At 44.7% G+C, this 144,179-nt stretch overlaps 3 protein-coding genes across 3 annotated transcripts; all 3 read right to left on the minus strand.

The window, feature by feature from the left end:
- Positions 1-6,135: 6,135 nt before the first annotated feature.
- On the minus strand, positions 6,136-115,933 carry LOC131284238 (pseudouridylate synthase RPUSD2-like). The gene is made up of 12 exons (XM_058313095.1): positions 115,313-115,933; positions 34,718-34,807; positions 30,353-30,440; positions 30,036-30,258; positions 28,331-28,418; positions 16,254-16,474; positions 14,506-14,696; positions 14,146-14,352; positions 13,749-14,005; positions 8,920-9,117; positions 7,912-8,067; positions 6,136-6,258 (listed from the first exon to the last, which is right to left on the minus strand). The coding sequence occupies exons 1-12, from the start codon at positions 115,931-115,933 to the stop codon at positions 6,184-6,186; spliced, it is 2,415 nt and encodes an 804-aa protein (XP_058169078.1). The 3' UTR covers positions 6,136-6,183.
- On the minus strand, positions 66,854-67,638 carry LOC131284249 (uncharacterized). Its single transcript, XM_058313106.1, has 2 exons — positions 67,594-67,638; positions 66,854-67,513 (listed from the first exon to the last, which is right to left on the minus strand). The coding sequence occupies exons 1-2, from the start codon at positions 67,636-67,638 to the stop codon at positions 66,854-66,856; spliced, it is 705 nt and encodes a 234-aa protein (XP_058169089.1).
- LOC131284261 (uncharacterized) lies at positions 69,197-69,980 on the minus strand. Its single transcript, XM_058313118.1, has 2 exons — positions 69,936-69,980; positions 69,197-69,856 (listed from the first exon to the last, which is right to left on the minus strand). The coding sequence occupies exons 1-2, from the start codon at positions 69,978-69,980 to the stop codon at positions 69,197-69,199; spliced, it is 705 nt and encodes a 234-aa protein (XP_058169101.1).
- Positions 115,934-144,179: the final 28,246 nt, after the last annotated feature.

Below are 144,179 nucleotides of genomic sequence, written 5' to 3' on the forward strand. Positions count from 1 at the left end.
AGTGAATTGGTGGCCTTTCATATGGACGACGAAATGGAGTCAATTTGTCAGCACATAGGTTAAATATATCGTGTTTGTTAATAAAAATATGGCAGATTGATCGAAACATTCACATGATGATTTCATGTTGAACTTAAAGACACCAGCTGCCTAAGAAAATATGGAACCGGAAGTGGACCGAAAATCAAATCGCCAAACGCTGACGATGACGACGCCGACGCAACGGAAAAGGCTAAACTGGATTATCCTGTAAGCAGGATGCCCAAACGGGGGAAAAAAAGGAACGCAAAATTGTGGTAGACACGCTTCGATGGACAGGAAGGAAATGGAAGAGCGAAAAAAAAAAGTCTGTCCAAACGATAAAACCAAAATCGCAAACACACACAAAAAGGAAGCGTCTGATAATTGAATAATTGAGGAAGGAATTTTCGGATATTTCTTAGGAAAAAAAAAGGGCGGGAAGAAAAATAATGGAGAAATGCGAAAAGCCATAGGATTTTGGGTATTGGCTTCTGGTGGGAGGGGGCGACGCGGGAAAGAATACACCATTTGGCGCTGGGGTGAGATCGTGGAAAACCGAAAAGAAAACATACACCAAGCCCGATGATCCCGAACGTCGGGCGATCGATTGATTGTTGCGTTTGGTGTCAGCTAGGCGGAAAGGCAGAAAGTGGAAGGGAAAACAAAGAAAACTCCAGCGGAATAGGGAAAAGGGAAATCTAAAAGTGTGTACCAGAGCAGGGGGGAAAAAAAACGAAACCGATCCAATCACCGCCGATCGGCCAACGTTAGCATCAATCCGGAATTTTCGGGAACCTGGACGGGGACTCGAGCCAGGATAAACATTTCGGTGTAAAACTCCACCCACCCACTCCTCCCCCCCCCCCCCACCCCACGCCCGGAGAGGGCCGATGGAATTGTTAATTGAAAATTCCAACATCCATTTTTTCCTCACTTTTCCTTTGTTAAATATTGCTTGCCTTTCGGTTTTTCCCAATCAAAACCAATGCGTTCGAGTGATGTGAATGGCAGGCAGTTTTTTTTCTCTCCTATCTTCACGTACCTTTGCCCCAAACGAAGGAAACGGAAAATAAAAGAAAACCCCCGCGATGGTTAGGATTAATTGCCACCGGAAGGATCGAGGGCAACGAAAACCTGGGGCTGGCTGAGCTGGCTTTTCCCATCCAGTTTTGCGGTAGTTTCTCAAGTCATCATTCTTCCGGGTTCAATCGAATCGTGATGGGACGTTTGGAATGTTTTTTTTTTCGTATGTTTTATTCGCTTTATTATTTTTTTCTTCTTTTTTGATGAACAACGAAATTACAAAGAGTTGAAACATGATAAAGCTAGCTTAATTATCGCACAAAATTATAACTAACTGTGGCACAGAAAGGAAGGCAAGAGAGGGGACACTCGTTTTTTTTCTTGGGACAAAGTCGCCCAGTAATCTGAATGGGGGTTATTTGAAGGTAAACATGGGCGATGAGTAGGTAATTTTGAAACCACTGTTTTTGTTTAATCGAAACTAATGCACAGCAAACACTGAATGAGCTTAAAATTAAAACCGTTTCATGTAGGTATGTAAAAACATAAGTATAACTTAAAACAATAAACATTTGTTGTTGAATAAATGGTGGTGGGAAAAAAACCGATAAAAACTAAAACTGGCTAGCGGACTGTCCTAAAGTCACTGGTAGAAGAAGGATCAAACGTTATAAATATATGTGAATTGAACAAGTGGCCATCGTTTCCACTTGCATTGAATGTGTAACTAAACCTGGATCTGGACGTCTTTCTTGGAGTTGGAGCCACCCGCATCCGCTCGCTGGCAGCACAATCACAAAGAAGTGCACGATGTAACGAAGGTGTAATATGAACGTAGGAGAAAACAAATCTACGACACTTGGGAACGTAAAACAAACTAACATTAACGAACATAAACGAGCAACACACGAACTTCGCTGATATGTTGAACATACATACATACACTGCCGGCACACGAAACGAATACGATGAACAAGGCGACATATTGAACACTAACTTAAATTACTAATTGCCGCAAGCAGCAAACGAGGGAACTAAACTAAATATGTAAAACTGTCAACTGCTTACGCGCTAGTCAGCTTGAGAAGCTCATCTTTTTCCTTTTTTTTCGTATCGGTTTAAATTCATATTTCATTCCGTTTGTGTTTTTTTCTTTAAAAGAAAACAATTGAAATAGAAAAACAACTCTAACGATAGAGAAAGAAAAATGCCTATAAAAAAGATTAGAAAATGTGTCTTTTGTCGTTTATATCATCCCTTTTCCTTGTCGAAACATTCGTACTACTATCTGAAGCAGGGGGGCAGCGATCACTGAGGACGATCCCTTTTTTCTCAATTCATTCCCCGTTTGATAATTTCTATATTTAAGTATGACATTCAAGCCACGCAGCATGGTATTGACATGTCACGTAATTTTGATTAAGCGAGTAAAAATCTCCTCCATCAGTTTGCTTTCGTACGCTGTGATTGTGGTTCAAATATTTAACAACCAACATGCCGTTATTATTTGCAACAAAAAAAAATCTGGTAAACCATCATTTCCTTCCCAGTTTCTACTCTTCAGCTGCCGCCGGGATGTTCGGGTTTATCCCACGTGTGATCCACAAATTGAGCAACTCGAGCGATTCATTGAACGCTTGCTTTCGACATATCCCGCCAGCAGCGAGCAATGACGAACATCTTCCGCTTCCGCGAGTTGAACACCATTTCTTTATCGACTTTACAATTCAACTCCCCTCAAAGTTCTACCGTTCAGATTTACGAAATAATCTCACACAGAACACGTCGTTGGTTCTTTTCTTTTCTGCCTTTGCCACTTCTCTACAATTTCTTAAAGAAAGTTATGTCTTTTTTTGAGTCTCACGCTTCGCGGTAGCAGGAATCCTACTTCCCACCACCTACCCCCCCCCCCCCCCCCCCCCCCCCTTTCCCACCCCCTACTGAATGTCACGCACACACTTTCCAGCGCTGACTGTTTTTGACTTTCCGGTTGCCATTTTTGTGCTTTGACTTCCCGTTCGCTCGTTATACGAGTTTTTCCGCCACGTCATCACGTTGCCACAATTACACACACACACACACACACACACACACACACACACACACACACACACACACGCACTGTTACGTTGGATGCGGAGATGGGAGGATGGTTTTCCTCAAAGCTCACCAACCACCCCCCCCCCGGCCATGTGTGGTTGTTTTATATCCTCTTTGTTTTCTTTTTCCCAAATGATGGGGGAAGGGAAAAAGTTTATTTTCATCCTGTTCAACCGTGTGTTCCAACGCGCCCCTCCCCTCCATCTCACCTTGCTCCACCCCTCCTGCGGAGAGCTCAAGGTTCGTCACCATCAAAAACGAGCAGTTGAGCGAGTCGGCGAAAGTTAATTCCACCTGAAGCGACGTTTATTCAACCATTCGCTTTCTCGCCGCATTTTTTTTTTTGTGTGTGTTTAAAATGTAGTGCGGTATTGGGAAAACTTTTTCCCTCCACGGTGACTTGGGGAGGATGGTGGGAGGAGGACTTCACTTTCGCAGGAGTACGTATTCATTGGCCAACAATTTTCCCGAACTTCACCCGCGCGTACATTCCATTCCTTGCCCGGAATGCCAGAACTGTCATTTGTTATGAAAATCGTACACCGCCGTCGGGTGTATGTGTGTGTGGTGTTTTATTTACGTTTGGAATTTCCTCCCAGCGGAATTCAGGTGGTCCTGCACCGGTGGTGGCACACAGACCGCCAATTACTTACTGGGATCGGGCAAAACTCCCGACCCACGTGGCTCGACCAAGCATGGGTGAGGCACGGTGGCAGCGGGTGGAGCAGCGAAATCAGGAGTACGAAAAGTTTTTGGATCGTTGATTGAATGATTTTGGTTCCGTTTTCGTCCCCCACCACACACAGGCGCACCTCTTTCGATGGTTCCTCCCCGCCCGGGCCACTAACAATGTAAACCGCCTCGGTCCCCGCCGGTCATATGAAAGCAATCAAATTACGGAAACATGCAGCATAAAATGCGAAGGAACAAAAACCAAAAAAAAAAAAGACGAACCAAACACTACCACGGATCGCCTCAGTTTGACTGGCAAAACGTTGCTTACAACGATTTCGGGCTGGGTTCGGTCGTGTAAAAAGCGGAAGGTTACTTTAAAACTGATAAAATATACTCCTTCCCTCCCCCCCCGTCGGTATTTAACCTACGTTTGTGTTGCGCGGTGCAACATAAAATTTACTCTACTTGAGAACCTACATTCCTATGGTCTCGAGTTCGGCAGCAGCAGAATTCGCTACCGGTTGTTTTCTTTTTTTTCAATAATATCTCATTTACTCTAACTTTCATTTGCATGGTTCACCGCTCTTAAACCTAACCGCCTTTCGCTCACTGCGCACGCCACCCGGAGAAACGGATTATGTCAGCGATTTGCTTATATATTTCGTTGCCACACAACAGTTTAAAGTATTGCTGCAGCGGCTTCCTAAACGTAACAAATATGAAACGATGTGTTTATCTCTGTTTGGTATTGGATTTCTTTTTATGCAGTTTCAGTTTCGACCGCCTCCCTGTGCTTGCATACACACACAAACACACACATTTAGTAAGAAAACTGTGTACGCATTACTGTATTGTCTATTTTCAACCGCAGAATCAATTAAAGTTAGATAAATTTTTCTTTATTATTTAATTTAAATGTTCGATCTCGGTCGCGCGACTCTAAGCATCTGACTGTGATGTCATTCGACCAATTAAAGGGAAGAGAAATGAATGCTACGTAAACATATAAATGCATGAACATTTAATTTGCACAAGAGGCGTCTCTCTGGTATAGAACGAAGAAACACAACGAACAATGTAGGAAGAAATGTTCAAGAGAGTGTTACAGTAACTCAAACATAATAATGTCTTGATGTCAAATCGACTACACCGAGTATGTTGAAAAGTAGTCAATAAAAGTAAGGCATGTAACGTTACATTTTCTACCGATTTACCGCTAGGAACTGCAAGCATCTGTACAGTATTTGTTATGCTTACGCATGAATGTAATCTCCTTTAATAGAAACGTATCTTTAAACTATCGATTATTACTCTGAAATGAGTTTAATATAATGTATTACTTCTTTTGCTGTCTTTTACGAACTTTGCGCATTCAGTTGAATTCATTACAGTTTTTACATTAACGAATACAGGAGCATCGAACAGTTAAGCGCGGCTGTTTTACTTGGTGCAATTATTCCCCGCTTGTAAAAACTATTGATATTACGGATGTCAGTTGAATTACGGCTTTTAGCTCAGAAGACCCCTTTGCCTCGTACCTCGCCTCAACACAAAGCTACAAGTATCTGCGAGACCAAAACCGAAAAAAAATGATGTGCACAAGTGGAAGCGCCCTTGCGTCGGCTTCTCTACACGGCATTCCTTATTTGTTTCTAGCTTATGTTTCCTCCCAAGGTGAAAGCTTAAATCCTATCGACTACGGTTTAAGAAAATAGAATTCGTCATAGAAAAAGGATTAAATTTCATACCATCACCATTTGGTACAGTTTTTTTTTCTCTTTCGAACAACTTCCCCACTGATCGGGCTGCGCGGGCAGCTTGCTTACACTATTTGAATAGCTTCCGTACTATTTGAAAGCTGATAGAGTTTGCTTATATATAAATTCCATCCTTCCTTAGACGATTCGGATCGTCTCAGCTTCCTTCTCTGCAGGCGAGAAGATCTTTTCCGTGTACATATGCACTTTTACTGCTTTTGGGTCCATGCTTTGTCTGTACTGTTACTAGCTTCTCTGCTTTGGTCATCCACCAAACCTTTCAAACACGTTTGCGCGCTTCATTTTTATCTGTTAGTTTGTTGTTCCAGTACGGAAGAATAAAGGACGATCATTGATCCTTTCCGGTGTATGTCTTTTTCGGGTGCATTTGGTGGATCCATGTTTCCGCCATCACGTACGCACACAACGTTAAATCACACGTGTTTTGGTCACTGTTACCGAAGTTTGGGTTTGGTTTGCTGGATTTACTTCCCTTTGCGGAGGTGGTTATGCGGTATAAGAAAACGTGTACGATCATGTTCTTTTGTTGTTTGTTGTTTGTTGTTATTTGCTACAGTGATTTGATAATGTTTGAGTTAAGAGAATCTTACTCAAAGTCGTTATCGTGCCAGTCGACACGAGCCCACTCGGGCAGCTCAGTTTCGTACTCCCATCCGGGGCCCTGTGGAAAGAAAAAGAAAACGTTAGTAAGTAATTTATTTTAAACAATTTTTTTAGTTCTAGTAATTTATAGTTATAGTAATTAACATTACATTGGATTTTTTTATGTTCTAAAAATGAATCAGATCGTATGGCTATTAAAACCTCCAACAAAATACATCTCCCGCGTACGTATTCCCACTTGTGAGCCATAATTATCCATAAAACAATTTCCCCGAATGGTTGTCAGGGATAAAAAAGAGCATCCCGTCGCCCATTCCCATTTACTCCCCAGCGCCCCAATTCCACCCTTCCGCTCACTGACAATTAATTTCATAACACTCTCCGAATACCGTCCTAAGTCCTCAGCGGCGACCGGTGATGAGTCGTATAACTTTGCATTGTAATCATTACGCCCGTTGTTGTGTGTACCCGTGATCACGAATAAAACGGTCCGCGGTGATGAAGGGATTTATAGAAACTCTCGCTTAATTTTATTTTTTGTTTGCCTCGCTACTTCATCATCAACATTTCCGCTAAATGTCCGCCAGAATGATGCGCAAGGTGGACGGTGTGGAAATTAAAATCGGGTCGCTTTCCGTGTCGCGGCGAGCTCGATTCAAAATGGGGGGGATGGAAAATGTGAATTAATGTCCAGCGTGTTCTTTTTCTTCGGCAGGAAGGATTTTCCACCATATGTGCTCGCGTAAACAAGACACACACGCACACATACACGGTTTGGAAAGGATAATTTCCGGTGCCGTAGCGCGGCGAGGCTTATGAATCCTGTCGCGAAAATCGCTTACCGGCATTACACCGTGAAACACCACACGGCCACACCAACCGGATCAACCTGCCATGGGGACATTTATGCTGATGTCGACATCACACACTCACACACACACACCCTGACATTTTCACGGAACTGGACACGCGGAACAGACCGTGTCACATGGGACGTGTGTGCATGGTGACCACGGTGGTGATGATAAGCGGACAGCTCAGGCGGCGTTATCCTTATTCACATTCGCGACAGGCTCGTCCGTGCATGTCAGACGTGCAGCACGCAAATGTGTCGTCTAGTGCCGGGCCGTACGGTGGCTCATTTACCGAGCGAAAAGCTTAACGCGCGGCGCTTCCCCCCCCCCCCCCCCCCGCCCTTTTCGCTGCCCACTTGCGGGCGAGTGTGAATGAAGAATTAAAATAATTATTATTAAATTTCACAGAAAGGCTGATTTTATCATTTTATTTCGCCGGCCAGTTAAGATCTCATTTGCAATGGGGGTTGCGTGGCGCGCGTGGAAAAATACTTCAGAATGGGCCAAATGTGTGCTGTATGTGAGGCTAATGCTGATTGGTTGGGCATTTTTTTAAGTCCTCTGCTAATTGCCAACGACATTAACTACGTTTGTTTTTTTATTTCTTTTATAAAACGACTTGTATGACCATCGTACGAGCATTTAAATAGACTTTCTGGAAACGTTTTATTTGTCCTTAACTTTTTGTTGGGCTTCTTAAAAATATGTTAAACATATTTAGTGCTTTAAAAAGACCTAATCGAATCGAAAAAATATTCTATCATGTTACACTTTTCTAGTAACTCCAGTAGAGAGTTTAAAACTGATCACGTCAAGAATATTTTGGATACGCGAATTCATTGCAATACTACACCTACCTTGTACTTCCAGGCGTGCAGATACATCACCAAATCCTGCGGCTTCGGGTCCCGGTAGCGTACCTTGCACTCGTAGCAGTGCTTGTCGGTTGTCATCTTATCCGGATTAAATGCCAAGTCGGGCGACTCGTGTCCAGTCTGCGTGGCGACGGTAACCTGTCGGTGGAAATGGGAATGGAAAAGTGAGTCCAAAAGCTCGAAAACGATCTTCCAAGAGATAGCTGTAACGGTTAGGGTCCACTCGTTTGGTTGTGATGCTAAATTACATAGAGCGTAAACTCTTAAAACCACACACACACAAATATTAAAAGCCAACTTGTTTGATTTGAAGCTGGAGAAGTAAACGTGTGAAACGGAACGACACACTTGTTAATGCGCGATGCTAATGCAGACCGTAATCTACGGTGAGGATTATGGGATGCTTTGCTTCGAACGGTACGAGCTTTTCCGAGCAGTCCATCGGAGTCACGGAGCGTGTTAGTAGTGGACACCATTGCAAATCCTCCGCTAGTGGGGGGAGTAGTGTTAAGGGATGCACGGATGAAGTATAAAACACACACACACAAAATCACACATGTTCACACACTACAGTCTAGGAAAGGATGCACCACAACGAGCGTTGAACGGAGGCCAACTCCGTAGTCGGGTGATTAAAATGATTCAACAGCTATCACACGGTGGATTAATGGGTGGAAAACAAACTGCACCAAGCGTTCGGGGGTGGTTAATGCGTTGTGGGTGGGAAAAGAAAAAACAGATTTTATCGCTACATCGATCCGCACACGATCGGCACTCGGTGAGGGCATGGCGGAAATGGCTTTGGGAAAAACGGGCATTGCTACAAAACAAACAAACCGGTAACAATGTACCATTACTTTCTTCGTCGCGTGCGCTCGCAGTCGGACGCGGTAGAAGCAAGTCTATGAATTAAAGACAACCCAAAAAACACTCCGGGTGCATAGCGGGAGCTTTTCTTCTCCCCCTTCCCGGCCGGGAGAGTAAACTCACATTTGCCCCGGTAGGATCGACAACGACAACACTGGCGCCTGCAGAACCGGAGGCACTTGAAGGTTGTGCTGATGCAAATTTGTTGCACTCTTGAAATGCGGCGCCTGCCTCGTCGCCCGGCGCGGCCGACACGGTCGAGGTGGTGGGGGACGCGGTGGCGGCCCGTTTCGTGCATTCCCAGGCTGATTTCGGTTTGCGCTGTGGAACACACAAATTTCATTATGAAAATCTACCGCTCGGTGCTGTTCGGGGTGCTGTTCTTCTGCCGCGGACCCACGGCAAAGGGAAGACGTTGGTGGTGGTGGTGTGGTTGAGGAATTCGAATAAATACTCCACGTGTTTGTAATGCGCGCCGTTGTGCAGAGGCGAACCGCCCCAAATGTGAAAGTATGTAAATGGAATGGTACGAAAAGACAATGTTGGCCCCGAATCACATCCTTTCACACGTCCCTTTACGGTTAACGAGGTTTTCTGGGTAATGCTGACGGTGGCGGGTGAAAAGCTCCACCGAAACGCATTTGGAATATCATTTCACGTGCAAACGAGGAAACAAACGGTGGTCAAACGATAGACCAAAAATTAGTATAAACAACCACAGTGCCGGTGGTTTTTTGGTACTTAAACAGAAACCTTTCCCCAAAACACACACACTACATTCTAAATTGGTAGCGAATGGTTCTCTCTCTCACTCTCGGTCGAAATGCAACCTGACCGCACGATTTTGTCTGGGGTCACGGTTTTCTGGCAATCGGATTGTGGTTGTTGGATGCATTTGCAGGCGACGCCCAATTGAATATTGCAAGGCCTATTCGGCTTTCCTTCGGCCGGTCGGTTTTCCCCGTAATGGGCCCGTAATAAATCCTTCAACTAGCAAAAGAGAGGGCAGGGGGGTGGGTTAGGAACGGGAATAAAGGCATGGCCGGACGGTCTCAAATGGTTGAAAATAACAGCATATGCAAAAGGATCATGAAACGCAGCGGACTCCCGGTATCTATTTATAATGAGATACTAATCAGGTTACGTTTGATAGTGAAATAATATCGCGGGGCAAATTGCCGAAAATGCAATAAAATCTCTTTAATATTAGATTTCGGCTGTAAATGGGTGGATTTCCGGAGCAGCTGCTTGCCAACGTAGGCCGGAAACGTGAGCAGGAAAGAGGCTGTAGAGTATTATCCCAGTGCAAATGGGTGCATTTCAACTCCAATATGTACTCCACTTGCTGGACGGTGTACGAAACAGGAAAGAAATCATTTTATTCCACAACAAAACGCCCTCCCTGGCACACACGCACACACACCGGCTTCTGGCTCGGGTTCGTGTGAAAGTGGCCGAATACCATTTGCCGACGGGACCAGCGCTAATGAATGGGCAATCGAATTAGTTATGCCAACGGGAATACCATTAAGCAAACAAATTATCTTCCTCGTTATGGCTCGTGGAGCTCCTGGGCAAGGGTTTTGGGAAAGGGATCAACCCGGCCAGATGCTCTGCAGCGTATGTGTACGGGGCCGTACTTATTCAAATTTCCTTTTAGCGCACACCTTAGCGTAGAGATTAATGGAAATAGGGATTAATTATGTGTTGCCCGATTTTATGGTGCCCGATAAATTACTGCAAGTTGCATTATGCAGCTTGGTGCCGCTAATGTTTCGATATCCGGATGCGAAGAGCTTGTCGTTGTCGTTGCCGAAATGTTGGACGATGAGTGGATTGAATTGAGGGCCTGGGCATTCGGCTTTCATGGCACGCGCACGGTTAATTAGTGTAAGTATGTTTGGTGAGTGGATTCTGGGATCTCAAACGATATAATGAGTTAAATGTCTGATCACAAAATCTTGTGAATCAATGATAAAGGACATATGCACTCTCAGGAAAGTTTCGAAAGTCTGAATGTTTTGGTGTCACTAAAAAGAGGTTATCATTTAACCACTTTTCCCCCAAACCGACCCAAACCAACTACGTGCTGCAAACAAATTTCTTGAAAAAGAAATTAAGAAAACATTGTGCCGTTTAGATAATTAAATGCAACACCCCAACAATAAATGTATGACAAAGCAGATCATGGAGTGTGTAATCCGCGAGATTTGCCGAAATTCATGACTCCGCAAAGCAATTGAAATAACGCCCGGTGGCAAAGACGTTTGCTTACGGCATAAATTTATGGACGTCGCTGCGCAAAGAGATAGAAAACGATGATACCAACCTACCTAACGGCAAAACCACAGGCTCATCCAGATACGAGGGAAGTCTAAATCACGACTAATTAACATCAATGATTTCACTTTTCCGCTACATTTCCATTTAGTCAAGCTGAGCAAACATCATTACGATTCGCCGACGTTAGAATGCCGGGCCAAAGATAAGGAATATACAACCATCAAAATATGGCGGCCAGTTGTTTCCCGTAACCGTCGGCGTATCTTGGTACCGGCGCTGTTGGGATGTAGTCTTCAACTGGCGCGAAGAACATGTAGCCCGGTTCGACTAAAGGGAACCGAATATTCTCAAACGTTTGTGCTTTAAGCCCATTCGTGCAAACGGGTGTGACTACAATCACGCCCGCCACCTTTCATTCCGTTTCTCGTGATTCAACTTCAAGCGACACCGTCACAGGCTGTTTCAACGAACATCTTACGCATCAAGTTATAACAACTGCAAAGGACAGGCCCGGTGGACAGGCAAGTGTCCCATAAATTTATGATAATTTCAAACACTTGGCTACGTTCTCCGGGTTGTTGGTGCCTTTAATCGGGTCCGGATGCAAATATTTGAACAACACTCCAGCAAGAGAGCATCTGTCTTCGGTTCGGACAATCGGGAGACAGCACTCGACTCGACAACAGCTGAATTGAATTGATGCGAATGTGACTTCCTTCCGACGGAGCCCTTCTGGCATGCATTATTTCTTAAGGCAAACAAGAGCACACGTGTCGGCGGTGCAGGCAAGTGCCATGGGCTACGCAAACCTCCCGGTATTTGCATTTGTGCTAATTGCATCCGATGCTTCAGGTGTTTACTCGATAAATTTATTATTAAAACAACCTGTTTGACTTCTCTCTTGGCAGGAGCAAAAGCATTCCTGTGCACTGAATTGAAACAACAAGCACAGGAAAGACACAGTACGTCAAAATAAACCATCAAAATAATGCTTCAAGGACATTAAAGTTTTTAAAACAAATCAAAGTAACAAGACATTTTATGCTATTTATTAAAATAATGTTCTCTGGTTTTCGCAATTTTGTCTGGCGTTTTCTAAGCAAAGATTAAAGATTGCTCTTGTCCGTCGTCCGAATTGCACCAACTATCCTTCCGCTTACAACCTTCTCTCGTTTGGCTTCGTTTGCGATAGAACGATAGCATTTCTCTGCAATCATAAATGGCGTTGGCATTTCTGGATCATTATCACTGAAATAGTTCCCATTTCGCCGTCCGTAACGTTCCCTAGCGACCGGCCTTTTTTTTTTTGCTTCTACCCATTCCGAGAGACTTTTCAACAGGTTGAAGATGGCGTGTCTACCCTCTTCTTATCGACCCACCCCCCGGAGGCATACGCCACTTCGTCGGAAACTATCAGCGCAACACAATGGGGAAGCGAATCGTAACGAAGGTCCACGAGGATGGTCCGCCAGAAGCATGGATGGTTGTGGTGGGTGGGATTGTTGGTATTTAATTTAATTTCCATCGTTCCGTCACATGGTGGAGAGGCAAATGTCACGGGGACGTTGTTCTGAGCAATTTCGGAAAATGGGAAAGCATTTTCCAGCAAATAAATTGGCTGCAACCAAGGTGATCTCAAGGAAACAAATAAAAAAAATGGAAAAAAATAAAACTTCAACACACCCTCCCAATAGGAGGCCGGAGAGGACGGTGGTAGGAAAACAAAATTAAAGAGCATGCGGCACTGTTAAACAAACTATCAAAGAAAATGGCACTCGAGGAAAATGCACTCCATTTCCTTGTCAAACGAGCGCTCAGAATCACGTTGTTCGTTTGTGAAAGTTTGCTTTCCTGCTTCCCCACTTTCGCCTCCACACCACCTCGCTTTCAATGTCGCCCGCATAGGACTATCAAAAGACAAGGAAACATATCTAAAAATGGGAGGTTTTTTTTTGCACTTCCGTTCCGTTCCTTCCACGTTGGATACGAACGAATCATTATCTTCGCATCGCGATAACAAGAAAACCTGCCCGTCGCTCGCACTCTTGCCAGGCAGCTGGCACCAACTGCCGGTGCGCGGTTGAACGCCACCACCACCACGAGGAGCCGGCAGGAAAAAGTTTTTAATGAACCCCGAAAACCGAATTGCTATTATTATTTAAAATTAAATGAGCAAATCTGACAAGCGCAGAGCATTGGAAAAGTTCTCAGACACGGCATGTTTTTCGCGGTTGATGTTTGTGTTTTGTGGGGGGTGGTGGCGCGGTAAGATTATCACCTTCGAACCCGCGGCGTAATGAAGTCCTCTCGCTTGCGTTGACTTTGTTTTGTCGTTCGGCTTTTGCGCCGTCGATAATGAATAAATTTTCCATTCCGGAACGGTTCACTTAACGAACCACTATGGCGAGAGTGATTTGTCGGGCGGGCAAGTAACAGAATATTCTGTTCAAGTTCACGATCGTTCGGTGGAATACGCAACATGTGCCAGCCGGACCGAGTTCAACACTTTGTACTCCGATACTTTTACAGAATGAAACCCTATCCTCCTTCCGCAACCAGGATTGAACAAATATGACGTGAAATGAAACACTCCATTGTTCTGCTGATAATTGAAACAACGAGAGGTGAAAAATGGCTTCGCCACCATATTGCGGCCATGTTTTAATTACCTTCTGCGATTGCATCCGTCCGCCCAGGATGGTGTTCGTACCGACGGCACTAACGACGGTGCCGGCCGTCCCGGTGCCAACGCTCGCGCTAATGGCGCCTCCACTGACCGCATTGAGCGCGTTAGCAGGCAACAGCATCGAGGCGCACATCGTCTCGTGGGGGCTTTCGCTGCCCAGCGAAACGGGCCGTGGGCTCTCCGAGCAGGGCGATGCCTCGCGGGACACACTCTCCGAGTCGTCGTCCGATAGGATTTGTCCTGTTAAAAAAAAAAATAATAAGTCAGGTACTGTACAATCAAGTTGGATGAGGTATCCGGTGTGATCAATCTAGCGTCCTCCGGTCTCGGATCCTACGGGCGAGACCGTCCGCCGACTAGCTCCACTTTCGCCAACTCACCTTTCACATCGTCCAGATCGTTTTTCATCGGTTTAAACATTGACAGATCCGAGTCGCCGTCGATGCCGAGCCAATTTTCTGCATTGTGAATATTGATCAGGTCCTTCACCAGCTGCTCGTCGCTTTTGCCACCGATATCGCCACCGCGGCCCTTCGCCGGGCCGAACACGTCGTGGTTGTACAGCGGATCGTTCACCACCGGATAGCCTAATGATGTTTCATCCCATGGACCGAGGGTTGTGAAAAGAAAAGGGAAAGAAAGCAGGATGAAATTGATTCAAGCCGTGCAAACATACCACCGCCACCATTTCGGGTTCGTGTGGGACACTATCCCGGTCCTTTTTTTTCGTTCCTTCTTACCGAGATACTGCAGATGCACCCGGATCTGATGCATGCGTCCGGTCAGAGGTTTGCACAGCACGACGCTGCTGCTGCCGTTGAAACCGAGCTTCTGGAATGTGGTGGTACATTCCTTTCCCTTGGGTGAAACCTTGCACACGCCAATCTTGTAGCTGACTACCTCGATGGGCTCCTTGCACTCGATGATGCCACTGTGTGGAAGGAGAAAAAAAAAGAGCAAACATGTGAAAAGGAGCGCGTGGAAATGCGATACCGGATGGCAGGAAAGTCAAACTGAAACTAAATCAATTCCATCCATCCATCCATCCGTCCATGGTCGGTCGCATTGGTTCCCCGGAAAGCCTTCACACGAAAGTTACATCGCTCAGGCAAACGCAGCAGGGAGCAGCCTCTGCTTGCAAGCCTTCCTATACCCGTTCCGGTCCGTCGTTTCGGTAGTTCCGATCAGCTGATGTCATAGCCACGCACAGGGAAGGCACACTTTTTCTCTCCCTCTCTCACCCTTTTTTCCTTTGTCGCTCAATTTCGTTTCAATAAATTCCTCCTCCCTCCCATCGCCGGGAGGAAACGCATCACTAGCACACGCCTCACGGGGGAGCCTAACATGACACAATTTCCCATACCCATCCCGACGGCGGACGACGGAGTCATGTGCTAAGAATAGCCTGCCTTTTCCACCATCACCACAAATGGCACCGACGGCGACTCACCAGGCCAGCATCCATTAACGTGTGTCTTTCGATCGGCCTCGGAGACGCGTTGCCTAGTCAATGGCGGTTCTCTCCAAGGACTTCCGGCGACGCGCGAGCATTCGGCGTAACAGCTAACTCCCACCACCGGCTCGGTTCGGTAGACTCACATAATTGGAATCCTTATAAGCTGACAAACTTCCGATGGGATCACGGCGGGCGATTGCGCTTGCGGTGCCGTTCCGGATTTTTTGCGTGGGCCCCGCCGTCGTTCGGGCCGCACGTTAATGTACACCGACGTCGTTCGTAGCCAGTGTTTCGAGGGGGGTGGCATATTGGAATCGGGTGTCTCATTAAGTTGCACTGGATTTTTCGGGCGGAAGTGAACAAGACAGTAACGCAATTTTCTTTCCACCGGTCCATTGCCTCGGTTTTGCCCCGGGAAACACATGTGCTTGCGTGCGTGTGTGAGATGCGTATGGGATTGGGGTTTCAATTAAAGGCAACAGGAATTGGATTTTTATCGGGTTAATTAAATTTCCGAAACGAACCTCTGCACAGCGTGAGGCGGAGTTTTGAAATGTGTTCATTTGTTTCCTAGCAAACAAGCCACCGGTTTCGAATTTTGGGGAAGAGTTGGAATTTAATTAAAAATGTTAAGCGCAACAGATCTTTTAACATCCGTCAAGCCGATTCTTATATAATTTTCCTGTGGAAATTCCCCGACGGAGGAGAGGATTACTTGCGACATTTCTTGCTGATCAGCATTCAATCTGATTTTAAATCACTACGAATACGGATAAAAACCACACAGCCTTCGGGGTGGAAACTAAATCACAACCGGCTAATCCTTTTCCACATGTAATCACTCACAGACGCAGGCACGGTACGAGTCCGCATTTCACTCGCTCTCAGCGCGGGTTGCTTATCCGATTAGCAGCAGCTCCGATTGATTAAACGAGCGACTCGCTGACGGATGGACGGGAACCGGATGAAAATGGCACTGTACGCGAGGCAATCAATTTGCATTCTACCTCCTCCTCCGGAGACGGTACTTACTCGGGAAACTCGCCTTCCACCCGGCAGATGTACTCCTTCTGCACCTGCCGGTTCCGGATCTGGTGCTCCATCTGGCGGGCCTTCTTCGGGCTGCGGCCGAACAGCAGCAGGCCGGACGTAAGCCGATCCAACCGGTGGATGGTACGAAGATTTTTCAGATTATACTCCTTCGCCAGGATGAACACCACCGTGTTGTGGCGGTAACGGCCGCAGGGATGAACCTTTTTTGGGTGTGCACGGGTTTGTGTGTGTGTGTGTGTAGTTGAAGGAAGTAGTAGGTAAGGAACACAGGTTAGTTGAGTGAAAAAATGCATTTGAATGTTGGTTGGTTTTACGAGACACGGGAAGATTTGGGTTTGTCATACACAATTGTTGACAAAAAAAAAAGGATGAATGGAATTGAAAAAAAGAAAATTGAAACAAAGACTTTATTAATACGGATGTAAGGTTATTTAGAGAAAAAAATTACTACACATTAAATTTGGTTCAAAAATACGTACACCTACATGAATGAAGTTTAAAAACGTCAGTAGAAACATTAATAAATTCTAGTAGTTTTAGAAAAAAAGATTAAATTTATGTTACTGTAAGCGGAGGATATAAGTATAAAGTAACAGGGCAAGTGTAATATTATGTTTAAATAAATCCACACAGCAAACTATCATTAGTACTAATTATTAAAAACAAGCAGCGATTGAAAGAAAAGAAAAATTGATATGTTTGATTTGGTTATTCTCTCACAAATGCTATACCATAAAGATACGACTGTGGATCTGATTGTGATACAACGGTCCTGCTTTGTTAGGAACGAGTGCAAATGAGTTTTCTGCTTTCGTACGGTAAAAATCGGTATGCTTCTGCTCGTTTCCCAAACATATACGGTTTTAGAAGCACCCGTTTGGTCTACACTGCACTTTTTGACAATGGCAAGGTGTCTGAAACGTAGCCCGTTTCCCAGTTGGCACGGTACTCGGTAATCAGGTCAATATATCTCGTGACTTTAGCCACGATCGTTTCGGCGCGAGGTCACAAGGATCGTTCGTTGCGTTGCATATGTATAATGGAAAACACCTGACGCCGCCGGGAAAGTGATGGGAATAGCGGTGGGTCGTAATATTTGTACCACACGAAATGGCAATGCAAGGTGTGCGCTCGCGTCGTTTGCCAGTGACCTGTGCGCCACACTCCCCCTCCACCACCCCATAATGCTTCCATCCCTGACGATGCTAATGGTGTGAAAATTCCTTCGAGTAATCATCGACCCCGTCTGGATGGTTCATTTGCAACGCGACTGTGGAAAGCTAACTGCATATGGAGGATATTATTATGGCATTGCCGTTATCCTCCGCCCAAGCTCGGCAAGCTGTCCACATGTGCGGGCAAGGGGTGTTGTTGATGCGGACCTCGATTGCACCATTCGTGTGTGGGCAACGTTCGCACGCTACGCCCTTAGCATTCTCTGTCTGCCGTCGACTGAAGCTTCATTACTGACGAAGGGTCTGTTGTTTGGGCGAAATGGCGTCGATCTGGAGGTTCTTCCAATGCACGAGGATTGAAGGGATTTTTTGTTTTGTTTGCTGAACACAACCAAGTCGGATGGAGTTGAGGCTAAATTATGATGGAGTTGTGACATGCAACCAAATTTACTGGCACCACCAGGCGTCTCCACCAGGCGTCTCCACCAGGCGTCTCCACCTCCAGGCGGCGAGAACAAAGAAGACAGGAAACCCACAAATAAAACCGATCCAGCGGAACTGCAAGCCACACGTGGAAGAGATAGGTGTAGTTGGATCGGTGAGTATCTGCATCGTAATTGAACGGGTGAGTGAAAACTTAATGAGAAATTCGTTAGCTGCAGGAATGTGATTTAGAAAAACCAATCACTTCAAAATGGCAGGCTGACGGAATTTACGTTTTTAACAACCTTACACTACAACATGATGTCATGTTGCGCGTGAAGCCTAAGACATGTGACAGGGTTATTTGTTTACCCTTGAAGTGTTGCTAAATTACTATTTCCTATTTCGAATGCCCTTCATCAACTTCAAAGTGTCTACGATAAGAGATTCAAAAAAGACATTTGAAGAATTCTGATTGGAAAACGTAACTAATCGTCCGATTCATATGGAATTGATCGAGGATGGATTCTACAGATTAAAAAAATCTGTATAAAAATACTTTCTATATGCTACTGAAAGTATAAAAAATACTTTCTATATGTTAAAGAAACCAAGTTTTGAGAAAGCATAAACGAAACACAAATAAACATAAAAAAGTTAGATTAAAAGAGACGAAGAGTATAGCAAATGTGAATGATAACGATGTGTTCTTTATGTATCCAGTACTTAACCAAAATTAACTTACAACGTAGGATTTTCTGCCAAAACCACACAAATGGTTTATTGCTCACAATAATTCAAATAAACTTCTTAAAGCATATTCAGGGTAAAATAAAAAAAAAACAACATTGTCCATCATCGAATTTTAATGCTTTTCATAAAAGTGTGGAAAATTAACTTTGCAGATAGATGACCCTAGAAGGCAACCACGGAGCGCTACATTAGACTGGTGCCTAAGAAAAATACCATCTCCCGTTTGGTCGCACGACATTAAACTTATTAACAATTTTCTTTCGCTAGCTTCGTATGGCTGTTTTTCTTTTGATGTTGTGCTTTCCTTCGCCAGACACTGCTGCTCATTGCTCGGAGGGCAAAGTTTTCATGGCACTGGAGAAGTTTTCATGGGTAGAGAGCTGTTATTTTTCGGGTCTGTGTGATTTTATGAGGACTTGGGCAGTCTGAAGCGTGGCAAAAATAAGAAACAATCCCAAGTCTTCTTCAAGTTGGTAGGGGCACTTTCTTTAAAATACTGTCTTTGAGAATGTGCCAGACGCTACTATCTTAGGGAGAACGTTGTAAATGCAATAGAAAAGCGTGTTACGAAAGAGGACTCTAGCACCGTCGCAATTTCGTTTCGAAATTGGAAACAATTTAACTAATTTATGTGTCTTCAGTGATCAAATTGCATTGAATACTTGTAATGAGAAAAATGTTTGAATCATTTGCAATTGTACTTAAAGATACCAGAAATTGCCAAGACTTATCCATACAATTACAAATGGACTAAACGATCACTTTTAGGAAAAAATATACTGTAGTGTGTTTATTGTATATCTTTTGCAAACAGGCTACCAAATCCATTTGAATAACAAATGATTGTTGGTCATTATCAATTAATCACAACGCCGGATGTGGGTGTGTGTATGTGTATGTCAACTTTAAACCGATCTGGCTCCACGGCGAAGCCTTTTGACGATTAACGAGCGCAGATAAAAGCGTACCTTGAACGCTTAGCCCATGTAATAGTCACTTGGGAATGTAATCCTATTAGCACCCCTTTTTCTCAGGTCTAAAGTCAAACCAACAAATCAGGCTCGAAATTCGGCAGAATTGTTGCGCCCGCCCGGTGGTCTCCATAAATTGACCGAAATTTATTGCCATCCCTACTGTAGTGCCACCGTTACCTAACCACACAACGGTTCTGGCAGTTACAGACGCCAAAAAATCACCACCGCTCCCGACGAGACGGATGCTGCAGTGTTCGTGCGGAAAGCTCATTGGGCTCGATCTGAATTTCGGGGGCCCATCGGGAAATCGTGCCGTCGGAGAAATGGGAGGGTACTATGTATTGTGTCCCAAGGCGGGAGGTACCGAACGGTATGTGTGCCCGCCCACCGTGGGGTTGAATTTATTTTGCTTCAAAAGCATCGTAATGAATCCTAAACTTCTGCTTATCGGCTCCGGGGAGGGACTAAGGGATAATCTTCTTCAAGCGAAACGAACGCAAAAAAACCGAACGGGTTTCAAGTTTATTTTTATGATCCTACTGGGGACTCGGTCAACGGGAGACAGGGACCGGCGTCGATGTTAAAGGCAGCCGCCCGAAATGGGTACTGAGCCTAATGGATAAAGGTTCCGTTATTATTGCTGCGTGCCGATGATAAAGATCTGTAAGTTAATTAGTGGCCGAGAAAAGTTGGCGTCAAAAGGATAGGGCACATGATAAAACATGGAAGGATTACGCTTATCTAGTTGATTAATGGCAAATCGTAGAATTCTGCTGACTACCCCAGACACCAGATTATCCAATAAATGTTAATAATGAAGGGGTCTGGACAAACCCCGTACTTTAAGTTGAGCTAGTATTGGAAGGTATGAGTATATCTTAAAAGGAATGCTTTAAGATTTCTCTAGCAATTGAGGTTATCATGAGGTAACGACGCGATCTGTCAGCTCTCTGAAAGCAGCTCGTCAAACTTCCATTCGAAATTTGTTTGACTATCAAAAAACTGAATGTTGAAAAATATGATAGCTATCAAAGGTATGAATCTTATTTGTGCATTATTTTCATATTCAAAATTAAGAATGAACGATCGTTAAAAAATCATGAAACTTCGGAGTTTACAGGTATTCAGTTTAAATCGTTCCTTAAATAAATTCTTTTTTTTTGTTCTACGGTTTCCCAAGCTAATATTCTTAAATTTACGAACACATTTCGATCATCGCACGGTGACGACCAAGTCCTTGTTGCCGATAAGCCGACGAAATTGTTGGTAACAACTTCCAATTTATTTTCCCTTATATGAACAAAACTAACGACCGAACGACCCTCCTGTGCGGCACCCGGCACAAGTTTGACCATTCCGGCCATGGCACTAGATGATCATTCCGATGAAGACGCTTACGACGGACAGCTGTAATGTGTCCACCGGGCGAAGGGACAATGTGAAGTTTGTTATGTGCTAAGTTCACATAAAAAATGGCTACGAAACTGTTCCACTTCGGACGGGTCTTGGCCTGGGCGCGACCATATAAGTTCCGTGGGCGGAGGAAATATACAGAAAAATAATCATTAAAGAAAATCTTCGAATCGGAAGCAACGTCACACTAGCGTGGGAAACACTTTTTTTGTGTGGCCTGAATTGACGGAAGCAAGGCCCTTTTCGAGACGTTCTGCTTGCGCACAAAACGGAAGATGACAACGATCTTCACGGAAAGACGTACACGGCCTGGAGTGTGACGGCTTCGGTATCAAGTTTTCCGACAGAGAAGGAGGGAGTAGGAAAAAAGTCCTTCAATCTGAAAAAGATACTTCCTTCCTTTGCCCCTTTTCCACCTTGGACACCCGCAGTCAATCGTTGTTGTGGAGCTACTGAAAGGACTAACTTTCAACCATCCGGTGGGCCTACGGGTTCCGCCACCGAATCGGGTCGCCAGCGCCACCGTACGTTGCTACAAATCCCCGCCGTTGCCGGCCGTAAGTGGGAACCCTTCGCCTTCGAAAGGACTGACTTCTAAACTCTCCACCACAACCAACCCAAGCGGGGCAGTGCGGAAGTGGCAGCCGGAAGAGTGAAATCGAAAACGAATAAAGATGAAAATTTATCTAAGAAATGGGCTCCAACAAAGCTTCAAATGTTCACCGAGGGAATACTTGGGGCGAACGGGAGCTTGCCGGAGTGGCGGGAACTACCCGTGCGCCGTGCGCTACACACTGTGAAAACAATTTTCGTTCCGCAACTCGGTAAAAAGAGTTTGCGAGACGGCGGTGGCCGACGACGAGGGGTGGAAAGTCGTAAAGTTGATAACGTCGATAATGTTGCGTTACGTATTTGGAGCACGGTGTGATGCAGTGTGGTTGTGGCGGATGCTTTCCGAGAAATCGTACCGTGCATTGAAAGTGATACGCTCGTTATTTTCGCGTTAATCGTTGTCCAGGGAGCCGGCAAGCTGGTAATGCTGTGATTTTGTTAAGGTTTATGTCACCATAATGTATGCGTCTGCTGTAAAATAATTTTTGCTTTAGAAAAATGCGCAGCCATAATGGCTACTCTCATGTTAATCCTCTGAAAAATAACAGACATTGATTTAATATTTCAACATCTTGGAAAACTAATAGACATTTCAAAACAACGCTATCAATTTGAAAAAATATCATACCAATGACAGTCAACCTTTTTAGTAAAAGAAGTTGTTTCTTAAAGCGTATCTTTGGGGTATTGAAATGTTCGAAACGGTCGAAAAAAAGCATTAAACAATATATTTGTTAGTGCAAATATCAATGTTAGTCGTAACATCCTAGAGAGCACAAAATTAGTCACAAAGTGCCTTGAGCTGTATCTTTCGCTGGTCCGTCTCGGTCCGACCTTTCACGGGAAGGAAGAAAAAAAAACATAACAAATACGGCCAATTCCATTGGATTTTCACGGTTGTGTTTGTTTGTACTTGCTGCAGAAACGCCTTCTAGCATTTGCCCCCTTGTTTGAGGTGTTCGGGGTGAGAATACCAACATCGTACTGTTGTTTGAGAGATTTTTCACAATCCTCACACCAAAAGAGGGAACGGCGGTGGAAAACTAACAGTGAGCACACAATGGGGGGTGGGTGGGTGGTGGACAAATAACAAGACAGCCGGAGGGATGACACAACACACACGGGGGCGGTGGTGCGGGAGTAGAGGTCGCTAGAAACTCCCTGTTCTGCGGGTCAGTGTGGGTGGGCAGGCTACTTTACTCACCGGCAGCGAACACGGTTTGTCCAGCACTACGAGATCATTATCGACATAGATTATTTTTATTGAATGATCTAAAACGGGCGTCTCGTGTCTGTTGCGGCCGGCACGAGCGTGCGAGTGTCCCAAACATGGTCACAAACCCAGAAAAAAAAGAAGAAAAACAACGCAGAGGCGTCAACGTGACGAGTGGTGTGAGTGGCGATTTTTTTTTTCCCGGATTGTTTCCGAACAACCGTGTGGTATTTTTTGTTTTGTTCCATTTCCATTTCGTTTCGTTTGGTTTTGTTTAGCGCGCAGAACCGGCGTTTAGTTTGTTGGGGGTTTGGTTTTTTTTGTTTTGGCGATTCGGGCGATCGCGCAAGGGATGTGACAGCAGGTGTTGCGGCAGCACGGGGTGAGGGCAGCGATTCATTACAACATGAACGATGACAACGATGGGCGCGACGGTGGCATTTTGGGGGAAGGGGGCGGTCATAACCCAGCGAGTCACAGAATCCGATCCGGCGTGTCCAGGGCGTAGCCACCGTCGAGAACACGCACGCACACATACACACCACCACAGGACAGAGCGATATTTCAGTGGTATTAATAATTTTTCATCATTATCGATTGTACCACTTTCGTGGCGTGTTATTATCATTAATATTTTATGCTACACGGGGGGAGGAGGTTGGGGTGAGCTTTGTGGTGTCAAGTTTTACGCGCACACCATGACAATACAGGGGACCGCAACGTGGAATGTTGCGTTTTGCGTTTGCGAATGATTTATGTTACAGTGGGAAATAACTTCCTTCGTTCGTTCGTTCTTAGTTACCCTGGAATACATACATTTTTGACATTCACTAAACGGAATTTTACACACGGCTAAAATACCGAGTTAATAAACGAAAAGTTTTATGCTTGTGTCTGGTATCTTTGTGTGCTTGTGGCAATGGTTTTTGGCTACGTATGTTTACGTCAAACATAGCTCGCGGTCGGCGGCAAAATAGAACTGTTTTTCCTCTCATTTGAAATTGATGTTTTTAATGGCCCGTTGTTATGGGGTAACTGTAAAGTGTTCCTTTTTTCAATTTAACGCCTCGGATCGTAAAACCGATGTCAATGTCCGTGGAAATATTTTCCGAGGGTTTAGCGTTTTGAAACTTTCTTGTATTCGTTTCCATGACCTATCAGTGTCCAATGTGGTAAGAAATAGTTTATTTCTGCCACGGTCTGTTTGTGACGGGAAAGTTTGAAAACATAGTGTGTATGTATATGTGTGTGTGTGTGTTTATGTGTCTCTTGCGTGTTTGATGAGCGCATGTTCTTATGCATGAAGGGCTATAATGTCCAAGATACGCTTTCTTCGATGGATACAACGTTGCTTATGATGAATATTTTATCGTTTCAGTATACAACGATATTTTAACGAGGTACAAACACAAAACAAAGAAAATATATATAAAAAAAAACAACAACATCTTACTGACGCCACATTGCAGATGATACGGTCCAAATGTATCCCCCGGCTTAATGTTTATGGCGATTGGATTCATGTGAGCTACAAGCGACCATGCGTCTCCATTTTGGTGCTTTACCGGTTGTGATCTGCACTGGCCGATGTTGCTGCATTGCGCACAACTTTTATTAGTAGCAATATCAGTGTATTAATATAAAAGAAAAAAAACCTCACACATCACTCAAGACAACTGAGAAAACAATTTACTGCGGTAAAGATGCATCACGTTACCTCTGTATCGATTCGATAAGGTTCATCGATTAGTTTCATATAGTCTGCTCATTGTATTGGCCATTAAAGGTTAGATATTGTTAATTAGTCTTAAGCAAGCGTAATGAATTGTGAGTTTTCTGTTATCTTCTTTAAGCAGCAATTTGATTAGATTTCATTTACCAGAGAAACTGGATAAGGAAGAGAATAAAATAGATCTCATATGCTGTACAACCTAGTCCCAAAAATTTAATCCTGTATCTTCTTCCAAGTTAATAACCTCTGTGATCAACTTCTAAAAATTGACATCTAAAAACGCGACGGAACAAATATGTGTTCTTAAACCATTGTCGTGTCATAGAGTGCTGTTAAAGAACATAAAAGTTTAACCATGGCCCAGCGCAATCTCCGACTGTTCACGACATATTCCCACAAAGAGTTACAACAACTCGACTGTCCAAGGATTCTGTTTCATTTTGAATGGTCTGTGTGTAAATCGCAACCGATCTGATTTTATGGCGGTTTCCCTCAGTTTCTCTACATATTTTGCTTTATTGTCATGTGTATCTTTATTTACATAGCCACAGCCACACACACACACACCCTCAGTCACACATGAATACAATACATGTTGACTTTCCACTGATGTATGATCAGCTAATGCTCCCAACAACCAGCAAAAAAGCCCATCGGATATGATTTGCAATATTTTATTAGATTAAACTCAAATAGATTTATTGACGGAAAAGCGGAACACTCATAAACTGGGAGATTATAATTTTATCTTTCCCAATTCCCGTTCCACTCGCTTTCCCGGCTGGTTGTGCTAGCTTTTCATGCCACGTACGCCACGTACGTGTTGTTGTGAAGCTTTTACATCATAACATCGTGCGGAAGTGGAGTTTGTTTTTTTTCGGTGAGAGATGCGTGCAAGCTCCAGAGCAGATCCAGGACTATCTCGGATTCTGTTTGCCTCCAAAAACTGCTCGTAAATATTACGAGTTTGGGCGAGAGTCTCGTTTGCGAGAACGTCAACAATCAGTATCACAACGTGCTAATCGGAAAACGCTCGTGAAAAGTGAAAAATGAAAAAAATATACTAAATTTTTTATCATCAATCAGTGAACGGGAAACATAAATAAATGTGTTGATAAACCGTGATACTCTCTTTGAATAATTGTTCTTTGATCGATAGCTACTGTTAGTTGTCGAAATATAATATATTGGTAGATTATATGAAATAGAAATACTTTACTAGTTCAAATCCAGGCGTTCAAAAGACACGGAACACAAAGCAGTGGCGAGGACGTGACCTTTCAAGCGATTATCCTCATGCTCATCGCCATATTCCCAATGCACCGCTTCAACGACATCCGACAAAATGACAAGTTTGAACCGCCACCAAATTGAGCGTCTTCCTTGCACCGATTTCCGCTCTGAAACGTCACGTACGATTCCAAGATGACTCCCCAGCGAAATCAATCGAAAGCGGAAAAGACACTCCAGTTTTCGAGCCCGAAGGTTCGATGCACAATAGGAGTCGTTAGCAATGGTAGATAATCCTCCGTCGACATTGTTGCCAAAAATCGGGATTGGCAGACCAGTTGATATTTTTCCTTCCTTTTTCTTTCGATGAGCAAATTGAGCCAAATTTTCATCAACTTCTTCAGCCGGCTATCGTTGCCGGGATTTCGTTACTTTGAAATGTCAGGTCCCCGGGGAGGGTAGGTTGGTACGGGCAGAATGAGAAAATCCGCTCATATAAGTCAATTTAGGTTTTGATTTCACAATCACCGGCCACCAGTCTATTCCCCTTTCGAGACTTTCATGGTCTCGCAAATCTTTCCACTGCTGGGAGTTAATTCAGGCGCATTCTGCAGTTTCCCTGGACCAAACAAAATCCAACAAAACCCCGTTTGTACCTTTACATCGAGCTATCTGATCGAGCGAAGCACGGACGAGCATCATCCGAGCCAGAGCTCGAGATTATCTCGTGAGGTTTTCCACTCCCGTCCAAGAAAGCCATTATTTGTGCCCTTCTTATTTGTAGGCGAACTTTTATATTTCGCTTGAAATCATTGTTTGGCGGAAGAGGTTAACCAACGGATGTTACAAAACTAGAGCTTACTTGAGAAATCCGGGCCATGAGTTCGGGCGGAAAAAATAAAATAGCGAAGGTACAAAGAATTTGTTTGCCGTAACGAATATTTCATTCCGGGTTTCAAAGGATCCCAAAAGTTACGATAAAACCGGAAAAGGGTCCCTAGGAAACTGTGCTTGGTTTTCATCAGTAAACATGTTTTATTTATTTCACCTTCTGCTGGCCCATGATTGACCATTTTGCAGCTCTTTTTTATTTCCGGGATGAACGTGCTTAAAATTTTTACCCGCACCTAATTATTTCCTTATTACTTCGCTTACACTATTGTATATCCATCAGTTTGCCCACACAGAAGAGCATATTCATATTACAATTTGTTTTCATTAAAGAATTCTGGTTGAAACCTTTTGTGAATTTTTGTTTCCTTTTCAAACATTACTCTTATTGAAACCATTGGAATAAGGATAAATAACGATGTATATTAGTAAGCTTAACAATTTGTTTTGCTTTTGCTTCGGTTCTTTTAAAATTCCGTGAACAAAATGAACAATCCATCTTATTCGAATAGTTGCTCACATTTGCATTTTCCCGAAACCAGAATACGTACGGTTTGTGCAAACGATACACAATCAAACAGGAGCCAACACTCAATCTTCCTGGAAATGGAGCCAAATTAAGTGGTCAAGACCCATCTGTAAGCGACTGTCGTCGTCTCTCGTCATCGTCGGTTGCAACGCGTTGCAAGCAGAAGGAAAATGCATCCGGTACGGAATCTGGATGGTTGACAAGGGTGGGGGGGAGGAGAAAAACAAGGAAACAAAACAATGTCGGCTTACCAAGATAAATGGCCAATTTTCATGTGACACTGTGAGGCCCGGGCGGTCGAGTACGCTGTTGGCATACTTTTCGATCTTGCCTTTCCAGTGGATCGCTTTTGGCGTTGTTTTCGTATTTCCAGCGAAGGGATGAAAGCATTCTATATTGTACTTGGTTTCCGTTGTTTCCCTTTGGTTTTGTGTTTTTCTTAAAGTGTATTTCATATTGTATTTTTATTTTGCACACTTCTTTTTCCACCCGTTGATATATGCATGAAACAAACCGTCTGCTCGTTTTTCAGGAAACCTCGTTTTTAGAGCATACCATTTTTCTTGGGCAACGACGGGAAAAATTATTTTATGTGTAATCACCCCAATTTTCCTTGACAATACTGTCCCTTACGTTCGGGGCAAGGTCGTTTGATTCGAGCGATGGCAACAAAGGCTCATTGACGGGCTAGAATAGTCGCTTTTTTGGGTTTTTTAAAGTCATAATGAACACAGATTTCTGCTCATAAATTAAATATAAAATAAACTTTTGTATTTAGCGAAGATAGATTATTGTAATTAATCAAAAATATAAAGTTTTTCATATGTTCTTAGCTATTAATAAAACATAAAAAATACCATGCAGAAAAGCCTTGGTCACAACATTATATAAACACTTTCTCAAAAATCCTAATCAACTAAACGGCAACTATTGAACAAATGTTACGGGTTACAATAAGCAAGGGGTTAGCGGTAATATCAGCTTCATAACCAAATCAAACATACACGCAAGCGCCGTATCGGCGATAAGCGATGTAAAACGATTTAAACTACGAATGAAGTAAGGCTATCGGTATGAATTAAACAAAATGGCGGTCATTTAAGCCACTTACTGGTATAGATGCTGGTTTGTTCACAACCACAATATCGTCGTCCATGTGCACTATTGTGATTGGTTGACTAGTTACTGGAACTTCATGTCTGGAAAATACAACACTCACATGTAGATGATTTTGGTAAGGGTTTTCGGAAGTATAATCAACGATATAAATAAAAACGAAACGCAAGTCTAAAGCCGAGAAGATTAAAACACAGGAAGCAAAAAAAAAAACGAAACAAAATAAACACAAACCGAATGATTTACCCAAAGAGTGACTATCAAATGGTGGGGGGGAATGTATGTGAGTTTCTTCACTTGGTTTAAAAGCAATTGGACAATGGAGTAACAGGGACCATGGAGAAAAATGAAAGAAGAAGAGTGAAACATAAAATGTCTGTGTATCTCATAGGACAACTTTCTCAGGTAACATTATTCAACTTTACACATTCCCGAACTAACGATTACTGTTTATCGTTGCGGTACGGAAACGACTACACTAGCAACGCCAAAACACCACTGAAATGGATCGGCAACAAACTCAAGAGGAGCAACAAACTGCAATTCAGAACGACACCAATTATTAGAATTCGTTTTTACTTGTAGCTGCCTATTTTTCCGGAATATTTTTGTGGCATGTATCCTAGTTTTATCTTCGGCAATTGTGTTTGTTGCCAGTTAAATTTTATCGAATCAGTTTAGTTCAATATGCTTGTGTCATCTCACAAATGTTATGGAGCAACTTTGCATGTATTGTAAACAATTACTTGTGGTATATGAAACATACTATTGAACTTATTACTACAAAATATGGAGATATGTTTGCGAAACCTCAATTGGGTTTTAAAATATTGATACGTATTAATACACAATTCTTCTTTCATTTTTCTATACATAAAAGCAGGAAAGGAAAGGCGAGTAATGTAGGCGTAAAACAGGAACAAAAGCATAAATGCATATGGCTGTATGATAGCTTGTTTGTATGTTGAGGATATTCTACGAGCGTTCAAAAGAACAGGTTTCGGTCCCTTAATCGGCCAATCGCGAATATGTTATGTAGCTGGTTTTGATTGTATGTACATTTTGTTGCAAGTCGGCGTCTTACAAAGTTTTGCAAAACCATTCGTATCTGTACATTTTGTACTTCTGTAAGGCTTTAGCATAAATAATACCGTTTTCCATGTTTCATGTTTTCATCTTCTGTCGTTTGATAAGAGATCTGCATTATAGCATTAGGGTGAAGTTTTGCTATCACATTCTTTTGTTTTAACATACAATGTAGAGACAAGCGCGGTTTTCAAGAACGGACGAACAATTAGGTGCAAAAGTACGCTTCCACGGTCATTCAAGGGGGTTTCCAGTTGGGTTTAATTTTTTAGTATACTTAATTTCACTGTACAGGAATGTTTTTGAACCCTTCAGGCTGTACGCGAGCACGCAACGCAAAATTATTTTTAAAGGGGTGAATGAAAAAAAAGCATTGCTGCATACATTGCAATGTCTCGTTTGTTCAGATGAAGTTCTGTGATTTTTTTTTTAAATTTACAAACGGTCTGACTCAACACGAACATTCTATTCTACGGGAAAAGGAAGTGTAACTTAAGACGACCTTAAGATGGTATTTGAAAAAACAAAAACAATTTTGAAATCTATTTCGAAGAATTTTTTTTAGAAACAAAGTAGTTTGAGAAGTCAGTCATTAGTAAAATATGTTTAATTACCTGTGCACGATGTTTGCTAGGAGATCGTTATGCTTTAACCTATAATCTGTTGGCACTTTTTCATAGTTCACGGTCAGGGTACCTGCCTTGATGCACCGTTCGTACTCTTCGGCCGGATGGGCACGGAACTCACGGGCAAACACGTCCAAAATTTTCTCTCCAACCCAGCGCCCTTTCGTGAACGTCGTGAAGGTGAAGTAGTATGGATACACTTTCCGTAGGCCTGTGAAGCGAAGCAGTATTATTGATAACATAAAGTTTTTCCAGCCAGATATTCTTTTGAAAACTATAGACAGCTTCATTCGTTTGCTACTTACCGTTTTCAATGTAGTACGATGTTTCATGGTACCGTTCATCCGTGAATCCGGGTCGTTTAGCCTTCAATGCTTTGGTTTCCAGCTTAGCCTATCGAGTGAGACAGAGAGAGGGATAGAGAAAGAATCGAAAAATCAATCAATGCATATGGATCTTCAAATGAGGTTTCTTCACAGGAAACATAAACATGCATGCCTGGGAATAATATCTGACCATTAGCAGTCGTAAGGTAAAGGAAAAACGTTTTTCTTCCGAATCCTACAAAAACCCATGAGGTCAAGCAACTGGTCGTTAAGAAAGGTTCCAACCGGATGAACTGGTTTCCATCCGTAGCGAATGTTTGCTATTCTGCTGTTCAATCCGATGTGTCATCCAACACGGGTGGGCGTGATACGGGAAAAAGGTTGACGGAGGATGACTGTAATTAAGTGACAAGTTCCCCAAACCCATACAACCCCCAGGCTTCGGCCTATGGTTTTGACGAGATCTGTGCATGACAGCGTCTGCTGCCATTGGTCAAATGACGATTGACGATTCGGGAGCCACTCTAATGAGTTTGTGAACCTTACCGACATATCCTTCACGGCTGATATCGGCTTCGTCATCGGCTTCAAAAGGTAGGCGATTAGTTGAGATCAAACAGAGTCGACCCACCGTGTGCCATGCAGTGACAAGGATGAGGGTTCACTTCCGGGGGATATTGTATTAATTACGGCCAAGGGTTGCCTTCCGATATTTCCTGGAAACTGGACGTATTTGGCAATATGAAATCGTTCTGAATTTAAGGTAAGGTATCCTGATTTATAACAAAGTGAAAATTTAAAGATAATTTATTGAAGTTAACTGGGATTAAATTAGCAGTAGAATAAAACAAATCGTGGTTTACTATTTTATTATTTTCTCTATTTTATTAAAGGTTTGTGCTTGCAGCAGCAGATAAGGAAATTGTCCATGAGAGATGAAATGTCACAGCTGAAGTCTATAACAAAGGACACCGCAAATGAACAGAGGACATCATATTACAACTTTGTTTATCATAAACCAAGAGCACAGGAAGACAAAAAAAAGCCGCACGGAAAATAATGCACACTGGAAACTCGAATGCGTGTCCGCAACGCAAGCATATGCAGGAGAAGTTTTCCCGGTGCCTTTCTGCGCTGCACATCCTCTTGGAAACTTGCCGCATTTTCTTGTGTGCTGGACTAGAAAGCGGTACTAGTTTTTGCTTAGAGAAGAAAGTGAAATAGTTCGTTAGGCAAAAATTACATTCTCTTCGAGCGCGCTCGAACCGTAAGCCAAAGTTTTTCTTCGTCCCGAGCGAATGTAACACGTAGCGGTGCACTGCAGCAAGAACACATATACAAAGGATGGAGAGGTTTATCTTTAAGCAGTACGCTTGAAGGTGAGTATCCATGTTGCAACAGACCCATGTGGCCCAAAGCGAAACTACCTATCTCTACGGTTATTATGGTCAGAAGTGTGTGTACATGGAAAGAGATGTTTTCCACCATTTCTTATGCAAAACTTTAGAAAGCCGTGAAGGATGCACGATGCAGTTAAATAAAGCAGCAGGTTCTTAGTGTCATGTGGCTTCAATTCATTAACTTCCAGCCCGTTTTTCATTCGTACCAGCGAGGATATGTGAAAAGACGGTCTTTTCAATGCTAACCACGCAACTTCAACTAGCAACATCTTATACACGAGCAACAATAGGAATTGCAAGCGAAAGTAACTAGGCGTTTCAAGTGTATCGTTGTTTGAAGGGATGACAACAAGAGGCCCTTGGGAGACAAGTGGCATGCGGGGTGGGATTTTCTTTCTTCCAACAGTGAGAATTGTCACCCACGTTTCACCACCTATTTACAAAGCTTACGGTTGTCTTGTTGACTAAGTTTCAGGTTTAAAACTACCTTCGAGTGGATCCCGAATGACGCTCAATAGATGTTCGACTTCCTCCGCACGAAGTAAACGGGTGGCGATGAAGGGAAGGTCGAAGAAATTCGATAACATGTTGCAACAACTTGCTGCAACAAACCCAAAACCCCACCCACCGGCGGGCGCGATGAATAGGGAAACGAACAAGTTTTGCCGTACTGAAACCCCGTCAATGTTCTGCAGAGCCCTTAAGAACCCATTCAGCTGCGACTGTAATAACCGTAGCATGTTCATATAGGCAATATCGCTTTGTGTCTTTCTGCGGTAGATGTTGCAGTACTTTCTGCCGAGGGGCCGGTGTGATCGAACCGAATGTGCTTTCACAAAGAGAGTGAAGTGAAACTTTCCGTCAAGATGTGTATTATAGTAATAGACTTGATGGGTTGGAGAGTGTTTTTCTATGTTTTGTTAAATCATTCGCTTTACGTTAACGTAGTGTCGGGAGGTATTGTACATTTCAAAAGCATTAGATAGCATTGAAGAGTGAACGGTTAGCTTTAATGCGTAGTACTAAATGCAAAACAGTTTAAATCTCTTTACCAAATCGTGTGCTCGTGTAGTTTAGTTTATAGCAGGAAGGAATATACTTGGGTTGGATCGATGTAGTCATTTTTAAATTCTAAAAAATTCTTTAAAATACTATTATGGTACTGCTAGCAAATCCCGGGAACCAATAAACCAAAGCAACGCACCCATTCCTGCGGGAACTGAAAAGTAATTGCCAACCTTTTCTCTGCTACTTTTTTTTCCATTTTCCAAACGATGATCCGCGCAGTTTAATAAACCACTCGGTATCTCCCCGTTTCGCTCCGCAATTATCCGGCTCCCGGGATGCGGGATCATATTTTCCCAAGCCAGACACCATTCATTGTCGTCATAAACAATAATCTCCCCTCCGGGTCGGTCCACCTTTGGACCATTAGGTATCGCACATCGACCGAAACCGACTTGCCTCCGATGATAGTGGCGTGGCCTTGATGGAGGCGGTCGTTTTGTTCGACCGTTGCGCCGTACTAAGGTTTGGTTTTTTTTTTTTGTTTTTATTTTTCCTTTTCACCGCCTTCAGTATTTCTGTCGATGACCAAGCCCCTACGCAAAGCGGGGAAAATTTTTGCATTCATTGTATGCCCTGACGCCGAGCGGAATCTCGCCCAACCGAAGTACGCGGCCCCATGAAATATACAACAAGCCGCGCTGTCATACTTTTTCATTAGGCCTGTTTAATAACGCACCCTGTATTGTATAAATTAGCGATTTCAATTTCATCCGGACCAGCCGTTGTGAAGCTGGCTGTATTTACTCAATTCACTGTGGACGTTAGCGAAGCATCCCGCTCAACAGTTTGCATGTTGTGTGCGTGACCTATTTTAAAATTTACCCCACCAAGAGGCTCGACTGGTTCCGACCTTTGAGTTAGTTACTTTTTAAAGGGAAATTAACTACCCTAGGCTACAGTAAATTTAATATGTTAGGGCAAGGGGGCAGCACGCTATTCATACGTAACGAAGCGAATCTGTACTGCTCTTTGATGATATTGATTTTTAAACACATGATTTATGAGCTTTACGTGTTGGATGTACCGGTTCACGAGGAAGTTTTTTACGACTTTTGAAGAAAGAAAATAAAACTTGCATCAGGAAATTAAAATTTGAAAATAATGGATAAGTTATTCAGCTTAATTTTAGTATCAACAAAAGTGGATTAACAAGAAAACTTTGTGCTGAGAAAATTCCAAACTGTACAAACATCGCTTTACTTTATACTGCTGCATGCGAGACGCGCTATTTGATTTCATAGCTCATTGAACGTCCAAACAACAATTACAAAAACGTGTAATACAACAAAAAAATTAAATTAACCAACCATCATCCGAGTACTTTCCACCCCGACGCAATAGAGGGACCATTATCTTGATTGCTCTCGTCGAATACATCACCGTCGCGTGATGATGGTGTTTAATTAAAACGTGATCCAATATCCGATACGTGACAAAACACGTCTGATCGGTAATCGATTTTCAGCACGCATGGTGCGCTCCTCAGCGCAAGGTGAAGGCGGGCCCAGGGTGTTACTTTTCGATCAGGATCTTTAGAGCCAACCCATGCTGCCCGGATTCGGGGCAAGTATTCCTCGGCATGTAGTCGTCGGAGTGAAGCAGGTGCACCGCGCAGAGTGGCAAAAAATATCCCGAAATGGCACGACTGAGTTTGGCTGGCCTTCAAACTTCTATCGTGGCGTGCAATGGTTCAGTTTTCTTCACCAAAACAGGGCGGCGAGCAACAAGAAGGATGCTGCGCCAGATGCCCACGTAACGAGGCACACTCATACACCCACTTACAACGCACCTAAGCTGGCGGTGATAAATACATAGTGACACATTACAACACGCACACAGACAAGCTAAAACCACAGCGTCCTACGATGGTACGTACCTTTTTCAAATCCTTGACCGGTTCGCTTTCGTCCGCTTTTCGCTTCTCGGTTGAGGCCAGTTTCGTTTTTTCCTTCTCCGTCATGATAATCTGCGTAATGGAAATCGATGGCGGGCAGGAAACCGGAAGTGGTCGCAGTGGTTGGTGGTGGTGGTGGTGGTGGTGGAGGTGGTTGTGGGGATGATGGTTTCGGGCGTGTATCAGATGGCCGGGGTGAAGGCGGGGAGGATGGAAAATTGAAGACAAAAAGGAAAAGAAAGAAAATGCAAAATTAATCAAAACGAAACTTGGGACACAATTTTTAGTCGTTTTCTAATCTCTTCGGCTAGGGGTTTCCCTGGTCCCGAAATCTAAGGACGAAAGTGTTCTTCACAGGTATGGAAAGTATTAGATCGATTTTTCCAACGTAAAACAGGTGCTTTTATTTATTTTATGGGTTGTCTTCTTTCGGAACCTATGGAGGATGTTTGTAAGAAATTTTTAATGGAAGCTATATTGTTTAGCAAACAGCAGAAAAGTATTTCGATAAAGTAAATTTTTGTTTAAAATGAGTTTGTTTTGTGACCATAAGCACAAACAATTCATGTTGACAACAATTGCCGATGGTAAAAAAGCATGGTTAGTGATACTAGCCAGAATAATCAATAAAGTTTGGTATTCCAAGAAATAGAAGAAATATTACTCATAATTAGTAACCATATTACCTAGTATACTGTTTTCTTTTTCATGTTATATGTTTAAGAATTATCAACCAAGAAACATATAAAAATATTCGCAATGGCGTAAGGGAAAGGAGAGATTTAACCCGAAAATTCAACAGCATCGCCGATTTGTTCTCTATAGTTACTACCATTATAAATAATTTTGTAAGTATACTATTTAAAAAAATAAGTATTTCATATCAAAACATTAATAATCTTAAGAACCCAAACAACTAACAGGAACGGTACAAAACTTAAAACAATCCTGGAGCGATGATAATGGGATATCAACAACGAGGTGAATACGCCTTGCGGAAACATTTCGTTAAGCACCCAGAAGCCAGTGCCAACGAACTATCGGACACCCAGTTGAAAGTTTTACCTCGAGATTTAGGATTTTCTGCAGCATTTCATAGGATCGCATCATGCTCTTAAAATTAAAAACAAAAAGGAATGGAAACTGTTGAAATTGTTCGGGCAAGCGTTCACCTTTCCTCCCGACGGTAGCATTCAATTATTCTGCCATTTTCCACATCTTTTGCAACTATTTTCCAACCAAAGACCTCTTCAAGTCGCTTTCCAGGTGCAACGATGCCAAAAGGAAGACGAGCGGATAAAGTTGCTACGAAACGAAGAGGAACGTAAATCAAACAGCACCACTTCTGCCGCATTCAGCTTTGACCCTGGAGTGTATGCAATCCGGAATGGTAGGAAAAAGGAGCAAAACTGTATGTTGACCAAAAGTATTAGCTACTGTACGCTTGGGTTTTCGTTTGAGAAGGCCACGTGGGCGCAAATGCGAATCAACGTTGCCAACGTTGCAATGGACTCAGCGGAGGTGAGTCCAAGAAAGACTAACAGACGATAAAAGACAGTAGTCTTATGTTTTCTTACTAAAATGTTTCGTGAAGAAATTGGCAGACAAAACGAGTGTGATTTAAGTAAGAAGCAGCTCCATAGTCAATGTTTGTTGAAAGACCCTGTTGCATCGAGTTTCTGAGACAACTAAACGTCATAAAAACCTAACCAATCCGTCTAGCTTGGTGGTTGGTTCACAAGATGCTTATTTGTGTAGCTTGTATAACGTATGAATGGTGAGCCTACTGCAAAGCAAAGCAAGGACTTGCACTTTAGAAATATATTCGAATATCAACAGGTTGAAAAGGAGATTTTTTTTAAATACCACAAAAAACACCTAATGGATAGAGCGTGGCAATAAAGTTCATACAACTCCAGTGGTTGAACCGATAGGGGCTTAATTACGCTGTTTCGTTGTCTTGCATTCGAGACTTCAGAAGATTTGGAGGTTTGCAATTAGCAACAAACCATCAGTAAGTACATTCATGTCCTTACCTTGTCTGTATACTAGTTTATTGAGCCCTTCATTATTCTGTCCTAAAATAATACAGGTTTGGCCGATGTTGCCATAAAAGCTCGTTTCTCCATCTAAAAACATGATTAAATTCTCTCTGCCTTGATTACGAGACGTGCACTAGTCAACGGAACAATCAGCGTGTTCAGAAAATTCACTGATCAACCACTGATTCCAATCAAACTCATGCTCTCAAAATAGATCTAACGCTCCAGAATTGCACTTTGAATGCAGGCCCACGGTACGCGGTAGTTGATTTTGTGTATTTGATCCGAGATAACATTTTCGACGTACTTTAGACATCAAACTAACAGAATGAGCACATCCACAATGAACAAGATTCTGATTCGATCGGCGAACCAATGACAAACTGGTCTGCTTCATTCATCGATTTGCCACAAATAGTAATTACGTTGTTGAAATAAAATGTATAATAGTAAATACAAAATTCGGCAATGAAATTATTGTAGCAATACTGATATACTTTTTGATTAAACTGTGTGAAATATAGTTAAATATAGTTCACTGTATAAAACTGTGACAGTCTCAATTCATTTCAACTTATTCAATTTAATTTACTTTTACCATAAATCAATATATTGCACCACAAAAGATCATTAATAACCAAATTAACTCAGTATTTCATAAACTAGCCAGGATTTGAACCAACCTGAATCAACCAAAATAAGCTATTTATTTCTGTCCATCTGCACTACGCCATCCAGGTGGCGAATGGATGTAGATTCTCCGTACCAAATCAAAATTTCAGTGCATTTACCATCGAACTCAAAGCAAGAAATACAGAACGGACGGAGAAGGGAAAACCACATGTGCCTCAAGCAACATGGCCTTTCGGGTCGGTGGAGTAAATTATGGACGATCATGTATCGCGTCGAAAACGCACCATCGGAGGAAACTGCAAACAAACACCCGCGCGACGTGAGTTTATTTTCAAAACAGAAGTAAAACGATGCATAAATAAGATAACATTTGATTTAATGAAAAGTTAATTTACTCTCGCACATGCCAGCCGGTTGTCGGGCCATATTTCCCCTAATGATTCGCAAACGAAAAACGAAGCAACTGCATTGGTGCTACGTCTTATATGATAATCATTTGCGGGAATAGTATTAGAACGTCGAAGCATCAAATTGGATAAGTCGTTTGCAACTGGAAATATTTGCATTTCACATTGAGAATGAAACCGCTAATTCTTTCCAATACCAAACAACATCAAATACTGCACAAGGTGGTCCGACCAGCGATCAGTTGAGTCCGCACACGCGAATCACCCGGGTCCGTTCATAAATTTATCGTTTGCCATAAATCCGGTTTTGAAAATTTAATTGCCATTTCCGTGATTTCCATGACGGCACCTCAGCTTCACCTTCACCGAATGAGTTTCCCGCTCTTGAACCGGTGTGCTCGTGAGCGGAGGGAAATAGATGATTATTTCTGACAGCTACGAATCAAGGGGCACGCCATCGTACGCTCGAGATGGTGTTCGGTTTGTCGGGAAACAGGTAATCGGTATGAAACATGATACGCTGGCAGAAGGTAAATAAACAAATCTGACCAACCGATTCAATAAACTATACTCTCACAGTGAGGGTAAAACATGAGAAATACTTTTGGTCAAACACTAAGATAAATTTAAATTTATTACGCCATTCCTCGCGAAAGTGTTTTGTTCTGCAGAGCAAAATCATCAGATGGAAATTATACGCTGTTTTGTGAGTCAATCAAGCGAAAGGTACGCGTGCCAATGGGATGTTTGAGCGCTATGTGTGTGCAAGTATGGCCAGCCCATTGGCGCCCGCCAGTCAGTAGGTATATTTCCGAAAATGCTTGATGAGCAGAAGTTTGCCTGCCGACGTGAAACACATGTTCGAAGTTGTGAGTACTGGAGGCGGCAAACTTGGTGGATTTATTTTCGGAACTAACTTTGGCCCGACTACTTTCGGGTGGACTCATTTCTTCTTTTTTCAGCTCCATTTTCCTATTGCAGAATAACTCCCCATCGGAGTTCACAAATGATGGGTTTCAGCTCGCTGCTCCTTGCTTCAATGCCGAACGAGTAAGTAATTGTTGTTTTCCATTGCCACGCGGCTCAAACGTCGCCAATCCGAACCGCCACTCGGTGCCGTGCCAATGCAGTGGCAATCAAAAATCGGCCGACGTTTTTCGGCGTCCGACCCCGGCGTGGAAGCCTTATTTATGACGAGGCAAATTTTATTGCTTCGTTGTCGCCGCTTCAAACACTGCAGGGCGGCCGTCGAGTGGAGTCGTTGCAAAGAAAGGCACTCCTGGCGTTTCGAAAACGGGCCAGAAGGGAGTTAAATGGCGAAAAAGCGATAAAAATCAATATTTTTATTGTTTTAACAGCTCTGGAGTATTTGATTGACGTCCAAATTAGTACCCAAACTTTTCGAACTCAATATCCCGTGGCCGAAAGGAACCGAAAGGGGGTTTCGGTTAGAGGTTGTGGACGGGTGGCTTCACCAAGCGCCCGGAGTGCATGTTTGTTTGGAATGGTTAAATGCGTTTGGGATCCAAAACAAACAACTTAGCAACAGACCAGGCTTGTTGATGACAGCTTTGACTGTTGTTTGGAGTGGTGTTTGAAGCCATTCCGACAGCGAAAAAACAGTGCATGCAAATGATAACGCTATGAAATAAAAAAAAAGCTTATAAATTAATGATCGCAGGCGATGGATTATGACTGTTCCAATCGAACTGTCAAACATGAAAACTTGATTCGTAAAAGCGAATTCTCTTTTAGTGGCCCTAAAATTCTTCTGCTTGTCTTGCGTAACGGCCGTTTATTGAAAGGCCTTCAAATTTAAACTGTAACTATCGATTCACTTAATCATTTCTACTTTAAGCGTTAAAAAAATATGAGTGTACGCATTATGTAACATTCAAGTATGTGTAGAATAATCCAACTCGAATAGAAAAGGATACCGCAAAAGTATTTCAACACTAAGGGAGCTTGGTTTCCTCGTTCTATTCTTCCTTATTTGATTCCTTAAGGTTGTTATGAAATACGTAAATTTGCCACCAGGGTCTTCTCAGGCGAATTCAAATTTACAAAATGCACTAAAATATACCGTGCCCTACTTCTAGGTGGTAACAATAGGGTTGTTCAGGGAAAATCTTATTATCTACCCATTCCAAAACCCTACCCCTCCACTCGCGCCACTCGCATTCGCATTCGCCAGTGGAAACCAGAAGCAGAATCGAAAAAGCAAATCCCCCTAGTAAATATTCATTACACACATCCACGGCTCGGCAGAGGCTGTGCACCATATAATTTACCTATTTAAATTTTTACCCGCCCGTTGCTCGCCCAGTGGCAGACCGTTTTACAAGTATTAGGCTGTGCCTGTTCAAATCTGGGCCAAGCAACTTTACGTTCAGCAATCCCTAAAGATTCCTCACACATTTTGCCGACTGAGGCGACCGGAGCCAGAAGCTAAAGATATCTTATCCCTGGTTCTCGGGTGGTGATATTTCCTCTCCGCCGCTAGGTCTTCGGTCGCGTCGCCCAGACAAACGTTCCTCGTCGAGCGGAAAGGAATGAAATCTGAGCCACTCGCACCAACCAGAGCCTACCACCAGGCAAGAGCTGGTGGTGCCGCACCGGGTGGTGCAAGATTTATGGAGCTATATTTTATGAAATTATAATTATGTAGACAGAGAATAAACTTCTCACGATTCCTCTGACCGGTGGCGAAAGTCCACCGGAGGAACTCCCGGGAGAAAAATCTTCCGGAGTGTTTGCAGCAAGAATGGCTTGCAGACGACGGTCGGCCGGTGGACACCTTTTCGGCCCGGATGTTGGCATCGGTGTCCTTGGGCGAGAGCACTTTATGCGCGGCACTCGCCGGCGTTTCATGACACTAATTTTGGCGTTGAACTTTTCCCTATGAATTTTAAGTTGTAATTAAATTACACTCCATTCCACTATGTCAAGTTCAATTTACAAATTATGCGACGAGATAAGGATGCTCAACGGGTGACTGGTGCTTCCACTGTCAATCTGGTGCGATTTTGTGCGGTATGCGTTTGGGAGGCAAAACCAAAAATTTTTTGTTCATACAATTTTTTTGTGAGAACTGGAGAAAAAAAATTGAACACTTGAAGACAAGGTGTAAGAATATATATAGCACCTATGCGTACTTCTTTTCCGTTCGAAATTGGTTGAGACCCATCAAAAGAATGGTTCTTAACATGGTCGTCTTAAGGACCAAAAAATGCGAGACATAAATACAATTCAGAAGATACTAAAGTGGGTAGAGAAAATAATATTATTCACTGCCATGCAAACAAGCGACTGAGTAAAAAAAAAACGGTGCATTTAAACCACTCTTTGTCATAGACAGGCAAGAATAAGTGAAAAGTATAAAAAAATAAAACAGTCCTTTTTTCTGCCAACGTCTAGAAATAAAGAAGAAAATTTGCTTTAGGATTGTTTTGGAAAAGTTTGTTTGGCGAAACACCTATACTTAAAAAAAAAAAATCAAAAACCCGGCACTCGTTCACGCTGTGGCGAAAAGGAAGCTACCAACCGAGTACTTTCCATAAACTTTCACATTTCAGTGCAACTTACCGCGGGTATCGCGGACGTACACAACAAAGTGAAGAGGCTGAAAATGTCGGTATTTTCAACTTGTCGGACAGCCCCACCTTTGCTCCCGAATGCATTTCATTGCACAAATATTTCACCAAGAGAAGGAAGGGAATTTGAAAAGCCACACAGAAATAATGGTCGGAAAGCTAGCCTGGTATTCTTGCAATTTTTCTATGTCAAAGAGTTGGCTCCCTTTCCGATGCTAAATGTTGGGGAGTTTCAGTGGTTTTTGAAGCCGACAATCAAACATCAACCGACAAAGGTAGAAATGTTGTTGTTTTACCATTTCTTACCCACATTAATAGTGAACCAGCTTGTTTTCTCAAAGGACAATGCAACGGAGAACTTTATTTACTTTCGTTGTACCGGCTTAAAAGCAACGAAAGCTAACCCATTCCTTCCCCAGATCTGCATGTCTGTAAAGAAGGTTGTTTGTTCGAAAGCTAGGTAAGGAAATCCGAGGTTCAAGCGAATCGCAATGGGATTTTTTTGCTTGCTTGAATGAACTTGCGGAAGGTTAGGTGGCCACTTACTCACTCACTCCCGTTATTATGCAAATAGTGTGAGATAGGGCCTTGTAAATCCCGTTATAGTAGTGCAACAAACGCAAACAAATACAGAAGGCAGCAAAATTCAATTTAAAATAAATTTAATTTCATTTTAAGTCCTTTTTTAGCAATCCTTTAGCACCACGCCTAAGGATGGCATCTATACACTGGCTCTTTCACGTTGACTGAGGAGGGCAGACGTTTGAAGGGCTGAAGGACCAAGCAAACATTTTGCAACACTTCTTTGGCTTCCTTGTCGGTGCTTGTTCAGCCGGAGCCCAGCGCAAACATTCCGTATTGAAAGGGCATACACAGGAGAAATACATGCAGATACAGGTTTTGTTGGACAATCATGCAGATGCTCGTTTTTCTAGTCAATAATCAGGCCAACATGTACGGATGCCTCATCCTGCGGCTACGAGCAAAGTCGCTGGTGAAACGTGTTTCTATGATTGTTGGCATGTATTTCATTTCCTAACATCCTACAACTGTTTCAACTTTGGTTATCCTTTTACATACGGTCAAAACATACGTTCATAACATTTCAAAGATTCAAGGATATACCTTCGTCGTTAATACCTGCCTCATGGTTGTCCGTTGAAGCATGAAACACAATGAACAGGAGCGAACAAAGTATTTTACCAAAAAATATTATACATTATTTAAATAACAAAACTTTTGTAAAAAAAACCACAGTATTTAGTCCTTGCTTTAACTTTTCTTTCCAACCTCCTTATCAAGATATTTACAATGTTATTAATTCAAAGGGAACATCATCGTCATTCATTAGCGATTCATCCACATTTCCACTTTCTTCCGAACCTTCCTGTGAATAGAATTGCTCATAACTATAGACCATTTTTTCCCTCGCATTATTTCAAACATCTACATTTCAAGTTAGCCATGTTCTACACCGAAATTACGATTTCTATTTGGGGTTGGTAAATATTATTTCAGAAATTCCAGAATTTCTCAACATTTCCCTTACGAGTTTTAAATTTTCTTTGTTTTTTTTTCTCTTTATTTTAGAAGGATATAAAGGAATATAATTCTTCGTAAAGAGCCCCAATGGACAATCAGGTCAAGCAAAACATGCTATCTGATTTACCTTGTTTTGGTGTTTGCTCTTTGCTTTGTTTGTAGACCCGCAAAGTTTAGCACCGTGCTAAGTTCTTCTCATTAATAATGATAATTTAATGGAAGGCCTGTCCCTTTGTTTGAGGATTACACTAAATGCGAAGGAATTATGCCGTGAGGAAGTAAGACTCCTTCATTGCGGGGAGCATTAACTTTAACATCCCTCTTTGGTTCATTTTCTATCATAGCAAGCAAAATTGCAAGTAGCTCAGGAAATTTCACTGCTGCTTTTCTAAAAATACCATTGGTGGTTTTTACTTTACATTAGTTTGTAAGCTATTATATTTTCTGGAATCTATATTGTAGACCTCATCGTTCATAGGTGTTAAATAAATATACCACAAAAAAATCAAAGATTAACACAATTACAATTTTTGTAGCATATGCACTAAACACTAACTAGAAAGAATGGAGGCGCATGGTGCTTCATCTTTGACTACAGGAGGAAAATAGAGTCACTCTTTTGGTATGATATGTTTTTACACGATTTAATAAACACAGCATGTCCTCGATTTGTATGGAGCTATTAACGGAACATTTTAACGGACATAACTACTTTTTATAACATTCAGGTCGAGTTGCCCCTTGCAACTCAATGCAATAGAAACGCGTTGGGCTGCGCAGTGACAAATGATATTTCATAGGAAAGGTTAGGATTTACATCAAAACATGTAAAAAACATATATCATGTTCTCTGCTCCTTTCCATTTAATACGGACTCAATTTTCATCGCAGACGGCCTGTCGCTTCCGCGAAGGTATTCAAATGACTTTTCCACGGGCCGACCATGAACGTCCTTCAACGGTTTTGATGCATATCTATTCGAAACATTTACTACGACCGTCTTTGTTCGTTGCGATACTCTTGCAAGCATATATCATAATCTATGAAAGCGGAGCGTGTGTGACTCACAGGCACGACGACGAGGGGTTCCAAGAAATAAGGCGCCTGTCGCTCAACTGCAACCGAAGGCAACCGTGCATGTCGAATGCTTACCCGTTTGCCTTTAGCTACGCTGCATTCGCGTCCAAGTCCCCCGTTTGGCAGCAACTTTCCTTTTACCCATACAGTATTCTCAACGAAGCACTCCACCTTTCAAAGGGAAAAGCAGGAGGTTTACATTCACGCCGGTTCTAGCATTTGCGCATCAACACCCACCAAAATGGTTCCCGTGAGCTTGAAACGTTCGTTGCCGCTCCGAGGGACAGGCCGGGCTAGCATCTGCCGCGCCTTACAGCTCTACCACTTCACTAGCCCGGCAGAAGGGGAGGAAATAAAGTAAAATGAAATATGCAAAGCCGTTTTCATTCGGCCTTAACACGTAAAATATTGGAAACCATCGGATGGTTGAGTGGCGCCTCCATAAGTTGAAGCCTGTGGTGAAGCAAAAATGGAGCTTTTGCTTCCTTCACTAAAGGAAGAGTAGAAACTTTGCAAGCCAAAAGAGTGGCGCTGTGAGCCATCCATCCAAGAAGAAACTACTTTTCACTGACGAACGAGTTCATATTTTACCACCAACAGAAATGAAACATTGCGATACAATTTAAACTGCTTCGGCGAACCATAAATTTGGATGTATTCGGTCCGAAGAGTGATAGGACGGACAAGGTAATAAAATGACAAAATACTTCATGTAGCTGATTGCGTGTGTACAGAAAGGATGACAAATTGTATCACGAGCACAATTTATCAAGCCATAAGCAAGCTTCATACGCGATGGGTTCAATATAGAACAGAAGAGTGCAACGATTTGTGCAACATGTGAATCGCAAGTTAATTATACACGCACATTAGAAAACTCACTTGTGCAAAACCGCGCATTCTTGTGTAGAGCATTTTGAATAAACCATCCACCAATAAATAACTTCCATGCAAAGTTATCGAGGGTTGGGTTGTGTGAGTACATTCTGACCAGGTATTGAATAACTGCGTTCCAGGCCAATATGATATTGGGATGGAACGCAAAAAATACGGTGGTTAATTATCGTTAATTATGTGCAACAGCTATTCGAAAGAGAAATTCTGTAGTTTTCAGCTCAATATGTTGAAAACGAATGTTCAAAGTTACCAATCCATCGTAAGTTGTATTTTACCTTTTAGTTCTTTCCTAACTAGGATTCTAGCGGCGATAAACAGGAATTTGTATGGCGAATAATTTGAATGGGAATACGTACATAATAATTGCTGGTTATTCGTTAAGATTTACAGACTGTTATTAAAAAATAAAAATGATTTAAACTGAAGTTTGACATGTTGTGTGTTGTGTGTTGAGGATACTTTAAAAAATTCGACATAAAACTTTTCCCCTGCTGTTTTCCCTTTATCATCTACAACTACTGGTGTGGTTTTCCTGAATGACATTGGAGCACATGGTTCTTACCTGAAAATAGAAGAACATTAAAAATAATTAATCATTCGGTAGTGTGGCTTTTTTCTTGTAATTATTCATTAATTAACCTATTTATACATGTCTATTTGTTATTTGGTAACATGTGCAGAAGAACACCGACCCACGACCCAGTACATTAGGAACGTGCGATTATTGTCTTTGTTTTCGTTGCTCAAGGTCCACGACGCTTGACGGCATCTCCTACCTATCTGCCCTTGTATATTGTGTTTTCGTAATGGGTCTTTACCGGTCGGGAATTCGGGAACATGGCCCACCACATTTTTGAATTCATGGGAGTAATTAATTTTCGAACTACAGCAAATCTCCCGAGGGTGCGGGGAATCGAAAATAAAACAAACGATCAGAAAGAGCGATCGCCGGAAGACAGAACAGCACGAGTCAGGAAACAGGGATGAAAAATAACTAGCAGTGAACTACTAGCGTTGAATTAAACATTCGGAGAAAGAAAAGAATGCTCAAACAATGCGGGATACGACACACAAAAGCTGACAGAACCATTAGTCGAGCGAGGTGATGGGAAAGGGGCAAAAAAAAAAACACCCCGACCCACATCCAACAGGAAACGGCTCACGCAATCGACCATTTCGGTAATCGCGAGGTCGAGCGTGGTGGCGGTCTGTTTATTTTTAGGATCTCTTCCTCTAACTTCCTCCCTTCCCAAACTAGGCTGGCCGCGGTCACGTCTTTCGCACATGGACGCCGGGATGCGGTAACTCGAAAGCAACATAAAAAAAATAGTTAAAACTGGTGAACGATACCGATGGAAAACGAACCGTTTCCCTCAAACCCCAAAACCATGCGAGTTTTCAATGGAGCAGCATGGTCGCTCACGGCATGACCGGGGCGACTCGTTAAGGTTAGTAAAAAATGCGAACAAAACACACAAAAAAACAGGAAAATTTCCTGAAAACAACACACATTTTCGACCGCCAACAGCAAATCACAAGGCACAACGTGGTTGTCCGCCGTGGATCAAGGGTTCTGTAGATTCAGCTAAGCCGACACGACATTGGAATCATCATCTGCTGACATTACGGCCCCATTTGAGGTGGGCGAAAAATCGGCACAGCAAAACCAACTCCCAAATCATTGACGAAACAACTAGCCGACCTAGAACAATGTAACAACTAAACCATATAATAAAAACCGACATGAACGAGCGTGGGTGAATGAATAAAACCATAACGACGATTACATTAGAATACGCTTTCAACGAAACCACAACAATAACATTTTTCCATTGTGAGCAGTTGAGCCATACGCTAAATGGTTGTTCCTATATTAATTTGACCAACACAGCAGATTTATATCGAAATTGAAAACCAATAATGAATAGCAACTTAAAATCAACACCAACATATGTAAATCCTTAATAATGAAAGTGAAAATGTTATAACCTAAACTGTCTAGTAAAATTATTGACTTGTTCTAAATAGATACTATCACAACAGATCCATAATTCATTCTCCTGTAAAAATGTGCATATGCAAACAACTTTTAGCTTATTTGGTATTGTTCCATAAGGATTACGGGACCAGGACAATAAATTCAACCCCTGTCAGATTGCATAGGGTAAAAAATATATTCCCCATTTTATCGAGGAAGAGTTATAAAAACCAGAAACACACAATATAAACATAAATCAAAAATTTAGCCCCGAATGGCGGAAAAAGAAATATTAATTTACCCTACCCTCTAGTTATCACTCCTGTTACTTTGCTTTAACGTTAGGAAGCGTTGCTCGATCGATGCGATACCGGAAAGTATGCAGATCAGTTTGAGTACGGACAGACAAGCTTAGGTGTGGCGTTGGAGGTGTCGCTTTTTTTTCGGCTACACCCTGGTGTTTGTTGCTCCCGGGCTCAGATGACCCCATAGGAAAGCCGGTGTGAAATGGGACCAGCAAAGCATCACAGTTATCTTGCATGCAGTGGAACCTTTTTTTGTTACATATCAGTTATCGGCCACCGGTTCGGGGCTACTGTGGCAAATCGGAAAAGGCTCACTTTCCGACCGGCTGCCCACTCTGTCGGGCCTGCCGAAAAAAAGGGCTTCGACTAGAACAGATATCAAGATAAATGGTATTAAATATTTCCTTTGATTTATGATTCACGGTCGCCACAGACGGAAGCACAACCGGTGGTGGCGAGCTTGAATCCTTTAGCGTTAGGAGAGGCTCAAACAACCATTTGGGTGTAAAGTTGATATGATAAGGCGGTAGGTACGGCGGTGGTGAACTGTTAAGGGCACATCGAAAATAGGTGAGGACGCAGAAACCGAATATGGGTGCGTTATGGCTTCCTATTTCGAACCGGCCGAAAGTATAAAAGCTCGTCTAACACTTTTTGTGCAGAAGTAAATTTATGTATTGCAGTAAAACGACCCATGTGATAAGAGATTCTTATGAGTGAAAATGTGTAGATAGAAAGAGGGACCCTTTTTTAAATAAGTGAACCGAAACCAACAGGAAAAAGTGACGTGTATGTAATACAGTATTTGAAAATTTAAAATAAACTGTTTGGTTTATGAAACTAATGAAAGTATTAAAAAATATGAATTGTTTTTATTTCAAAACATTCAATCCTTCTTTTATTCGTGTATCATTTATACAACTTGAATCCCGTCGGTTGGTATAAGTGAAATTTCAATTCGCGATTATATCAGATCAATTGAAAATACATTCCCATGCGCCGAACGAAACTAATCGTTCTCGGGACTTCTCGCTAATAACGCTTAAAATAACGGTCATTTGATTGCCAAAGGGGGCGATCACCACTTGACCGAAAAACAACGAGCAATATCTTTTTCGACGCAGCGGAACATGTTGCGCGATTTATTGGAAATAACCATTAAATTTTAAAATCTCGTTTCATCTATCCGTGCGTTCCACGAATGGTTCGCCCAATCCGAATGGTTTCGCTCGCAACTCCCGCCAGCACTCGCCCGCCGTAAGCACCCGAATCCCGACCGACCGCCGTGTAGACGCAGCGCACGAGTCGTAACATTTTATTGAATGGTTCCGGAATGATTTGGAACCGCCCGGGTAGACCCGGGACCCGCCGGATGGAGCGGTTTGGCTTCGGATGCACATTAAGAATGAGATTGAACCACAAAACCAACCGAAGCGGAGCGAACGGAGTGCAGATTTCGGAAAACTGCTCGAAACTCCCCGCGGCGGGAGAGCGCGCAGATGATAGTAATGAGGCAATCGGATAATGATTATGACGGGTTGGGCGGGCCGGAGGGGGATGGGATTAAACGGTTTTTAACAAAGTCACTATCGACGGAAAACCCGTTGGCTACTTTTGGAGAAAACGATGCCAGTCGTCAAACAGCAGGGAGCAAAAACCCTTTCGCCAATGCGATGTTTACAGCACATTCCGGATTAGGGTGCGCAATGGCTTACGAGTTCCGAAATCCATTATTCTGCTTGAATAGTCAGTTTGGCGAGACTGTCTGAAGGTCTTTACTAGAATTTACTTTATTTCCAACGGCTTCCTGTCTGCAGTCGTAAACCGCTGCACGGCTTTTTGTTTCGAAGGAAACTCGAAACAAGCGTTCGGGAGAGCTTCACTTATCCAGTTTAAAATGTCAGCAAGTATTTGTGAGTATTAGGGGGAAAAATCGATGCATGTACCAAAACAGACAACAGACGTCTGCACGAAAGACGATACAGCGAAATAATAATTGAGACGAACGAATATCCTTGGGCTGCAGCAGTCACAACCACCACCATTCGATTGTGCCATAAAAAAGCCTACAAGGAACCAGTTTTAATGGGTTCAAATTTATTATCTTCATAAAACTCATTTTTATGATTTAATTGCAGACAAAATGAAAATGTTCAAACGCCACGCGCTTTCCGGGGCGTTTTCACAGTTTTTTTTTACAATGCAAGGAACAAAATTTGATCGAACGGTTAGGAAGACGAGCCGACTTCTAAGAGCTAGGCAGATGCTGCCGGTTTAACAATCCGTATCATCCTCGAGGCTGGTAAAGAATGAAATTGCGTTTTCTTTTCGAATCATCATCTACATATAGCAAGATGGTTGATGGCGTACATTATTTCCAGGAGAAAATTCGTTTTGTTCGGTTGCAGATCATTGGGGCTCTTTGACAAAGAAAGCATTTGTTGTTATGCTTGGAGTTAAAGCTTTTGTTGCACAGTGAAAGGAGTATGAAATTTGTTCATTTTTGAATGATTCGTTAGGATCAATTGAATTAAGAGTCGATATTTTAGGAAAGCTTTGTAAATTTTTTTGTCAGTTTAACTCATTTTGTTTCATTTGGTTGACTTTATTTTTTATTTAAATGCATGCAATTTAAATGATTTAAACATATTTCTTTTTTTCTCGTCCTATTGTACCGAAGCGAAGCGTCTGCTTGTTGCCGACGTCTCCTGGGTGATCGTATGTCACCGATGATTGCTCGCTACGGTCGTAAAAGAAAGCAGTAATTTTATACTCAATGCTATCGTTTTGAATTTTTATGTACACGTCTGCACGGCGCTCGCTAGAAGCACCGTACCATATACAGACCGTCGTCGTCGTGCCGCATCCCGAAGCAGCGGTGTTATTTCGACGGTCAATTGAAGCAACATCTTGTCCCACACCATACGCGAAATGACGATAATGTGACGATATTAAAACATTTCTCCGTTTAGCGCCACAACAAACCCCCGCCCCCTGTGCTCGATGCAATCGGAATGGAGATGATTAGATGATACTCTTCTTCCCGTACAGATAATCAGACAAGCGTATCTTTTTACTCCACTGGAGCAACGTCTTTAGCGCCACTAGATGCGCCCTTTTATAGGGTGGAAAAAATTTCTCCGCGTCGTAAGACGCTTTGTGCTAACTCACATGATGTTGCGTTTAGACGCTTGAGCAAAAAGTATTAAACATCTCATTCGAACGAGGGAAGGATGTGAGTTTTTCATCCCATTGGGTGTAGTAAAGGGAAAAACGGAATTCAACGGAAATCGGGGAACCGGGTAAACACTTACGCAGATACATTGCCAACCGACGGTCGTAGGAAGTTGTAGAGAAATATTTCCATGTTAACAATTCACCGTGCCGAAATGAAAGTTTCGCAGAAGTGCTCTACCGTTTGGCTGTCGGCGCGTGATATGAAATCTTTTCTCCCATAAGGCGGGTGGAATCTGCTGGTGGGATTGATTTTTGCCCACTTCCACGCCCGCTACTCTTTGCCATCATCACACAACTAACGACATCGATTGATGAAAAGTGATGGGCGCTCGTTGAGCCATTCCATTCCGTGGAACTTAGCGACGCCCAAATCCCCACCGAAGCTATCGCGGAGCAGTTTCGCGGGACCAAATACGTTCTATTTGGCTCGTGCATGGAGTGTAGATATATTTTCTTTTCAACTTTCTCTTTAAAAAGAAATCGTTTCAATATTTCCCATTTGCACAATAAACAACCGCCGGATTTAACAGTCCCACGTGGTGGCAAAATATTTGCGCCAAGCGCAGAACGACGGCGGGAAAGGATTTACAGAATGTACCGGGAACGGAACATTAACGTGTTTCGCCTCGTCATGAGCTCGTATCGCTAACGAGTAGGATATTTACATTTCGGCGGCGTTGTTGTTGCTGTTTTTACGGTCTCTCAGAAACAAGTCTTTCGCTCAACATCAAAATAACGATCGCTGGAGCAGACACAAATGGAACATCATTCAAACGGGTGAGACGGGCAATTTGAAGGGCAAAATTGGTCAGTTTGGTTTGGAAGTCCCGGAACGGGATGGACGGAAGGTGACCGTTCCAAATATGGGCGAAGCTGCGGTGCAAAGGAAATCGGCGCAAAGAGCAAACGACAACAATTAGTTCGCCCTTCGGCAAACGCGGCGAGTTTTCGCTACCAAAAAATCTATGCTTCGAATCGCCAAACGACTGTCCTCCAATTCCTTACGAAATTACGTGCCGGTCAATCGTAAACGTTATCAAACGAACCCATTCCAGCTTGTTATCCTGTGAAATAATACAACAAAAATATACTCAAAGAAAAAGAAACCTTTGGTACAATGTTTGTGAAGAATCGGAGGCGCGTGGAGTTAAAGGATATCTCTTTTGGGTTGCAGCGGGGAGGCACATATAAGGGTCGCATTAAAATAACGCAGCCTTTTCAACACGTGGATGGTACGAAAGGATAAAAAACTAGCAAAAAACGTATCATTGGCTCAAATCAGTCCGTGCCAGGGACCTTTGGAAGAACTCCCATAGGAGAACAGTTAACTGTCTTAAATGCAATAAAATTCCTGCGCTTGCGAATAAGTTCAGTTGGCAAAGTGGGAAGCACGGCACAAAAAAGTATCCTGGAGCAACGCATCTAGATGCGAGAGGGGAAGTCGATCGGGGCAAAATAGGTTCATTCTATCGCAGGTTACGACAGGTTACGAGCGAACACTCCTTGTTGGCCCCCCTCCGTCGGTGCCAGACGGTGATTTCGTTCTATTCTACGCCGGCCACCGAGAGAGAAAGGAATTTAATGATGCTGCTGAAGTACGCCGAGCCCGCCGATAAGACAGCTGAGATTTTGCTTGCCTTTTTCGTGCCTTTCACTTCCTTGCATGGAAAACACGGTGCGATGAGCGCAAAAATTCCCCAAAGAGTTTGCACGGGCCACGGACGGGCAGGTTTACGGGTAAGATGCAATCCTCCGAAGCCGTCCGTTTCTGAACCGGTCCGTGTCATCTGTGTGCCCTTGGTGCGGGAGCAGCGAAAAAAAAAACAAACAAGGTAACCACTCCCGACCCGAGTCACACAGTAAATATAACAAAAAGGGAAACATAAAAAACCAAAACTTCGAACGAGTTCTTACGGGATCGGAGTGAAAGAAAGGGCATTCGAACAAAAAACTCCAGAAGGTAGCTTCTTGTAGGGAAAAAAACTGTTATGGAAGCATCCTCCAACCGGTACTGAGCGGCTTTAGGGGATGGAGGGCGAAAGCGGGGGAGGGGGCAGAGGATCCTCCAGCAGAGACACAACGCTCATTAGAACCGTTCATCTCCGACGCCGGTGGTAGTGGTGGTGGTGGTGGTGCGTCAAATGAACCAGTTAGCTCAACCCGTCAGTGTGTGTTGAAAAACGAAGAAAATCTCCCGAGCGGTGGTACAACAAAAAAGGAAAATGCTACCTGGGGAAATCCGGTGATCGTGAAAGGTACTTGGGGTACTGTGTAGATTGAAGGTAGAATAGAAAGGAAATTATGGCAAATCCCCTAGCGGTAATCCTTTACGCGGGTTTACTGCTAAAGCACTTTCTTCCTCACGGTGGGAGAAAATAACTTTTTATGACAAATTGAGCGTTTTTGTTTGGCGTGAAAAACACTTTTCAAACATTACAGTTGCTTTTAATGCGCATCAAAAAATAAAGATATAAACTGAAGTTTTCAGCAGCGCTGGTTAGCAAAACAATCCTATGAGAAAACGTAATTGCATATGTTGCTAACGTTCTGAACGGAATGGTTTGAAAAGGTAAGTCGGTGAAACAGAACGGTTGTGCCATTGGAGAGCATTCTTTATCGTGCTAGATCGATCGACTTTTCCAGCCGTATGACCAAAAATGGCAACCATCCGCTTCACGACGGATCGTTGTTCTTGTTACGTTTGCTCAAACACTTCGTATCAACCTGTTCGTGATCTAGAAATGCCGAATGCATCTAGACAGAACGCGACCGGTATGGAGTGGATAAAAATATACCGGATTCTGCAAATACTTTGACAGAGTATATTGAACCGACGGGCACCGAACAGCGGCGACAACAGGACAGCTGGCGTCGAATATGTTGTTTGTCGGAAGAGAGTCACATCTTCTTGTTTTGCAATAAAATAGTTGCACCATCGAGAGGCGGGCAAATTAATCCCAGGGCGTACCGAGTAGCAAACGATCGGGTGGTGGAGGCAGCAAACGAGTTTATATCCCATGCCCCGTTCCGATCCTACGGTGGAATCGTTTTGATGCGTTAAGTGCGGCCAAGCGACGGCAGTGACTCGATGCGTGCGGCCATTCGCGGATCGGGCTTCGGCCGGAGGACATAATGATTGCGCGCCCGACTCATGTTTCTACAGGCGATCCATCGCCAGTTTTACGACCTGTCCAAGATGCGCGGATCCGAGGATTGCCGGGATTTGAAGGTTGTCCATCCGCCACAGCTCCGGATCGATCCGAGCGGATGGTTTTGGAAGGTATTCGAGAATTCACCTTTTTACACCGTCCGACCACGCAGCCTTGGACAGAACGTGATCGGAACGGGGACTGGGGCTTGTTTACCTGCCGATCGTCCCTGCTGTATGGTCCGATCGGATCGGTAATCGAAGCGACGGATAGGGAATACAATAATTACCAACTGGCGCGCAATTATCATCAAGATATTCTGATCCCTTTGCCGATCGAACCCGCGTCGGCCTTTGGCAAGTCCGATGTTGACAGTAAAATGGTTGCGACATGCTAAAGGCTGTGAGGCAAATTCGAAAAGCGCCGAACGGAGGCAAGGTTTAAGCACCCCGCCGTAAAGATGGTCACGCCACCGTAGTTAATTCAATTTTACCTTCAGATATAACCTGAGCGCTGCACGCACTGATTGCTAGAGGGGCTTTTAACTCTCTTCCTGATAGACTCTTCTGGTGGTTAAATTTTCAACGTGATTGATAGATAGTAATTTACTTGCAATAATAATAAATTTGTAAATTAATTATCATCAAAACACGTTTCATACGCTTATGTTGTTCGTCAGCTCATCAGAACACGATTAATATGAACACGAAAACTCAGTAGCAACATTTGCATTTCTTTTCAATTAACAAAAACATACTCAATTTGTGGGCAAAGCATAATGGAAACATCATTGCGCGGGGTTATTTGATCTGTATCAGAGTACCATGGAGCTTCACATACCGGCTCCCATTTTTTGCTACTCCTTCAGGGGTATAACTTCATTTAAAACCTCACTTCACTCATTAGTGCCGCACATTTGCTCGGTAAATAGTAATTATCGGTAGGGCTTGGACCTTCATAAAAGTTGAATTGCATTTTGCACAAACAAGCTAAAGAGTTGACGAAACTGTCGGCGTACAAAAACGGTAATAAACTGCACGCAACACTGATTCAATTGCAATCAGAACGAATCCATTAAATGACCACTCAATCAAAGCAATGCCAACAAGGCGTAAAATTGATAAAAAGGAAAACACTTGGTTCATTACTAATTCCATAGAACTTATCTCATCAAGAATAAACACTTACTTTACAACATGGTACTTTATCATAGAACACAACAACTTTATCATAGAACACTAAATTTGCTATTTATACTACTTACAGATAAGTTTGCTTTGCTTCTTAACTATGGCCGAAATATAGTTACCTGCAATAAAAGAAAACAGATAAATTTAGTTAGTATTACACTCAAGTTCGTAAGTATGTAGAATTAAATAAAAAGAGACCAAACTAAAAACACAAAAGCAGGTCTATCTTCAACAGTTACCGGCTTTACAAACTCGGAAGTGGTGTGTCCATAAAAAGATGCACGTAAAACTTTCAAAATTGGACGAATGGAGTAAAAGTTTGAGGTTCTTTTCGTTCGTAGATCCGTGAATATCCCTTTACGACTTTACCGCTCAACTCCATCAAAATCTGCAAACTGGGCAGACATTTCTCACGAACGGTTGCTCAGGTTGTGTTTAAGCATAAAGTTCTTAGTGCCAAAGCGTCACTTAACCAACCGACAGTGCGAGGGAGGGCTACTTCGCTCGAAGAAAACAACGAAAAGCTCGAGATAACTCTGGACTTTCACAGAAGAAAAGAAAAAGTGTAACCGGTAACGAAGTGCTGAACTGTTCCGTACCGTGACAATCGGATTCACTTGTAACCGTGCTACGCCACAATTCGTGAATTCGTCGCAGACTTTTTGTTTTATTTTGTTCGCAAGACTATGAAGCACCCAAGCAAGCACCGGAACGGACTAGCATAAATCATACTTTTATGAGACCTTTCCCTTACCTTCTCGCCAGGAACCGGTTCCGTTGCGTAGGTGCGTGCAACCGGCAGGGCGTGGAAGTATTAGCAGCCATCGTCAGGAGAATAGGCACGGGTATAAATGTAAGGAGAGGAAACCCAAAGCCCTAGCTACTAGAATTGGCAAGAAAAAAGGTCATCCAATCGAACCAATCGAAGCTACCGTTCCGATCACCAGCGACCTAGCTGAGGGTAGTTTAGCATGAGCGGTGGTAGTTCGATCCTATCGAGGCCCGAAAAAAGGGTCGTAAATAACCGTTCTTACTGGTTTCCCACGGCGGAGGTGCGGCAGAATTTTGGCGAGGCTAAAGGCGTGATATTTATACATATCTCACCACCTCCAGTGTCGCCCGTTCGGCAAAAACGAACGAGAAGGCACATACATAAACGTCATCGAGACAATGTCGTTGATCGCACACTTCATGCATTCTCCTGGCAATGGGCCCACAGCAGGGGGAAATATGAACCACCTCTTATCGGGCGTGGGGGCTTTTCGAACTTCTTCCTTTGTCCTTTTCGATTCGGTTCGGCTAATGGGACCCGTTTGGACGTCGGTCAACCGTGACCAATAACGGGAGAAGAACTCCTTCACCCGGGCACACCCCCTCCCTCGGGCGTCCATGGCTTGTGCCGGTGGACAAGTTTTGGCAACAACCGGTTTTCCATACCACGAGGCACCGGGTCACTCTTGCCGGGATGTGGTTTCCTATCTTTAATTGGGCTATCTCGCGTGCTCCGTCGAAGAAGAGTGCTGTTATCGTGTGCTCGCGATGAGCCTAATGCCGGACCGTTGAGAGCTTTGACCGCGGCCGGTTCGTTGACTTTACCGGGGGAGCGTTAAAATTAGACTGACAACGACGCACCAATCTGTGCATAATTTAAAGAAAACAACGCATGACGGAGACGAAAGGGGGGAAGCAATTTCGAAAACTAGTTCCCAACTCCGAAAGCAAACTAACGGCCCGTTGACTTCTTCAACGAGGGATCCTACCCTCGGGCTAAGCCGGCACAAAAAACTTACACTGCCGGTCCTGGGCATCCCGTGTGGGCGTGGAAAATTCCCGTTTCAATCTTTCCCGAGCCCGCAGGAGACCCAATTCCGGTCCCATTTGCCATTTGGAACAAGGCGGGCCACAGAACATTTGCATAGTTCGTAATCGGATGTTTTCCTTGCGGTTCCCTCCGAAAACTCACTGTCACTGCAGCAACAGACGTACGCAGCTCCACGAACGTTCTTGGGGAGCTGCCATTTTGAAGGAAGAGGCTTTTTCATTACGCGAACCCTTGCCCGCCTTGGAGGTTCAAAAAGCATTTGTTGTCGAGGTGCAGCGGAGGAACGGAATTTCGGGAGGCGCGTAACTGCGAGCTGAAGATGGGAAAAGTTTGCGATGATCCCTTACCTCCGGTGCGCATTATTCAACATACGCCCCACACACACAAGGCCGGCCCCAGCGCAAGAGGCCGAGGCGGGTGCGAGACAATCCTTGCCACGCGATGGTGCGCCCGAGGGCGTTTACATCAAACGCACGGAAGTACAAACATGCTAAACATGTGCCGGCATCGCACGACGTGGTAGTGCCTACGCCAGAAGATTAATGTGATAGTGGTGAGGTGGTATTGGTTGGGGGGGGAGAAGGATTTGTTTACCCCCAAACGATCAATCGTTGGATTTTCCAACAGTCCCGGTGAAGGGAATGCGGTGTTGGTGTGCTTTGTAATCGATAAAATTAAATTGGAAAGGCTTAAAACATACGTGCCTTCGTTATAGAATGTTGGGTATTGAGCAATGTTATGGAATAATATAACACTCAAAAAAGATCTAATACTTTAATACGGCGAAAGTAACGCAATGCTTCTAAAAATGAATTAGTTCATCCAATATTCCGAATGTCAATTACGCGATCCTTCAATCTCAATAGATAAAGCAATTGTCTAATCAGGTCGCGCCAATAATCGTGTCTTTCGTTTGTTTTTAACTTAAGGCTCATCCAATTGAGTACATTATTCAAAGCATTCCAATTGGATCGAACGGATTATCGAAGCGAATCATTCGAATTCTTCCGATTCGTGCCGCTTTTTTTTCGAGCCATCCAGTAAAATTATTTCAATATTCCTCGGAATCGTGCCGTGACGGAATCGAACCAACCGAGCACTACGGATACGGATGTTGGAAGATGATGACGAGCGTGATGATGCCATAGGCCACCGTTGCCGTCAAGAAAATCGACAAGCACGAAGACAAACAAAGCAACGCGCCGGTTGAGGTTGACTCAGATGTTGGCATAGCAGCACACAGGTCCGCCAAATGCGCCCCATTCCTCCCACCCCTGCTATCGTAAGGCCAGGACGGGTTAGGGCAATAAATTCCGACTCATCCCCAATCAGGCTCATTATAAATGAAAGGTTCAAGCGCTCTTGACATCGTTGGCTATATATTTTCCCCTTGCCATATGTCGCACACGCTTACACACATGAGAACGACATGCCGACTCCGGGCGAGCCACCCAAAACGGCCTCACTGGTGGTTCCATCGCAGCCGGCGAAGGCGCAAGATAGCAATCTTTATCGGTTTTGCGCGGCCTGTGATGTCGCGGAAGATCCCCAAGAACGCAAACTTCGCTGCACTAAGTCTCGAAAAGCGATGACTTGTTGTCTTGAGCCAGAATGCAACGAAATTGACATCGTGGATGGCTCCCAGCGAGCTTGTTTGAGGATGTAGTGTACTCAATGGTAAGTCCTGGATGGGTTTTAAGTCCAAAATATCAATAACACGTGATCACGAGTTATAGGACAGGAAGAACTAGCTAAGTATCGTTTAAAGTGATGTAAGACGAAGCAAAAGTACTAGGTCAAATTTTATGTTTATGATTTGTTTTGTGATTCTTCACAGAGATACATAAGTACAAATTAATTCAACAAGTAAGTTCTGAATTTGATATTTGATTTTAAATTTGGTTAGCGATCATGACAATTCCCAGATCTAAGAACATCTGAAGGGCATGTAGAAACACTATCCTGAAGGTGATAGTTACGAAAGAAAATAAGATTATCGTGCTGATTTGTTGTCACGAGCGCATCGGTCCATTGTCAATGAAAACAGCAAACAAACGTGGCTTACATCAAGGGGCCATGGCGCATATGTGCACACACTGCAAGAACCTTCGCGCAATCTGTATGGTTTAGTTTTTAACATCCTAGTCATGGATCGAACGCCCTTGCGGTGATGACCCTGTGGTCCGAGTAGTACTAACCGGTCTTTTTGAATATTTATAACAACCGACATGCCGTCCACGGTGTTGCAGGTGCATCGTGGTAAATTGTTGAATACCGATACCGTCGGCTTCCAGGTGTCGCAGTTAGCGAATGTAATTGTTTGACGTAATTATTTCAAATATTCAATCCTTGCAGCATATTGACAATGGTCGTCTGGTGTTTTGCATGCGAAAGAGTAAAATGTCATCCTCCGTGCGGATAGCTCGTGATCCTGTATTTTTTTGCACTAGCAGCGAGCTTGAACTCCAGGGCAGAAATTACATTTATTTCACGACATGACGGCTGCGATGCGAGTAATTTTACATTTTCACCCTGCGGCAGCAACCGAGGCATTGGTCTGGCCGGTAGCCGCTGTCAGAAGGCCTCATGCACGCGTACTTCCCCGTCTTCATATGGCGCACCGAGCCGGAATCGATCCGGTAGCATAACTGCAGCGGAGCAGTCAGTCTCGACAATGATTGAAATGTTTACCGGCTCGTTAGCCGCCCGGCCGGGGCCGGGGGTTGTACCCTGCGGACGGTCCAGGCCCGAGACACGGGGAGGTCAAAATAAAGACAAATAAATATTTGCTGCCCATGAATTCCGGGGAGGAGACGGTACGGCGCGGAATGTCTGAACTCTGGGACGATGAATAGTGCGCGATCGAAGCGTGCCGTCACCACATGAAACTGTCCGAGGTACGAGCAACCGTGTGTCGTACGTCGCGCTTCACCAGAAGAGGCACAACTTTATCGAGTGTTTGTACAGCGCTTCGTGCCATTTGCACCGTCATCAAATCTTCCGTTGCGTTGATACCTTCCGTCCCGAAGCGAACATCATACCTTCACCGAGAGATGTTCCCGTGCTAGTTCAAGGGCGAGGCGAGAAGGAATCGAGAACGGTTTGAGTGGGTTGGAGGGGTTAAGATTAAACGGGAAAGCAAAAACGCTGGCACCTTATTGATTGATGAACCCACAGGTGGCATTTCGCTAATGTTCGAATGCACCGTTCGCGATCCGGGTGATCATAGGCTGGCGCGAAGATTCGTTTCCTTGGCAGATGGGTTCTGCATGAACTCATTGACCTGAATACAATTATTCATTTTGCTGGACAGCATTAAGATAGGCCGAAGGTCGAATTAGAGATCAAGTATAAGTTTATCAACAACATGACCTCTAATAGGTTTTAGTTAAAATAATAATACCGACATCTACATTGCTATACTGAACTGAGCATTTTATGCGTATGTTATGCTGATTGGCTACATTTTCCAACGGATTTCAAATACCATCCAGCATTATTGGTAATGATTTTTGCCATCCGGAGCCACTGACCTTGATACAGCGATTGGTCCATATTATCGGCAATGGAGTTCGCAACCCGGAGCAGTTGATTGAACTTTGATCAATCGCAAGATGTTACTTGGATTAATTGAAAAATTTCCTCGAAACAACAACATCGGCAAATTGATTGCCAAAAAACCAAAAAAAAAGCAGTGGGAGGGGACGCCGGACCGACAGACGCCGACCCGAAGCGTATTTCCTTCCAATATTTCAATCTTTATTATTTCTCACTTCATTAGTTATCCCGCTTCGCCTTCCGTGGCAAACATTTCGATGCCTTCTCGCCGGAAGTAGCAGAAATGAACCAGATTGTTTTCCGCCAACCGGTCGAAGTCGTTGTAACTAATCTTAGCCGGGGTCGGGCGATGCTCGGTCGGTGGAAATGTAAGCAGACGCTTGCATTCCGACGGATGTAAGAAACGAGAAGAACGTCAATAACGAGAGGGAAGAGAGAGGGTGAGATAGACTGCGAGGAAGTGAAGAATCAGAACGAAATCGGTGTGGTGTCCGTTTGAAGTGGGCAGCGACCGGTAGTGGAAGTGAACGGAACCACGCTGCCTTGCGATCGCACCGGAAAACCGCGCCATACCCCAGTTCCCCGCACACGATGAAGTGAAGGGAAAGATAAACGAAATTATCAGCATAATTATGCAGCAATACCAGAGGCCCGCCACAACAGATGTACTTCATCGGAGTGTAATTGTTGTAATTAATTTCTCACTTCGTCTTCATTGTCTTCTAGGCATCTTCGTCAGCTACAGTGGAACAGTTTTAGCTCTAAATTTTATGTATTGTTGGCTTAAACAATAGTAAAACACTCAATCCGGGCAGGCGAACAATCGTTTTCAATAATGACAAAATAATTTCTTACAGCCATCATAACTCTGATGAAATCGAATTATCGGCCCCGATATGCAACAATGACCCATGAAGGTTTACTTAGTGATTAAGCACTTTTTGCAGCGCAGTGCTCGGTATGATATGAGGTTTTTGTTTACCATTGTATAATACCGCCGGCATGTTTGTGTTTTTATGGAGCACATCAGACCGAACCTTCTCGAGTTAGTTGATTTACAATTTTAAGAATAATTAAAGAAATCCCCTGACAGCGCCCCGAGCTTAAAGGTTGTGGAATAAAATGTAATCGATTGCCAAAAAAAAACAAGGAGGCTCAACAAAACCTTGAACCGTCTGTCCGAATCAACAGCGCAAAAAGTGAATTAATGAACAAAAAACCACAGGCAGCTTGAGCAGAAAAGACTGAAGTTCACAGCAAAATATTGCGGTAGGTCCATTAGTCAGAGAAAATTCTGGAATGAGTAATAATGCATAACGAGTAAAAAACCATACTGAATAATGGTACAGGTGAAGGTAAAAACCGGAATGCAAAATTGTATCTTTGGCGAAATTTCTTAGTGACAGTGTACTGTTATTTATTTATTTATTAATGTAACTATTTTACGACAAAATATCGACAAAATAAATTCAACAACTACATAATATTCATTAAAATCTACAAATAAAACATATATTCAGCTTATCTTGAATATTAACTAACTTAAAGACAGCAGTTGCAGCAATAGAACGCAGAAAACTAAATAATACAAAGCTGTTAAATTAATATTTAGTTTACTGCACTTTACTGGCAGAGCACAAGAGCATTCTGTGATATTAATAAACTATGGAAGTGAGCTGTAACGATGTCAGTGAAAATACGATAATGCTAATGCTCGTTGTTAGTTCGTAATATTAAGCATTCCATTTTTTATAAATGACCCCGATGCACGATACTGATACTACCACGGGCCAAGACCACCCTCCCATCAGCTTTAGCTACTTAACGTCAAAACTACGAGTACGACGCCCGAATGGAACGGATGATAATTCTCTGTGGCCAGCTAATAGCTCATCCGTCGGGTAACAAAGCTGCAGCAACGTTATTTATCACACTGCCATTCGACATCACAAAATATCTCCAGCCATTGCGACACAATAGGGAAGGACACACGGTGCACGACAGCGTCCAACGTCGAAGTGTACGGAGTGCTCGCCGGAGCTCTTCCGCCAGCAGCGCAACAAAAGGCAAACTTGAATAAATAAAATCATTTACAATGGGATTACGCTTAATACTTCACCGGAGTATCTATTGCTTCTGTTGCTGCAGACGTCGGCGTGGGTACGATATGCTTCACCACGGATTGAAATGCCACGATACTATTGTGCTGTGCCGGGGCACAAGTGTCGCAAGCGTAGGGTAAGATGGTAAGCTCGCACCGACCATAAACCGATCCTGGCGAGGCGCGAGGAAACATTGCATTCTACATGCCTGACCGAGCCGATGGAGTCGTGTTTCCTTATTACTCCGCGTCGAAGAAACGAGGACACGAGGTCCCTACGGCGTAGGCTCCTCCGTCGGTTGCCATAATGATCAGCAACCAGTTCTGGCGCGCTATTCTGTAACGGAAAGCGGTAGAGGCACCCAGGCGAAACATTTCCACCACATTCATAATGTGAAAGACGCCATCGATCCATGGAAATGCAACCATTTTCGACGGCAAGGAACGAGAAGGAGCCCGAGCCGAAAATCGATAGAACGAAACACCAATGCCTGTGGATTTAGCTGACATTCAAAGGCAAATAAATTGCGTGGAAACAAACTTCATAGCCGAAAATGAGCGATAGCACCGTTGACCCAGTGGCGGAGATTAATGTTCGACATTGATGATGGTTGTTTGTTGTAATCAATTTTACCCTAAATGTTCATCCTAACGAATAAAGCGCGAAAGGTACGATTTCAAATGGTACAAAGAATAAAATAGTTTTGAAACTGGGGCTATTCTTGATTCCAGGACGGCCTCTATTAAGAAATACCCCACATAAAAAAGCTTTTTATAAATCACTCTTCTTAAGGCAGAAAATATCAATCCATGCGAGCAATTACAACGTTTCGATTTTACGAGACCCTATCAGGTTCTGCCTCATAACATCCGACCAAAGGGTCACTCTATTCCTGCAGTGTAATTTACTTAAGTCACGCTCTAAATTGTCACACGGTTGACCAACATGCTCTATTCCTCAGGGACAGATACTTCGACGACCGGCACGACGACACATTCGACGAAACAAATTGCTCTTACACCGAAGATCAGAAGTCAATTGGCTTCTCAAATTAAACTGATCGTTTTTGTGCGTTCGAGTCACGTCGGAGTCGTTAAACAAATTTCCGTGATCCAAGTCGGTTGGTGCGACAACGCCGTTGTGTAGGTGAAACATATGCGCCTCGACAAAACACATGTTTTTTATTTGCGTACCTTCTAGTAGAGTGTGTTTGAACAATTACATATCGTAAACAATAATATCCTACAGCTCATCAAACGCTGGAAGAAGCTAAGAGAATTTTGTTAAGCTTATCATTACCATTACTGCCGCCACTATAATCATTGAAATAACCAATCGAATTTAAGTGTAATGTATTCGTATTGCAATCAACCCCCGGCAGCGTGAATGGAAGCCCAATTACAAAATTAATCCTGCCTTCATTTCGATGCATTTATGTTAAATGATCGGCTTAACTCAATAAATAATGTGTGAAGGCCGGTGATGCTACGCCCCACCGAACGCCCAAGGCTGATAAATTATCCCGTTCTCTCAGTTCATTACGTTGGATAAAAAAAAAATCCCCACCAATGTGAATCTGCCTTTCCAATGACAAATGAAAAGATTTTAATATGGTCGCGTTATGGCGCAGCGGGACGCGAGATAACAAGAATGCAAGAATTTTTATTTTTAACTTTACCCCCATGATTTTGTGTTTACAATGTTAAATCAATTTTTGATTTTTATCTAACCCTTTTTGGGTTTGCTACGACTTATGCAAAAATATGAATTCTACCGTCGGTAATCTACATGCAAAAGAGACTAAGTACATCAAACGATTTACATTAAACAGAAAGGATCTCTGCGATAACTTCGTTTATGCTTAAGACTTAAGCACATAATTAATGGCGATGGCAACTTCAATGCCTAGGCTTACTTAATACCTTTATGGTCTCGCAAATGCACCATCGTTACGGTGACATCAATAATCTTCGCAAATGATCCCAGCTGTAGGGTTCATCCACGTCCACCACCCACTTTTCTAGCATGTACCAGTGCACTTGAGTTCAGAAGTAAACCGATAATGAACAGAATCAATCAAGTTCAAACGATTGACTTCGGTTCGAACAGCTTCGGTTTGAGCAGTGGAAAAGATCTTTAATCGACTCGCTTAACAGGTTTCTACGTGGGTCACTTTCAACTACACACTAGAACGATACGTTTAAGAATTCAAAATGCATTGAGGTGGGTCCAAGCGATCCGATCTTCAAGGAGGAATGTTTTGTCTCTAGTAGTTAGTCATGAGATAAAGCAGTTTGAGTGCCGTAATAAAATTACAAGCAATTCATTAATTCCAATTACGTATTCATGGAATAATTAGATGACAAATGTAAAATAGTGACGCGTACAAATTGAACCATTCCGAATGTTGTTTTATAATGATGACATCCATTTACCCATATGACTTTCTACTCTCTATCCTTCTTCAAACCTAGGCGCTCACACCTTCACAGAAAAACCTTCCACTAGGAAATGTTTTAAATCTGAGGTTGTGTGCCGTCAGGTGAGCCCTTGAAAATAAACAAAGGGGAAAATGCAAAGAAAAACAACCACACGGGGAAAAAGCGCATCAGTAAACGGGTCAAGAGAGGTGACTTCCAAAGAGGAAAATTACGCTGAGGCCAACACTGGAAGGCCCGGTGTTGCACTCAAGGGTAAGTGCAGTGTCATCAGTTATGCTAATGGCCGTGCCGTTACGAGCGTTACGGTAGAAACGATTTATTTTTTTTTTCTTCTGCTGAGCCACTTTAAAAATTGCTACGTTTTTGTGTTTCGATCTTCGCACGTGTGGGTTTGTTGGTCATTAAGAAAGATGAAAATTTATTTTACCCCACAGTGGAATGTAGGGCAAATTGCGGGACACTGTTTGTGGTGCGCCACTTTAGAAAAGGAAGAAAAAAGTATTGGCTGATTAAAGTAACAATTTCTTTCAACACTTTTATTCGAATTCAATACATCACAAGTTTGATGCTTCAAGAGAAATATTGCAAATTTGTTAAACCTCGGAACAACTAACTGGTTGGTTATTGGTTTTGATTGCGTAAAGGCGAGACGTCTAATTAACACATTTATTATCCATGTTTGGAGTTAATATCGGCTCGGCTGGAATGAAAATAAATCACGAAGCTCACACAAACAGGATGTTCAAACGACCGACCGGCATCGTTTTGGTCAAAAACCGACAGTAATACACGTGGCCCATAGTGTCGGCAATGTTGTGGCGAGCATCGTACGCTTCCTGCCACGGCTAACCCGTGAACCAATCGAGCTGGCCGACCGGCGGGGCAGTAGCCGTTATTGCTGCCGGTGGTCTCCGGATATACCGAAAACCCACGGTCCACCGATGCGACCGAAGCGCGACGTCGACGTAATGAAATTTTGTTTATTATCTAATAAATAACTTCTCGCCAGCTGCTCCAACGGTGACCGAGGAACCACCAACCGCTAGGCCGGTGGAGACCAACAGACAGACCAACAGACAGACAGACAGATCGTCCGCCAGCCAGACGGATAGACGGTTAGAGAGCTGGGTCGCGGTCTCCCGAGTGACGCTATCCCCCCCAGAACCGCGGACCGGATGACAAGCGCGATACTTATGACGCTTATGCTAGCGCCACTGTATTAAGATCGCGCCGGAGCTGCAGCGCCCAGCTGGACGGAAGTAGCAGCGAGAGGCGTAGTTTCCCACACTTCCTGACGTACGCGTTGAAGCGCACGATGTCCCTCCCCACACAAGACGTACACGACGTGCAGAAACACACACACAACTCATAGCGGCATTCGCTCTCATTCGGTCCGTTGAGTTTTTCACTCATCCGCCCCTAAATTTACGGACTCGATGATGGGAAGCGTTGCGTACGCTACGACTGTCCTCAGGCCATCCGCAACCACCACCAAGCGTTTTACGCTTGACCTCTCGGAAGTTCCTAAATTACAGGATCAGAGCGACACAGGGTAGCTACTCTACTTCTTTCCAGTAATAAAGTAAAAAAAAAACACAAACGTAACCAACGCCGCCGGTCGTGGGTAGGCAAAAAGGTGGATCGTAAAACCGGCGAAACATCTGATTTACTGACCCCAGATACGGACACGAGAATTGGCCAGAACATACGATTTGGCGACCATACGAAACACAAGGCGCGCATTATCGGGGGTCGTGTCGAACCGATAAACATATCTTTTCATTCTTTTATTTTCCAGCCCAGATCAAACCCACACACACACAATTTCGGCTCAGTTTTATGTAACGATTATCGATAAGTGGCCCTGGAGGGAACACGGTTGATTGCAAGATAATCGGTTGATTGGTCAATGTGTTTTTTTGAGGAAATCAACTCCGTCGTTTAGTCAAATTACGACCGAAAAATAAAATATTATTCATCGCAAGAAAAAGTGCAGCATGCAATTAACCTTCAACAAGTGGACTTCAGATACCAAGGAAGATCTCTTCATTTAGTGACGTGGAACAAAATCGATTGGATAAAGTTGTCGTTTTATATTTAACCAATCGGGTACAATACTTAGGATAGTACCGCTCACAAGGAATCTTACTGCGAGCAGAAGAACAGCGTGTCGCGGATGACACGGCCGTAGTTGTTGAAACGCTCCACACCGCGGTCAACGCAGGTCACGATCTCCGGCAGCAGGTTGTCGTCCAGATCGAACACGCCCTGCAGGGCGCGCTCCAGAGCGGGCTGCGTGATTCTGGTGAAGTAGTCGTACTTGTCCTGGATCTGGGTTCCAACGATGGACGAGATCTGCTCGGTGTAGTCGATGGCGTTCCAGTCGATGAAACCACGGACAACGATGTTCTGGAGCTCGGTCGAGGCGATCTGGGCCTCCTCGAGGGCGGCATGGACATCGGCCGTGCGCGAGGTGATCTGAATGTTAGCATTGCTGGCGCAGCGCGACAGAGCCTGTCCAACCCACTCGATTTCGATGGCCCAGTTGGCGGTGGCCACGTTAACGCAGGCAGCCGGAGCCGACGACTCGCCGACGAAGTCCTCGGTGTCCTCGCGGATCTGCTCGACCTCCTCCAGGGCGTTGTTCATGCGGGAAATCAACTGTTGGTTCAACTCGACCAGCTGGTCGCTCATCGAGAAGCGGACATTGTCGAACGTACCCTCCATCAGCTGGTGGATGGCTTCGGCCTGGTACTGGATCTCCAGCAGGTACTCGATGAACTCATCTTGGCTCTGGGCAAGGGACTGTGCACAACGAGAGAACGCATGATCAAATAGTCACCTAATCAGATTCACCACCACAGTTCCTCGCTATCGACACTCACTTGACCGGCCAGGGCCAGCAGCAGGCAAACGAACAGGCTCTTCATGGTAAACGATTTGCTTTTCTCGCTCCTTGTTGCAACTTCGATGGCGTCTGCTTTCAAACTAATCCAAACCCGCGGTGCGCGTTGCGGTTTAAAGACTTTCCGCACTGACCGGATATTATTCGACGCTCACTGATACGATCGCCGAAATCGTTATCGTGCGCCAAGGCAATTGTGGGTAAAGCATTCCACGGACTCGGCAATTTGCGCCCTTAATTTAATCTCTTCATCTTCCGCCGCCCGATTCCGCGGCCCACGCGGCAGGTCGGGGTACTACCTGGTGCCACATGATGTCCACTTCCAACCTTCCAGCGGGCGGTGGACGACGGTGCCTTATCAGCGACTTCTTTTCGGAACAGCCTCATTCCCCGGTGGTTGTTCCGAAAAACCTCGTTCGTATCGACTGACCTGTAGTCGCGATTAGGGAAACGGTCAACTTCTTCTCGACGGCTCCTCTAATCACTCGGACATTATTGGCAGATAGTACCGGAGGGTACCACATGCACACATTTACGCACGAGCGGGAACGATAAATAAAGTAATATAAGGCGGTATTAATGCAAGATAATTGTGCTTTATCGGCATACCAGTTGATGACGGGACGGTTTTCTTTTTTGTGTGTGGTCAACCTCTCTACCACCGATTATCGTGAAATAACCCACGCTGGTTACCCTTCGTTGAGGGCGGAAGAATGGGAATGATACAAGCGAGGCAGCGGTGTACAGCCTTTTTAAGCCACGAGATTAACATTGCGTCAATGGCAAGATAACCTTCCGGAAAGAAAAACTTATGTAATTAATAAAAAAACGAAATGCATTCTCAATCACGGAGCAGCATGCCAATACTTCCCCGACTTCCTCGGTGGCGTGATAAGCGAGAGCACGAAAGGCACGTGAAACGACCGGAAGAAGGGGAAAATTAAACTCACGATTCAATCAGACCCAGCGCAGATAGGTTAAGGTTGCCCAAAAGAAGGCAAGGCAATTTTGAGAAATTCAGAGATCACGAAACGGCTCAAGGCCTCCTTGGCAGGAGAAACGATTAAAGAAGGAAAATAAAAATGCGCGTAGTGGTTGGATCCAAAACCCGATTGAAACTTTTTATCTTTTAAACTTCACCTTTAAATACAAGCCTGTAAAAATATTTTTCTGTTCTTATGATAAGATATGTAAATTTAGTATATTAAACACACAAGAAACGACCAATGTTTCTATGTTTCGATGGAACAATGTTTCAAAGCTTTTCATTCACAATAAAAATGTCATGGTCAAATTAAAAACAAAATACGAGCGAGGTGATAAGCCACAGTGTGATAAGACAAAATTGTTCAAAGCTGCGTCAGAGAGGGTTGAGCTTTATCACAATAGTGACAAACATCTTCCATGTTCATATACCAATACCAAAACAATTAATAATAATTCAATCAAGAAATCGTGTGACTTAAATTAAACCAAAATTTTGAGTTTTGAGAAATGATTAAATTCAAAACAATAGAACAACGCGATTATGTTTTAAACAATTTTTATAGGCACAAGGAACGAGTTTTACATGGCACAATGACTTATTGCGCACAGAAGAACAACGTGTCGCGGATGACTTGGCCGTAGTTGCTGAAACGCTCCACACCACGCTCGACGCAAGTCACGATCTCCGGCAGCAGGTTGTCGTCCAGATCGGAGACTCCCTGCAGGATGCGCTCCATATCGGGCTGAGTGATTCTGGTGAAGTAATCCAGTCGGTTCTCGATCTGAGCGCCAACAACATCCGCTAGCTCCTCGGTGAAGTCGATGGCGTTCCAGTCGATGAAACCACGGACAACGATGTTCTGGAGCTCGGTCGATTCGATCTGGGCATTCTCGAGAGCGGCGTGGACCTCGGCCGTACGGGAGGTGATCTCAACATTGGCGCGGCTGGCGCAGCGCGACAGAGCCTCTCCAACTAAGTCGATCTCAACGGCCCAGTTAGCGACGGCCACGTCAACGCAGCTAGCCGGAGCCGCCGATTCACCGACAAAGTCCTCGGTGTCCTCACGGACATCCTGGATCTCCTGAAGGGCGCTGTTCATGCGGGAAATCAGCTGTTCGTTCAATTGAACCAGTTCCTCGCTCAATCGGAAGCGAAGATTGTTGAACGCGCTCTCCATGACATCATGGGCCTCTTCGGCCTGGGTCTGGATGTCGAGCAGGTACTGGATGAACTCATTTTCGCTCTGAGCAAGCGACTACAAAACGCAACGAAACAATCAATGAACAAAATGATCACCAAAGATTCACCTAGAACTCCTCGCAATAGACACTCACTTGACCGGCCAGGGCCAGCAGCAGGCAGACGAACAGGCTCTTCATTTCGCTTTTCAAACGTGCACGGCACAAGAATAATTCGGCAGTTGTTAAACGCTCGACGACCGTCCAAAACTATTCGGAACTTTTGGTTGCGTGGCCCAATTTATCGGTTTACAGGGCGGATTAATATCAGTACCGCTTTATCGCCGCAAAGAGTTTTCAGTTGGGGTATTGAAAAATGCTGCCGTTTTATTGCCCCACCATCGCTACCACTTACGCAGAACTCGTGCTGGGGAGGTCAGGCTAGATTACCGAACACAAAATTCAAGCAGATATGAGCTACCTATCAGCGATACGAACGCAAACAGGATGGTCGAGAGCGTACACCTTCCCGTTTGTCGAATATCTTATTCATCCAGCTGAATTGCCCCTTTGCAACTCGGAACTTGCTACCGGGGATAAGCGAACGGCCTCGCAGGATAAGATTAGAGACATTTGTATTGTTATTTTTCCGAGCCAAAACGGAACACTAGGCAGGTGGCCAGGAAATGTAAAGCAGCTTATCTTATCGCAGAATGAAGTACACGTTACGCAGATTAACGCCGTCCAAATCAGCTGATGGTGCAATATTTAATCATTCGGATGTAATTGATTAATTGATAGTGATCCATAAAGGCATCTTACAGTCATGCAGGAAGAGTGTCCCTTTCCGATTGACCCACAACTTCATGAAGTTGCGAATTACATGAGCAAAAGTCACTGTTTACCAACGCCAGTCGTCGGCATGACCTTGTTTTGCAGTCGAGTGAAAGTAGCCGGTAGAGCCTGTATGCCAATCAAGTTAAACCCTGTTTGGCAACATGCTGAAGGGAACCTGTTTTGGTCGGAACTTCGCAAAAGATGGGAACGTAACCAGATTACATCATTGTCCTCGTCGCCAGTCGACCTAACCTTGGCATTGAGTAGCGTTGCATTCTTATGCGAATGCTGTACGGATTTGATTCGAAGCCTTTCACGGATGAACAGATTTCACTGTCAAAATGCCGCGTCTTCAACGAACGTGTCAATCGTTTCGCTGACGGTTGTTTAGCACAATCGGACTTCGGGGAGTTAAAACTTTGAACATGTTTGTGACGCAGGACAGTGTGTTCAGATTTTTTTTTTTAGCATTCCATTTGCTGCGTGTGGTCATCATTGGCAGAGTAGACATTCACGCTTTGCTGCATAAAATTTGCATCTATTAAATCTCATCGACCCATCCGATGCCGTCACAAACCGACAAGACGCTCTGCGCGGTCAAGTTTACTGGAACAGAGAAACCGCGGAAAAAAGAGAAGCAAAGTTAACTGTCCGATCGTAGCAAAAGATAAAAGAAGATTATGATTTATTTTATTATCATAATTGAATTTAAATTGATCCACTCTTATTCTTATTACACTTGACATGGATCAAAATAAGTAAAGCATTACATTTAATTTCTCATGAGGACACAACATCACAAACATTTTTATAATTTTGATTATTAAAAAACATTCTTATAAATTCAATTCATATTTGTCAAAAAGATTTTATTACATCTCAAATAAGCAAGAAATACCATGCCAAAGAGGTTTTTTCTCCCATGCATCTATCAACAAGTAGAAACCGTGACAAAGATAGTACAAGTTTTTATTTCAAGGCATCGCTTTCTTCTTTACCCCCGCGCCAAACAAATTTGTGCAAATTATAACAATTTGTGGCGGGCCGCATAATAATGTCATTAGCATAATTAGCTGATCCCGCACACTAATCGGTTACTCGGTTTTATCGACCGCGACGCTTCATCGTCGTTCCGTGGATCATCCGCCGAAATTCGATTTTCATCGAGCGGAAGTTCCGAACGATGGCGAAGAAAACACGATCGATGATAGTTATGCGCAACCCCGCTCATCGCGCGGAAGGAAGTTAGGGCCAGGCCAGGCCAGGCCGGGCCTGTTCCGGAGTCTCGGCGGACACTGGGTGCGAATGGATTGATGAGTGTTATGAATGGATTGTGAATAAACGGGGCGTAATTAATATAGATATATATTTTTCGCTCCTTTCTGTGTGTTTTTTTCTCTTCTTCGCCTCGACGAACCCACAACCGATGTGCGCTGATTCTAACGATGTGCTGGGGGACAGTTTTATGGGTCGCCACTGACAGGAATAACGATTATGATCGTCGCGCAGCCATCTCCGCCCGAATGGGTTGAACGGGTTGGTTGCCCCAACGTGAATGGGTAGTTTGTTGTCAGTGTTCGCCGGTCGATTGATGGAGCTATTAGAAGGTCGTACATCATGACGTGCTGCAACCGCAAGGCACAAGGCAAGGAGCGAGGAACGACGCTCTCCGACAGGGTAGGGGAATTTGTTGTAATGACGGTGTAAACAGACAAAACAGAAGTCCCACCGTAATTCACAATGCTTACCAAATGAATCATAGTGGGCGATCGGGAAGTCAACTCTAGGAAGAGCTTAGAATGCTTTAAACATAAGCAGTGAATAAGTGATGGAAATATTCAGAAGTTTAAAACACATGAGATGTAAAAACTATTCTATATAATCAACGTTATAGTTCTGATGGCGCAAATTCTTCACGAACGATTTGATGGAAATTCAACTATACATTTTCCTCGTCCTAAGCCTTCAACGTGGATATCGGAACCAACAGCGCATACCGTATGCGACTGGAAAAAGGGACTAGTTACGTACCAACTCCAAACCCTTCGGAAAAGTCAGCGTCAAACTTCGCTGCCGGAAAACCGCTGCCAAGCCGTTGATGAAAGAGGATCATCGCCCTCAGGGGCTTTACGGAGAATTTGCACATGCTGTCCGTAGTCCGTCGGGGTAAGCTGTTTTAGAGGTTACGACCAACTCGTAAGCATGCACAGGCTCTCTACGAAATGTGAATGCCCGGCGAAAATGCGAAATAACTCAACGATGTCCGGTTGGGATGGGTTTGAGAAACACTGTGGAGGCGGTGAAATATTTCACATAACATCGTCGAAAGTGGCATTGTCGGAAAAAGGGGCAGATTTGCAAGAGCGTTCACTACGCCACACTCCTGGCTGTTGGGAGGAAATTTTCAACCCCAAAGGCAACGCCAGGATCTGCTAAGAAGAAATCACAACTCTTACCCAACCACGTGTCCGGACAAGTCGCAGCAATTTTCCGGAGAGCAAGCGAAAGTATTTTGCCCAGATTCCCGAATAACTGCTGAGGACTATCATACGCCCGTTCTTACTGGATCCAGCTCACTGGTGTCTCCGGGCTTTTTGTCAAATATAGTCATTTATTCATTCACGCAAAAGAGAGATTCGTTGGATGGTAAAGAGAAGTTTTTTTTAAACTTTTGTTAGAATCAGATTTGATAAATTTACATTTATATTTTACTGAACAACAACGTTCAATGCAAGAATAAAACTTGCAATACGATTGTTGGACTACGAAGTCAACGACCGGTAAAGAGAAAAATTATGACATGATCCAAAGAGAATGGCTTGTTCGACAGTGGAAACCAAAAGTTGTATAAGGTGAATAATCCCCACAAAAGGCTATATATTTGCCCGGACAATACTGAATTCAATGAAACTCCGATTGTTTAAATAAATCAGTCCAAACATAATCCGTAGCAATCCAGGGAAAACAATATTACTACAATTTGTTGATCGAGCATCAACATCGTACCAACGAAGAGCTGGGAGCCACGATGCATCCCGTTCACGTCAAACCAATAAATGTAGCTAGTCCTTTCCGGGTGAGAGGAAATTGTGAAATTTACGATCCAATTAAACGTGGCATTTGAAATGTTTTAATTTCGTTTGCGTATTTATCATTCGCTGTTTGCCCGACAGTCTCGGTCCGGCGGCAAACATAACTCTTCCGAGCAACATAAAAGACATACGTTTGTACTGCCAATTTATTGTTTTTTATTCTCTCTCCTGCACTTTATCGCCCTGCGTTTATACTTCCGAACGAAGTGCAGTGGAAAAAACGGGGCTATGAAATACTTATAGCTAATGAAAACATAACTTTTTTCCTCATTCCTTCGTTCTTCTGCTCTTTAAACGCTCTGTGCGTTACGATATCAACACGGTGAGTGATTTTTCTTTCGCTTTGCACGCTTCAGTCTGATTCGTTCAGCTTACTCTGAATAATATTTTATTTGTATGTTGGGACTAACGGATCGTTGAGTTGAAAACAGTACTCTTTCCTGTGTCAGATCTTCGTTCAAATTAGATTCAAAATGACTGGGTGAATTGAGTGGTATCCTTGGGTATTGCCTCTCGTCCAACCCATATTTTGCTTTAAAAAAAATGAACAAAGTTCCTGGTACATATTTGATTGTTATTGAAATGTATAAAGCAAAACTAGGTAAATCATTTTTATGTTTTGAAAGTAAAATTCGTAAAAGAACATAACAAACCACAGCGACGCGTTGCTAAGAAACCCTAACAGAACATTCAATTATATTCCCATCGTTGGACAGGCTTTCGAAAGTGTAAAACGCGGTTCATCGCCTTGTAGCGAGAATGTCCGATTTTCCGAATGAATGAGTTTTTGTAACGAACCACGTATTGCATGCGGCGAGTTTGAGGGTTTTTAGGCAATGAAGCAAAAAAAAAACTAAACAAACCCACAATGAAACCACTGTTGGAAAACGGCCGGCAAAAGCCGATTCTGTCTAGCGGAAGAATGGGATCGCCCAGGGCAATGTGAGGGTGTTGTCATGTACATAAATTTATGTTTTTTTTTATACTTGTCATGGTCCATTTAATGGACCTATTGCACTGATTTTTTTTAAAGTAAAACCGAACGTAGGAGCGTAGTGACTTTGTAAACCAAATCGATCTTCCATGTTTGTAGATGTGAGCAAAATCCAAAAAGTTATTCCGTTCAAATGGTTGGTTTTGTCAAACATCAACTTTGAAATCGTTGAAATTAATAGAATTTATTGATCTGTATATTATCAATACACACCCACCATTACACGACGAGGAAAATGGACAACGCAATATCATCGCATGCGGATCAATTACCTGCAAAGAAAAGAGAGAAAACAAAGTTAGTGAAACGAAATTTCATCACAAAAATTTCACATTTTAATACCCAATATGAAATGGTGAAATGGAATAAGATAACAATAAGTTATCCATTCGATAATTGGAATAATAGAAAGGATTGTTTCATGCAAGAATTGGCCACAAAAAATCTAGCATTGAAAATCTAACTGAAAGCCAGATAAGCCAATTGAATTTATCAGGGAACATTTTCAACACAATGCTTAAAGCACGCAATATTCTGCATTGGTGTATATGCAAAACTTTAAAGCATCAACACAGCCATGTACAGTATGTAGACACGCATCCTTAGTTTTTTGTTCTTATCCTTCTGTTCTATGAACACACAAAATATGCATCGGTGTTACGTTTCGGCTTATGCTGGAAGCTGCATGATTCCATTGTTTCTATTTTGCCATCCACTCATGCGTTTCGCAAATGTTCCGGGAACTCGGTTCAATCGAAAGACCAACTCAACCTGCCTCACCGAAAGCCATTAGACGCGCCCTAGAGCCCCCGTTTGTTGTGTTGAGCTAGTCGCATCGCATTGGGTTGGTCTGATCATAGCGCGGCAGAAGCCACCACAGAAAACGGTTGTCCTAACCAACGGAGGCACACCACACACGGAGTGTTTTGTTTGTTTATTTGTTTAGTTGTTTGTTTGTATAATTTATCAATTTATGCGCACCACCGGGCAAAACCCGTCGGTTTCATGAGCATCGACCTCCGAACGCCCTCCCAGACACGCGCGCTTGGAAATGAAAGTGCAATGAACACAAGCGGTACCGGTTCAACAACGGCTTATCGCGCAGGGAGACAGACGCTGGCAGGAAGGCTGGAGGAATTTGGTGGGCTCCCATGACCTCGCCGACGCGTCCTGACATTGACCCAATCCCCAAGGGCTACCTCGCCCGGCCGCGAAGTCCTGCGAAGCGGTAGGCAAGGCAAATCGTAAGGCCGGGATGTGGTTAAAATGAATATTTAATGGTTCTTCGAATAGTCCGGATAAGTGTTAGCCGGTTGGGCAAACCGAGCGTAGCAGCGTTGCCAGGTCGTCTCAACCAACATTGTCCCTACACCCCGGTGTCCCTACCTACGCCGCGAACCAATCATAATCCATTTGAACATATTCGTTTCCCCCACACACACACACTCCCTTCGTTGCCGTGTGTCCCTTATGTTATTTTACAATAGCAGTGCTTCACAGCCCTTCGTCTGTATTGTTGCTCTTTCGATCGAATCTTTCCACTTTATGCGGAAAGTGGAAAATCAAATTGTGCGTCCACGACACGCTGCCGTTTCTCCCATCCCACCCCGCTCATGGGTAGGAGGCCCATCAAGGTGTGAGATGATGCATGAAAAACTGAGTGAAGCGAATAAAGCCAGTACTTCTGTAAGAGAAACCCATATACACACACACGTACACTGCACACGGGCATTCCCGATGCGGGATGATTTCCACCAAACGTGTTCACGGCTCAACATCGTTTCGGTGCGTGCTTGCTACCGAGAGCTTTAAGTGGTTTGGAAGGTGGATTTTATTTGGAAAAGGTAAGTGCCAACTCGTTGAACCATAGATTACTGACGTAGATTTATGGCTGTTTGTTTCCCTGCGCTAACTTACGCTTATCAGCTGAACACGCATGTCGAAAAATGAATTTCATAAAATGTTACTTGAACAATTTATTTCGTAAAGGTTATTTCCAAATATATTATGCAATGTAGTAAACGTTATGTTATTCTCATCTTTCCATTAAACCCACCGATGAAACATGTTTATTACATGGTTGTTGCAAATTTTACGACGGCTTACGTAGCGCACATAAAAACATCATCCCTTTAATGTCGTCCCGAGCAAAAGGCCATCCGCCGTGGATCTTTTCGGGGCCAACATTAGATTCGTAAGGTGGAACAAATATTCACGTACACATGAAAGCAATCGATCAGCACACCATCGTGGGCGTGAACCTTCATCACGTGATTCGTCGCATTGTTTACAGGTCACAAAATAAGATCAAAACATTCCCACACTACACATCTCGCCATGCAGGCCCAACGGTGGAGTGCAGAACAAGTGAAAGTAAAATTAATTTATCGTACCGGTGCCGTCGTAAATACACCTACCAATGGCGGATAATTCTTCACGGGACCGGAACGCACCGGTAGCACAAGAAACTTCCGATTCCGCTTCGAAACGCCGTGGCATCCGACGGAGTCTCTCCCTTCGATCGGCAGAGTCTGTTTGAAGCAGATACGGTGGTCCGTAGTGCTAGCACCAAACACCCTGTACGATATACCAAATTCCTGTTGCCATGGCGAGTGGAAAACCGAACGCCGTTTGGTTCTGCACCCGAAACTACCGTGCGGGACGTTTGCAAGAAAGTTCGCAGAAGTTTAATTTCCCGTCGCCGCCCAAACCACCAGGCGCCTCCATCCGGGCCGGGGAGAGAGCTTCCGGGAAAGATTAATGCAGTGCGTCAGCGTCCGTTCACTACCACTATCGACCGAACCGGGCGTAGCGAGGACTATCGACGTGTGCTAATTATCTGACGACGACGGCGATGAGTACCCTCGTCCCTTTTCCAGCGGCCAACGCGGAATTTTCCACCCACTAAAAACCCCCCGAAAGCTGGTTTCAATGTTGTTTGATCACACTATCATGCCACTGATAGTGTGTTTGTGTGCCAATGTTTTCCATTAGGGCAGCGGCAGCAGCAGCAGAGGAACAATAATTAAAGCGACAAACAAGTGAAATGTTATGCTAAAATGAGGCGGATGCATCGATCATACGGTGGCGCTTAGAACACGGTTTTATCACTTGCAACAACACGGAAACATCACCACGTACACATGAACTGTTTACTTAAAAATCAGAGAGGTTTAGCATCGCTACTAACAAAATAACAAACAAGGTTTTTCACACTGGAAACGTAAAATCAATAACACCCTATAGTATCATGATGCTAAGCGAGTTAAAGGTATAAATGAGTTTTATATTTTCAGCTTTGTGCAAGTGTATAACAGCTGATATTGATGAACACACCGAGCATAAACGCCAATCATTTTGAAAAATAATAAATCAAACCAAAATTCGATTAAACCAGTAAGCAAACCTTTGCCCTAAAGTCGTTGAAACGGAAAATAGCATAAAGAACCAATCATCCGATTCCTTCCTTGCCGGGGAAATAAACAAAAATAAAATGAAAACAACGACCCCCTCTCGTCATTGAGCCAACAACCGAACGGGTCTGTTGAAACCGTTCCCGCCATTCGTCTCGCAAACGATTTGAGCTCAGGCAATCAGGCGATAATTAAAAGTAAATCATGCGATTATTCTACCACCGGGGCAGAAAGACATTGCCACCGAATTTCGGCCTACTGAACTGAGCGGAACCGAACTGAACTGCGCCATGCCCGTGCGACCGTGCCGTGGGGTCGAGATTATTAATCAATTTTCGCCTAACGACCAACCGATCGGGGTTCGGTTTACGGTGTGAACAGCTTCAACGACCCAATCACCTCCGGCGCGTGAAATGCTCTGATCTTCGCGTGCCGCTTCCCGCGGGAAGTATAAACGAATGCGGCCACGAATATTTCGCGCTTCACAGAATTTTCCTACGTTTTAACGGGAGGCGCTACGTGGGACGGTGAAACGAAGAAGGAAACATTGGTGCGGGGTTCGGGCGGGATGTTTTTTACCCTCGCCTCCATTGCCCCGCTAACGATAAATGTGTGTAAACAATCCAACCGAGGAATGATTTAAAATCGGTTCTAGACTGCTGGGAGAAATATTGACGGAGTTTAACGGACGAGTGGACCGTGGAGTTTGAGGTACGAAACGTCGGATTTATCAATGTGATCTACGCGTCAATTTTATGAATGATAGGCAGAGTTCGAAGTCAGCTTGCATGATCCAATCGTTTTGGGGTTTAATTAAAACCAACAGAGAAGATGACTGTTCTTCACACTCGATCCACGAAATGTATTTGTTTAACTTATAAAATTTCGAAGTTAGGCAACATGTGGGATGCATTTAAATCGTTTACACGAACGGTAATATTTAACGCTGATTTATTCATTTCAAAATACCAAATCCACAGCCCATTTCCGCAAAACCTTTCTTCGCCAACTCTTGCCGTTGGAAAAGAAAACCAAACATCTCCTGCTGTTATGATTTTCATCTATTAGCAAGCGAGTGATCGCTGTCAAAGCATTGCGTTATTAATGCTATAAGCTATGATTTATTTTTGCTCACCACTCCTGAAGCAACACAATCAATTTAGTTGCTAACAAAACTCCCGTTGCTAAAGCAACCGTTGTTGGCAGGATCATTGGTCTCCCGGTGCGGAAAGAGCAGATGTATTTTAAGAATGGAAGAGAAGAACCCCAAAGATAAACCACACTCGGTACCCGGAAACAGCGGTGTCACATCCCTGGAGACGGTGGCAAGAAAACCGCAGCCGAGCCGAGACGAACAGCTCTATTATTCAAACGGAGACCTTCGTTGCTCGTCGGGGTAACCTTTGGTCATTGGTGCACCAGGGACACCGGATAAAATGCTGCGGGCAGAGTTCGACCCGGTTAACAGGGTGAACACTATCCATCAATTAATGGTTAACCTTATTGAGCGCCATTTGAGCGCCTCTGTGTCCTCTTCTGGTCGATGATGAACAGCGCCACATGGAAACGGATTATGGTAGTTGTGGTTACTCATTTTTCTTAAGAGAATCATTCTGGCTTGAATGTCGAAAGAACTTATAAAAAGGTTTTGGTTGCTGTGGAATCATAAACTGTTTTTTGAAAGATGATATATTATGTAGAATATTGTATAGCATTATTCTGAATAGAGTAATTCTTGATTAAAAGAGAAAACACACACAGAAGACAACCATTTAAAAACATATGTTATTTCTACACGTTCTAAAATTTGAATTCTTTTCAAGAAATCTTCATCTCTGAATCATCTTGTGAACGAACAAAATATGACGCTACATTTCGGTGCCTAATCCATCCTGATTAATAAAATACACAAAACTCCCAAAAAATAACCCCGAACGCATAACGTACACAATGTGGGAAAATAGCATCTCGCGCGGCTTTTATTTACGAACGCGTTTCGCCAGCAGCATTACGACCGGCTTCGCATTACGCCCAAACGAATGCAGCAGCTTTGAAGGGGGATCTCGTTGCATTTATAATTATTGGTTCCTGTCGGTTTCCGTTGCATCACAAAAACCGACGACGTCAGCCTGCCGCGTGTCTGGTTACTCGCTTGTCCCCATTTCGCTCATAAGCTAACGTCATGTTTGAGAGTAAACTCTGGGCGGGAATTGGAGGCACTATTATTAGAATTCATTCCATTCCTAGCGGCTGCTCGAAACGGTTTTACGTCGAACCGTCGCAAGCACGATTTAAACAACGAGGAAATCCTATGTTTGCAGCTCAATTCGAAATGTGATATTTGCGAAACAATAACGGTAATTAGAAATACCTCAAAAATACTTAAATTACGCTTCTTTTGAAGAAATTCAAAACGATTTCACACATGAAATGAATATACACATTCTACATAAATGAGCATTAAGTATTGCAAAATAATATCAAACACAGCTGAACAAAGGTTTCCGATAAAGTGTGATTAAAAGCTCGTAACTAATTAAAATTCCCCAATATTTGAAACCAATTATTTCACGATTTGAAAATGTATGCTTTAAGGCAAAGTTTGCGGGTACCCGTGGGAGAATTATCACATCACCCGGAAAAATAATCACATTCATTGTCATGCACTGTGTCCGTGGTTTTGTCGTAAGTTTAAATGAGCACAATTTGCGGGTTGGAATTGTCCAATTAATAGGGGATTTTCGACTACACGATTTTCCGAGGGAAAATAGCTCCATTAACTCAATGATCGCCCAACGCTCGCAGCGAAAGCATGTTCGCCGTTCAACGTCTACTCGTCCTGCCCGTCCTAAACAACACGGGCGCGGCATGGTTGTTTCAAGTAACGTTCACGGCACGGCACAAATAGATCAAGATGTGAAAACGATTTTCTCTGTTCTGGCGTTGTCTTACCTAATTTCCATTTGTGACATTCATTCTCGCGATGTTCTACCCCAGTGTCGTTGCGGGGGAGGGAGGTCAAGGTAGGTGGAGGTTGGTGTAATCACACGGCTGACACCGACAGAACGAGACACCCCGCACAGTTTCTATTAAACTTTCTGTCAGGGTCGGCAGACGCGGGATTTGAATTCAATGTTTCGCGCTATTTTCCACCGAACATTAATGTTGCCATCGACTGCGTTGAATGGATTTATTTTTAAATCATTTCATATTTCCCGGGGAAAGTGGGAGGGTGTCAGTGACGATGGTGTGTAGGAGAAAGCGGATGGAATCTGATAAAATGACTACAACAATCGTAACATTGTTTGACGTACAACAGTGTTCCGCTACGTGAACGAATGAACCGTGGAAACCGCCCCCCTTTTTATAGACACTACGCCGCCCTCTCTTGGCCATGGTCGAAGGTCGAATTGCAATTTACAACACATTTCACTTCGAACGATTAATCATTTTTCAAGTGTCATCAGGGTGGCGGTTCTACCGTTCCGTGCTTCGTGGTCTTTTTTCAATTTTTCTCGACCACTCCACTCCATCTGCTCTTCATTTGACTCATTCGATCGGCTCGGTTGGGCACTCCAAGGATGTTTTCCCTGTTGTCTCGCTGCCCCAACCGGTCCGGCTGCTCTGGTTTTCGCAAACAATCAGCATGTGGGCCACGTGGACATCATTGAAATACAATTTTTCACAGCACCATCGGCACATTTTCCACCATCCGCTATGTGCAGCCGACTTTCTTTTTTTAATGTCCAATTCTTGGTAAAATCCACTCCCCCCCCCCCTCCCCAGTTCCCCCCGGCTGGTGACGATTTGCAAGTGATAAATGATTTACATCGAGCTAACCGTCGAGTGATCTCGTGGAACCAAACGCGCGTTGTCTGTTTTTTCTCTCAGCGCTGCGAAAGAAATTCAATGGACCTTTTAAAACACAAATTTGCTTTTCCGAAAAAAAAACCCGAACAGAAAAGAACACAAATCGTGGATGTGGAGTGCACGTAGACGCAACAAACGAACGCTGGCGGGAATATCGGCGTCCGGGCGTCGAGTGTACAATTAATTGAATCACCCGAGCCGAGGCCGTACAGCGTTTGCCTGGGAGCACCACGGTTGCTTCCCGTTCCTCTTCGGTCAGCCGTCAGATCGAACAACCGTTTTTCCACTTCGGTTCGACGTGAATTACCACCTTTGGCCGTAGAAGCGTCGGTTCCCGGTCGGGTCGGACCAAACCGACAATCAGCGAAACCCGGGAGCGAAAGTAAATTTGAGCGAATTAATCAAAAAACTTCGCAAATTAAACACCACCCACGGTACGTTACTTCCTCACCCAGGGCGTGTTAAAGAGGGTGCAGGGTAGTGGCGTTCACCAGCCGACGGTTCAATGTACCGCCATGCCGGGCCAGTGAATTGTTTTGCTTCGATTGCATTAAGTATTTTATGTGGGTGAAGGGTGTCGATGTTTTACATAAAAATACATGCTCCTTGTGGTGCTACGTGGTTTGTTAGGTAGACAGCAATGCAAAATAATAGTAAGTTAAATAGAAAAATTAACGTGATTTACATTAGGTTCAGGATCAATAGGTATAAAATTAAAATAGTCATGAAACATATCAGAAGAATACCAATGAAAAACAATGTTCTAATCCTATCGTGTATTTTAAGAATTTAATTTGTACCAAAACCCTTCCTGCGCCATTCATTTCTTGTATGTTACACAAATTTAATTGGAATTGATGATGTCAAAGTAATCAAAATGACTTATTTAGAAGCTATTCAAGCACTCCAACTAATACATGACAATGAATAAATCAATAATGACAAAATAAAATATCCACAAATGGTCGAATTAGTTCACCACCGATAAGTATCTAAACAAAATAGCTAAATATTAAACGTTCAATGACACGCCGGCCACCACCCATTCCACCCTTCGACCACCGAAAAAAAAGGAAGCATAAACCACTTCGGCACCATTTATATTTGCCCCACATCACCACCGTCGTCTAAATGTGGTGGGCATTAAATCAATCCATCAAACACCACTCGAGACTCTGCAGAGTCAACTGGCAGCCAGCACTTGTCATTTGCATTTCCACTTATCCCTCGGGCCCGGAATCAGGTCTGCAATAAATACGGCTCCCGAGAGGCTACAGCACAGGAATGAAAAACTCGCGCTCCTAGAGCCCGGTAGACCATAAATTGTGTCAAAGCCTAAGTGAAGCAGAAAATACACTGCCTAGTACCGAACCATCTGCCAGCGGGAGTCGAAACAAAAGTGGCAACTACAGCAGCGTTGTGGGGAAAGTGTATGTACTCTCGACGCTAGCAAGCAAATCTTTCACATTCAAGAAGCAACTCCCGTGGATTGACTGCGTGCACGAATGTGCTTCAATCATACCGACTACCGACGAGACCAGATGACAGCATCGCCCATTTGTTACAGCATTCGTGAGGGCAGGGAGATGGCACAAATCCTCCACATGACGTTACTCTAGCGTTGTGGTTGTACGTTGTAAAACTTGCTACCGGTACGTGTTTCTTTTTTTGGAGGGAAGAGCATCTTTTCCATTACAACAAAACGAAAAGCGAGGAATCTATTTTCCAGATTCTATTCTTTCCAATTCGTGAGTTTTCCTTTCTTTTCACCGACAATTGTGGAAATGCTAGTGATGTGTGTATGCGCGGTACAATTCAAAATTCCCGAAAACCCGACTCCGGGTCAGAAAAAGCGGAAGAAAAGGAAACGACAGGCGAAACGAAGCTGCTAGAGGAGGGAGAGGATGAGCACGAAAGTCAACCTGATTGGAATATAAAATCAGATATGATGGGTTAGGACTTTTTCTAGACAATTTTGGCCCGCTTTCCAATCACCGTCGGAGAAAGAATGGTAACAAGGGTGGGTGCTTGACAAATCCATTTGAAAAATAGGATACCGCAAGTAATGTTGCGAAAACAACGGTCCGATAGGGCCAGTTCAAATTGAACCGGTTGGAGCCGCCAACAGATGGCAGTAGTCGTGGTGAAGGGCCGCGTCCGCTAGCTGGTCCAAATCCGTAGGGTCTATTATCCGGAAGAAAGAGACGACCAGCTGACGGACGCGGCTGATAAAAATGATAAAAAGGGCTCCAGCCGGGACAATGGCGATCTTTTCGGTTCAGTAAAGAAAAGTAAAAGCACGTGTAAATTTTTTAACATTCATTGTCGCTTAAAGTAAAAAATAAAAAGGACGAGTGTTTAAAAAACGCGTGGGAGAAGACATAAATAGAACGAAAGAAAGAATTGGATCGAAAACCTGTTGCAGGACGCAACATTTTAAAAAATTTACACTTGAAAAGACATTATTTCGTTCGACAACGCTGGACGCGTGGATGCTGCTGGACGTGGCATCTGGTGGAACGAAAAAGAAAAGAAAAATAGTAAAGCATCGTTCAGTGCTGTGTGTGTGGTGGCTGTAGGACACAGCCAAAGTTGAGTGTGCAAAGTTCAACTGCAAGTGCAGGACTCGCAACATTCAGCGGCACACGCAGGAACATTTTACGGTGCAAGCGGCTGTTGGACACAGCGATACAAAAGATAAAAGTTCATCTGCAAGTGCTGGACGCGGAACGCAGTGAACAAAAGATCAGTGGTTGACTTTTCACGAAAGACAACACGATGAGTGACGAAGTGTGCCTTGTGTGCGGACAGGCGACGAGTACGGTAGATAGCGTGGAGTGCGACGGTTGCAGCGCATGGTGCCACCTCAAGTGCGTGAAGGAGGACGACACCGTGTACAGTCGACATTGGCTGTGTCCCCGTTGCGACCCCGGAACACAGAAGCCAGGAGAGCACCCCCCCGTTTCGATCTCTTCACCCACGAACGTGCCACCTGGAGCAGGAGTGTGCTCGCCGGCATCGGTGCACTACGCTCAACCGATCGTTCTTGATTCTTGCAACGAGTCGGTTGTGCCCCAAGGATCGCAAGCGGCACCCCTTCCAGCCGCTCACCCCCTACCCGGAACGAAGGAGAGCGATACTGATCTCACGCTAGGAGAGATTAGCCGATGCGTTAGGCGCATGACGGAGGAACGGGAGAGGGAGGACAAGCGGATGGAGAAGCTAATGGACCAAATGATCCAATCGGTTGTGCGCTGTTTGGACGATCGAAACGTTAGGAAAGCACCAGGATCGAAGCAAGGGCTTCCGAGTTCGACGGCTTTCGGTGCTTTCGACGAAACTGAACAAGGCGATTATGGACCATACAACGAACTTAGTCGGAGCCAAGTGTCAGCGCGGCAGGCTGTAAGCGGTAAGCTACCCACTTTCAGTGGCAAACCCGAAGAATGGCCGATGTTTGAAGCCAGCTACGAGGAGACTACGAGGCTGTGTGGCTACTCCGACGGGGAAAACGTGATCCGGCTTCAGCAGGCGTTGCGCGGCAAAGCACTCAAGGCGGTGCAATGCAGATTGAGGCACGCAGAGAACCTCAAGGGCGTGATGGACACCCTGAAGAAAATGTTTGGACGGCCGGAGATTATTGTCAACACCCTCATCGAGCAGATTAGATGCCAGCCACCTCCCAAGCCGGATCGACTAGACACGCTGATCGACTTTGCGCTGTCAGTAGAAGAGGTGTGCGCAACAGTCAAAGCGAGCGGTGTGGGGGACAAGTTTGACGGCCCCCTTCTTCAAGAGCTGGTCGGTCGGCTCCCAGCACATGTCAAGTTGTTGTGGGGCATGCACTGCCTAACAGCTCCAGCACCTGCTGTTACCCTGGTGAACTTCGGTAAATGGATGGAGAAAACGAGGGAAGCTATTCTTCTCGTGCACTCTACTTCACCCACCGGGGAGGACCACAGAAAGCAACAACGGGGCATGATTAACGTGCACACATCATCACAGCGGCAGGTGCAATCAAAGGAAAAAAGATGCGCGTGCGACGGTGATTGCAGGCAACTTACGGAGTGCGAGGGCTATTGGAAGCTGAGTATAGCGGACCGATGGAACTTTGTCAAGGGCCACACCCTTTGCAAATCCTGCATACGAAGACACGAGGGCACATGTTGGATAACGCGGCCATGCTCTAAGGAAGGATGTACCGCGAAGCATCACCCATCGCTTCACAACACAACACCATCTGGTACCGAGGCGGAGGGTAATAACGTAACGCATTTGTCTCATTCTTCAGCTCACCAAAAAGACGTATTACTGAGATATATACCGATCACCCTTCATGGGGGCAGAAACGAGGTGAAAACCGTGGCGCTCTTGGACGAAGGATCATCCCATACCCTCATGGAACACGGTTTAATGGAGGAGCTAGGTCTACAAGGAACTCGGAGCCCTCTATGTCTCAGCTGGACTGGAGGCCACAATCGGGAAGAACCAGACTCAGTGGAGGTGGCGGTGCGTGTTTCCGGAACCCACAAGCAGGCCAAAGTTCATGAGATGTCCGCGGTGCGTACTGTCCAGGATTTAGCGCTTCCAAAACAAAGTATCGACGTAGCTAGGCTAGCCGAGCGGCACCCGCATTTACAATCGTGCCCACTCTCGTCGTTTGCATCGGCAGCACCACGAGTGATCATTGGAATGGATAACTACCACTTAACACGTCCATTAAAAACCGTGGAAAGATCGTTCGATGAGCCGATTGCAACCAAAACGCGCCTGGGCTGGGTAGTCGCCGGTCGATGTGGTGAAATGGCAATGGGAAACCAGGACGCTACTGTATCCACGCATCGCGTAAAAGTTTGTCGCTCCCAAGACCAGGAAGCAAGGATGGATGCAGCTCTACGTGAAACCTTTGCACTGGAGAAAACTCGTAGCAAAAAAGAAGAAATACCATCTAACGATAACGCCATCGACTACGTGGAAAACAGTCGCACCAGCATGGAGGAGGTGAAATGGAATGGAAGGATTCCTGACCAACTACATCGGCAAGCGACAATAGGGGGTACACACGCAGCCAAAACGATCACGGATGTACTTCGAGTGCAGCCAGACAAGCGCTTCCTTCGGACAAACCCTGAGAACGTTGCCAACCGAGTTAGCGAGATGCTAGATAAGCTTCATCAAACCGGGGGCAGAGGTAGTCATGTGACCCATCGGACCAACAAGGAGCGCTTGACGAAGCCAAGCACTGGGGGGACTGTTGCGAAAACAACGGTCCGATAGGGCCAGTTCAAATTGAACCGGTTGGAGCCGCCAACAGATGGCAGTAGTCGTGGTGAAGGGCCGCGTCCGCTAGCTGGTCCAAATCCGTAGGGTCTATTATCCGGAAGAAAGAGACGACCAGCTGACGGACGCGGCTGATAAAAATGATAAAAAGGGCTCCAGCCGGGACAATGGCGATCTTTTCGGTTCAGTAAAGAAAAGTAAAAGCACGTGTAAATTTTTTAACATTCATTGTCGCTTAAAGTAAAAAATAAAAAGGACGAGTGTTTAAAAAACGCGTGGGAGAAGACATAAATAGAACGAAAGAAAGAATTGGATCGAAAACCTGTTGCAGGACGCAACAAGTAACATTTTCCGTTCGGTTTTTCAAATTATCCCGTGATTGCCGGAACGCCACGGATCGGTGAGTTATTTCTCTAACCCGGAGAAGGTTGAAAGACAGGAAATGGGCACTCGACGAAAGTAACGCTTACGATCAATAGAAAATATGAATAAAGTAAGACTATGTTTATACAAGAAAAATAATTCTTCAAAGATAATGAACATAATGAAAATCTGTTTTACGAAATCGCAACAATTTAATATGTTCGGGTCGAGCAACATCAAGGCATGGCGCACAACAAGTGTTTCGCGTGTTGATTGTTTCAAAAACAACATTAAGCCTGTCTCTCAAAGCGTGCATTCCGGCCAGCTTTTGTCAGCCTTTTGCAAAGTTACCTTTCCCTCCCCGGGGGGGAGCTTAAATCAGCAAACTTTGCAACCCGCAACTCTTAAACCCCTCTGGGACGCGGCGTGTTTGCTGAGTCTCGTGCAATCCATAACCAGCGGCAAACGGCCCAAAACAGTTGGCATACGGCTGACGTCTAATTGTCACGAAAGCTGTGACGATTGTGTTAGTTTGTCTGGCGCTCGGACACCGGGACGAACGATGCTACCTCGGGTCGCTGACAAAATGACATCGTGTCCAAACGGCTCGAAGCTGCTATGAGTTGCCTACGGCCTGCAGGACTTGACGAGCTCTTCGATTGACAATACAGGCGGGTTCACAACGCTCCAGAGCGGAAGAAGAAATACCACAAACGGTTGACAACACTCCCGCGCTTTGACCTTCGGCAGCAATGGGTCAAATGCGGGCGTATGGAAGAAATAAAATTTTTATCGCCCTCCAAGGATATATGAACACCGAAAAGCGATAGGGCCCGGGCCGGGTGTGATACGACGAGCTTCCAGGCTGCAAGCGCTGCTCATAAATAAGGTCGGAAAACTAAGGCTCCCAGCACGCACAACTTGATGTGTGTGCTTTGGCTCCCGGGAGGGACACCTTCAAACACGACGTTCGCCCGGTCGGAAGCGACTCCCAGGGCAGCCGGGAACGATGGGAGAGGGGGGCTTGACGGGTCGATTTCGATGAACATTGCCAGCCAGCCAGCGTCAGAAGGTGTCGGTGAACGGGCATACAGCATTTGGGACACAGGTTTTATTGTGATGGCCTGATGCCTGCACACACTTAATGCAGAGTTTTCCAATCCGTCGTCCGGCATCGCAGGCACCAACACCAACGACGGCGATGGGAACGGTAACCATGTGACCACAAGGGCAAGTTTCGGGCGAGATTGTGAACGCCGTGCGCCCAAATTTATACACTTAGAAACTATTTATGAATGAGCAGCGTACGGGAGTGCGCCGGCATGGGCCGGGGTCATGAAAATTCAAACGAGCCCGATCCACCTGAGGTGTTTGTGTTAAGCGGCTCGGAATTTTTTGTTGCTCCCAAAGGGTGAGAAAAACTTCATCATAAGCTGTTTCTGAAAGTTATTTCACTCGTTTGAAAATAAAATCCAATCAAAAGTTGTTTTTTTTTGTCTTTTGCTTTCCTTTAAATCTGGATGCAGAAAGTACCAAATTTCCCTAAAGTGACTTATTTTGTATTGAAATCAACAGTATCATTTTTGAATATCATTATTTTTAGAGATTTTCAAAACAAATCTCATTAAGGAGCACGTGGCGTATATTCCAATTCTTACTTATTTTTCTCGTGTTTGAAGACGCAAAGAATCAAGCAAGTTTTATGAGCTTATGTTTTATTTAAGTGGGCGATTTCCTTAAGACTGACCGAATTGTATCGTTAAAAATTTACTAATCCTTGCTCAACACTCCGTGGTAGGTAGCAAACAAACAACGTCGAAGGCGACGCCGCCATCCCCACGAAAGCCTTTTCCGACTAAAATTAGTTAAATTTGAATTTTAAATCTGACAAACGCTGTAACGCCCGCCCACTCCATGTCTTAGCCATGTTGTTCTGGTAGAGTTGTCACAAATGCTGGGGACGAAGCGACAAGAACAGGCTAGCCTCCTCCTTCGCTGAGGCTCCAGGTACACGGCAGGTAGGTAAAGTAATTGTCAATTTGCAGCATTACCGAATTGCTTGCTTGCGCTTGTTTGCTTGGTTACCAATTTCTGGTCCTAACGCCCTAACGCTTGTTAGCTCGATTGCTGGGATTGTGGGTTGGGCTGGAGCTCGCGGTCGTTTGGTTTCCTACGGTCTTCGTTTATCTACCTTCGCTGTAGTGGAATTTCCTTGATTTTCCAGTCAATTTTACCGCAAACGCACCGCGCTTTTGTCCGCTTCGGTAATCCAGCCCGATGTCGGTTCGATCCCCTTCGCTAACGGGAATTTCGTGTAATCGGATGTGTTCACGACATCCTGAGAGTTCATTTGAAAGTCACAGGACAATTTAATCGGTGGTGGTGAAGGACCAGCGAGGTTAGATGGAAGCCGGAAGATCCTTGGAGTTGGATTAAATTCTTACGAAACGATAATTTCGTTAACGAACAAAAGATTGAGTAACGGGGCAATTTTACAGATGATGTGCGATCGAAAACACAGGTTTCCGGAAGGTTGACACTGCCTTGTTTTGTGATTCCAATGATTGTTTCCTCAGCAGTTCAGTGTCTTTCATGGAAACTTCCGAACAGATTGTTGAAAGTAATTCTTTATCGTAAATGTATTCTATTTAACAAATTATTGTGAAATTAATAAGTTTGAGATGGCATGGAAATAACGTGGAAATAAAATTTTGTACCGTTTCAACCAAAGATTAATATGCTTCGTTTGTTTTCTATTTGTTACTCTTTAAGAGAGGTACGGTTTTTAGAGTAGTATCGCGTGCCTAAGACAATTAGCTCCATCCGTTTCAACAAGTTTTTTTCCTAACATTTCCCGACAAAAGCATCACTCCAACTATTTTGTTGATTGTAGTTAGTGATAATTGAGAACATTTGTCGGTTTGTCTGATTTACACATCACCGTTACCGAGTTTGAACTTGAACCTGATAAAGAATCTTTATACTTAAGTTTTCGAGCTTATTATACTATTCTAGTGTTGTATAACAGCTTTATTTAAAATGCTACCAGACACATCACGAATGTACATTGTACGTTTACTTGGTGGTTTTGCATCGGAGATCGGAACTATTTGAATTTCCGATGATATGGTAATCGGTCTCCCTAGATCCGGGATCAGAGCTTTCCTTCGCTCAATTGAATTCCCAAGGACGGCAGAAGATCAATTCAGATTTTCTCAATTGGATAGTTCAACTCGACTTTCATGTTTCGAGAGCCAGTCCCTCGCTTGTTCCGTTTCGCAAGCAAGTAAGCAGTAAGGTTCAGAAGAAGCTGGCCAATTGGATGAACGTTCATTTTGCGTTCTTTAACACCACCTTCGTTCCTAGCGTCTTCTCTCACCCTAAAAGGTACAATCTGAGCGGTGGTGAGGTTCGCCACAAAACATGATTAACTCGTCACTCACCGGACACGGACCCGTCGGCAGGTCGGTCACAATCGAATAAATGTCACTTGAGTACCGGCACCGGGCACCCCCAGGAGGGGGCGGCCAACCCACTTGACACGGGCAGCAAAACCGCACAGGGCATTATTGCGAGTTCCTCGAATAAATCGTTCTTATGACGAGACCGTCGGTGCCAATATGACTGGTACCCACAACCCACCGGCAGTCCCCGCTAGACGGCAGCCGCATCTTGTCGACATTACCAACCCTCCTCCAACCCACCGGTCCTTCGGGCCGGGGGAAATTATGCTCTTCCAGCCTTCCGAGCGCCTTCGTCACGGGACGTCAACCGGCGACATTGCCGCCACAAGGTCCTGATTTCCACGGTGGCAAAGTTTGCTAGCTGCGAATATTTATTACCGGCAGCCATTAGTGGCCGCTAAAAGGACACTCATGTCCGTCCGTTCGCTCCTTCGTCCGGCGCTCGGTCGTTATATGGTCGCAGCGGACGAAACGGTCATTTGAAACGGATTAGCACCCGGGAGTGGAAATTGACCGACGGCTCCGTTTTACCCGACGCCAGTTGCTAGAAAGTGAAGTTTTGTACTACCGTAGAAGAAGTAGGAGAGGTCCTGTCCCTCTTCTACTTCATGTTCGTAAGGCTTATGAGGTTGAAAAAAAATGGATATGAGTAGGATACGCTGGTGATAGCAATGTTTGGGTGCAGTGTGCGCCTTCAATACAAAACCCATGAAATATGCATTCACTTTACTGCCCATGAGGTTTAAATTCAATCATAAAAATTATATTATACCCCCCCGCGCACGGAAAAGCTCTTGCGTGTCACAGCCATTTACACGCTCCAGTAACTACCGACGCTAAACTGAGGCAGAGGACATATCAATGCTGCGCTATCGTCGACGAAATTGGTGTACTTTGGTAAAGGTTCACTTATCGACGACCTCAGTGAACATGACATCAGTTTTTCGCCAAACACAAACACACACGCATGGAAAAAAAGGTCGTTGGTTTTGAGTTGTCGTCATTCGGTTTCAGCTTTAGTTCATTTAACCGCTCGGTGGGAATTACTGTCAAAGGAGAAAAAAACAGAAACGCTCCACACAAGATCATAACTAATTTGGACGTTAGTTACCCATTGCAGCTTCGCCGACGACGAACGAGAAGAAGCGAGTCTTCGTCTTTCTCATTACCAAAAGTGTTTAGACAATTATGACAGTGCATTGATAGATGGTCTCACCCACTGCTTGGCACATTTCAAGCCCGCTCGGTTGTAAAATTTTAGAGCACCAGTTATCTAGAATGAGCAGACCCATAAATTACCGAACACACTGTTGCCCCATCCATAAACCATTATGCTGCGCTTTATGGAGTTATGATTTTATGGAGAAATCTTTCGCACATCATTCAAGCTAGAAGTGTCCGCCAGGGCATGCAGCTTATCAAATTAACACAAAATCAGGTCGAAGAGTAAAGTTAGACTGTTTTCAACTCAGACTTTATTTGCTGGGTGCTATTTAAGAAAGCACTCAGTTACTCAGATAAATTCTAGTACGTTCTCATCGAATGACGCAATTACATCGGTTCTTCTTTTATCGTTGCTATCACACAAAAATAACAAAAGCTGCAACGGCAACGAGGTGCTAAGTGCATCAAAACACCAATATTTGCCCCGTCGACCAAACGACCCTCAGTTTAAAGTGATTCTATGACGGACCGTATAGGGTGAAAATCACTCGTTCAATCAGTGCTGCGGGCAAACATAACGATAGGTAAAAAAAGCTGCCGAGATACCAACGTGAGTCGAGGTGCACATGTCACGTTTTCCGTAAAGAAATCACAAACAAACGCGAATGCATTGGGTTGAAACTTTGAAAGATCTCAAGAGTCCACATTTTGAAGTGCGAAATCATTTTTTAAAGTACTTCCATTAAGAAAGAAAACAAACGAAAAAGTGAGTGAATATATTTTCTGTGATTATCAGTACGGTGACAAACAAACATGATATAATATTTGTTTGCAACCATGTATGAGTTTTTGTAGGAAAAATCATTGCAATTTTCCACAGACTGCGTATGTTTGTTCGAATGAATATCTCACGTCAGCAAACATACCAAATTTTATGATATTTGGGTTGGTTTACTACAACTATGCTCTACCCGCTTCCCAACATTGTCGATCCGAGCCAGTATTTGTACAGTACATGGCACATAAACATCGTAATAGGAAAATTCAATGACCAATCGCACGAACTCGCACAAACGCGAACGCCGTCCTCGGCGAGAGGCACAGACAGGAGTTTAAGGTGTCCTATAATTTATTATCGCTCGTAAAAAGTGGCACCGATGCGTTTCATTGAATTTCATAGGCTCGTAAAGCACTGGTGTGTGGGTGGAAAAGGTGTCCACGGGCGTGTGCGTGTGGATCCGTGTTGGCAGAGCAGACTCAGCGTTCAACTTACCCGTTGCGTGAAAACGTAACCATATACACAGTTGGAAAGGAACTTCACACGATAGGAAAACATATGGGAGTCCAGTTGGAACCTTTAAGCCTGTTGATATGAAAAACGAACCACCGTTCAGCCCGGTTCAGTACACGGCACAGGGAGCAACACGCAGGATACGTTTTGGCTCTTGTAAAATATCATAAAATCCGGAAAGTAGATTTTCTTCTTTGCTGGTTTTCGGGGTTTGTTTTTCGATGTTCGAAAGAAATCGGGAAGGAAACACCCGGAACAAGATGTTCTCTCCGGTCGGCCAGTGGAGTGGAGTGACGAGGGCAGAGGGCAGCGGATGGGTACTAAATTTCCGTTTCCGATGGGTGCACCCTTCGCACACACACACACACACACGGGTTCCGGTTCGCTGGCAGGCGCCCGGCAATGGGACACATTTTTCTCGCCGGGCGCACATAAATTTTTCCATCGAGTAAATAATGGCTCTCGCAAACGAACAGCGACACACGCAATAAGGGGACACGGGAAATCCTTTTGAAATTCGGTCCCAACTTGAGAACTTCTCTTTTCTTTTCACCCAAGCGCGATGATGTATTCAAGCGCATAAAAGGATGGGGACAAAGTGTACTTTGGGAGCAGTCGGAACAGAAAGAAAAAAAAACGAAAAACGAACGATCGAACCCATATCATGGGTCAATGATTCGCAGCTGAGTTCTTTGAGCTTGTCCGATGGTAGACACCGATGATTTACGTGTGCACAATCAGTATCCAGCGTAGTCGTCTTGATAAAAAATATGAGAGCTTCATTATCGAAAGCAACGATACTAACAAACTAAAGAGAAAATTATTGCAAATCATAAAAAGTTTCATTGGAAGTTTTACTTCAACTAGCGTATTTAATAAAACAAAACTTCAAAAACATTTCAAAGTCATGTAATTGCTGCCCTCAAATTCGTACCTTGTATGCTACGCAGACTACAGCTAGTCCCCGTCTCCGTCACTAATGATTCTGGGGCACTTTGATGGACAGCGCGGCTACTAGTCGAAGTGACCTTTTCGCGGTATTTGCGCGCGCCACAACCACCGTTTTACCTCTGGCCGCACTGGCAAAAGAACGACCAGCGTACGAGATTGTGGTTGTGGCAATCAATTAGAGACCAACCTTTCCATTTTAAGGTACCTCCAGACAAGACATTCTGTTACGATGCCTGGCCCGCTTTGCCCGCCCTCCCCGGGCTACCGTTCGCGTGAGTTTTCTTTTTCCACATCCGAACATCTCTTCATTAGCTTAATTAATTTTTCCTTTCCGGTTTCCTTCTTTTTCCAGCCCAGCGCAGTATCCCGCCGTTCTAGTGGCCTTCGCCGAGATTCAACTCGACATCGAGTGAAGCGTGTTTCGCGTGTCGAAATATAAAACTTAAGTGAAAACAGATCACCATCGGCCGGATGTGAAGGAAGAAAGAAAGAAAGAGAGAGAACATAAAAAAAAGATATAAACCGGGCAATCATACGCCCGGCATGAAGCAGCATGAACCGAAAGCATAATAATACCTTTAATTACGGTAAATGATCCCTTTTTTACGGTTTCGTGATTTTGCCCGCAATTGCTTCCGCTCGCGTCCTCGCGGGTGCGGATCATCGGCAGGACGTCGTGGGATCACTTTAATTGTCCTGTCGTGTCCGGACACGACATATGTGTCCCCGAAACGACGCTTAATGGAGCTGACAGGTTTGGTCACATGAAAACACCATCGTTTCATTCGGGCTCGTGAAAACCTTCGACAGTCTCGACTCCGCTCGCATGATAAACGATAATCCCAGAAATACCGGGAAGCTGCACAACATCGAAGAAGGTCAATAGCAGCGGCAAAATGCTGACCGAATGACCTTCCTACCATCTTTTTTTTTCGTTGGTTTCGTTGGTTATAGCAACACACAACATGATTTACCCAAGGCTGACATGCCCATTGGGTGATTTCAATTTTACGCAACGGTTTCGTTTGGTTTTTGCAGATTTTGCAGTTCATCTGACCGCGTGGCTTACAGCATCTTTCGAACCCTTCCTTCCTGGCGCTCGGTGACGGCTTGCAACCATCGCGGTAACCTTCGCCCCGCCGTCCAAATGGCTTGCTGGTGGTTCATCGACATGAAGGCTGCGGTAAAGCACCAACGGTGTGACAAACGCAATACGTCCGGGATCAATTTATTTAAAAGCCGCATAATCAACCCAGGAACATTGTGCCTTGCGGTTGTAGTGGCAGGCACCGATCGTCACCTCCGATCCGAGTGTGGTTCGACCACACCAATCGATGAGGCGAAATCAGGCAACCATAAAAAAATACCATCGCAATTGAAAACCCAACCCAGAGTATAATTTTTCACCGAACATCAACATCTGAAAGGTCGCTTTGCGTGTTGCTGAATGTCAATGAACGCTGCGAACTTAAAAGTCATCAGTACAACAGCATTGAAAAATGAAAGCTAGTTTAAAATGACCAACATTAAAGAAACTTCTCATCAAATTTAACTGTTTAAAATGCTACTTGACGTACAGAATAGATTTATCATCTAAAAAAATGATCATCTGATATATTTCACAGACCAAATATGTTATTCGTCATCAAACACAAAAATCAAAAAGTAGTAAAAACCAAGACATAGACTACTGTTTGAGTTGTAAATTTACATTTGTTCAATTAATCATTCTTTAAAAAAATACCATGGCTTACAAATCAATCAAGGCACCTCCGGAACGGACAAATCAATCAAACAAGCTGCAGACTTGGTAGGCTTGTCTGTTCGCAATAGTACACGACAATAAATTTCAGAAGCACTTCATCGACTTTAACAATAACCTTACGGACCATACTTTTGCCCATGTTTACACGCCTGTTAATAAATCGCGTAATCGATTCCCATGACAAAGATGTCGATCGCTGTTGTCGATGGTTTCACATTCGTCACCCGTTTCCCTCATACCCGCCCGGGTTCGAGTGTTCTCGAACCTAGGAAGGTTCCCACCGGTTGTACCCCCGCAAAAAAACCAGTTCGCGCATCGGGTTGGAGAGTGCTGGTGTTTAATTTATTTATTTCTTTCGTTTTCGTTCCTCCATACTTAGCTGGCTCGGCGGAGTGCGCCGTGCCGTGCTCGCACGTGCATCGCGGCGGCAATCACGTAACAGCAACAAATGGCACCACCAACGCCGTTCGCAACCTTTGCCTCCTGCGCGCCCTCGTCGTCGCTTGGGGCGTTGTTGTTCGCGAGATGTTTCGCGCGAAAGAGCAATCTACGCGTTGCGTTACGCTTTCGGTGCCAACGAGCCAAGCATCTTCCAGCGGGTTCCGCTGGCATTGGAACGTACGATTGCATCGCACCGATGCACTTGAGCACTTCAAATCCCTCGACAGCCCGCTACCCTCCGTTCGTCGAAAGTGTGGGGAAAAAAAAGGGGGGGGGGGGGGAGGGATGTTGCGATGTTTTGCATGGAGAGTGCAACAATGGCATTGCACCGTGCGTCAAAAGGCACCCTTCGGGACGGGTGAAATTCGAAGCGTTTTCCCTTGGTGGTGAAGGTTTGAGATATGGTTTCAATACAGTGACTGAATTACTACTTCCTCGTTTTTTTTTATTTCTGTAAACGAAGCCCCCCTTAATGGACGCATCTCAACACAATTCACTCAGTTCTGCGGGACCATGGTTTACGGCCATTTCATCACACAGCCACACAATTAGAGGCCCGCGAAAACAAAAACCCATTGCAACATGGACCACCAAAACCGATCAAACAGAAAGCCCTCCATCCGTGAATGGGAGATCCGCCCGCACGCCCGCCCGGGGTCGCCTTCTGGGACACAATCAAACAATCGCAACCCGAAGGCAGCAGCTTGGAGTTCGTTTGTTCCCAGCCGTGCCGAAATCCAAAATACGAACTCCCACAACGCACATCAAACGAAAGGAAGTGTGCGATCCGTCGGCGATCATAATTGTACGTTGCGTGAAACACGCATGCGTCACTCACCAGCGTCAGCATACGCAACCGTTCGACGACGGTCGTGACTTGGCCACGCGGCGAACTATAGTTACGCTAGACTTCTTCCAAAAACAGCAGAAAACGCAGCATCAACAAGTCGCTCGCTCTATTCTTCCGTTTGGGTTTCCCATTGGGTTCCCCGCATCAAGGACGTTGCCCAAAATTATACCTACGTCGACTACGGGACGCACGCCCCGGCAAACATGACGAGTTAATTGTGGCCTGTGTCAGCGAACAAGCCCGGGCTCCCGGGGACGTTGATCCGTCGAACAAAGCCAATGGCGGAGATCACGAAATGGAAAGGAAACGTCCGGTACGCAAATGCTGCCGACATTCGTTGTTTGAAGGGCGCACCAGCTATACTTTCTGGCCAGCTCCATTCGGTATCCTAGGCAAATACTGGCGACTGAGTGGGTAGCTTCGCGAACTACTTTAATGTTCTTGTGGTCCAATAGATGAACCAGAAGATGTCCGTCATAAAGTCGATTGTTTTTCACGGACACCGTATTTTATTACCGCCGGTAGATTAGCGAATAGACAGATTACGGGGTTTCTTTCATAAAGATTACCTGCATCACATTGTGGAGACTCGCTAATGGCTGTTAAGTAGTGGAGATAAACAAAAACGCTTCAGAGCTTGACGAATATCAGTTTCGGTTAGTTAATGATCTGAGTTACAAAACGTATTTGGAGGTCAAACGATCTGTCAAAGAAATGGCCAATAATGTGCGGATAAAATATAAATAGCTTTTAGCACATACCGCATCGGTAATGTTTACAAGATGATTGGTGTAGTAACGTACCTGGAACGAAAAGTGAAAAAGAGGCGATTAGAAAATCTTCGTCTTTTTAAATTCATTTCAGTCTAAACTCTAGTACCAGGAATATAAAAATCCATATAAATCCATAGAATAGAAGCGCGTAGAAATGAAAAGGTGCACTGTTAGAATCGACGACAATTCCTCCAACATGCAAAGTCATGGAAGAAACCCACATCACCCGTTTCGATTGCTGCATCTCGATGTGACGCATCCACCCGCCTTTCAATACCAGTCACTGCTGTGGCGTTTGCTACACTGTCCGATAAGGCGGCGATAAATTCATTTTCTGAATAATTAACTTTTGAATATTCATTACCACCGCCACCACCGCCAGACCCCCCGGGGGTTCGCAGTCCACATGCGGACGTATGCTGATTAATTGCTCTGGTGGGTGGTGTTGAGAAAGATAGTGGACCAGCGACACAACTGGAGCGCAAAAGGAAAAACAACCCGAGAAATACCATGCAAAGGGAGCAGGAACGGAGGGGGGTTTGTCTGGTTTTGGAAAACTAGAAGGTGGAAAATTTTCCCTTCCGAACCGCCCATGTTCGGTACGGCGCGGTACATAAATCGGCCGTTTCAACAGGGGACCCATCTTGGAGGGTGTAATTATACGGCAGTAGAGCAGAAAGCATAAAGCAATCATCTTCCAATTATTACGCAGACGGCCCTTGATGTTAGTTTTGGAATCGACAGTTTAATATGCACGCTAGCGGTTGGTGGTTGAAGCTGATACCCATCGGTGATACGAAAGGACTCATAGAAGTTGCCATAGGAGATACCTAAACTATTCTCACGATTGAAATGTTAATCTATTCGAACAAAATTATACAATCTCTAGTTGGATAAATTGAACTAACTTCGCCTGCACTTTGCCGATGGTAAACAATGTTGAACTCTTCAATCCCCGTGAACCGTTACTGACCATCGGTTTCGATTTCATTTGCAACATTAAAAAATCACTTAACCGTACGTTAATGGCGGGCAAAAGAACGATCGCCATACTGCGACCCAAACAAATCCATTCCGTCAGCAGCATTTAGTCACCCAAAAGTGTATTCCATCAAGCTGGATTGGATTTCAATAAGTGGCAATCGACGAAAGTAGCACTCGACCCAGAAAGAGGCCTCGAGGTACCGGGAGTACCAGGAGCGGCCCCGGCGGAAGTGGCCGTGAACTCGTAAAATAAAAATAAAACGATCAAACATCCATATCCGACGAAGTAAAATCAAACAGTTTGGTAGCTTCCGATGGTGGAAGAATGAAAATAACAACAAGGGTGTCTGCTTGAAGACATCCACTCAACAGGGTTGGATGATCCGGCGGCCATACGGCGCACCGAGCTGCCGGTGGATATGGATTCCTCTCCCGAACGGCACGTATTCGCTCCGGAATTGCCTCCCGAAGCCATCCGCCTCCGGCGGCAAGTCCTCCCTCGGTGCGGAGCGTCCATTAAAGAGAAGACAGTACAACGGCACGACGACGTGCGAAATGTCCTCCGAACGGGGCGCGCTGCTTTCCCTTCGGGCTGCCAACCGGGGTGGTGAAAAGAAAAGGAAACACATTCCAAAAATGTGCACATGGCACGCACGGGAAACCGAAAAAGGGTCGTCTCTGCACATGGCATGGGGATATCTTGATACTGTTTTCCAACGCCCCAACGGGGTTTGCAGCGGAATGAGCGGGCTGTCCGTATCCTGCCGAGAGGGGGGGAGCTATCGATTTCTTTTATTAGCGCCAGGTCACGTCCAACGGTTTGGAGAAGGAGACCATAGCGACTGCACACTCAAAGCCGGAAGCAACACGGTCTCGCTCGTCCTCCAGAAACCAAAACTGACCCAAAAGGTCCTGCGAGCGAGAGAGTGTGTGTGTGTGTGTGTGTCTGTTGATGTTCGTCGGGGTAGTGGACTTTCCTTTCAATGCCGGCCATAAAGTGGGTGTCGTCGCTTGCCGAAACACATACACACCCGTGGCAACTGAACCATGACCGCGACGTGTTGGAAGAGTGGCTTTCGCAGGGAGTTTCGGGACGAAGGACATTAGCAAAAATCGATTTCAGGTTAAGATAACGACAACTTTGTCCTGGCAAATGCTTCTGGCGCGTGGGTAGGCCAAACGGAATCATCATTTTCGTGTTCCCCCACTCGATCTCTTGCGCTCCACCGTGGCCTTCCATGGGGCGTGGTGTAATGATCCAAACTACTCCCGGAACTGCGGCGAAAGAAGCGGAATTCAACACGAGGATTAGTGAGCAGATTTCGGAAAAAAGTTTATTCAATTAGCCCATCGATGTTTGCAGCTACAGGGTAATAACACTAGTCCTGGTTACGAGCCAGGACCATCCTCCAGCATGCATTACGCCTAAATGCGCACGACAGCCGTGCAAAGACTTCCTGGACTATTGTTTCTCCGCATACCGCACACGGTGTGGTGTGTGTGTGTGTGTATCACCCTTGGAAGGGTCTTGTTTCAATTGGACATCCTCCTCCCGGGGCGCGTCGATGGCGTGCAACAAGTGTTTTCGAAGTACATCCGGATTAATTCGAGAAGTTTATGTTCGCCCGCCGAATAATCTTACTAATAATGTAGCATAATGGGTTCTTAGCGTCGGATGGAGTGTCGGGGCAAGAATGGGCTGTATAGACTTGTTTATTTTACTGCAGTCACTTTAACCTGGATTATGCGGCGTCGGAATGCTATCTGAACTTGGGACTGTAGTTGTTGGATTCGTTTAATTTGAATTTTTTTATTCACTTTAGCCGTGATTATTAGTAGTGAAAATTGAATATTCCTTAAAGTACAGTAGGTGTCCTACTAACATATAGCTACCATCTTGTAGGAAGAAGTCAAGTATTTATCAAGAATGACAATCAACAACTAAACGAGTACTAAATTCTGGAAGTAAGACATTTTTTCAAAGATCCGTTCAAGTATAAGCGTTATATGTTGGAATATGTTGAGCATACGTTCAAGTATTTTAGAATAGTCCAGAAAATTAAAGTATTTGTAATTACAAATATATGTGTTCAAAAATTTTCACTAAGAAATCTGCTGCACTACTTGTGGATCACTTCTAATCAAGAAACCGACTAAAATAATCAGAGTTACAAATTTAACATTTGTTTGCTTGAAACTGATCAAACCACGACGCAACAAAGTGTAAACACATTCGACCTTTTCTTTCAAATCCAATTGATTACAAAGTCATTGGAGCAAATATCAGGCGATTGAAAATGTTCTTCCAACGGTCGCAATCATCTGTAACGATGCGTTAATGCAGTTTTTGTGCGAGATTTGCAATCACCCATGCCGCATATAGATTGATGCACAGCGGGGAACTCATTTGGAAAGCAAAAGTAGTCGGCCTTTTCTGCCGAAACTCCTTCTCCTTGGGCGTGCGTTGCGCCGCAAGATCGATCTACGACCTCGAGTTCTAGCACGACGATTGCGCAACGCTCTTGCACCGGTTTCGCCGATCGCCACCCTGTCAGCACACCGCTCTGTCGACATCCTCAGAACCGGCAGCTCGAGTGCAGCGCGACGATGGAATCGATCTGTCACATCTGGCGCAGGACAAACGTGTCGCAGAGGTTTGCGTCTCTCCCAAAACGGTCGCCTGCGCCCGCCGTAAGCGCCTCCGTCAGTCCGACCGATGGCAAATGGCTTTATTTTTGTCTTCCTCAAGCTTTTGCCGCTCGGTCGCATGCAGTTGGAGCGGACCGAAGAAGTTGTCGGTGCGTTCGGAGGAAAATGACGCCGGTAGCAGACCGCCGGTGCCACACTTGTCTACGATTCGCCTAGTGCCAAACCGCAAAAGGCCAGACCTCGGAGGGCTGCCACCACCGTACGGGTCCCGGTCGAACTACTGCTAGCCAGAGCCATTACCCCGCCGATGTTGTTGATGCTGCTGATGTTGCTGATATTGCTTCTTGCGTGGACACTTGCCCTTCAGCGTAGCACTCGAGACAGGGTGAAACGGATGGGAGGGCTAGTATTTTACATCCACCAGCGGGAAGGTAAAAGATTAAAAAACAACATAGAAAAATATATATATATTCCGACCACCACACGCCACCATTAGACGGAGCACCTCAGCCGCGTCGGATTGTTGGGACCCCTGAATCCCAGCAATGATCTCCCGGGCGGTACACACGGTTGGCCCGAGTGTCGAGTGTCTTGCACCATTACAGCGTCGCCGTGCACGTAACGGGCACTGGGAGCTAAACAAAAATAGATTCCCGACCGGTTGCCGGTCGGACGGCTTCGACGACAACCCCAAAAACACCAACACCACCACCACGAGACACACTCCACGCGCTGTCTTGTCTGGCGGACCCGCGAGAGGTTGGCGTGGTTGATGCCGCGGGACGCGCGGAAACGAGACACAAAAGTGCACGCGATTTGGATTAGAAATTTTGAAAGCAAACCAGCATCAGAGCGGTAGCAATAAAAACAAGCGGCTAGGGAAAAAACAACAACACAAAAGTCTGCGTGTGGACCAACAAGAATAGCAAAGTAAAACCTTTTGCCCTGAAGACAACCGGGCTAGTCCGGCCGGGGCAAGCTGCCAAGGCAACGGATTGTCTCGCGTGTGTGTATGGTGATGTTGGCTCGCGGTCGTGGACCAGCTGGCAGCTCGAATGGATTCGGGAACGTCGGACGATTAACCGAATTTTGCCAGGGGGTGAACAGTTGTGTTCGTATAAATAGCCGAGACTCGTGAACGGAACAATTACAATCTTTATAACGCAACCTCTCAATTCTACGTCACGAGTATCGTGAGTTATTATATTTCTTGCGCAATATGCAGGGAACTCTGAAACCTTTCCTTGGTAACAAGTGGTATGATAACGTTGTTGTGTAACGTACGTGTAAAATACAACATTAGAAAATGTCAATTCCAAACCCTCTAGCTTGCTGGAAAATCTGCGACGAGAAGGCTAAAGATCAAACCACCAGTAATGATCTTTCGAAATACACTCGACAACATTTCTTACGCACTCCACTGTCCCCTCCCCTGCTCCTCCCCACATCAACAAACCGAGTGCCATTAGAAACTCTGTTAGTCAAAGTTTAACGACGCATTCCTTCGCCGCCGGCGACTGGCGGCCCGTATCAGACATCCATCGGTCAGCAGCGACGAATCTCGACATGGGCGCCCCGACAAGAACGATCCACAGCCGAGTGCAGCCGGCCACGCACATTAAGCAAGTGTAAATTGGCAACGGCATCCAAAAACCCCCATCGTCCCAAAGCCCTGCGGACGGTTTGATAGGTTCCCTTTTCCGATCTGCGGGACCGCACTCCGGGGGAGGAGGATGTGGGAGGAGAACGGCGCAAATGTTAGTGTTGGCGAGGTGGAGAACGAGCGAACGCCTGGGTGATGCGACCGGGGAGGAGATAATTGGCTTCGTCAGCGATGGAGGCGCTTCCGATGGATGGTTGGTGGATGGCTTTTCGTAGTTTAGAGAGATAGGGATGAAGAAAAAAAACCAACAACCTTAAAACACATTTATCATGCGACTTTTCGAGGCCGTGACCCCGTGGTGGAGTGGATGCTGGAACGACGACTAGAGCGAGCACCAGTTCAGAAAACAAAAAAGAGACAGAGAAAAAAGACATACCACTCAGACATTAACCCACAGGAAACGTATGACATTTTGACCTACAAAAAGCCGGGGCTTCGGTACGATACTTTAGTTAACATAAAGCGAACCACTATCAAACTCCTCTGCGGCGGATCATGTGGCCCCATGGGAGAACCCAAGTGTCGGATGCAGATGAAACCACTTCGATAGCCACGATAGATGCAGAGTGTTCTGCAAACTGTGATTGCGGTCCATGCTATGCGCAAGTAGGACGATTGTGTTCGTGACGTTTTCTGAAGGTGGAGTATGTGTTTGTGGATGCCCGATGATTTGGAAACTTCCCAACTGGTGGACCAAATTTCCCACTTGGAAAACAATGAACAAAACTTGGACATGTTGAAGCATAATTGATCCATGGAAATCGGCGCATCATGAGTGTATGTGACGATGTCAAACTGAATATGAATTTGACAAACCTAACGAAAGATGTTTGGAAAACATCCAAGATTATATAAACCAATGACTGAGACTAATTGTTGTAAAATATAAATACCAATGCCTGACAACTTGCGGATGCCTTAAAAATTTCAAAATATGGCTTTGTACTTACGAACATGAAACATAACAACAGTTTTTATTGGGCAGAAGAATTTAAATCAAGAAAAAAAGAGAACTTACTAGAACTACTTAACTGTAAAATTATGTTTTTCTTTATGTGTAGAAGAAATGATTAATTTTATCCAACGGTAAAGTTTGAACATAATTAATTTTTATAAATGTTTCAAGAAGAACCTTCGATATAGGTCTTTTAAACGGCAAAATACCCTAACATCGGAAAACGAATTCGATGGACCATTTCATCCCAAAGGTAGCAGTAATCAAAGGAAGCATGTCTTCAAACGAATCGTTTGAAGGAAAGGTGGATTATGTGCCAACGATCAACACTCCACCACCCACCAGTATTATCACAACCCATTCCCGTCGGGGTTCATATCGACCAAATCCGTCCCGAAGTCGTCGATGGCGAGCGCTTGGAATATTATCCCATTTTCCAAACAAAGCCAATGATTAGATCGTTTGTTTGCCGCGACCCTTGGCGTGCCGGCCCCAATTTCTCAGCCCCGGTTCGATCAAGTTTTCACTCAAAGATTAATAAGTTATTTACCGAGAATCGATTTTCACCAACAGTTCTAGAGGCCGGGGATGAAAATGACAACCCTCACCCGTAAGGAATGGTCGACGCGCTGGAAAGGTTCCCCGGTTCGATCGTGGTCCAAAATCCAGATAACCCAGATCAGAACGACACTTCCTCGAGCGGTCCGTCGGTCGGAAATCGGATACACACCTCACACTTCCTTACTCTCACAAGTTATCCTCCCCCAATACCACCCAAAAACGACGCCCGCTCCGATAGATTGGGATGGTATTCGGCAAACTTTCGACAGCGTAGACAGTTCGATTTCGGGCTTGCGAGCTGGGTTGCTTGTGACGTCCTTATTATGCTGTAACTTTGAACTGGCAACATACCCGATGCCCGGAGTCAGTCAAACGATTCCGACAGCTCGACGTGCCAGCCAGAGAGCCCATCATAACCTTCAAAATGCTCATTGTGCAACCTGAAAATCGTTGCGACTGCGTCAGCCCGTCGAGCGTCGATGGCTTGCAGCGTCGTCTTCGTCGGTTTTCGCACAGCAACGGGAAACTCTTCTCCAAACAACCTGACCATAAATCCAGTTCTAGAGTGATTGGCTCTCTAAGTTTACAGCAGAAGGCATGTACCGATCGGCACAATTTACCATACGACGTCGTTCAACCGTTACGCTCGCTTTAATGCACGCGAAGAACAGGCCATATTCACCGGGCTGCACTATAACCGACATGTCAACGGAGCTAAAACAAGTGAATTCGATAGGAAGTTTGAAACCGAACGGCTAACTGTGTAAATCTAACTGAAACCAAATAAAGTTTTGAAATGTGGTGGTAAAAGTTTCATTCATTCCAATAAAATTGTTGTGATTTAGGCAACACGTCAAGATAACTTCTGACTCCTATTCATTAAATTGTCTATAGTATAATACTATTGAAGCTTCTTCCTATAGTTTTCAAATTATCATCTGTAAATAAATTTAAATTGAGATCAACCCGATAAAAGATAACTCTAAATAATAAACATTGCTCCATTACTAATGTAATGATTTTATTTTGCTGGTTTGTGGTAAAGCAGATCGATACATATGTACGCAACTACCCGTGAGTTCGCCGTTTCCTACACCAGAACGCAAAGGTTGCAAAATTCTCTGCAGTAACACTTCGCTTTAAGCGTTACGAAACACATTACGAAGTCGCACACCGGAGGGACACCGGCTTGCCATAAAGCTGAAAGATGTCCATGTCCTGGGCCACTCTGGCCCCGGCGCACGCGAACACATCATTTTGCGAGTCAACCTGCTCAAGCCCCAACGGGGTTTTAAGGTACCGCCGCCGCGCGGTGTGTGCGCTAAGGATTAGTGTGAATAGTTGTTTATTTGGTTTTGGCTTTCATTTTTTTATTACGACAGGAGTTTCCCTCTCTTTCCCACCAGTTCACTGTGCGCACACTTCTGTGGAGTTACTGCAAAACTTGACATTCCCCCCGAACCGAACGAGTGATGTGGATTACTGTAGGTGCCGGTACCCCCAAAGCCATTGCCGCTAACGCGGGACAAAAGGGTCGAAGGTACGTACACAACCTTCGATCGATTTTTCTCGTCCAGAACTTCGTGAGTCCTCCAGTCCACGGCCCAGTTGGTGGTGGTGGTCCAGGGCTCCTAGTGCTTTCGCAACACTGCGGTATGTAATGAATATGAAACAGTTTATCCATATTTGCCACGATGCCGATCCCCCCCCGAAGCCACCCCAAGCAACGGTGGAGTTCGTTCGCACGCGAATCAACTCCGCGACTTTGGCGTGGGGCAAAAATGGTGCAATTTATTCGCGCAGAGACAGACCACCGGGCAGCCATTGATCAAACGGCCCCGGGGCGTTCTTTTGAACAGCGTCCCGGGGTCTCTTATTAGTATTATTTGCAGCGCGCATCAAACTACTGCACGACGTGAAAATGATTCGCACCAGGGTGATGATCCACCACGAGCATGCGGGACGCACGTGAAATTATTAAGCAAACCGAAGGAATTCCCATCCATTCTTTATACCCCGCTTTGATGGAGCCTTAAAGACGAGCACGGCGTCCTGACCAACTCGTTAGCCAGCAAGCTTCGGAAACTCGATACATTTTGTTTTCTTGTTCCATCGCCACCAATCGCTCGAGCGATTCCTTTTAAGTAACTCGTCCATGACTAGTAACTAGTTTATCAAAAGTTTAACTCCATTGCCGACATCTAGAGCGAAAGGGACATGGCGGCGGTTCCCCGTGTAGGGCAGAAAAGGAAACTTTTGTCCATCGTCCGTCCCACTCGCGACACCTTCTCCAACTCCCTCCCTCCCGCCAGCGTGTCCCCAATGAACTTTGAAGCGTAAGCATTATTATCGTTATTACTATGGAGCGAGCGATTGTGGGGCCGATTCCGACCGATTGCGAATGTATTCCGCACAACGAGCGCACATCATCGCATCATCGTCGAGCATCGTTAGCGTTGCTGCGTCACGTACGTGACTTTATGGTGGCATATAAAGTTAGCAACGATCGCGTGGGTTACGCCACGGGGTCCAGGACGAAGGATTCACCAGTGAGTGACCGGTGCGAGCGGGACGACGACGACGAAGGAGAGTGTCCGTGCATACACACCAACACCACACATGCACACACTGCAGTCCGATGCACCCGCGGGGATTAAACTTTCCATTCCTTGGGGAACCGTTAGTATGTGGGTGTTTGTGCGTGAATGTATGCCGAATGGACGTGTCCGCCGCTGTCCGGTGGCCAACAGTCGACGTGATGGACCGCATATTACTCGCAAGGACTCTAGCGAGGCATGTGGGGAAAGTTTTGAGATGCGGCTAAAGAATGAAAATTTCAAACGTGACTGCCTCAATGCAGACTTTTGAAATGAAAATGAAACATTTCGTTAATGCGAAATCGTGAAACATTTATTCGTCTCATATTTCAAAGGGTATATACAATTTCCTCCGAACTTCCAATTTTATGTCGACAGAAATAGTTGATTAAATTATTTCTATGAAACGTAACACAGTTTCAATTTTCAGCTCTCTTTTCTTCGAAATGAAGTGGTCCTCTTTTAGTTCAAAAACCAACAACCCGAAAGCCCCAGATATAGCTTTTCAAGAATCAGGAATCGATCCGTTATCGATATCAACATCGTATTTTATCGCAAACCATCCTTTTTTTGCAAAACTGTTGGAAGATTGGTTGGTTCTTCCTTTCGGGTAACACAAAAAAAAAATGCCCAGATCATTATTCCATTCAATAACAAATTAGACGATTACAAAAAGGGAAAAGTTACCACTCATTTCCTGCAGGATGAGTTGAAATCAATCTAAATTTCGCGGTTCAAAGTGGCCGAAGTGGGGGACGGAAGGGTGGCCAAACAGCACACCAAAAGAAGCACGGCGGACCGAAAAGCCAGCGTAAGAAAAACGAAAATGTAAAGTCCAAGTCTACACAGAAGGTTCAATTAGTGTGACCGACCCCACTGGCATTGCTGCGCTCGCTGGAAGGATGCCTAATTAGTTTTGACTGATTGAGCGACTGCTGGTTGAAACTGGAAATTTGGCTCAAGCCCCCTCCCCCTTTCCGACCCCTTGCCCAAGAGTTGGGAGCAACGGATGGAATGGAAAAGACGTCGTCGATTTTTATCTCGTTGCTCGCTTCGAGCTTCCGGGCGTTTCGGGGCATCGCAAACAGGATTGATGATGTACACAGGGTGCAAGGCATGAGGCATGCTTCGGGGCGGGGAGCTTCTTAGGAGTTTTTTCGGACGGCCCAGCCCAAGCGGGGCCAGGAAGTTAGTAGGTTGGCGAAAGGTCGCCCGCAGACCGGGACGCGTGGCGCCAAAGTAAACTTTCATCCATCAGCCAGACGGTGGTGGATCGGTTCGCTTCGGTTGAATGTGTCTGTGTGTTTATGTACGTTTGTACCGAGTTTCCTTCCGATTCTTTCGTGCCCTTTCTATCCTTGTTACACCGGCAGCTGAGAAGGGGACCGTCGAATCGACAGCACATATTTCGGATCTATTTTTCGAAGTGATTTATCATGCGCGGGTCCATGAACCTGGGCACGAAGGGCGACGATGAGTGCGGACGGACGGTTGGGGGAACCCCACAACCAAATCAACAGAAGCGCACAAAGTTTACTAATGTGCTCTAAACTCGGCCCCTCTTTTTGCTGCAAATTATCCTATTCTGTGCCCAGCGCTTCCTGCTTTCCCATGGCTTCAAGCTGGATACATAGAGTATCATAAATTTGATTTGCTTTCCCAGCCCACAACCGACCCGATTCGTAGAATTGATTACACAAGCGCGCTTGCCCTACCCACCTCCCTGGGATCTGTGTGCAATAATCGGATTTTCGGTCGTCTCGCGTTCGACGAGGCGCGCCCGCCCGCGCTTTTCCCAGCGGAGACCGTGAAGTTTGGCAGACTTTACCCAAAAATAACCGTAACCAAGATTTTGCGTAAAATTACGCCGAAATGGATGACGGATGGAAGCGACCACGAGTTGAATGTTACGTACATCTTCCATCATTCGAGCCCTTGTTACGTCATCTTAATGCCAGGGCGATGCTGCGGTCAAGCGTGCAATTATCGTCATTATTGGTGGCACCAAATGCAAAAGACATTTATTTAAGTAATCACTCACAAACACAACGGGCAATCGGTCGGCACGTTTATGCAAAGTAATGACCCCAGGAAGGGAGGGGGAGGAGGGGCGGGGGGATGAGCGTGTTACAGGTTATGTCGATTAGCTTCTCGCAAGTACTATGCGGGTTGAGTTATGACCCTGGCCCATCTGAGAGAAACATCTTTCGAAGGGAACGCTCATAAAACCCTTAAAAGGAAATGTCATATTTCTGCCATCCCTCCTCAAGATGTTATTTTTCGCCAGTAAATCATATTTTTAATTGAATACAGATTATGGAACAACGATGTTTCACTGTTTCTTTCACGCTACGTAACATAAATTAAAACATGTAGCCGAAACGAATGAATGAGGTACATGAACAAGAGTTCAAACGACGTCACACTAACGATGCAAAGCAAAACTATTATTATCGTTTTCGTTCGGTGGTTTAATGAGGGTCACATTTATTTACTTTGTTCGCCCGTAATGAGCCGAGGGTGCTCAAAACGAAAAAAAAAATGCAACACACAAAATAAAGCACAGCAACGAACCGCTCCTAGCGAAATGTGACCACACCTACGGAAGCATACGGCCGGAGAAGTCAATTAAAACTTAACTAAAGTAATTAATCCTCTCGTCATCCCGTCGCCGGCCACGGCAACAGAAGGAGGGGGAGGGGGCGCTAAACGGCTTTCCAGCAGTTTTTCCACCAGTCCACCCACGTTCTGCCGAGGGGGAAAATGGTTCATTCCTTTCCGCCGCCTCGTGGACTTGACCCCCCCAGGGGGAGAGTCGGAAGTGGAGAAAATAAATCCCACCAGCGCGAATGTCATGCTCACACTATAAATAGAACGCAGTTGAGCGGAAAAAGAGTGCAGAGTGCGTCAAACAAAAAAAAAAGGGGAGGGTGAGAAACGTAAAATAAGCCAGGGTGAAAAAAGCTTCCGTTTCTCGCCAACCGTGACAAAGCTTTCACTTTTCCTCGCACAGCCTTGTCAAGGGGCAGGATGGAGCGGTAGTGGGTGGGGGAGCCTGAAACCTGATGTCGCCCTCGAGTTTTCATCCTCACTACTGTCGACGGAATTATTATTTTATTTTTTCCACCCCATTCCCACCCGAGCTGTATCGCTGTTCACGCGGTTTTATCCTCCTAGGACCAAGACCTTGTGGCGTACTGGCGATGGACAGACTCTGAGCGACTCGAGAACTCGTCTGGGGGTAAAGCACTTTTTTCCAGTGGGTAAATGAGGTGGGCTCTCCGGGGATTCTGTAGCATCCGTGCTAAAAGCAGCCGCGTGATTCCAACTCCCTCAAGGGTTTCAAACGCAAACTCGGTTGCCCTTTGACCCCTGGAGTGGAAGCTTAAACGTTAGCGGTTGCCAACCGACACACACACACACACTCCAGGGTAACGGTCCCTGATGGGCTGGTGGCAAGTGGGAATTATTAGACACAAGCCCCACCCGTACACCACCGAAGCAGGAGCGTATGATAGTTGACTGGACGATGACACCCGGCGCCAAGCACAGCGCGTCTCACTCAGAAGAGGGGCCCCCGCGATGAAGGAGCGTGCCCTAAATGATCTGGAAGCAAATGAGACAAATAGAGGCTATTTTTAGGGTACCACAAAGGAAGAACGAAGCCCACTTCGCATGCTTCACCCCGCTCTGACCGTGATTAATTGTATAATTTATCTTTGAAATAATAAAGTTAACGCCAGAGGTAAGTGGCCGTCCCTTTTTTTCTCGGTAGGACGTCCTCCCGAGTGGGTCGAAGATTGGTTTGGGACCGGGAAGGTAGAAGAAGAAACAAAAAGAACATTCACTCCGGACCGGTGGACCAACCCAGTTCGAGCAGAGACCCGGAGGACGCCAGGCGTGCCCACAAATGGGCCGTAAACGGTGAAGCTAATGTCAGATCGGCGACAGCAAGCGACTCCCGAATGTCGGCTGCGGGTGGGCGGCTAACTGTTTGAAATTGATGGTGCACTGCGAGAAGGCACCGCCGCCGGTAGCCTCGTTGAACATCGGCCATCGGCTGGCCCCGCTCGAGCATTAAGATGCACACATAATTTAATTATTCCGTCCCGTCTCGTCAAACGGTGGGTCGGTCGAAAGTGACGCCGGACGGTGTGTTTGGAGTTGTTTGATGAGCTCGATGAAAGTGGTTGTAAGGGAGTACGCGACACGAATGATGGCTGAATGAACTTGTTTGATTTTCTGCTTAATATTATTTGCCTCAACTCGAGCGAGACTAGAACCTGCGTTCATTGGGAAACTGGTAAAACTTTAATGTTTTAGATGAGACAGAGACATGGAAGAGTTCGGTAACATACATTCTTGCAATTCTTTATGGTTTAATAAAATCAGGACATGCTTGAAAGGATTTTGCGACGTTCAAATCTGACGTAATAAAAATACTTTCTGTTTGGTTACAACAGGAAAGAACCTATTTCCTAACACCTTCCGAAAAATATAGACGCAATAAACACAGAAAGCCATTAGATGTTGTCCCCAAAAATAAAAAGAAGGGACATAACTCTCGCCGTACAATGTGGCAAACATTGGAAAGCGTCCATTTGCATTACACGGTAACGGATTCAACGTGGATGCTTTTGCCGCGCGTTGGTGCAATAAATTTCTCACAACGATTGCAGGCCGACTGTGTGAAGAACACAACGAAAGGTACACGGTGTGTCTCGATGGATTACTACAAGCAAGATTTTCCTCCCCGAGGAGGACGGATACGGCATACGGAATGCAGAACAGGCACAGATTCCGTTGCCACCCCGGCCCGCATACCATCTATAGCTCCGCTCGGTTGCTTCACTAAACCGTTCTGAAAACCACTAAAATCAAACTACTTCGCTCGTTTGCTCCCTCAACCAACCCCCGGGTTCAATGCAGATGTGGTGACCGCATGCATTTTGTCCCCCGTACCCGATTGGGAGACCCCGGCCCAGACGACGATTTCTCCCGGCCAGCGTGCCGATTACAGATTGTTCCTTAAACGCAGCTTAAGATTAAACGCGAGAGATTTGGGCGTCGTAAAAGCGAACTTTTATTGTGCGGTGTGAACGCACACACACACGCACGCACATCTCGCACCAGTGAAACCCAAAGCCGGAGGTCCGGATCACGCACAAGTCGTAAGAAGCACCTTTTAAACTCGCTTGGAAAAGCCTCGAGAGCCGGGGATTTTTACCTTCGCTCGCCTGGTTCTTGGCCACATGGTGTTTTATTTGATTTTTTACAGTCAACCCCGGGAGAACGTGTATCGGTGGCGTTTACGTTTCTTCTTTCTTTCTTTTTGTTACGCTGACAGGCGAGCCTTTCCCTTTCCGCTGAGGCTGCGTCGCTCGGTGGACTGTGTCTCGCGGGTTGACTTTTGCATAGGTAGGCCCGGAGGTGGTCGGGCCGAAATGATTCGATGTGACGCCTGGTGTCGCTGGCTATTATAATTATACGTGCGGCAGCCCAGCGAGCTACGTGCCGTTTCGTGCCGCCGGCACACAATAGGGATATCACGGCCCGGGCATCGTCGAAAGGAACACGGCAACTAGCATGAGCAGAGCGGGAGGTACGCTGCGGTAAAGCTATTTTTGGCCTAGCGCCTATATATACCGGCGCGCGACGCCATGCGGCCGGAAAAACCATCGGCCGCCGTTGTCGGACTGCCGGATGCTAGGAGGGGGGGAGGAGCGGAATTGGATCGAGTTCCTCCCGCCCGGTTCGACAATGACGAATCCCATGGTCTAGGAAGAAATACGGACTGACGCATCGCGACGGAACCGAAGTCGTTTAATTAGGATTGCTTCTTGTAACACGACCGCGTGGTGCGGTTCGCTGCGTTGGGGAAGACGGGAGTCAGGAAAAATCACCCAACGGAAACGTTTCGGTTGATGATTCGACACCGTGACAGGAGTAATATAAGACCGACTTGGCAACGTGATATGGTTTTATCAACTTTCTTACGACGGAAGACGGAACGAAACTAAATAAATAAGGTTCCTTTAAACATTGTTCGCTTTTTACCGAATATATGCAATTAACCTAAATTAAATGGATCGATGTGTAAATTTTGTATTGCATTTTCCCAAATTAAAACCAAACAACAGCATTTAAAAATATGTACTGTTCCAGACATGAAAACTCATGAAATGTTTTATGAATTTAATTTCACATTTCCAATTCATCATATGAATATCATGAAAATCAAAAGAAAACATTTCGTAGCGCATTTAAGTGTTCAAAAATATAAAATATCTGCTAATTGTACTTTTTAGTTACGCAAAATATGGTAAAAATGAAGGGATGCAGTGTAAATCATTAATGTTGAAAACGATATCCAAAGATCTCATTTATGACAAAATTAAAATTATCTCCAACTTAAAAAGTTTGCAAAGAAGTAAAAGTCATAAAAGTAACATGATAGAATTTACGCACAGTTTCTGAAGCACGCCTAATGCCGAAAAGGATCCTTGTCAGGTAGAACTTTAGAGAAGAAGAAAACATTCCTATTTATCATCAAAAAGTTTTCATAATCGACATAAACTCATTTTCCTACCCAACATCCTAAAATGATAATTACGTAGGATAAAGAGCACAAAAAACCATGTCTGGAGTCGTTCCCTTTCCTGTCTTAATTAAACAGTGGCCAGGTGTTGAAGGGATCAAACGGAAAAGATGTTAAAATAAGAATCTGACCTTCCGAACCCGGTGTGACCGTAAACCATCGGAATCCCCATGGCAACCAACCCCATCCATCGGCCTCACTTTGCAAGTCGTAACTTTTACCATAACCGAGCCCCGCACAAAAGCCCCCAGGTATATAATCATTTGGAACGTAACGAGGGAACGGACGTTTGCAGGTGGCCACACAGAAAGGAAGCTGAGGGAGATTCTTAAAAGTGAGCCATCGACTGAGATGTGACTTACAACTGGGGCTTTTTTATCGCCAAAACGTGGATCTAAAACGCCCAAAGATTAATACGTAAAATCTCTACTACGTAATCATCGTGTAATTTCTTATAGTCAGTAGTTTTCATCAATCTGATTATGATTAATATCGATGCACTTTTACTTCCCTTCGATATCTTAATCAAGATTGGGTTTTCAAATTGTTTTCCACACGCAGCATATTCTTGTGCAAATGCAATTTCAATAAAATGATTATCTTTTCATATTCGAGGAAGCAAAAGGCAACGCTCATTCCAAGGAGGGAACCCAATTGTGGATAGTTTTTTTGAGTGCAAAACTTCTCCATCGTTTTCTTACTGCACCAAGTCGAGCTCGGGTGGGTATATTCAATTTGAATATCGTTCCGCAAACAATCCCCCTACCCCCAGTTCGTTGCCAGTGACGAGCAGATTGACAAACAGTGTTTCGTTTTCAATCAAAACTTCTGCATCCGGTGGCGGATCCTATCGCGTGGAGCAATCGAACGGCGCTGACATTCTGCAGATCCGGACGAGATTACATGCAAACATACATACATACATATGTACGTCGCAAACATGTCACAACCGTGTTGTTCCCCGCACACACTACCTACCTTTCTCATCGGCATGATCAGCGTGTTCGACGGCACGCTGGCCGGGACCGTCTTCTGGCGCACCGGCACGACGCCGACGCTGTTCAGATTGATGGCGTTGAGCTGCGATTGGGTTTGGCTCGCCGTCAGCTGCGGCTGCTGGGGCTGCTGGGCGGTCGCCATCGGCTGCTGGCCCAGATTCAGATGCGGATGCGCCACGAAGCTCCGCAGCGTCAGCGGCGTGAACATGGCCGCGGCGGCCGCCGGATGCAGTGGCTGATGCTGATGCTGGTGCTGATGCTGATGCTGATGCTGATGCTGGTGCGGATGCTGGTGCGTGTGCTGGTGCTGGTGCTGGTGCTGATGCTGGTGCATTGCAGCGGCAGCGGCGACGGCGGCCGTGTTGTGCAGGGCCGCGGCCGGATGCAGCTGATGCTGGTAGGTGGCCTGTTGCGTGGCCGCAGCCTGCTGCACCTGGGCGCTCTGCACCGGTTGCACCGACGGGGGCTGCACGGCGGCGGCCGCTATCTGTGGCTGATGGAACCCGGCCGTGGCCGGGTTGAACGGCACGGCCAGCATCTTCTGCAGCCCCATCCCCGGGACGCCCCACGGGATGTACCACGAGCCTGGATGGTGCTGCATGTTTATCGCGGACGAACGGAACGAGGACAACGACGACGAGAACTACGAGGACGACGACAGCGTCAACAACCGGTTGCCGACGCGCGAAACACAAAAAACCAAAAAACTAAACAATTCACGCACAATCTTCGCGCTCCACAGTGTGTTGTAGACGCTTCGCAAACACTGCTTTCGCACACCACCGACCCGATCAAAGACTCCTTTGTTTTCCACTAATGAAAAGCGCGGCTCCACACGCGAGAGCTTCTTAGCCTTCGCCCAACGCCTACTGCTCTCCGGTAGCCTGCTGCTTCACTGCACTTTTAACGCCCGGTTGTCAAACAAACAAACAGCGCGCCAACACATAGGGACGGGGGCACACCCAGCATCGGGTGCACTTACACGCGCACTTCAGAACACACATAGAACTTCAACACCTCGAACGTCGACTGTTGCTCGAACTAAAGGACCAAATGGGGGTTTTGGATTAATAATAAAGAAAAAAGGTAAAGACCAACTTCTCACGATGTCTTCGGCACACAGAAAACCCACCCACCCACCCACCGTACGTAGACGATTGCTCTCACCACTCTTCCGGTGCGTTCTGTCTCTATTGGTCCAGCCTTGTGTTTGCTGGAAAAATTCTGAATAAATGAATTTCAACGACCACCGGCAGACGAACACTTTCTTCCACCGAATCGCTTCGTAAGCCACAAGGATCACTCACATCGAACGGAAGGACGTCGAAGAGACGTTGGCTCAGCACAAACTTTTGCGAACAAATAACGCCCGGACGGCAGCTGCAGCCTGGCTTCTACTGCTTATTGTGCGACCGAAATAGACCGGCAGTTTTTGGAGAAGTCGAAAGCAAGTACGAGACACGAGTGAGCCTAACTTTCGAAGATAAGCAGTTTAGCCGTACACGTGGAAAAATTGGAAACAAATACGGCGAAATGCGAAGACGAAACAGAGTTGAATTGTGTCCGTTCCCCAAAACAAACCAACGCGTGCTTAGGAGCTCTTGATTTCGCCAAATGTCCTGGCGACGTTGATCGAATTATATCCTTTTTCGAAAGTCGTGTAGCTGCAATGTCGTTGTTGCACTTCCGGACCTTCGCATCCCGTAGTAGAGTTAGCAAAAGAGGAGTAGGTAATTATCACCCGGTCGTACTCACGCTGTGCGAGTCTGCACGGCGCGCACGACGGGAGCCTGCTTTTGCCCGCTCGAACAACACGGGCGGCGGCACGATGGCAGCAGAACTCAATTAGTATTCTGCCGGCACCGTCCAGCGGCTTGCCCTTGGACGGAGACGAGAGAGCCTGGCTAACAAGTAACGATCTTGCTTTCTTTTCGTGTGGCGTTTTTGTTTTTTGTTTTTGTTCCTTCCTGCGTTTCGCCACGTCGGAAGGATAGGAGGATTCAATTTTAGATTAAATTAAAAATACATGTACTAGCCAAGGATGACGCAAAGGACGGCACAAAGTGGTTGCTTCGGAAAGTGAGCGTGTATCGCTCGACCGTGATCATCATCGGCGATGTCATGGCGATGTTTCGTGAGCCTTTTTTGTTCTGTTTTTTGCTTTGCTTTGGTAATGTTTCTCCTTGTCACCCTAATTTGTCCCTTTCTTGTACGCTCGCGTGGGGAGGAGATATTTTTTCCTTGAGGCAGCGTGGCTCAAATAAGTTGAAGTTCTGAAAGTTGAAGGAAGAAGAAAGAAATGCTATAAAACTTTCCGAACGAAAAGATCCACCGAAGATTTTCCACCGAAGCATCAACCCATCGGATGGCAAGTTTTGCAATGCTTTTTGACGGGCGGGCTACGAAGGAGAAGGGACAAAGGGAGTTACGGAACTAATTAACGAACATAAATGTGAGGAATCTTCATTTGCACCGCGCGCTGGCGGAAGGCTAGTGTTTCGTGATTATATTTTTTTTTTGCGTACATTTTTTACCGTTGTTGCAAAGTTTTGATTCGGTTGTCGGCGTCGTGTTGTTGCCATTGGGAAAGTTTCATGAAAGTTTGTTACACCTTTCCCTTCGGCGCTCTTCACTTCGTTAAGTGTTCTAGCGAGAAGATGCAATTGCGAATTATCTCCACAGAAAGCCCCTGCCATTGACCCGCTTTCATGTTCGCGAGTTTTTCCCAATCTCCTTCCCTCCTCCGTTGGGCCACTTGACATTTTTGGCTGACTGCTGCTTCTTTTATGGCCGCGCCATAATTTCGAACTGCCTTCTACGGTGCGCACCAGACACGAGGATAAACGATGGGCGCACGGAGGAGTTTGGCTAACGTGGCCACAAAAGAGTTTACGATAATGACAACGATGGCCCTCGGGAAGTACTGTCGGCAATGGCCCGTGAAAGGAGTACCCAGTCGATGACGAACTCGAAGAGGCTGGCGATGCTGCTGATGACGGCAGCATATGCAAACATAAACCAACCGAGTTACTAAGCACCGTTACGCTGCCCATTAGGGATAAGCCGTCGGAGCCTATCACGATTTAGGTGGAACACTTTCGGTTGCATCGACAAGCATTTGCCCAAAAGGGCCGACACATAATAACGAAAACTGATGCGTACAGTGATGTGCCGAGCTGGAGGAGTCTAATTGAAAACTCGTGTCCAACAACGACTGGAAGAACAAGGTGTTTGGAACGAATAGTTTAAGGCATGAAAAATACTATTAATCGACCCACTAATGACTGTTAAAATCTAATGAACCATTAGAATGATGGAATCTCATAAATACAAGCAGAAAGGCCAACGCTCAGCGCCATTTATTATGGCAGTGCAGAGTCATCAATTTTGTGTAAAATCATCCTTGTCCATTTTCTAATTAGTTTCCTTCCGTCTGAGCGGGGGGCACAACGGAATAGAACAGAGGGAAAAATAAAAGAAAACCCCTCTTAACAACACGAAACACACCAACCGTCCCGTTTTGTGGCAGTTTTGCGAGCCACACTAATTCCTAAAATGGACCTCGAGTAATTACACAGAGGCTACGGCGCTCGGTTTGATGGTTGTACGAAGAGATGTCGAAAAAAAGAGAAGACAAGGGTAAATAAAACTCAAACGTTGTTCCTTCGGTAGAACAAACCCATAATTCGACTCTATGTTTTACTGCGTGGGTTGATATACTGGCGAGGTGATAAAGGTCGACTTTCCATCATTACGACCGGCCATTATCCGTCAACGAAGTCATCCTTTATCACCGGCCGCGTCGTGGCCGCTGGTCCACGCGCCTACAGGTGGAATGTTTCATTTCGTTCGGCCATTATTTTGCAGGCAAAAGTAATCCGAATATGATCTGCTTCCATTTATAGCGCGCGCGGAGTAATAAGAACCGCTATGAAATATGTAGTGATAAAGTGTCCCTGTGCAGGCGGACGTAATTAATCTTGCATCAAACACAAGTGCTGCAGTAGCTGGTGGCCTTCTTTCGACAACACCGGACGAATGTTGATTCGTTTGTAAATAAATAACAACCTCTTCGATCACTATCGGCGTCGCTAATTGGAGTCAGAAAAAACGTTAGCGAAAGCTTACGACATTTGTCTTCCCCCTTTTCTAATCTCAAGTTCCTCGAACGAGGTGGACTTTTCTTCCCCGGTTGGGAGGATGAAAAAAAGGTCGTACAGGTGAAATATGAAACATGGCCGACCGGCAGCAGAAGCACCGCACACTTTCACCGTCATAAATCAATGAAATTAAAACTGACACGAGTGTGATCGATGAATTTCCATTAATTTTTCCTCGTACTATCACCCTTTCTCCCCACAGGGTGAGCCCGGTGGACGATAAGGTGACATTTTCGTTAGATTACATTCCCCGCTGACAAATCGCTTCGAGTCGGATCGTATTGCCGTCACCGGGAAAAAGGTCGTGACCATCGCGGAAGCGGAAGTAAGAATTAATAAGCGAAGAAAAATGGGATTTTTATCGGTATTCAATGCCGGTTGGTTAGTTTGCTTCGGATAAATAGTGGTCATTTTTCTTAAATAATTAGATTAATTCTATATACGAGAAAACAAACTATCACATTTTTGCTAGTATAACATAACATCAGCTTTTTGGCAAATGATTATAATAAACGTTTCCATAATGTTGACAATGTACCTCATTTCTAGATCTTATGAATATGAACATTGTAGATCACACTCTTTAACGACTTATTTTAGGACTCAATAAAAATAACACATTCGAACAAAGAACACCAGAAACAATCGATTTACAAATGAACATATTCAACTCCCACCAGGTTAGGTTCCTCGATTATGGAACCCAACCTTGAACGATGTTTAGCCCGGCGCGTTCAAAGATCAAAACCAAACAGCCCCGGTTCGAAAGGGAAACGCAACGCGAACTGTGTCACATGCCGATTGTCAGCACACTGAATAAATATGAAGCTCGTGGCCCGTGGGCTTGCATCTGCAACCCTCAACCAACAACCCCGCCACCCTTCCCGTTGGTGCTAATGAGAAAGATTTATACCAGCCGTACCAGACCAAATAGAATAATTTAGCCATCGAACAACTAAATATTCCGAGCGCAAAACCACAGCACCGTGTGTGTATTTGTGTGTGATTGTTTACCCTCCCACCATGCCCACCAGCATACAAACAGCGGAGAGGCCAGGTAAGCTCGGTGCGCCACGGAAAAAGGCAAACATCGCGCAAACAACATTCCGAACGGGTAAACAACGTTGCCCCCGTGCGCTCGGACAAATCAAGCAATCGAACTGGAAGACGGCCCCGTTACGACACATACGCCACCGTCGACCGTCGCGCGTGACCTTGGCGAGCCTCCACCTTCCCCGGGGCGCGAATGAACCGCAGGTGAAGTCAATCGCAGTCGATGGCAAATTCTAGTCCGATCGAACCTCCGGCTGCTGACGGTACAGCATGTCGCTGTAGTTGCGTGTTGGCACAAGTAATCGGTCGAGCAAACAATACCTGATGCTTGTGATTGGGTGGAGTTGCTGTTTTTTTTTTGTTCTCCGGCGCCTCCGATATCAGAAACATTGCGAGATTTATTATATGTATCTGGGAGGTGCGTTGGATTTTCCGGAGAGTTCCGTCGAAATGCCCCCGTGAGGGTCCAGGTGTTCCTGGAGAAAACAAACGGATAAATCCGATTTCACCCCGAAACGGGAATCGAATGGCCGCCGAAGCGAAAGGCGGAACACACACACACCATGCTTCCAGGTGGCGCACCATGACATCGATCCTCGATTCGCCTTTCCGGCGCAAACCGTAATCAAAACTTTGACCCATCATGGTAGCTCTCTGCCCCTTATCCCCCCGGGGCGGTACGGGAAAATCAGGAGAATCCCAACCCCAAATGGGAAAATCCTCGGGACAGCTGGACGTGATAAGTTTCGGGTGGCCGCAGGACCTTTCGCCACCGTTCCGGTGACAGCGAGATGTGGATGATTTATGGATACATTTTCGAACGTTGAAAAAGTTGAAGCCGCCGACCCGGGGCCGTGCAGGGAAATTGGATTAATCTTCCGGTTCCCCGGGTGCCCGGCCCGGAACCGGTTGGATTTGGAAATGACACAAACCCTGAAGGACGTCATTCGATCCCCGGGATGGAACACGACAGTGGAACAAATCTAATTTCATGCGTCAACGACTCGGGAGTGTGTTTTGGAGCCCAGGGAAAACTGCTTTTCCACCGAATCCCTACCCTAGGGGACAAAGAGCCACGGGTGGGTGAGTGCAGTGTCAATGAGCGCACCACCACCACCAGCCATTCTTTGTGCCGATGGTAGCATCGATCTCGAGGCATTGATTACTAGCTATTAAAGAACCATTAGCTGGTACGCAAACGTGCAGCATCATCGCTACCGGTTCGTGACGAAATTGATTTTTGCATTACCGTTTGTTTCCCCGGGGCAGGAAGTAGCGCTTCAAGGATTATCGTAAATCCACCACCGAGCGGACTCGCGCGTGCTGGTAGAGGTGCCACGAAGGCTTAAGCTTTCTGGCGGCTGCGGTCTTTTGTGGTCGATACGGTAAGCGCCATACTATCGCACCGAGCGGCGGATCCTTATGGTTCTATATTTTTATTTTTCACTTAAGCGAACCTTCTCCCCGGCAACGTCTGAGGGTTTCTTATTTCAATGTGCACCGCGACAAGAAGCACGGAACGTTCACGGTCGGGTATCTGCTCCCCGAAAAACCTTTGGCATCGTCGATAACGTCATACATTGCCACCGAGTCAACCTTCTACCACACCACAGGGCTGCAGAGAAGCCAACCGAAGGAGCAAAGGCCGGTAATTGCGATACAGCGTAATCATCAATGTTCATTAGGTGCATCCTTGCGATCTCGAAGGTCGGCAGAAGCCAAGAAGGTAAGAGGAAGAAAAATGCCATCGTATCGTCTCTGCCCTTGGCAGCTTCTAAACTCCATTCCATCATTCCAATCCCGCTAGTGCCGTAAACACGAGCGAACACGAGACTAGTAGATAACCACTTTTCTACGACGCTCTTTCTCGCCGTTGGTTGGTCTTAGACGCCTCAAGTTCACCAACAGCTTCTTCCTTCCAAAGGTTGGAACAACCTTCGAAATAAAAAAAACTCGGGTGAAGAAAATGAATTAAGCGGAGATTGACTCTAAAACCCTTAAAGAGCTGAGGAGTTTGGAAACATAACCTCCAAACGCTTACAAACAAGATATTCATAACTTTATGGAAGTAACACCATAACCACAATAAACAAAAGTGTTATTTTAATGCAAGATAGTTAAAACTAATAGGATTCCTCATATAACCTTAGCATTTTAAGCATAACATTAGCTAAACAACAATTAAGAGTAGCAGTACGGTTTTTTTTAAAGAAGTTACAAAAATAAATGCCAATAGATAAAGCCACACATAATAAACTTTATTTATGAAACATAACTACTGCAGAAAGCTAAATGTAAGACAATGTATCAGAAAGATTTTATGGTAACAAAATATTTTAGAAATGTGTATTCTCAAGCTATTATTCATAAACAAATGAGTTCTAAGGGCTCAATAAAAATTAAAGTAGACGAAAACAATTGAATCCACACAGCTTCATTCGAAACCCATCAAGATGCAGTGCCTTTATGGCCTTTCAGTTTAGGTGGCTAAATACATTTGTTTTGCTTTTGCGTCTTCCAGTTTTCATTTTTGTGAGTGCCTTAGTAAAAACATTTAAAAAGCTTTCATTAGCTTGCGCTTAGTCTTAGTTTCCACCACGCGAAGGTGTTGATAAACGGACCTACTATACTCGAAAGCAAACACCCATCCGAACGATCAACACTGGGAACCGGGAAAAAGTTCTCATTCGGTGGTCCATAAACGCGTTGCTTGAAGTGCGCTGGTGGATGGTTCCGGAGCATCGCTCACTCAACGTGGCTGTATGGAGCTTGCCCGTCGGATGCTGTTACTAGCGCCAGCTTTCTAGCGCACGGCAACTACAACAACCCCCTGAAGCCCGAAGGACCTGCGGGCTCGGACAAGTGGATGTTCATTTTTCAAGCACACGTCAAGTGAGGCAGGAGGTTCCAACGAGAAGAAACCTCTTCCAGCTATGTGCTGATCGTCTAGGAGCAAGGTACGTCGAGAGGTACTAGACTGTACGGACGGGATCGTCGTGGTGGTGGTGGTAATAAATTGCACGGAACTTGCGCGAGCACACAACGCCACCCTCGGGAAAGATTGTGCCCACCGAAGGGAGGCAGCTGAGCTGATTGATTATTTATTTGGATATTGCCAACATTTAAGCTAATTTGACTGTGTACATAAAGATGATCACTCTCTGTCCCTCTCGCATGGGTGTGTGAGTGCCTTTTTCTCCTTCTTTGAAGCTTGCTGGATCAGCGGTATCCAAGAGCGATGCCAGTATTTCATATTCAAGCTTCTCAAGCTCACCCGAGATGAGCTCGCTTTTCGTACCGCTTACGACGACGTCTTCCCAGCACTCGCAAGGGCCCGAGCCGGGTGATTGATTTGATTAATTGCCAAGAGAAACTCCGTCTCGAGGCGTTCATACGGCGGGTAATGGTTCGAGCTCAGTTCACTACGGGACCGTTTTTACAACTGTCTGGGTCAGGAAAAATGGATGCAGTCACTGAGAAGATTAGCTTTTTACGCTAGCGCACCAACCGACAAGATTGACAGCCAATCGTATCGATTTGTTCGATTGAAAAATAGTTCAACGAGACGAGCTGGGATTTACATATCGCGTGTCGATGGGACGGTATTGTTGGCATTGTAGGGTTTTTACTTAAATCGATATCCACATAGGATTTTTTCTGCACAATTTTGTTCCGCTTTTCGCCACAGACAACCCAATAGGCAACTGTTTTAACTAGCTCGCGCTTGAAGGATGGCCAACAATTTGTTATCTTAACAATAATTCATCAGCTTGTGAGGCAAAGCAAGGCACAAAAAAACCAAGTGACTTTTCATACTTGAATGACGCGCACCGGCTCAAGTGTTTACACCCAACACCACCGTGCGCTGATCCGTGTAGAATGGAGCCCCGTGCCAACGCCGGTACGAAATCATCAACCCCTCGGTAACTTCCAGCTTCCACCGCCCCCCACCCGGTAATTGAGTTGGGAGAGTTTCTTCTGCGAGTTGATCCAGAAGTTTCTTCCGGCCACACGTTAGAGTTGTTACGGTAGAAAAACAGAGGGGAGGAATGCACATGTTTACACAAAGTCACGATGAAACGACGAAATAGTAATAATATTTCCTTCGCTCCAATGCAGGTAAGGAGGGATTTTTATATCCTTAACCTTCTGAAGACGTTCTCGTATGGTTCTCCATCGAAAAAAAAGGGAGCAGTTGTCAAAAGTGTAGTGTGCACTTGAGGCGTTAGGCAGAAATTGAAACCACTTGGTTTGAGTGCGAAGCAGAAAGCCTCCCGGCGTAGCCAACGGAAGACGCCACCATCAGCCTTGTACAATTGACAAATTGGGCCAGCTTTTTTTCTCCTTTTTATTTTATTTCCCCTCCAAAAAGGAAGTGCTAGGTCGATGGAGAGAAAAAAAAAGAAATAAAACAAAAACAACACTCCAGGCAAAGAGGAAAAGGGCAGTAAAACAAGGGAAACAAAAAAAAACTTCACCGACAGATTCTTTTCAAATTCAAAACTGCCACCTCTGCGGACCCCCCCTGCGGGCTGCTGCGGTTGCCGTAGCCGCTTGTCGCAGAGATAAACGAGAAAACTTTCGCGAAAACCGCCAATAAAACACTATAAATTATAAATCTCCAGCCATGAGCTCGACGATCCCACGCATTGTCCTTTCCCTCGCCACCACCTCCACGCGGGAATAAAGTGCGTAAACTCCACTCCACTGCGTGCACTTATACCACGGCTTATCCGACCGTCCTGCTTCGTCTCTCGGGCTCCGAACGGTTGGCTCAACAATTGTCCCATGGAAAAACCGAAATCTATAACCCTCGTCCGGGGTCTTTTCTTCGTTCTCACTCTGTCATTATAAACCCATCTTTTGACACCACCTCTACCCCGCGCCCTGTGTCCTCGCGGGAGGGAAGGGGAAGAAAAAAATATGGAAAACAAAACCCACAAACAGACGCACAGAAGAAAAATGACTCCTAACCTCCAGTGCTCCCTTAACTAAGACACGATGTCGGGGGGGAAAAACGCGCAACAATGGCAGCACTGGGTGGCGGAGGGTAAAGGAGATGGGGGGAAACGGAAAATGGGAGATGAAAATCAGAATAACTCTCCGGGCGGGTAGTAAAACTTCCACTTAGATTATTTGTCCCATTTGTACCGCTTTGCGCCACGCGGAAGAGATGTTCGGCTGATGTGCGCTCCTTGATGATAATGATGATGATGATTCTTTATTAATTCCCGCCGACTGACGCTCCTCTGGACCACTCCGGGTTTGGCCAATTTGGTCATTTTTTATGCCGTTTTTCCGTTCTGTTTTGTTTGCTCTGCTGTGGATCTTCTTTTCCACCCGCTACTCAATCTTCTTCAAACACGGAAAAGGTGGCGCTTTCCAACGTCCTTACCGCGAGTGGGAGGGGGTGGGATGGGATGGGATGAGATATGGATAAGAAAACAGAGGAAAACATCAGGATCAAGGGAAAGCACAAGCACGGGAAAAGTTTGTGACCGTGCTTATCTTGTGACAATTTCGCTAGCCAATCTGACACAATTGGCACAACCTTGTGGATGTTCCTTTTTTCGAGTGGGGGTGTGGGGTGAGAACTCATTCGACGGGGGAAGGGCGAAAAGGGAATGCTAAACGAAGAGGGCAGTAAAAACAACTAAAATCCACCGGGAGAGAGAGAGAGAACACCACCCTTCGGGCAAACGCAACCCCCCGCCGCAGGGTGGTGGGATCCTTGATTTATGACTCCAAGTTTCCCATTGCGCCAGATTGCGTACGCACGCATGGCCAGATGGTTTACTGGTGTGTGTTTGTATGGATTTGGTGGGCAGCGGCGGTTTTGTGTCGCTGTGTCCTTATGGAAATTTAAATGAGATATTTATTTATTGGCTCCCGTTCGGTCAACCGACGGAGAGGAGGAGGGGGAGAAAGCACGCCGGACAACAATCCGGTAGCAGAAGGGCAACGCGGACAAACACAATTTATGATGATCGTTCCCCGGTAATGGCGGCGATGAGTGATTGGACCGCACCGGCTGACCAAAGCGCACCACCGCAAACCGCACGTCGTGGAAACACGCACGTGGTGGTATTTGCAAAACGTCCCCGGCACGCAGCCACCGTAGTCACACACAAACACACATACAAGTAGAATATTTAAAGAAGAAAATAAGCCACCATCGCCGGCACGTTCTCGGTCCTCGAGTCTCGAGGCTCTTTTCCTTTTCCATTTCACACTCGGAAACGTTTAACGGCTTAGCGCAAATTCGTGCGCCCTGTCCCGTTTTTTCCCGACCCCGGGAAAGTCGAAACTACTACCGGGACTACCAGGAGGCCCTACCACCGCCCACCAGGGCGGTCGTGTTCCGGTTGCGGAAATAATTAAAAGATTAAAGTTTGCCACCAAGGAAAAGCTCCTTGGTCGCTGCTCGTCGTTCCGTCGTTACGGCCACCGAGGGAGCCATTTCTCTCAATTTTCCGTGGCCATTTTCGAACGCCGCACCGCCGCCACCACCACAGTCACCACCGGTGACGGGAACGGATTGCTTTGCGGATACGTTTGGGCTCGCGATTCGAGATACGTTGTGCGATATACATCCCACCCCGCTTCTACCGGGTATTCGATTCCGTTGAGCGAGATTTCACCGGTGGTACAGCTACAACTGCTAATTGATTGATGCTGCAGATTATATTTATGGGCCTCATTGTGCTTCGGGGAGCTTGGGGTCGAACGAAGCGAGGTCAAACACACACGTTGAATTTGTTTCAGCGGGGTTTAATTGCACAGAAAATAGATACAATTATACTTATTCAAGGAAAACAATTATATTTGATACGATTTAATGAGCTTACTTTAATGTAATCCCTTCAAATTATTTTCATGATATACTTTGTATCTATTTAAAGCACAAAAAACATTAAACTCCGTTTGCATATCGCTTGAATTGATGAACATTTTTAATTAAGTAATCTCAAAACGGAAGTTGATAAAACAACATAAAATATTGTGAAGTAATTTGATTTTTGCCGAATTTCGTACAAATTTACAGGATCAAGATAAATTCGCATTTCTCTCTGCTAAATTAGTATTATTTTGAACTGCCAAAGTTAATCTCCGAATTCTAGCCGATTGGTGCTTATCCTTTCCGAAAATTAAATTACACCGGCCACATTGAAATTGAGCGTCAATACGGTTCCGGGAAGACAACAAACGCGTGTTGACTCGAGGTTGGAAATGCGTGAAAAATTCAATGAATATTTGCAATGAATTTTTTCTCCAAAACATGTGCCTGCCAGATGAACTTTTGTTGGTAGCTGGTCTCCATGCACACACTTATATGCACACATACAGATACACTTATTCGGGGAAAAACATTACGGACGAATATTTACTGGCCGCTTGCTGGCGACTTGGGTGCAGTAGCTCACGGTTTACGGTGTGATGATTGGAAAATTAAATCAAATCAAAAACTTTGACCAGTTTTATAACAAAAGCCCAGGGGGACGATTTTTAAGCATACTTTTTTGAAACGGTGAACAACATCGCAGAGTAATACATGTTTTCTCTATGCAAATATATTTTTGAATTTTTTTAAAGACTAATACATCGTACAACGCACTGTTCATTTCCATGGACGAATAATCGTAAAATGAGATCACGATATTCAACATCAGAGAGAAAATGCTATATGCTTAACAATTCTTTAAACTTGTCCCTATTTGAAATGATAAAAAAACATAAATAAAACGAATCCTTGAAGATAACCGCACAAGAATTCATGTGACGTACATTGCATGTAACATTGAAAGAACAAAAACAGCTGATCAAAAGAATCCCCAACAAAGCATGCCTAAATAAATTTGTGTTGGATTAACAGTTGAAACAAGAAATCTCAAGGCAAATAACAGCGTAAAAGGAAATAAGAACGAAATTCCTATAGACGGAAACTTGGACATCCCTCCCAACGAAAGAGCGGAGTTTTCTCACAGAAAAAAAGGAGGCCCAAACACATACACAAAATTTTACTGATGAGCTAGCGACGTCCTGTCAACGCTTCGATGGCGCATGTTAACAAATTCGCAAACTGACATGTCCGGAAAAATGGTCCCGCCGTGCGGTGACTCCAAAATGACGATGACAGCGCGTCAGCGTAGTCCACACGTAGTCCAGCAATCGATCGAAATTTTGGGGCTAACTCTCGCCCGTCAATGCCGCGTCGCCGAAGGGATTTGCCACCATCTGTCCCTCCATGTTCCCGCCTGTCATCGACGTTGCCTGAAAGCACCATTAACATCGGCAACATCATTTCCCTAGGAGCCAAATATTTTTTTAGTGTTGTTGTAGCGAAACCGAGATTGATCCTTTCTCCGTGTGCATTTTCCCCTGCGGAACGCCTTTTTTTCTGGCCGACACACGTGCTACCGCTAACATAAAGAGGGCGAAACAACATAACACCGTGGCGTGGCAGGGTGTCCTCGTGTTCACCACTCCCTCGTTGGGTGAAAAAAAAACTCCGTTGTTGAACCATAATTTTTCCTATCAATCAATCCCGCCCAACGTTAAAGGGTTGTCGTTATTCGGCGGGAAGTGGACTGGAGTTACGACCGCGTTTCCACTTTGACTGCAGGGCACAACCCAGCGCGCTAGAGCATAAAGCAATATGGGGTCCGAAATAAAAAAAAACCGGAATCTTTCATAGTGTCCCACTATCCACAATATTTGGCACGTTTAGCTATTTTGCTTTTGAGGAAAACCCGAAAAAAAGCAAAACGGCCCAAAAAGGCCCCACGCAAATGCTGTAAGCCAACGGGTTTCGGTTTTGATGGTTACCCCGTGTCGCAGTGGTATGGGTTTCACGACACCTCAGGCAACTGCAGATTAGTTTGATAGTGTGGAGTTCTGGAACCGAGGGGGGGAATTGATTGGTTTTTGTGGTGAAAATTGGCAAAGTTTTGAGAAAACTTACGATATGGCATGAGAGCATTCAGTGAAAATCAAAATCATATCATTTAACACATTTTTATAAATTGAAAAAGTTACTAAATCAAACAACGCTTATAATAAAAGTAAAATAGTTATTTTATGTAACATAAAATGAGTTTATGCTAGGTTAGCATATATTTTATATCTGAATGAACTACCTAATTATGAAAATCCTTCATACTACAGAATAACACAAATACGCCCACGATACTCCCGTCCGGAGCGGTAAGTAACTTCGCTTAGATACCGCACGGTGCGACCAGACTAAACTCAAACTTTCCATCCTAAGTACACACATACACCGTCCCGGGACCGAACCGGGCGAGCTTGACAAAACAGCCGGCAAGCGATAATGGCCTGCTAGTCGAAGGATAGTCACCGGCAGACATCGGACGAGGCGAGAAAAACCAACCGGCGTTCAGATAAGACGTAAGTGTCACTACAGATACTCATTTACTGACACGGCACGATACACATTTAAGCACACGTGGCCCAAATACAAACACACTCACACACACATGCGAGCTTTTTTCTAACACCCCACAAAGCAGTCAAAGTCACATCCTCTCGCTAGTTGTATCCATTCGACTGCCAGAGAGACAGCGCCTGAAGGCTTCGCATCCGTGCTTAAGGGCTGTCGACAACATCATCGTCAGCTTCCCTCTTCCCCCCCTCCGGCAATCGAACTTCCGCATGCGTGTGTATGTGTGCGTTTCTTCTTTCCGGCCATTCCAAGGCCCGAAAGGCTCCTGCCGGTTATCGGCGAAGATAATCGGGCCTCTACCGTAGTACCGGGGTCTGGTTACTGTCAACACCTGGTCAACCGGGAGCCACATCATCACCGTGGGTTGGGTTTTTGTTGGCATTTGAGCCCGCGTGACGTTGAGGAAAACTCATTGATTTTCCTCACTTTATAGTTCTAAACAAATCTACCTTCCTATACCGTCGAAAGCAGGCGTTTGGATCATGTTTTTCACGTACATGGTTTCATAGTGTTGGGTAATAGCATCAAGCAAACCATAAAAAACAAACTTCGAAAGATAATATTTGAAAAGCACCAGGCGCCTCCATTAGGTAAGCTTTTCGGGGGTGATGCGAAAGGGTAACTTCACTTTTTTTTTTAACTTTATCCCGAAACGATTTTACTTTGCAGCATTATTTTAAAATAAGAAAAAAATCTAGAAATTTTTAAAATTATTGAATTAAAATATCAAAAACAAATATGTTCGAACATATTTAAAAAACTTCATTTTCGACAGTATTTCGTTCTTTGGTTGTTTTCTATCAAAATAACGTTTTCTTCGCTTTTCACATACGGAGTAAACTATCATCCTCTCATACGACAAAATTTTGCTCGCTTTCAAACCCATGGAGGAGTGGACTTCCAAGCGACTGTGCAACTATCCGTCATGGTGCAAGTCGCTTACAATAATAGACGAAAGCATCGACACACGTGTGTCGAAAGACGCGGTCGGTCGGAAATCGGAAGAAGACGAAATAATATTATTTCCACGGTGCAGCTATTGCATCATTCTTCTTCTGGGAACAAAAATCAACTACCGCAGGGAATAACTAACACACATCGACACAAATCGACCATTACCAAGAAAGAGGAAGAGGGACAGAGAGAGAGAGAGAGGGGGCCACCGTTCCGATTTCATTTATTTCACGTTCCTTGGTGCCAAGGCGCATCGGAAAACGAGGGAAGGAGTTGCCGCCGTATGGTAAAACGGTGTAAAAATAAATTGTTAAAATTTATTCTCCGTCCACATCGATTTATCTTGATCCGTCCCGGGTGCATTTGGCCACCGCCCGTGATGTACTCTTATTGGCCGTAGTTGCTCATAATTTTCCCGCCGGCTGGCTAAATTTGATGTGCATTTGTTTTTCCCTCCCTCTCTCTCTCTCCCTTCCCTTGCATTCGGCGTAATGCGAATCCATTAGAGTTCTTGCGAAAAATGAAACCTCAAGGGAAACGTCGGATCCGGCGAACCGTGCGCCGCCACTAAGCGCTACGGCAAATATCTATATTTATTTGTACTAACGCTCAAAATCGCCGCCAATCGCCGTCCTCCACGTCGTCGTCGTCGTCACGCGACGACTTGTGTGCTGCTGGCGCTGTAATACGGCCACTTGAAATACTTGAAAGAAATAAAAACACATGAAACAACGACAATGTTTCCAACCCGCGTTTCCCTGTGTGAGAATTTGTCTGTGAAGGAGTTTGATCTTTATTGCTTTCGGTTCGGTCTCGAGACACCAGAGAGCAATTGGTCAGCGGCGGTAGAGCGGGCGGGCGGGTGTGTTTGCACTTCACCCACATCGAATGACTTTTGCAAAGCACATACATGATGTTCCTACCACATACACCCAGCTCATCAGGAAAACTCATCCGCACACAGCCGGCGGCTGTTTGAGTAAAAGAACCGACTCGTCGGAAAAGCGTATGTAATCGGTTGGTATATTTTCCACACATTTCTTTTTTAACTCCGGTCTGTCGGTACATTTTTCCTTTCCCTCGAAGGATGCGACCTAAAATGACAGTGTTTTTTGGGGCCAGTTCGACGTACGACGAATGTTTTGACAGCTTCGCTACCACAAATAAAAAGGACCAAAAAAATAAGGATCTATCAGTCAGTGTGCGCCTCCATCGATCCGCAAAATCGGTCCGTGTCACAACCCGCAACCGGGCTATGACAGTTTCAATCTACCAGCATCAATTCGAGGGGGACGCACCCTGCGGGGCGGAGAAAAAGGTGTGCCAAGAGAAAACCCTAACCAAACGCACCCCCACCGAGAGTTCGGTCCATTTGTTTTCGATTAGGACGAGTGTAACGGTGTCGAGCGAACGATTGATCTCGAACATGTGGTCGGTCAAATTTACGAAAGGTCGCAAAAATTTTCATGACCCAGCAGCAGAACACGGGAGCGGGGGTGGTCTCTCGGCCCCAATGGGGTCGACGGACTACAATTTGGGCACAAATCGACTCCCGAATCGAATCGAAAACATCTGCTACTGGCAGGCCGGACATCTGCTAAATCATATTCAATTGTACCAAATGGATCGGTAATTGACATGGACATTCACATTTCAATGATGGAAAATGCAGCCACCGTTCACCTGAAGTGTGTGGATGGACAGATGAACCGGGTTAAACGATGAATGGAACATCAATCATTAGGACAATTTTCGGTTCGTTCGGACTCAATCGGTTCGTTACTATCGGGTACAATCGATGTTTTTCAGAATATTTTTTGGAAAAACGAAGAAAAGGAGAGATTTCGAAAATATCCTTATTCAATTTTATGGAACACGTTTATGGAATTCAAACATATCAATTGTACATTTCTCTACCCTTTCCAATGGTGTTCAATGTTTTATGCACTAAAACCAGAAAAAATAGGTTACCAGATATGTACTCTTGAAGACATTTTAAACCAAGCTTTTAGCAATAGCTTTTCGTTACGTGTAAGGATACCTTACGTTACCACAGCCCGATCGTGCAGAATGTAATTTGCTTCCAAATAAGCCAACCCCTATTTCCAGACACATCGAACACCACCGAACGGAACGGCGTGTTTTCGTGCTCCGTTTATGATACGGTCGGGGCCCCGGGAATGGTGTACACGAAAGTTATCATTAAAATTAGATCAATCGGCCATTTTACTCGGCACGAACCGATCCCTGGGCCGGCAATTAGCCGTGCACGTCGGTACCAAGAGCGTGTGGTGGCCAGCAATTGCCACCTGGAAAACGTAAGAATTACCGTTGCGTGCTTCGGTTTGTTGAGTGTTCTGGGTGAAATTAAATTCTAAAATCATTCTACCAGCACGGGAAAATGCAATGCTTTTTGGTTGACGTGCAACGCTCGGCTTGGGAAGGAAATTGCAATTGCCAATTTCAATCGGTAGGAAATGGTTTGCACAGTTAGAAGTAAAATAGCGTTCGAAACGAGGGAAGAAAAAATTAGCTTTAAAAACAGAAAAGGCGATCTGCATATGTTCCAATACTGTTTCAACAAGAGTACTTACTAATTTGTGCTCTTAAAAATTAAGATGAGTTGGAAGAAGTACAATTTCACTAAACAAATAAATAAATTTTAAATCTACAATACTAAGGTAATAATAAACTGCTAAAAAACGCCATAAGAAAATTGATTTGTTGGATACAAACTAAGGAGGGATATATAACAAACTTTGCGCTAACTTTATTAAAGCACGACACTAAATTGCGTTGTTCACGTGGCACTCTCATCTTCTCAATCTTCTCCCCGCCAGGTCAATGAGCCGTGGCCAATGACACCCTATTTTCCGAATTTTCACATCCAAAAACTGTGAACCCACATCACGACTTCATTTACTGCCACAGGCCACCCGATGCAACAGCTTCGAGTAATTTAAGAGGGTTGCAATATTGCACTACTCATGCTCTTCCCTGGAGCATCTTAATCTCGCAACAGCAACTTCTTCGAACCCAAGGCAGTCGTCTTCGTTTGGCCAGTGACGCTCACAGCAAGGAGAAAGTGTCGATAGCGGAGCAAAACTTATCCTCGCCGGGAAACGGGTGCTATACTGCGTTCATAATATCGGCAGGACTGCCCAGGGAGTAGCAGAAGAAGTGAAATGTGTCGACAGGCAACCCCCAAATTAACTAGTGAACTTTGTGTCTGAGAGAGCAGAAGAATAACTTTCAGTTTTTCTTTCCCAGTTCAGGCTCGTAAAGTTTTAATATTTAAGAGTGAAGTTTTAGCACTGTTCCTTCTAGATTAAAATAAAAGTAAAATCCATGGATGAAACACAAAATTTAAAGCACTCCGCTACCAAAAGGAACATTCACAGCATTTCAACCAAACACCAGATTTACATAATTAGAAGAAAAATGAAAGCATGCAATTTGGCTTCACGTACGGTAAATACGACTGTTTGCCGATCAATGTAAATAAATCCATATTTTGTCTTCCCTCCAGTCGGTCAGTGAGGGTTGGGTGGAAGAATGAGATGCAGCTACTTTCTCGCATGCAAACACATGGCGGGAAATTTCGACCCAAATATTACGATGATGATGTTTTCACCGGGAAGACGATTCGCCCACGAAAAGTGTAGCAAGCGAGCATTCGGCTCCACCCACACCCACACAACAATGCCACAAATTGGGCGTCGGCAGAAACACCTTCGGAAAGCCATCTATATGCTAATCCTGCCATTGGCATATTTGGTAAATTATTCATACAAATAAAGGAACACTCACTGGACCGACCGGTTCCCTCGGTCTAGGTACGCTGACAAAACGAGCTTTCATGTGCGTGTGTGTGTGTATATATGTGTGTTTGTAATGCTGGCCCATTTGTGGCAAAGGCACAACGGTTGACGACGCCGACGGGATCTTCGAACAATTCCCTACCGTTCGCATTTTCTCGCAATTTGCCCACCCACTCCCCTACCGGAAGCCTACCCGATCCGGTCCGGTCAGCGTTATGCATTATGATTCGCACACACTTGTCGGCCTCGACCATATCCTTCGATACACAATCGGCCACCATCATTTGGCGGCGGTGGAAGGCGGTTCACCCACTTTGCTCGCAATGCCTCCGAAAGAATCAAATAAATTTAAATGAAAATAGCTTTCCGGAGAATTTGGCATCGAGAAGGAACCTTTTTGTGCGATTCGTTGGCAAACCACCTCGGCCACATGCATACACCTCCACTTCTCTGGTTCAATAGAAACGCTTCGTCGGCTCGACCGCGTCCCGAAATCCTGGCTCCCCTTCTCCTCCTTCATTCCATTTTTTTACCCATCCCATGGTTATGGTTAATAGTTTATGAATATTTTAATGGAAATCTGTCCGAAAAGCGAAACAATTGCATTTGCGCCAAGTGCAAGGGAAAGTCGTTGGTAACATCGGCACGAAATTCCCATCCGGGCGTTTGGTGGCCCACCCTCAGCGTACGGGAAGTATGTTTTAACACCTCCACAATCCAAAAAAGCAAAATTTAGATTTTGTTGCTGTGTCCAGGGGGGGTTTGTTTTTTCCACCGCATCGTTTGCCCCCGGTGACCAATTTTTCGGGCCAATGGTGGCCACAAAATTCATCCACAAAACAACCGAGCAACACATTGAGCGTGAAGAAAAGGAAAGGAAAAAAAAGGATCTACAATCGATTTTTTTCGCCGAAGAGGAAACCAAACCAATAGGGGGTGTGGTGGCCATTAGCGGCTGTTCGATTCTCTCACGGGCGATCGAACAATTGCTGGCGGGCTTCTCTCTTTTTTTTTTTTGCAAAACCGGTAGCGACTCACACTCACGTCGTCCTTTGGCAGCGAACGTCCTTCCCTCCGAACGCAACCTTTGTTGGCAACGTACGGAACAATGGCACACTAAATTATCGCTTTATGGCAAACGTTTGCCTATCACCGGAAACGGGGCAACAAATTGCACGTTTTTATTTTGTGGCTGGCCTGATATTGAACAGCGGGGACCGGGGCCCGCCCACGATTTCCGGGGGTATGCACGCACGGGTAAGAGCAAATTTTCATAATTTCGGAATGCATTTTTCCCAACGATTATGAAAAATTATGTTTAGCATTCTAGATATCTCGATTAGGGATGCCTCGCACTGGAACATTTATTTAACGATTGTGTCATTTTCTTGCAAAAGGCATTAAAATAAACGAGGCGTTATTACACCATAAACATGTATGAACAGAGTTAATTTGGTTTTACTAAGAATAAAATTCAATCTGCATAATTTTTCACGGAAAACATCAATTTCTAAATCACAGAAAGGCATGGTTTCGAAACACTAGCATGAAAATATATCTTCGAGGAAATGTGAGGAAGGATTAAATGAGATTTAATCTGTTCTACTGGGAATAAAATGTAATCAGCATAATTTTTCACGGAAAACATCCATTTCTAAATCACAGAAAAGCATGATTTTGAAATACTAACATAAAAATATATCTTTGAGGAAATGTCCTCGCTCTCGATGCCATCAGCAAAACACAAAGTTCTATCAATAAAAGCAACTCACTCTGTTCTCCAACACCTAACGAAAACCCATCAAAATAATGCCAAAAGAAATCTAAAAGAAATTCATCACCCATCAATGGTAACATTTGCACGAATGACACCATCGGAAACGGTTTATGCTTCACCGGAGGACAGCTAATCAACGCTAATCGACATTTACCATTGAGCTTTCACCGTTAGTTTCGGGTAATTTTTGAAGTTTTATTATGCAATGCACAGGAAAAGAACCTCTTTCCGCAACGGAAAAGGTTATATAGGCTCATCGTTCTTTTACGCCCAAGTCGGCCCGAGTGGACTCCATTGTTTGGCCACTTTCGGGAACAAAGCTACAAATATTTTAAGTCAAATTTAGGCCGAAGGTCTCGCCAAGAGTCGCCTGTCGGCGGCCTGACACAGCACTCAATGACAACGACGCTGTCATGTTGTTGTTTTCCCCCGAACCCCATGTTACCTGGAGTTTTTCCTTCCGGGCCGACCCCAAGCGATCCTTTTTTTCCTTCCCCCGTCCAGTTTATTTATTATCATTTTTTTTTCCTACCACGCTTTTCTGCCTCGTCATTTTAGCTGGGGCTTTTCCCTCGATCCTTTCGCTCGCTTCCTTTTTTCCGCTTCTAATGATTTCGCGTGTTGTTTTTATAATGTTTTTTACCCCGGGCCACCCAGCCCCGGGCCGCACAACATGCAAGATGGCGCGGGCAGTTCGGTCGTGCTTCCGAGGATGATTTGGATGGCAAAGTCGCGAAGCGAGTGAATTATATTTTCCGGCTACCCGGTCTGATTGATGGTGCTACTTGATCGCCACGGTTGGACGGTGTCCCATTCCACCACCCACCAGTCGGGCCCCGGAACTCTGCTCCCAGTGGTCGGTAAAAAAGCACGGTTGCCATGGTGCTATCGAATCAACATGACAAAATGTTCATATTCTATCGAAAGCTTTTGCTTAAATACAGGATTTTCTATTCACCCGCGTTCCAGGGGCCAAAAAAAGCAAGCAGTTCCACGGTAGAGTAGTGGCGGAAAATACCGGTTTTCCGGTAGCTATTTTTTCCATTCCTAGAACCGCGGATTATTAAGCCGTTCTCAGTAAAGTGACACATTTCAAAGCCAGCCGAAGGAACATTGACAAGAAGCTCGACGATTGGGAAAACCAGCCGAAGGGAGAACAGAACAAGTAGGAATAAAATAAACATAATCGGCTTAAAGCACCGTCGCGTCGTATTTGGTTCCTTTTTGTTGGCGCAAAACATTCTTCAAAATAGTACGATCAACAGAGATGATAAAATGGAATAAATTCATCATGTTTGCGCTTTAACATCAACATAAACATTGATACATTTTTGCCAGCATGGTGGTCAAAAAAATTATGTTTTGTTGAAAATAATGTAAAGCAATTGAAAAAAAAAAAAATATATATATATATATATAAAGGGACGGAATAAATGAAAAGGAAATAAATACAAAAATAGAACACTTTGCAAACATTTGAATGTATTGTGTTAGATGATTGGATTCCCGAGCAAACCGGGCTTGGAGTAACGTTGCCAAAGTGGAAAGTGACTCTTGAAAGCCTCAAACGCTATAAAATGAAACAAAACGCACCAGTAACGACACTCGCGCAAATGTATTTCCAATGGTACCGGTGTTGTCGATGGCCATTGGCGGTTAAGGTGGCGAGTTTGCCGCAGCGTTCCATGCTTCATTGCGTACATGGATACAAACATGGGGCTTTTTGGGTGTTGTTTCGCACGTTTTTTTTTCTTCCTTTTCTCTCTTTTCGTTGGCTCAACTTTTATGAGCCCATTTTTATACCTGCACCAAAGTTCTTCTGTTTGTCATAAAATCGGATGCCCGCAATATCAACCCCGCGATCGTTGAATAGTGTGCGCTTTTTCATCGTTTCATCGCTCGCCGAGACCGAAACTTTCATTTACCGCAATGTTTATTTTATTCGCTTCCGCTTGTTTACGATATTATTTTTCGGGAAGATTATTTCCGCGACCGTATTTCGCGAGCCACAACTACCCTTTCGATTCATTGTGCGGGAAATATGTTTTTTTCGAACATCCAACAGAAAATCACATTTTCTAAGCCTTACATCTAGTGCAAGGATTTTGAACCGTAAGCAAAACACCCGAAGCTTTAATGCACACAAAGCACAAAGGCTGTTTTAAAGCACGAACATAAAAAAAAAACAAAATAACAATCGTCTCACCAAATGGACGAGATGAAACGAGATGAAACGGAATGTGCACAGCGTAAGACAGCGTTTGGGTAAAGGTACCGAAATATGTTAGACGAAAATGTACCAAATGCACGAAGCCGAACCGAAAGGGAAACCACAGGCGGGCAGCAGAGGCAACGGGTGTTAGAACGTGCCGCGTCGAGCTACCGAGTTCACGCTATAAGTATTCCGGTCAAGCTGGCAAAACATGTGCGGAATTTAAATCGTCCCAACATCCATTATTCCACTTTCGTCGGCAACATTACATTTGCTCCGTGGTGGTCAAGTGAGAAATAGCAGCGACGGCACTGGCGACAGACGATACAAACATTTCTTGGGCGCTTCGCTAACGGTGATAGTTTTAATCAAATGTAGCACCCGGATTCAGATACTAGGTAAGATAATGTATTATATTTTAAACCTTTTCCATTTTCCTTATGGTAAATAATTGTTAAATATGGACAAGAAGAAGTTTATGGTTGAAGCATCGTTTTATTCAAATACGAAAAACGCACAATATTTAACAGATCAACAACTTTAAAACTGATATTTTCCCTTCATTTGTTAAACAGGCTCTGCTATAAATAACCATTTTGTTTTCTTTTTTTGAAAATTACATTTCATTTTGTAGTACACAGCTTTGCAACCACAAATCCACTTCTAATCCAACCTTTTTTCTACTTCCGAAAAACAAACGGAGGCCTAACCCATCGGACCAGCTGACCACCAACTGACGGCCATTAAACCGACCATTGCTTTCAGGAAAATTCCAGCGGTTGAAGGACAAATATTTGTTCGATTCTCCGCCGCGTGTCAGTCTTTTGGAAACCAGAGTTTTTCGAGACGTCGAGTGAACGGCCCGGATTTGTTTAGGCCGATACTACCAAGTGAACGAAAGAAATACGGGGTGGTGATGGTGCGGTGGGCAGAAGTGAATTCAACGCGAATCTCAATCTCAAAACTGCCCGGTGTGTAGGACCGTCCGCACACGGAATGGGCCGGCAGATGTAATTGAAATTAAATTATCCTAATCTGAGGGTCTCCGTCCACCAACCAGCATACCATCATCAGGCTAGTTTTCGGTTGGTAGCCTGCAGTGGGCTGCGGGAGGAAGGGGGTAGATAAAGGGCATCCTGACAACACACGACCGAGGGGTCGAGGGCGACCAGCATACCGATTGTTGCCAACGTAGGACCGTAGGACGTCTGCCGTCACCGGAGGAGAAAAGGGCGATCACATCCTTTCGACCCACGTCTATCAGACTTGCTTTGATTTCGGTCGTCCCTTTTTTCGGAAATCTCGTAAAAAGGAAGAAAAATCCATGGCAGCACCAACAGGCTGAAGAAAAACGCATTGGCATTTTTCCACCTTTCCTCGATTCTTTCTCTTGGCGGCCTACAAGAGCTTTGCCGGATGCTCGCAGATCATTTTTAAAGCAGGTTTCTTTCAGCTCTTGCTCGTGCACATTTTACACAAGCCGGCTACGTAGCCGGTAAAAACGATCGAGTGGAAACTGGAAAATGGTGTAGAAAAGAACACGAACACACACAAACACACCGACAAGGTGCCAAAAAAAGGTCCCCCCCTCGGAGAAAGCTACTATCAATCAGAATGTCATGTTTTGCTATCAATCAGACAGCCGGCGCTGCTGCTGTTGTTGGAGAAGCTGCTGACGATGTGAGATTTTGCCTGCCCCTTCTGTTTTCGCTTTTTGTCCGGCTGATCCGGCGAAAAGCGATTCGCTGAAGGGCTAACAATCTGGAAACAGCGGCCCTGGGCAGAAGGCAAACGGAACGAGATCGACAGAAAAGAGAAGATCGAAGAGGGAAAAATTTAACAAATTCGGTGCAGACAGAGTCCGTCAAAAAAAAAAAAAAACAGGAAGATCTGCGGGAAGCGAAACTTGAAAATCGGTGAAATAAATAAATTGATTTCCTATTACACTGGGCCAGGATGTAAGGTTTTCCAGTAAAAAACACCCGAGTGAACCTCTTTTTTCGCTCCCTTTCGTAAAGGCGCCGCTCATCTCCCCCAGGGGACTTAATGCCATTGAAAAAGTGGGGAAATTAATCATTCCAGCAACGAAAGGTTTGCGCTTTTCTTTCGTTTGCTAGCCACGAAAGAAAAATGTAAATATAACGACTCGGCACATGGGATTTACATTGACCGTAGATTTTTTCCTCGTTCCATTTTTTTACACTTCTTTGCATGCCTATGAATTGATCAACATGATAAAAAATAGTTTAACCGCGACCATGCCAAGAGGTCAAAACTATGAGGTTTTAATTGATATGTTTTCGATCGAAAATGGAAAAATTCCATTCCAAGAAAACGGGGAACGTTTATTCGATAAACCGTTCTCTACTAAACACTTCAAAGTTTACCGAATAAAATCCTTTTGAAAATCACTTCAAATATTGACAGTAAACCACCGATACATACTCTGCTAACCACTTCAAAAACTTCAACACCAACGGCATTCGCGCTCGGTTTCGATCCTTTTTCCTTTCATATCGTAAATTGTTTTATATTTCCTCCTGATCGCTTTTCACTTCCTTTCGGCGCCAACCTAGCACACAGTGCGCCTCAGTGCGGCATGGGAAAGCTGGTTCCGGTCTGTGCCTTCGCGATGACGCCATAAACACGATGCACTATAAAATCCAATATTCATTCATGGTCCCGAATCTGTTCCGCTGCTGTAACATCGGGTGCCGGGTGCCAGATCCTTTTCTGTTCTTTTTCCCCTTCCGCCATGTGCGTGGGATTTGTACCGGCTATGAACAACAACTTAAGAAACGTGCACGCACATTCACACACCTACATGCATAAGAATCCACGACATCGCGGATGCCTGTCGAATGAAAATTTATCCCTTACCGAGATCTAAAGAATAGCTAAACTTTCGACGGTGCCAATGTTGCTCCCATTTCCACGTTCACTTTCCTACCACATAACGAGGCAGTGGAAAACTATAAAAAAAATCTCTCCCCCTCCGCTCGAGGCTTGGGAAAACTTTTCCTTCGAAGGAAGATCCGTGCATCAGAGAAAAAAAAGGGTGGCGAGAAAACGAGCCAAGATTCAACCTTTACCGGGCAGATAAAAAGGATGTCACTTGAACGGGCGGAAGCTGCTGTTCGTGTCAAAGTAAAAGCTCTTGCTTTACCCCGTTTTCAACGCACCACCACCACCGTGCCGTGCCGGAAAACACCCAGCCCTTGGGCCTTGGATGCGTTGTGTTATCCGCGGTGGCACAGGTACCGGCACTCTCGCCGTAAAGTACACGACAAGCAGCATCAGTATCGCCTTAGAGAGCGCTGGTGACAATATTTTAGACTATTTGTTTGATCGTAACGGTGTGTGCAGCGCGGAAAACGTGCAAAGGTATGTGGCAGGCTATTAAATCCGCTTTCCACGACCAATTGCGCCTGTCCACTGATGGTGATTCTTTTCGGGCACACACAAAAATGGATATATCGCGGGTTTAGAGTTGGTGGTTTGGAGCCAGCACATCGTTGTTAACAGTCAAACCCTGCCTTTTCCTTTTGTAAGCAGCAGCTGTGCACAAAAAGCATACTACATTTGTGAATTCACAGGTTACATTTGTTTCACTTTAGGGGTTTTTTTTAACGAAAACGACCAGAGGAAAACACTGATCCCATCGCAAGAACACACATCGCTTCCAACCAGAAACAGAAACCGCGAGTTTGCACCCTATTCCAACCTCACCAACCTGGTAGACATTCCCCAAACACATTCGTTTCACCTTCGGGGGGTTTTCCTTTTCCCATCGGTAAAATAAAGCAAACCAAAACAAGGATGCGCATATTGTTTTACACATTTTCACCCCCGGGATGTGTTTTGACAATGGCCAGGGTGGGGGTGAGGAAGAAAACACACTCACACCGAAATAGAATGCGTTCAGCCGTAAGTCGCGAACCGCGTTCCATCTGGAAAAAGGATCCGGGCTCCTGAAGAAACGCCGGTGAGATCCAAGTGGGACCACCTTTTATCTCGCCGGGTCCAATCGACGAATGAGGAAACATAAAATTTGTGCAAATGATTTCACACGCCTACTTCGCGAAAATCCAGTGGCGATCAGGAGAGAAGGGAGAGGGGACGTAGGCCCAGATCACAACCGGCGCCGGGATCAACGAGGTGGAAAAGGTAGCAGAATGCTTCGGAAACCAAATCACCATCAATATGCCAATCTACTTGGAATTCATTTTGGGCACCACTTGTGAGTCATTCCGTTCGCTGAGGAGAGGGGGGGGGGGGGGGGGGGGACGGAAATGAGCGGCGAGACGAGTCCCGTTGACGTGGTGACGATTTTCCTGCGTGGAATTTCATTCCACTTTTTTGCTTCTTTGACATAACCGAGCACGTGACGATCGTTTTCTCTTTCGATTGTGTAAGACGAAAGCAGTTCGGATGTAACATGTTCTAAGACCGAAAAATACAAAAATGACAAAATAAAATATTCCTAAAAATATGATTATTCAAAAATTATTCATTGGAAGTATTAAAGAACACATCTTTTAAAGACGAACAGTATTCATTCGGCTTAAAGTGTTACTTAACCATCGACTGAACGCTAAAACAACAATGGACAATTGACATTCCAGTAAATTTGTAATCGACTTACTTTTCTCTAGCAAGCTCCGTCCCATCAATCGGTTCAAGGTTTGATAAAAAATGGACAACAAGTTCGATGACGTAAATGTGCAATTTACTCCCCCCAAACCCCTCCCTCTCTCGGCCGCCACAGCCACCACTCGAAGGACCACCCAACGCAGCATCGGCTGGCGGCCCCGGCAGAACGTGACCAACATTGATATAGCAGATTATGGCGGTGTCTGTTTTGTTTTGCAATGCCAAAGATCTATTTGAATGTCGATTGTTCACCATTTGTTCAAATAGAATGAAGCGGTGAAGTCGATTTGGAAACCTATTTTAAACGTTTCATACCATTGAGTAATACATAAAAAAGAGAAACCTCATAATTTGAAATTATCGACGTGATAATAAAATCATGCAACTGAAAAACATGGTTTAATTTAACTGTTTCAGAAGAGGGATAAATAATGCTGATGAATTGCTTATCCTAAATAGCTACGTAATATGTTATTCATTGTATCGAAATACTTGGAAATTGGAAAACTTTTCGTATCCTTTTTGATTAAACGAATTACTCCTTAACCTAGTTCCTAAATCATGTGGATTACACGCAGTAAACATATCGTCAGAGCAACGAGGGTTAAGGGTAACACATTCCACACTCACTTAGTCAAATTTCCATCAATATCGGGAGGGTAAAAGCTCCAAGGAAGTGAAGACACAGGGAAAAAGGTACAGATAAATCAAAATCTCAGCAAGCCTTCTGCTGTCTGGCAGTTTCATCGCAATC

The sequence above is a fragment of the Anopheles ziemanni genome, chromosome 2 (genome assembly GCF_943734765.1).
Source record: "Anopheles ziemanni chromosome 2, idAnoZiCoDA_A2_x.2, whole genome shotgun sequence".
Lineage (NCBI taxonomy): Eukaryota > Metazoa > Arthropoda > Insecta > Diptera > Culicidae > Anopheles > Anopheles ziemanni.

Coding starts and splice junctions, on each gene's coding strand:
- LOC131284261 (XM_058313118.1), bottom strand. CDS start 69,980: ATGAAGAGCCTGTTCGTCTGCCTGCTGCTGGCCCTGGCCGGTCAA. Junction 69,857..69,935: donor TGCTGGCCCTGGCCGGTCAA/GTGAGTGTCTAT, acceptor TGCGTTTTGTAG/TCGCTTGCTCAGAGCGAAAA.
- LOC131284238 (XM_058313095.1), bottom strand. CDS start 115,933: ATGCAGCACCATCCAGGCTCGTGGTACATCCCGTGGGGCGTCCCGGGG. Junction 14,697..16,253: donor GTGGAAGGCGAGTTTCCCGA/GTAAGTACCGTC, acceptor CCTTCCACACAG/TGGCATCATCGAGTGCAAGG. Junction 14,006..14,145: donor CGATCTGGACGATGTGAAAG/GTGAGTTGGCGA, acceptor TTTTTTTAACAG/GACAAATCCTATCGGACGAC.
- LOC131284249 (XM_058313106.1), bottom strand. CDS start 67,638: ATGAAGAGCCTGTTCGTTTGCCTGCTGCTGGCCCTGGCCGGTCAA. Junction 67,514..67,593: donor TGCTGGCCCTGGCCGGTCAA/GTGAGTGTCGAT, acceptor CGTTGTGCACAG/TCCCTTGCCCAGAGCCAAGA.